This window comes from Rhinopithecus roxellana, chromosome 14 (assembly GCF_007565055.1).
Source record: "Rhinopithecus roxellana isolate Shanxi Qingling chromosome 14, ASM756505v1, whole genome shotgun sequence".
NCBI lineage: Eukaryota > Metazoa > Chordata > Mammalia > Primates > Cercopithecidae > Rhinopithecus > Rhinopithecus roxellana.
Genome location: NC_044562.1, coordinates 24,855,115 through 24,999,293, shown reverse-complemented (window position 1 = coordinate 24,999,293; position 144,179 = coordinate 24,855,115). Strand labels below are relative to the sequence as shown.

Below are 144,179 nucleotides of genomic sequence, written 5' to 3'. Positions count from 1 at the left end.
AGAGACGGGGTTTCACCATGTTAGCCAGGATGATCTCGATCTCCTGACCTTGTGATCAACCGCCTTGGCCTCCGAAGTGCTGGGATTACAGACATGAGCCACCGCACCCGGCCCCTCCAGCCTTCGTTTTTACATTTTTTCATTCTTCCCTTCCTCCTTGAGCATCAGGAAGTTGCAAGGGTTTTGCTGCTTGCACGCTTAAATAAATGCACACGGCTCACACTCAAGCAGCAAGGGAGGGATTCGCCTCGGCCACAGCTCTGCGGGCTCCATGAGCTGTCACATGTTCCTGACAAGAACACGTGTTCTTGTCAGGCCGGTCTCTTCTGTTTCCTACCCCCATCCTCCTCCCTCTGGGATCTGTTCAGCAGATACCACCATGCCAGACTCCTGCCACTTTTCCCACCCACCCAGGAGATGGGAGAACAGATGTCAGTTTTCCTTTAGCAGTTGAGGCCAGCCAGGGTTTTCCAAAAGGAACATTACTCCTGAAAAGCATTTAAGAAAAAGTAATAAAACTTGCTTCAAAAAGTCCATCTTGGAAGTTCCAGTTTTTAGCCCTTCCTTCCTTCCTTCCTTCCTTCCATTTGCTCTCCTGAAGGTTTGATCCAGAGATGCCAAAATCCTTGTGTGTTCTCCTCCTCCTCCCAAAAGTCTTTCCCCAGGAGGGGTGGGGTCTCAGCCAGAGCCTGGTAGCTGTCATGCCTATGAGATGATCTTAAGTTAAATGTGCACGGAATTGAAGACAGTTAACTTGATGAGTTGCTTGTTTTATAGGCCAAGTCTTAGATATCTTCAGCATATAAAAGCCACAGCCATGCTCAGTGGGAGTTACTAATTTTCTTAGAGTGACATCATGTGGTAAAGACAGGACCACCCAGCCTGGCTTTCAAAGTGCTGTGATATGTTGAAAGATGCAAGATGTGGGAAGTGAGAACCCAAAGGCACGAACCGAAGCCAGAATCATGGAATCTCAGGAGTAGAAAGGGACTAAGAATTTCTGACTCCCTCCCACCCAGTTCCAGAAGCCCCTAGTAAGTCTTCCCCCAGCACTCCCTTAAGACCTGTGCCTAGACCTGGGGGCTGGAGGGTATTGTCCAACCTTGCCTGCAAAAGAGATGAGCCACCCACACCTGAAGAGAGGGAAGCCAGACCAGCTGTGATTGGGCTTCCTCTGTTGCACCTCAAGAAACAAATCAGATGTTGCCTTACAGATGGAACACTCAAAAAGTTCAAAAGATGTTTTTACAAAGAGTTGCCTGATCCTAACGTGCCACGAACACCGGGTTCCTTAATAGTCTCACCAACTAAAGACTGAAAACAGCATTTTCCCAAGTGCGCTCTATAGGATTCAGTAGGTTTTGGGTGAATAAAAGGGTTCCATGGTCAAACACATGTGGCTTAAACAAATATGGGACTTACAAAAAAATTAAACAGGGAACACGAGGGTTGCTTGCAGTGTTAGAGCGGTTCTGTATCTTGGCTGTATCAAGGTTAATATCTGGTTGTGATAATCCACTGTTGTCTTGCATGATGTTACCATTGGAGGAACTGGATGAAGGGTAAACAGGATCTCTTATTTATTTATTTATTTATTTATTTATTTATTTATTTATTTATTTATTTTTGAGATAGGATCTCACTCTGTCGCCCAGGCTGGAGTGCAGAGGAGCGATCACATGTCAACGAAGCCTAAAACTCCTGGACTCAAGCAATCCTCCCATCTCAGCCTTCTGAGTAGCTAGAACTACAGGTGCGTGCCACCATGCCCAGCTAACTTTTTTTTTTTTGAGACGGAGTCTGGCTCTGTCGCCCAGGCTGGAGTGCAGTGGCCCGATCTCGGCTCACTGCAAGCTCTGCTTCCCAGGTTTACGCCATTCGCCCGCTTCAGCCTCCGGAGTAGTTGGGACTACAGGCGCCCACCGCCACACCTGGCTAATTTCTTTTTTTTTTTGTATTTTTAGTAGAGATGGGGTTTCACCGTGTTAGCCAGGATGGTCTCAATCTCCTGACTTTGTGATCTACCCGCCTCAGTCTCCCAAAGTGCTGGGATTACAGGCTTGACCCATCGTGCCCGGTCCCTGGCTAACATTTTATGTTTACTGTGTAGAGATGGGGATCTGGCTATGTTGTCCAGGCTGTTCTTGAACTCTTGTTCTTCGGTGATCCTCCTGCCTCAGCCTCTCAAATTATTTTGTTTACAAAATAAACAAAACAAAACAAAATACTTACAGCCTCTCAAATGTATTTTTATTTTATTTACAAAAAATAAGCCATGGCACCCAGCCCATGATTATATCTTATATTGTTTACCTTATTATACATATACGTTTATATACATACCATGTTTTTATATGAATCTATAATTATTACAAAATAAAAAGTTTAACTTAAAAAATAAAACAGTTTGCAGTAGCACTTCTTAGAAAAGTTAATAACCTATGTAGATTTTGGTGTTTTTTTTTTGAGATGGAGTCTCGCTCTGTCACCCAGGCTGGAGTGCAGTGGCATGATCTCGACTCACTGCAGCCTCCACCTCACTGGTGCAAGCAATTCTCGTGCCTCAGCCTCCCAAGAAGCTGGGATTACAGGTGCATACTACCATGCCCAGCTATTTTTTTGTATTTTTAGTCAAGACAGGGTTTCATCATGTTGGCCAGGCTGGTCTCGAATTCCTGAGCTCAAGTGATCCACCGCCTCAGCCTCCCAAAGTGCTAGGATTACAGGCATGAACCATCGCGCCCAGCCTGATTTTTAATTTGTAAAAGGGTGTCAGTCTCTATGTGCCCCACAGTTATGCTGGTGTGGGCAACTGCTGCACTGAGTCAGAGCTGGTGTGCAGGACCAAGAGAAGACATCAGGGTGTGACTTCTGAGGCCAGGTCAAAATATCCCTTAAAAGTTCCACTTTGGCCTCTTAGATATATGTAAAGCTGAATTCTATTTGCATTTGCCTATGACTTTCTGTTCTTCTACTGTCCTTGTGCTATCTGAGTATCAAGGTTATATAAGTTTCATAAAATTAGCTGGGTAACTTCCCCTATTTTTTTCTCTGAAATGGTTTAAGATAAGACAAACGGACCAGGCATGGGGGCTCACGTCTGTAATCCTAGCACTTTGGGATGCCAAGGCGGATGGATCACAAGGTCAAGAGATCAAGACCATCCTGGCTAACACAGTGAAACCCCGTCTCTATGAAGAATACAAAACATTAGCCAGGTGTGGTGGCACGCACCTGTAGTCCCAGCTACTCAGGAGGCTGAGGCAGGAGAATCACTTGAACCTGGGAGGGGGAGGTTGCAGTGAGCCGAGATCACGCCACTGCACTTCAGCCTGGGTGACAGAGCAAGACTCCATCTAAAAAAAAATTTAAAAAAAAAGTAAAAGATAAAACGATAGGACAATTGATCCTTGAAAGTTTGGTAAGACCTTCCCTGTAAAAAATCATTTGGCCTGGATTCTAGACATGTCTAGAAGACACCATCTGTTTTCATGGGCTAGAGAGAATGCTAGGAGAACCTTTTGAGGGCTACTTTAATTTCTGTCATGGCTATGGGTTTATTCAGAATTTCTTTGTCATTTTGGATTAGTTTCTGTAGTTCATATGTTTTTTTAAGAAAAGTAAATATTTTACGTAAGTTTTAAATGTTCATGTGCAGTTTTTAAAACGCTTACTAAATCAATAGATGTAACCTCTTCTTATTTCTTATTATAGACAAAAAACTGGCTTTTGATTTTGTTGATTCTCATTCCTTTTTTTTAATACTTTGTTACTTTCTGTTCCTGTTCCTGTTCCTTTTATTTATTTATTTATTTTTTTGAGATGGAATCTCTCTCTGTCACCCAGACTAGAGTGCAGTGAAAGCACCTCAGCTCACTCCAGCCTCCGCATCCTGGGTTCAAACAATTCTCCTGCCTCAGACTCCCGAATAACTGGGACTATAGGCACGTGCCACCACACCTGGCTAATTCTTGTATTTTTAGTAGAGACAGGGTTTCACCATGTTGGCCAGGCTGGTTTCAAACTCTTGACCTCAAGTGATCCTCCTGCCTCGGCCTCCAAAAGTACTGGGATTTAATCCCGCAAAATGAAATTCTAATAACTTTTTGCTGAATTCCACAAATGTTGGTATGTAACACATTTAATAGTATTCTCGTCTTACACATGCTGTCATTTCCACGGTGCTATCTTTTTAAAATTAATCCGTAAATTATTCAGGATTACATTTCAGAGTTTCCAAATGTGCGTGTATATTACTTATTTTATTAGTACTTTTATTTACTCATTTTGCTATTTTTTATTGTTAAATTCTTATTTAGTTTCTTTTTTTTTTCTTTCTTTCTTTTTTTTTGAGACAGAGTTTCACTCTTGTCGCCCAGGCTGGAGTGCAGTGGCTCAATCTTGGCTCACCGCAACATCCACCTCCCATGTTCAAGCAATTCTCCTGCCTCAGCCTCCCGAGTAGCTGGGATTACAGGCACCCACCACCACGCCTGGCTAATTTTTTTTTTATTTTTATTTTTTGTATTATTAATAGAGACAGGGTTTTGCCATGTTGGGCAGGCTGGTCTCGAACTCCTGACCTCAGGTGATCCGCCCTTCTCGGCCTCCCAAAGTGCTGGGATTAGAGGTGTGAGCCATTGCACCCAGCCTTCTTTTTTTATTATTTAATTTCAGTGTGACCAGAGAATGAGTATGGTCCAGCTTTCAGGTGCCTATAAGTTCATGAGTACTATATGTTTCTCTTACTTTTAAGTTATTTCCTTTTTTATTTATATAATATTTTATGTAAAATTTAATGTATTTATATATTATAATATAAATTATATTTTGTCTAAAAAAGATATCACTATTCCAGCTTTTTAGGTTTATTATCTTATTACTGTTTGCATGAGACAAGTTTCTCTATCCCTTTAGTTTCAATTTATCTCATTGATTTCATTTTGTGTGTATTTTCTACAAGAATACTATATGCTGGCCAGGTGCGGTGGCTCACGCCTGTAATCCCAGCACTTTGGGAGGCCGAGGTGAGCAGAAGGTCAGGAGTTCGAGATCAGCCTGGCCAACATGGCAAAACCCTGTCTCTACTAAAAATACAAAAATTAGCCGGTGGTGACGCACACCTGTAATCCCAGCTACTCGGGAGGCTGAGGCAGGAGAATTGCTTGAACCTGAGAGGCGGAAGTTGCAGTGAGCTGAGATCTTCCCACTGCACTCCAGCCTGAGTGACAGAGTGAGACTCTGTCTCAAAAAAAAAAAAAAGGATTCTCTATTTCTGTACGCTATGGTCTGAATGTTATACCCCCAAAATGTGTATATTGAAATTGAATTACCGATGTGATGGTGTTAGGAGGTGGGCTCTTTCGTCAGTGATTAGGTCATGAGAGTGAAATTAGTGTCTTTATAAAAGAGGCTCCAGGGAGCTGCCTTGTCCTACCATGTGAGAACATGTCTAGAAGGCTCCATCTATGCACCATAAAGTGAGCGTTCACTAGAAAACCTGTCTGCTGTTGTCTTGATATCAGACTTCCCAGCTTCCAGAACTATCAGAAATAAATTTCTGTTGTTTATACCGAGTACTTTGTTACAGCAGCTGGAACAGACCAAGATACTATGCCTAGAGTTTTTTAAAACTTAATCATACAGTCTCTTATTTTTTTATAGCAAGCTTACTCCATTTTCTAATTTTGCATTATCGATTGATGTAAAATGATTTCTACCCTCCTAGTTTTGATTTTCTGTTCACCTTCATTTGTCTTTCTTTTCTTTCACTTTTTAAATAGTTTATTGAATTAGTGAAGTTTGCTATATTACCCCTTTTTGTTTTGGAAGTTATTCGTAGTGTTTTCATTTTTTGCCTATTTACCTTTATTCACATACATATTCATCATATATTTTTCTAAATAATACAAAATGTTTAGTAATTTTATTTTCTTTGTCCTGAACAACAGCAAAAAGTCCTTAGCACATGTTAACTTTCCATTCACATTTCCTCTTCAATTTATTATTAACTAGAGAGTTTTAGTTTTGTACTTCTTAGAGCAAAACAAATAAAAATTGAGAATATTTTTATAGTCAATGGTTTATAAACATTCATTTACACTTTATCAATTTCTGTGCTTCCACGTTCCATACCTTTTACTCTAGGTTTTTTTTTTTTCTTCCTACTGAAGTATATTCTGCAATAATTATTTTGGTGAGGGTATTCATGTGTCTTTGGCTGTTGTATAGCATTGCATTTCTGATCAATTTCTGGTCCATGAAAAAATTTATTTTGTTCTTCATCCAGACCCTCTCATAACACTTTTCCTTTTTTATAGGCTATCTGTATTTGCCATGGGTTTTGTGCAAAGGAAATGAGTTGAAAGGTTAACCTGTGGAGTCATCTTCAGATGAAATCAGGGTTAATGACTGCTGAGTTCCTGGTCCTCAGAGGGAAGGACAGAAGCAACAGAAAGCAAACATAAATATGGCAACTTGCCTGACCTGAATGGAAAAAAAAAAATTACGGGCAAATGCACATTTCAAAGGGTATTTAGCTTTACTAAGCTTTCTACATTTTTTTTCCTTTGTTCAATTCCTGTCAATATTGGAGTGATAATACTTGGTGTGCTGACCCCTGGTGGATTCAGTGAGTGCCTGTTTATGACAATTTTTGAAGGTGCAGTAGGTCTTATTCCAGTAGCCTGATTCAAATGCTGTAAGAGGCTAGGCGGGTTATATAAATGTGTCAGGTGACCCCATATGGCCATAGATCATGGTGCCAGTGTAATGACAAATATGCCCTGTATATGACCATACACATGGTACCAAGTGTTTATGTGCCAAGTCACATAAAACCAATGGTGAAAAAAAAAAAATGTTGGCAAAACACATACACATAGTGAAAATTTGATTGGAGAGCTTGATTGGACCAATCAGTCTGGCCCTAACTACCTTGTTTAAGTTACACAGAGAAAGGCTGTGCCCCTGCCCTGAGGTCTCACCCCAAGCTCGGTTTGTAAATTAATAACTAATGTTCTTTCCATGATCCACTCTTAATCCTATAGCAAAAACTAATCAATGCTATAGTGGGCTCTTTTTTATAAACTACTATTAGACATTTGCTGACAAGACCCACTGAGTGAGAATATTATTCTTCAAGCGAATTCATGTATTATTTTCTGTTTTAAGTAAAAACTTTTGTGGTACATATTATTTGGGACCTTGTAGAGCAAAATTTTCTTTTATAAAACATTAAATGTTATACTAAATAAATATTTTTTCTCTAGCTTTTATACAGTTAACTTAAAGTTTAAGAACTTAAAATCAGATTCAAATCCTGATACGCTATATTTTTAACTGGGGAGCATGATTAGAATAAGAATGAATCATCTGAAAGTAGTAAGACCAGTGGTTTTCTAGAATCAAATATTTTATTTTGTTGAGGTTGGGAAAAATCCAAATTGTATTTCTACTTTGGATATTGTAGTTAATTTTAATTGTGATTGTTAAAAGGCATTTAATCTTTTCTTCCCCTGGTCGATTTAAACTTACTTTTCTAGTTGTTTTACAGGATCTGTCTGATAGATACCTCACTTGGAAGCTACAGTGGCTTCCTATTACTTATCATGTTAAGTCTGAAATTTTCCACCTGCCAGTCCCCATCCAACTTTCTTTCTTTCTCTTTCTTTTCTTTCTTTCTTTCTCTTTCTTTCTTTCCTTTTCTTTCTTTCTTTCTTTTCTTTCTTTCTCTCTTATCTTTCTTTCCTTCTTTCTTTTTCTTTTCTTTCTTTCTGTTTCTCTCTCTTCTTTCTTTCTTTTTCTTTCTTTCTTTCCTTCTTTCTTTCCTTCTTTCTTTCCCCTCCCTCCCTCCCTCCCTCTCTCCCTTCCTTCCTTCCTTCCTTCCTTCCTTCCTTCCTTCCTTCCTTCCTTCCTTCCTTCCTTCCTTCTTTTTTTTTCTTTTTGACAGAGTCTCGCTCTGTTGCCAGACTGGGGTGCAGTGGCGGGATCTCAGCTCACTGCAACCTCTGCTTCCGGGGTTCAAGCGATTCTCCTGCCTCAGCCTCACGAGTAGCTGGGACTACAGGCACACCACCACATCCAGCTAATTTTTGTATTTTTAGTAGAGACAGGGTTTTACCATGTTGGCCAGGATTGCCTCGATCTCTTGACCTCATGACCCGGCCACCTCGGGCTCCCAAAGTGCTGAGATTACAGATGTGAGCCACTGTGGCTGGCCCATTTCTTTTAACCACCGTAGTTTTGGGTCTTAACTGTGCCACTCAAGAAAATCAGACTGCTCTTCTCATGGGAAGGGCATCCTGTTCTCAACCCTTGGCCTTCCCCATGTCTCACATGAATGTGAAGAAGTGGAGTGTGGCATCCCCAGGCAGATCTCCAATTCCATTTTCAAAGTCATAGTAGATGGATTTCTTGGTTCTCATCTCTCCTTCACACTGTCTTCCCTTGATACACCATTGTTCTCTCTTATCTGGTTCCTCTCACAGACACTCAAGCTCCTGACAAAACTTTATGGTAGCAAAGAAACTTCAGGAGTATGTTTGTGTGTTTGTGTGTGTGTGTACATATATACACACATACATATACACACAAATACATATACATTATATATATACACATATTTGCATATGTTTAATGACTTGAAATAATTGTCTAAGAGCAATTATAAAATTTAAAATAAAATATTAATACATAAATTCTTGGCGGGGCACAGTGGGTCATGCCTGTAATCCCAGAAATTTAGGAGGCCAAGGCAGGCAGATCACTTGAGGTCAGGAGTTGGAGACAAGCCTGACCAACATGGTGAAACCTCCTCTCTACTAAAAATACAAAAATTAGCCAGGGGTGGTGGCACGCACCTGTAGTCCCAGCTACTCGGGAGGCTGAGGCAGGAGAATCACTTGAACCCGGAAGGTGGAAGTTGCAGTGAGCCAAGATTACACCACTGTACTCCAGCCTGGGAGACAGAGAGAGCCTCCATCTCAAAAAACATAAATAAATAAATAAATAAATAAATAAATAAATAAATAATTATATAGGACAATAACTCAAATACACCACCATTTAAAAAAATCACATATGCATACAAACTCTAACATGTACAAACGCTTTCCACACATGACATTCACATACAAATTTTAATAGCTGTCTAAGGCAGTGTTTTCAAGTTTTAGTGTGCAATAGAATACTTTGTGGATATTGTTAAATTTAAATATTCCCAGGCCCACCATTCAGAGATTCTGATTCAGTGGTATGGGAAGAAGTCCAGACATCAGGATGTTTTTAGCAAGCATCACAGAAAATTTTGAGAAAAGTAGCTCATGAATGACACTTTGAGAAACACTACCATGAGAAATATTTTTTCCCCAAATAAAGCAGCCCCTTTCCTGTTTCTATATTTATGAATGATGAGATTATTCTATAAGTAAAATTGTGAAATAGAACATGTTAATTTCAAAATCTTCAGTCTCAACCTTTTAAAAATTTTTTAACATAATGTTTGAAGTTTTGGTTTATTTTAAAAGTCAATTTTAATTCTCTTAAATTGGTTTTCATTTATGATACAGTTGTGTCATTTATGAGAATATCTCAGAGATTTTTCCCTTCATTTAACATGTTTACTTAATTCTCAGAAATATTTGAGGCTGCATGTTAGAATCCCTTTTTAAAATATGCCAATAAGGAACATGTCTGAACTTACTTTTTTTTTTTTTTTTGAGACAGAGTCTTGCTCAGTCGCCCAGTCTGGAGTGCAGTGGCGCAATCTCGGCTCACTGCAAGCTCTGCCTCCTGGGTTAAAGCCATTCTCCTGCCTCAGCCTCCCAAGTAGCTGGGACTACAGGCGCCCGCCACCACGCCTGGCTAATTTTTTGCATTTTTAGTAGAGACGGGGTTTCACTGTGTTAGCCAGGATGGTCTTGATCTCCTGACCACGTGATCTGCCCACCTCAGCCTCCCAAAGTGCTGGGATTACAGGCGTGAGCCACGGCGCCCGGCCCTGAACTTACTTTTTAAAGTTACTACATTATTCACTTTCCTTGGCATGTCTCCATTAGAGTTAGAATAGATAATCAAAAACAGTCATTGACCTGATTCTAGGATTTTAACTGGATATAACTTTTTTTTTTCTGAGACAGGTTCTCGCTCTGTTGCCTAGACTGGAGTGCAGTGGCACCATCTCAGCTCTCTGCAACCTCAGGCATGCACCACCACATCCAGCTAATTTTGTATTTTCAGTAGAGACAGGGTTTCACCATGCTGGCCAGGCTGGTCTCGAACTCCTGACCTCAAGTGATCTGCCCACCTTGGCCTTCCAAAGTGCCAGGATAACAGGTGTGAGGCACTGCGCCCAACTCACATCATTATTTTGAAGAGAACATATCATACAAAGAGGGGAATTTTTAGGAGAATTACCTCTTTTCCTCAATTAATGTCAGAACTTTGATGCAAATTCTCCTTTTCTTAAAACATCTCCTAATCCAGGAGGCTGAGCAAGGCTGATCTTCTACCTGAAAAAGTGGAAGAAGTGAGAGGTCACAAGTCACTTGGACATCACCATACCACCTAAGGCCCAATGGACAAAGAGTAAGGCTACTATAAATATGGTTTTTATTTATGCCGTAGGAATGCAAAACATAGTTTGGTGTCAGAGTTTGCAAAACATGCTTTAGCAATTGAAAAATATAACTTGTAAGGCTGTAAGACACTGGAGAAACCATCTAAGTCATCTAAGCCCAATGCCTTCATTTTACAGATTGCATAAGTGAAGCCCAAACTTGCAGGCATCCCAAGATCTCATTGAGGGTGAGATTGAATCTTAATTATCATTACAAACCTATGCGTAACTTCCAGAACATAATAAGCATTAAATTAATAAATCAGATTTGTTTGATTAATCGTGAATGAATTGAAATAGCTCCTGGATTTTCTAGCTCTCAACTCCAATATCGAACTCAGAACAAGACAATTTGACACCAGAATGACCTTTGGTACCTCCTGCAGGTAATGTGGACCCTGGTATATTTTAGTTGTTTCAAACAACTGAACACTGTGTCTGTTTTCCTGTGTCTTTGCCAACACTGAGCAGTATTAATATTTTTTATTTTTTCTATGTAGTTATTGTTGTTTTAATTATCCTCTTTTATTACTGATATCGAGCAGCTTCTTTCATGTTTGTTGAAAAACTGTCATTCTCCTGTAAATTTGAAATGCACTTCTTTATTTTCTTTATTGTGTTCTACCTTCCAATGTTACTGTCAAGAATATCATTCATTCTGACTTTTGATATTTGTATGAAACCTTTCCCTCTCTGTCGGAAAATTTGTAAACTCTTTTCTCTGTTTCTAGTGTTATGAAATTTTTTATCATAATGATAGACTTTGGATTGTGTCTACTTCGAGCACTTGGTAGGTCCATGTCATGTGAAAAACTCATTTAACCCTAAGACAAAACTGTTTCTTTGCCTTTCCTCTCTCTTTTTTTTTTTTTTTTTTTTTCCTATTCCCTCTTTCTGGAATTCCATTTAGATATCTAACATCCTGAGCCGGTTCTCAATCTTTTTTCTCGCATTTCCTCCCTGCTCTCCAGTAAATTTCCTTAACTTGATTTCCCAATTCTTCTATTGAGTCTTTCATTTCTATGATGATATTTTTAATTTCTAAGAGCTCTTAACTCTCTAAATATCTTTTATTTTTAGAGCATCCTTCATTGATGGTATCCTTCATTGATGGTATCCTTCACTGATACCATATCTTCTGTTAGCCCTCTGAAGGTAGTCCTTGCGCATTTTCCTTCTCCCTGAAGAGTCTTTCCGTGCTTCTAAGTAAGTTTCTCTGCTTGTCTTGGTCTCTCATATTTCATGCTTTGTCGTTAGCTGTTAGAATAGGCATCAAAAGGCAAATTGGAAGCTCTGAGTGTGAGGTTTGTTGACCATTGCCTTCACTTTGCAAAGCTCTGGCTGGGCCATTTCTTTAGGGCACCCCTGATGTAAACATCTCTGTTTCTCTTGTGTTGGGGGAAACCCAGTCCATCTGCCTAGAGGATTCATCTGCCTGGTGGCCAGCATTCTGAGAGCTCTGCTGGGGAAGTGGGCTTCAAGTCTCAGGTTTAATACATCAACTTTCATTTACCTCTCTGTTTTCAGAAAGACATCTTCACCCTCAACTTGTTCTGGTGCCTGCCGTTTTATTCTCTCCAGGAAAACCAACAACTTCAGTCCAAATTTGAAAGTGGAAAAGAGCCAGTTAAAGGCTCTGTGGAGAGCTAGAAAAGATACTGAAGGTCTAACTTCTTAAACAGACTAGCAAATAATCCTCTCTGGTCTTTTCATCCACTTTCATGGCTTCTTGATATGTCCAATCCTGAGAGTTTGGAAGGTTCTGTAAGAGTCAATCAATTGCTGCTTGATTTTCTCCACTGCCCATTGATGAGTCAGCTTTCTAGGAATTTCTCTGCAGATCCTAAGTTTCCTTACTGCTTTCTCTTGCCTTCTTTGTCCTTGAGGATTATGCAAAAAGCAAACAAACAAACAACTAAAAACTCCTTTACTCTCATTTTTGTAGAATGTCAATAGGGAGTAGAGATTAAATGCATGTGTCCAATCTGACCTCTTTAACCAACAGTCTCCATTTACTTTCAGATGAACTTGAGAAACAGTTTCTTTCTGTCACTGACTTACTCACTCCCACCCAAGGCAAAAGTTTTGGTTTTATCCATCACTTCTATTTTTGTTTGTTCACCCATTTGTTTCTAGTTTTAATTTTAGTGTATCATTTTCTTTTCTTCTGCCTTGTTTTGTGGTTGCTTTATTACATGCTTGAGTTGAATGCTTAGTCTCTTTCTTATTTAATAACAAAAGCATTGGCCGGGCACTGTGGCTCATGCCTGCAAACCCAGCACTTTGGGAGGCTGAGGCGGGCAGATCATCTGAGGTCAGGAGTTTGAGAGCAACCTGGCCAACATAGTGAACCCCCATCTCTACAAAAAATGCAAAAATGAGCTGGGCGTGGTGGCACACGCCTGTAGTCCCAGCTACCCAGGAGGCTGAGGCAGGAGAATCGCTTGAACTCGGGAGGTAGAGGTTGCAGTGACCTGAGATCTCACCATTGTACTCCACCCTGGGTGACAGGGTGAGACTCCATTTCAAAAATAATAATAATAATAAAAAAATAATAAAAACATTTTACCCTGAATTTTCTTCAGTATATGGCTGTGACCAAATTCTGTTGTTACTGACACCTAATATTCTCCTTGTCATTCAGTTGTAAAGAGATCATAATTTCAATGTTTATTTCCTTTCTGACAGGAGTGTTTTGATTTTAATTTAGTTTTATTATTTTATTTTATTTTTATTTTTATTTTTTAGAGATAGGCTCTCACTCTGTCACCTAGGCTGGAGTGGAGTAGTGCGATCATAGCTCACTGCAGCCTCAAGTTCCTGGGCTCAACTGACCCTCTTGCTTTGGCCTCCCAGCATGCTGGGATTACAGACATGAGCCACCACACTCAGCCTGATAGGAGTGTTTTAGAGGAGCAGTCTTAAGTTTCCAAATGGGATAATTTTGTCATCTTTTTATTTATTAGTGTCTAACCTTGCTTCACTGCCCATTGAGAGAAAGCAGGTCTGTAAGAATTTTACTGATTATTTTTTTACTTTTTTATATTATACCACTCTTATTTTTTAAATTCTTTTTTACAGCCTATAAAACTTCATAATCCCCCTATGAAAATAATTTAGACTTAATCATAGTTTAAGTAGCATAATGCAGACAATGTTTTTAAAACATTTATATGCTTTTCTATTTGTCACATATTTGAATCTAAGGTGTTCATTCACCATCAAGAGATGTTTTAAAATGAGAATTATTAAGATTCTTCCATAGAGAAGAAATGTAATGATGAACAAAGAGTGTTCAGTTTCTGACATTTAAATGGCATTTTGCAGTAAGACAATAGGCGAATAAGCTTGAAAGGCAGTAGAGAACAAAGAAATGCCTAAACTCCTTTGCTACCACTTAGTATATCAAACGCTAGGCGTAGATCAGAAAGATGTGGAATTTTTCCCAGAGTTCATAGAAAATCATCTTGTCTGCCATTGGGGTTTAACCAGGAGGCTACAATCAGACAGGTGGAGGATAATTAACAGAGGAAGTAAATGGGGGATTTGTCCCTTCTAGTCCTAAGAATGTAGTTGGAAGGGTAAGACAAAGATGCAAAAGGAGACTGAGGCACAGGGGGAGGAAGTCACACGGGTGTCTCAAAGTCCTCTTCTTGGAGCCTTGGCTTGGTGAGGAAAACCGTGTTAAAATGACTATGAGGCCTCTATTCCCAGCTGGGATGTGGAAGGAGCCTGAAGGCCAGGATGGCCCAGTTCAAACAAGGGAAGTCCTAGCAAACATAAGAAGATAGGCGGTGTAGTTATGCAGCCAGGAGTGGGGACCTAAGTGTGAGGCCCCCACCCTTGTTCACATCTTCAGAGACGGGAACACTGAATTAACAAGCAGCAGGTAGGGCAAAATCTGTGATGGGGGCACATGAGCTAAAGTGGGGATGGAGGATGTAGGTGAGGGACTGCAACTTCACTGAAAATTAAGAGCAGGCCTGTGAGGCAGTAGGGAGGGGCAAGTGAACCTCTTGGAGCCTAGAATGAATAAACCATGAGTTCACCCCTTCCAGAAGCCAGATGCAGTGGATACTGGGAGTTGGATGGGACCATCCACCTCTTGGCAGATTCCAGCCAGTGCAGACCTGTGTTAGTTCGTTTTCACGCTGCTGATAAAGACATACCCAAGACTGGGCAATTTACAAAAGGAAGAGGTTTAATGAACTCATGGTTCCACATGGCTGGGGAGGGGCCTCACAATCATGGCAGAAGGCAAGGAAGAGCAAGTCATGTCTTACATAGATGGCAGCAGTCAAAGAGAGAGAAGAAGCAGTGAAAGCCAAAATCCCTGATAAAACCATTGGATCTCGTGAGACTTATTCACTACTATGAGAGCAGTATGGGGGAACTGCCCCCCAATTCAATTATCTCCTACTGGGTCCCCATATGGGTGGGGACACAGCAAAACCATATCAACACCCAAGGACCAACTCAAGATCAGAAGGCTGTTTTCACCCAAAAACAACACAAGATTCTCTCAGCTCCACCCCATATTCCAGATATCAAGCTAGAAAAGATCAGGGGAGGTGCAACGAAACCAAGGTCTGCACAGTCATGCCCCCATAAACCAAGTTAAGCTTAGAGAGTGCATCAAATGTTGTTTTAAGCTAAATTGGCATAAAACTAAATTGGACTAAAATTTAAAATTTGTCCTACCATTCAGCAGATGGCTGTTGGAAGGGAATTCAGAATTGCTTTAAGCAGAGCTTCTCTCCTAGGAATCAGATTAAATGGAAGTTTCTGATACAGTAGGTCTAGGTCGGAGAGTGAGTCTTTTTGTTCATCATTGTTACATGTTCACTGGCTAACCGTTGTGCAAATTTGAATTTGGATACAAATTTACTTTTGGCTGGAGAATTCCAAAATAACTCTGTTTAGAAAGTTTTGTGGCTGATTCATAAGCAGCTTTCTTTTGCCCTCAGAGATGCCCCATTGTTTGTCTTGTATAGAACTCTCAGCAAATGTGTTTTCCTCAGAAATCGCCAACTTTGCTCCACACTGCATTTGGAATTTGGTATTGGAGACAAGAATTCTGATGTCAGTCAGCTTCTTTCTCCCTTGTAGGCAAACGGTTTATTGTGTGTGTTAGTTTGTTAAAATGTGTGAAAACACATTTTATTCTGAGAAATCAAATGTATGTTTTTCAACTTGTTTCAACTTTTTAAATATTCATGCTGAACATTTATGAGGCATTTTGAGTTGGAGTTCATGCCATTCTTAAACTTGGGGAGTTTTTTTTTTTTCTTTTTTTTTTTTTTTTAGACAGGGTCATGCTCTGTCACTCACATTGGAGTGCAGTGACATTGATCTTAGATCACTGCAGCCTTTAACTCCTGGACCCAAATGATCTTCCCACCTTAGACTCCCAGTACATAGCACTACAGGCGCACACCACTATGCCTGGTTAATGTTTTTATTTCATTGTTTTAGAGATGGGTTCTGGCTTTTCTGCTCAGGCTGGTCTTAAACTCCTGGACTCAAGCCATCCTCTCTCCTTGACCTTCCAAAGCACTGGGATTATGGACGTGGACCACTGTGCTCAGCCAGGAAATTTTCTTTTTGTTTGTTTTGGAGGGTTTGTTGTTGTTGTTTTTATTGTTTGGTTTGAGACAGGGTCTCACTTGGTCACCCAAGTGAGTGCAGTGGTGTGATCATGGCTCACTGCAGCTTCAAATTCCTGGCCTCAAGTAATCCTCCCATCTCAACCTCCCTAGCAGCTGGGACCACAGATGCATGCCACCATGACCAACTAATTTTAAATTTTTTAAAAAGAGACAAGGTCTCCCTATGTTGCTCAGGCTTGTCTTTGTGTTTATTTATGGCTTATCATCCCTTTGCTCGTTTCCTGACACTCCTATTTTATGAATATGGGGCCTCTTTAGTCTATTCTTTATGTCTCACCTTTTCTTTTATTTTCTAAATTCTCTTTCTTGGTTGTTTAGCTCTGCACTCTGAAAGAGTTCTTTACCCTTAAAAATATTTTCATTGTTGGGAATGTTCATCCTATTCAGCACTTCTAATGTGGTAAGGAATTTTTTGATAATTATGTGTATTTCTAAGAAGTCTTTCTTATTTTTTATATTTATTTTTTGGTTGGTGCTTTTTCCTGACCATAAAGATTCATTGTTGCAATGTCCTTGAAGACATACATTTAAATACTGTTAAATTATCTTTTGCTTTCTGCATTAATTCTGTCTTACTGGGGCCATTTATCAGCTCTTCAGTTTGGCATCCTGTCTTCCAGTGGCTGATGTTATTCAGGACCTGTGCGTGGTTGCTGCTGGCCCCACTGGACATCCACCTGCAATCATAGAGCCTAATTGTATTATATTGTTGGGGACATGGGCTGTCAGTTTCCATGGTGGTCTGACTGCAGGAGGCCCCAGCTTAGGTTTTACCTTAGGCCAGTGAGTATGTTGGGGCAATTTTATCTCCTATAATTTAGAGGTGATCTGCCCTGAGCTTTGGAAGCTCATGGGAATTATTATTTTCTTACATTGGCCTGAGGAAATTACTTGGTAAGTGAGTTTTCCCCTGCAAGATAACTGATGGCAAATATGTCAGTCTCATTTGTATCATCTCAGTTGACATTTGTGGCACCAGGGCTGGGGATGGTACCCATCTCTAGTTTTCAGTGGTGAGAGAGCATTTTCTTTCCACATCAGTGAGACACGTGGGTGAAGAACTTGGAGAAGGATAGAGATCAAGATGACATGTTCTTAGTCTGCATTATGCTCACATTTGCCTGATAATAAGAATTGTGGGGTGACAGCGGCTTAGGCATACTACATTCAAGGTTACAATCCATTTTATGAAACAATCAGAGTTCAGAAAGAGGACTACCTTTTTCCCTCACTAGGTAATAATCCTTTCCCATTCAGAAAGGATTGATACCAGTCAAATACTTCTGCAGGTAAATGAGGTCAGAAAGAAAATTTCCTAGAATTTGGAACTGTAATAAAATGTAACGTAACGGTGTTTACTATATAGAAAAAAATAAATTTTTCGGCCGGGCGCGGTGGCTCAAGCCTGTAATCCCAGCACTTTGGGAGGCCGAGACGGGCGGATCACGAGGTCAGGAGATCAAGACCATCCTGGCTAACATGGTGAAACCCCGTCTCTACTAAAAATACAAACAACTAGCCGGGCGACCTGGCGGGCGCCTGTAGTCCCAGCTACTCGGGAGGCTGAGGCAGGAGAATGGCGTGAACCCGGGAGGCGGAGCTTGCAGTGAGCTGAGGTCCGGCCACTGCACTCCAGCCTGGGCGACAGAGCGAGACTCCGTCTCAAAAAAAAAAAAAAAAAGAAAAAAATAAATTTTTCAAGAAAGAACTTCTAAACAGTCATATTTCATGGAAACATATAAGAGCCATATCAAAGACTAAACATTCTAGTTAGAGGCCTGACACTACCTGACTTCAATAATTATTATAGAGCTATAATAATTAAGACAGCAGGGTATGGGCCAATAAATTGACCAATAGATCAATGGAACAAAATAGAGAACACAGAAATACATACTCAACTGATTTTTGACAAAGGAACAAGAGTAATTCAATGGAAAAAGAGAATTCCTGCAATAAATGGTACTGGACATCCACATGCAAAAAAAAAAAAAAAAAAAAAGAACCTAGACACAGACCTTGCACCTTTTACAAAAATTAACTCAAATGGATTATAGAATTGTCCCTCAGTAAACACTGGAGTTTGGTTCCAGGATCTCCCCACCCCCACCCCATGTATACCCAAATCCATGCATGCTCATCTGCCTTTGGCCCTGTGGAACCTGTGTATACAAAAAGTCACCCCTCCATACACATGGGTTTCACATCTCACAAATATCGTATTTTAGATTTTCCATCCACATTTGGTTGAAAAAAAATCTACGTATAAGTGGAGCCTCAAAATTCAAACCCATGTTGTTCAAGGATCAACAGTATATTTAACATAAAATGCAAAACTCTTAAACTTTCAGAAAACTACTTAGAAGAAAATTTATGTGACCTTGGGTTTGACAATGAGTTTTTAGATTCAACATCAAAAGCGTGATCTATATGAGAAACAAATGAAAGCTGGACTTTACTAAAATGTCAGACTTCCCTGTAAAACACACTGTTAAAAGAATGAAAGACAAGCCACCAATTGGGAGGAAATATTTGCAAAACATGTATCTGATAAAGGACTTACATCCAAAATGTACAAAGAACTCTTAAAACTCAACAGCAAGAAAACAACCCAATTTTAAAGTGGGTAAAATATCTGAACAGATAACTCATCAAGAAGATCTACTGATGGCAAAAAAATATATATATATATGAAAAGATGCTCAACATCATATGTCATTAGGGAACTGAAAATTAAAAATAACAATGAGATACCATGACATACCTATTATAACAGATAAAATCCCAAAACTGATTATAACAAATGCCAGTAAGTACACGAAGCAACAAGAACTCTCATTCATTGCTGATGAGGAATGCAAAATTGTACAGCCAGTTTGGAAGACAGTTTGGCAGTTCCTTATAAAGCTAAAGATAGCTTATAAATGCTATCATCTAGGAATCCTGCTCCTTGGTATTTACCCAAGTGAGTTGAAAACTTACACCCACACAAAACCTGCACACTGACATTTATAGCAGATTTATCCATAATTACAAAGAATCTGGAAGCAACCAAGATGTCTTTTAATAAGTGAATGGGTAAAGAAACTATGGTACATCCATACAATGGAACACTATTCCATGATAAAAAAGAAATGTGCTATCAAGCCATAAAAAGACATGGAGGAACTTTAAATGTGTATTGCTAAGTGAACAAAGCCAGTCTGAAAGGCTACATGCTGTATGATTCCAACTATATGATGTCTTGAAAAAGGCAAAACTATAGAGACTAAAAAAAATTAGTAGATGTTTGAGAGGAGGAGAAAAGGAATGAAAAGATGAGCACGGGGCATTTTTAGTGCAGTAAAACTACTCTGTATGATACTGTAATGGTGGATACATGATGTTATGCACTAGTCAAAACCCATAGCAGGAGAGAGAAGGGGTATATGGGAACTTGGGAACTCTGTACTTTCTGCTAAATTTCCTTTAAATCTAAAATTGCTCTTAAAAACAAAGTATTTTTTTAAAAAAAAGTATCTTCCTATTCACTCCTTATTTTTTAATTTTCCCTAATTGTAGGTATGTGAAAATGAAATATTGAAGGAGCAAGGAACAATACAAAGTCTTTCTGGATTTATTGCCTCTTTCCTTAGTGCTTGAACTTGCCATATTGCTATAAATTCATGTTATTTGTCTTGCTTCTCCCATTCAATGGTACATTCTCTAAAGTGATTGGTTAATGCTATGGTTTGAATATGGTTTGTCCCCACCAAAACTCATGTTGAGGCTTCGTCCCTAATGTGGCAGTGTTGGGAAATGGTGCCTGTAAGTAGTCATTGCATGATTAAGATGAATTAATGCTTTTCTCTTGAGACTGAGTTAATTCTCATGGGATAGATTAGTTCTTGTGGGAAGAGATTACTTCCTGAGAAAGTCTTATTATAAAGCAAGGTTGCCCCTCATATTTTTCCTTTTTTGCACTTGCCTGGTTCTCCTTCCATTTCTCTGCCATGTTTTTACTCAGCATGAGGCCCTCACCAGAAGTCACTAGAGGCAGCTGCCCGATCTTGAACTTCCCAGCCAGCAGAACCATGAGCTAAATTAACCTATTTTCTTTATAAATTACCCAATGTCAGTATTATTTTATAGTAACACAAAACAGACTAAGATGGTTGGGTGCCTTGCATGTTGTGGATTATTGATAGCTACCACGCTTTTACACAACTAGATCTCATGAGAACTCACTCACTACCATGAGAACAGCAAGAGAGGAATCTGCCCCCATGATCCAATCACAATTTGCCAGTAGATTTGGGTGGGGACACAAATACAAACCATATCACTTGGGTTCTACATCAGGAAACAACTCATATCTAACCACAAGAAGTTGATTTATAATGGTTGGACTTCCATTAAATCAAGAAAAATACAAATGTTCATCACTATTTGTAGATCAGAATTTTCAAAAGAAAACGCTACATAGTGGATGAATTCAATGCAATTAAGGAGTCAAGTGTCCTGGACTGGCAACCAGAAGACTACATCTGGCAGTTGTACCAATTAGACTGTGGTCAAGTCCCAAGTTCTTTTCTCTATGGTGAGAATGTGTCTTAGTCTGTTCAGGCTGCTCTAACAAAAATACCACAAACTTGGAGTCTCACTTGGTCGCCCAGGCTGGAGTGCAGTGGCATGATCTTGGCTCACTGCAACCTCCACCTCCCAGATTTAAGCAATTCTTCTGCCTCAGCCTCCCAAGTAGCTGAGATTACAGGTGCGTACCACCACATCTGGCTACTTTTTGAATTTTTAATACAGACAGGGTTTTACCGTGTTGGCCAGGCTGGTCTCAAATTTCTGACCTCAAGTGATCCGCCCGCCTCGGCTTCCCAAAGTGCAGGGATTACAGTCGTGAGCCACCTCACCCGGCCAGTAATTTTAAATTATACAGTTACACATCATTAATCTGTAGGTTAGATTTTCTCTGCACTTCAGAATCTAAACCCAAATTGTCTTGCCACATCAAAATGAACTCTCACAACACCAAGTCCTTCCTTGCTCCCTTCTGTGTCATCCTCATTGACTCCTGCTTAGCCATTTTGCCATGTTAGTGATTTTGCTTCCCAGTCTCTAGCACGAGAGAAGCAAGGAGGCTTTGAGAGTCTAGCAGAGTGAAAAGGGGGGCAACTCACAGCCATTGCATAAATCATGTAAATCTTTGGCTGTGTTAGATAAACAACATTTTTGTATATATGTAGACTTCTTTCTATATTTTATATATTTCTAGTATTTTTTTTTAACCAAGGAAGGGAGGTATTCACAGCATGTCACCTGATAATGATGCACTTAGCAATGGGAAATTAACTTAAAAACATTTTATTTCTTAGTAAACACATTTCCTGAAAAGTTCCATCTATATGGCCTTGTTCGTGTATATATTTTTCTTGCCTAATATAGAATTTTACTTAATAATATGCTGTTTCTTAACAAAGGTAAAAGGTAGTGAAATAAAATCAGGGTTTAGACTCATTTTATTACTAATGTGTTTTGCCATTTGGTGAACTATATCTAGTCCTTTATAACAGAAATTATCAATCTAAAAAACAAGAAAAAATTACCAATCGCCCTTCAGCTGTCTAGTTTTAAGATGTAATATCATTCATCACGCATATACAAATGTGAACACTAATGTGCACACATATGCATACATGCATACAAGTGCAAAACACATTTACACAAAAATAGATTTCAGTAGTGACTTCACAGCTGTTTTAGTTCTTTTTAGGCCATATTGATTGCAAAAAATGAGGAAAATGGGATTTTTAAGGACTACAGGAAGTTTTTAGTAGATAATTTGTATATTTCAGGAAGTTACACTAGCAAAAGAGAGGGGAGAATACTATGATCTGGCTTCGTTTATAAATCAGTTTCTACACAATAAGCTCAGTTGATTGCAGCATGATGTAATCAAGCTAATGGAACAGCTCGGGTTCATATGCAAGACCATTAACTCTACAAAAGTAGGGGGACCCTCCCCATTGTCTCATAAATGAATGCTGTTGTCATTAATGGGTCAGAATGAAGTTACCATTTATTGAGAACTCACTAAGTGACAGATACCCTGCTAAGAGCTGTTACAGTGACAGCATGCCACCAGCTGCTCCTTTGGGAATTTAAGCGTCAATCTTCTAAGAGAGGTGGTAGAAGGGAAAGTCTCCCACAGCAGTGACAAAGCCATGCATCACTCAGTACTGCCACTGGATGTATTGTTAAGTCCCATGGAAAAGGAAATTTATGTGGAGAAGTTAACATTAATAGGCTGTGTATCCACATGCAGGCTGAAGTAGCAATTACTGTGGCCAGGGTCATGAGAACAGCAATAATTAGTGAGTCTCCAAAGGGAGGGTGCATCTTTCCTGCACCTTCCTGCTTAACCAACCTTGAGAATTGGAGTTTGATTTTGCTAAAGAGTTCATAGGTTTTCTTACATATTTAAGACCTTAATCTGTATACCAATTTGATGAAATTAGTTTTATGAGTCTCATTTTGGTTACAAGAAATAAAAGTTTTACAAATATATACTTTTCTTGATTTGTGGCTCAAGAGAATATGGATCATTCTATGAAAGCTCATTAGCAAGAAATGATCCAAAAGTTGTTTGGGGCTGAGCATGGTGGCCCACATCTGTAATCCCAGCACTCTGGGAAGCCGAGGTGGGTGGATCACCTGAGGTCAGGAGTTCCAGACCAGCCTGGCCAATATGGTGAAACCCGGTCTCTACTAAAAATACAAAAATTAGCTGGGTGTGGTGGCTGCAGCATGCCTGTAATCATAACTACTTGGGAGGAGAATTGCTTGAACCCGGGAGGCAGAGGTTACAGTGAGACAAGATCATGCCACTGCAGTCCAGCCTGGGCAACAGAGCAAGACTTTGTCTCAGGGAAAAAAAAAAAAAAAAAAAAAGCAAAAAACACCCCAAAAGTTACATTTGAGTATTAAGGAGTTGGAAGTACCATGGTTCTTAAGGGAGTCACCTCCTGTCAGATTACATTGACGATCATCAAAGACTAAATCTCAGTAGAAACACTTCACCATCTAGGTTGCAATAAAAATAGCCAAGGTTACGGTTTATACTTGTTTGTGATCTTACAAAGTTGGTGGCACAAACATCTCAATTTTTGTCACCCAGATCTCACTAAATTGCTTCACAACCAATGGTTGCTATGCGGAAAAAAAAGAATCCACATCTGTTCAGTAGGCATTTGCTTTTTTCTTAGACTTAGAATCCCTCTTTCAGTTTTGCTATCTAAATGGGATAGAGGTCACTGAGCTTTGAACACTTGGTTTCTAAATTCGACTTCTGCCAGTGGGAATACCTAATTAAAATTGTAAGATCACAGGTTGCCCTTTGCCTATGAAGACACTATTACCAGTTCTCCCTCTTCCTCCCCCTACCCATTAGGACCCACTGAGAGTTGGTTAGCTGTGATTAATACTATGATCTGTGACCGCGAGTAGCTAGAAATTAACTGGTCCATTTTGTAATCAGACCTCATTTGATCAACATGTTGCCTTAACCAGATGAGGCATTGTAAGTGCAGATAAATTATGTTAAAGAAAACCCCACAACTTGCAAATCACATCAACATTCTCATCTAACCAGTGAAATTGGAAGTTTATGTTTTATTGTAACATGTACAATCTAAAGCGATGGTTCTCAAAGTTAGCTGCCTGCAAGAATCACCTCAGGCTTATTAAATAATAATCTCCACAAGGGACATTATTTTTTTGTTTCTTTGTAAAGCTTCTCTAGGAAAATCTGGTGTGCAGCTACGTTGAAAAACACCAAAGCACTTGCCACACTTCTTTTGGAATTTTTAAAAAAAATCTACAGCACTCTTGTATAGCCTTAATGATTACAAACTTTCATTTCTTTGAAAATGGCTTAACGTTTTTTTTAGTTTCACTCTTGTTGCCCAGGCTGGAATGCAATGGTGCGATCTCGGTTCACCGCAACCTCTGCCTCCTGGGTTTGAGCAATTCTCCTGCCTCAGCCTCCCGAGTAGCTGGGATTATAGGCATGTGCCACTACGCCCGGCTAATTTTGTATTTTTAGAAGACACAGTTTCTCCATGTTGGTCAGGCTGGTCTCAAACTCCCGACCTCAAGTGATCTGCCCACCTCGGCCTCCCAAAGTGCTGGGATTATAGGCGTGAGCCACCACACCTGGTGGCTTGCACTTTTAATTAGCTCAAGGGAAGTCTGGAGAATATGGAGGCCTTATTACAAACTTGGATAATACTAATTTTGGTGAAAAAAAAAGTAAGGACTCTTAGGAGTATGCCTAAGAGTCTGTAGGCAAGCTTAAGAGGGGAATCTTTAAAATGCAATGAACACAGTATGTATACAGACTTTCTTGCTCTGAGGGGTACCCTCCTCAGCACCCTCTCCCCCATCAGATGTAGAAGTTGCAATAGATTTGTGACAGTCTATTCTATAGTTACATACACACATTGGTTGCCTATTGCTAGAGCTGCACTGGAACAAATGCAAATTCTGTCCTTTTCCTCACTTTAGGTAAGTTTCCTCAGTCTCTTTCAGTCTACAATTTCATTCCATTAGAAAAATCATTCTATTTTTTAAATACAGAAGATAGCATTATATAGAAAATAAAAACGTTAATTCTCTAGGTATTGATACCTGACATCAGTTGTATAAACTTATTAGAAATACTTCAACTATACCATATACCAATATGCATAGCTGGTATTACCAATTTTTTCTTGTGAAGGATGTATCAAGTTTTACAAGATCAAGTTCTCCAAAAACATTTTCTAATAAAACAATGCAAACTTTCACCAAAATACGTGCCAAGAAAATTTACCTTCAGATTCAAATTCAATTTACAAGGTTCTGTGCAGTCTGCCAAAACAGCCAGTAATTGCGGGCACACGATTTTAAAAGCACAGGTTTTGGAATTAAGAGAACTGGGTCTAAATTCCTGCACCTCATTAACTATCAGTGGGATTTCATAAGTTTTTATGTCACTAAGCCTGAGTTTTTTCGTAGGATCTCCATAGGACCAAAGGATATAATACTGGTAAAGTTCTTATCACAGTGATGCTATGCAAGAGGGCTTAGAAGTCAGCATTTAACACTATATGCCAGCTGGGCATGGTGGCTCATGCCTGTTATCCTAGCGCTTTGGCAGGCTGAGGCAGGAGGATTGCTTGAGCCTAGCGGTTTAATGGCAGCCTAGGCAACACAGCAAGACCTTGTCTCTACTTAAAAGACCAAAAAAAAAAAAAAAAAAAAAAAAAAAAAAGGCTTTCATGGTGGCATGCACCTGTGTTCCCGGCTACGTGAGAGGCTAGGGTGGGAGGGCGCTTGAGACCAGCAGGTTGAGGGTGCAGTGAGTCACGATCATGCCAGTGTACTCCAGGCTGGGCGACAGAGCAGGATGCTGTACACACACACACACACACACACAAATCTGCAACCACCCAAGAGCTGGTCTGTATTTTCCACGTTTTATCTCAAGTATCAAGTAACTTCTCTTTATAAAAATATCACACTATGTCATAGCCCCAATAGTGCAGTACAAATTTTAATTTGCGAAGTTCAATTATCTTAAGATTTTCTTTGAAGACACTTACTGATCATTTAGCATTCATCTGAGGTTTACTGAGTACCTACACCCACTACATACCAGACATCGTGCTGAGGCATTTATTCAAGAATCACAACTGCAGAAAGAATTCTGAGACTGAGAATTTTAATTTTCCCACATTGCAATAAATCTTGTACGCAATAAAGTTTATTAGTTGAACTGTCCTGTTATTAAAATCTCGAAATTTGACAATTTCATTGTTACTAAAAAATACACAAGTATACTTTGAGCTCCTCATGTATAATTTTAAAGCTATTTTTGCATGGCTCACTCGAGGTCAACTTAGACCCTAAAACTTAGGATCAACTTACTTACATGACACACTTACAAATTTGCCATTTCTAAAATTAAATGCACGGGTTTCAAGACACCCTAGTTGTTTTTCTCCTGAGCGTGTAATGGCCAATCTCTGTATCATTACCTGTTAAATTTATCTGCCATTCTTACATCTCCTCTTCCCTCTGGCTAATTTGACATAGGAAAGGCACACAAAGGAAAACATTTTGTAAATCTGTAGATTTGAATTTAAGGTACACACCTACCTGTGGTCCCCACTTAAGTATGTAACACTTTCTCTTAAGATTGCAGGAGATAAAGCGCCTATTTTCTTTTCAATGGACACATTCCAGAATGGCAGCCATCGCTTTCCCTGTTTTCCTTCCTACCAAAAGTTGGTATCAGCAAATAACATAAAGCTAACAAACAAAATTATGCAAAATTCCATATTGCAATGCTTCATGTATTAACTTTAGTTTGTCACATTACTATTCATGAGAATGAGGTACAAAATAAATGAAAAATTTTTAATATGGAAAATCATGTCAATTTGTAACATGGAATATGGATAGGATTAAACCTAGGTCCAACTCGTGGCTCTGCCATTTCCTACTAGCAATGCTGGACAACACTGGTATAATGACGGTTCTCTCACATAAAGCCAATATGACAACTAAATGAATATACATAAAATACTCAGAATAGTATCTGGCATATGATAAGCACTTAAATGTTATTAACATTTCTAATTATTTCTGCTTTGAGGACTAGAAATTACTTCTAATTTTGCTGACCTGCAATGTTTTAACATTTGTATTTATAGAATGCAAAATATGCAACATATAGTAAAATACATGACCTACAATTGATATGTAACAGCTTTCCTTCCGAGATTGACACAATATACCAAATACTTTATAAAAAATTATGCTATAAAAGTCACGTCTTGTTACAGTAGACAAAGATAAAAATCCTTTATTGAAAATGAGTATTTTAAACTGTAAACATTAATACTGCTTTCCAAACTGAGGAATTAAATAATTATTTAGAAGCCTAAGATGATGCCAGTGTACTAGTCTTCTAGAGACGTAGCCATCTTAAAATCAGTTCTAAACCTTTCCTGCTACCCAACATACCCAGTGAACAAACATCAACAGCGCTTCACTATGAGCAGGATTCTTACCGAGAAGGTATATCATCATCATCTGGGGGGTTTGATAGTACATAATTACAATGCTACACAGGTGACTTAACATAGCCTTTAGAAAGGCATGCATCCCTTCCACCATTCCCTTTTAAATCTTGCAATCACAACCACTTTTTTGTGAGGTTGTGTGCTCTCTAATTGCAATGAATTTTCAGTCTTTAAATAATGTAACGATTCAAAATAAACACTGTCCTGCACTTGATAATGAAGGCAGAGAATTACACTTTAACAATTACTGAAGAGATGACATCATTTTTGCAGTTGAAAAACTATGTATCCATCCTCCTCAAAACTCTTTTAATAAATCACCAAAATTTCTCCGTATCAACAGGACAGAATGGTTAGGATGCATTTTTCTTTCAAATTAAAGCATTAAAAACAGAAAAAAAATAGCATCTGGGACCTCTTGCTAAAAAGAAAGCAGTGTTAAAAGTGTATTTTGTTATAACCTTTATGACCTAAAATAATACTTATGAGGTCAAACATATAAACGTTTTGTGACCAATTTTTTCAGTGTAGCATCACATCGTCAGCATTCTCCAACCATTCAACTGCAATTCATAAATGTTTTAATATATTTAGAAGCATAAACATCAAACCTGTGCTCCGAAATGAACAAGTATGTCTCTCAACTCTAGATCTGATTTTTACAGCCACACTTGAGACAATGATGTAAACTTAACTTTTAATGGCTTAAACTAGCACTAAAATGTTTAATGTCTCACTTAGATTTCAAATGAAGTTTTTTCATCGTTCATGTTTACTAACTCGACAATCTGAGCTGTCCTGTTTTCCCAGGTGTTAAGTATCACTTAATTGGGAAATGAAAGCAGTAATAAAATTCTCAAACCTGAAATACCATTACTTTCCTATAAACACCTTATCATTATAGAATATTTTCAATTATGTCAAAATCAGAAGGTGAAACTCTTAGCTTTCCATGTTACACCTGACTTAGTACTGTTCAAGTATGGTAAAAGTGTCCCGAGAACAATGTTCATAATATTTTTCATTGGCATCTTAATTGCATCATGTAGAAGTGTAAAATGTAGAGATAAAGAGCACAAGGCTTATAATTCTACAGTACAGATGGAGACAAAACTGCAATAAAAACATATTTGCAAGTCTAAAAGGAAAATTATAACCCAAGACGCATGGGGAAAAATATTTATGTGGAGTTTTTAATCCGTATTAGAATTCAGTTGTTTTAACTTGACCATAAATTTAAACAGAAACCATCTTCTGAGACATACATTCTAATAAATGTATCAACAGTACTGATAGTCAATGAAGGGTCAATTTAAACTTATTAGTAACATTTCATTTTTCTATCCAACAAAAATCTATAGTGGTTTGCCCCATTACATATCTGAAACATTGTCTTATGAAAACAAAATGAAACAAAATTAAATAATATTGAAGATAAAAATACTCTGGAAGCACAGGATATCTGACAAGAATCTTCAGCACAAAGCACATCTTTGAAAACGTGAAACGATGACTCTTTGGAGGACAATAGTTAAATATCCAAGAATCATCAGGTTTGAGAAATATTGCTTAATCACTTTCCAAAACACAGTTAGCTGCAAGAATTGAAGATTTCATTAAAACTACCAAGGTCATCATATTTATTGCATCTTTAGATTGCATTTTGAAACAGAAAATTAATAGTGCACCACAGCTTCACCAAAATATATATTTAGGGGCAGGGAGGACCTAAGATATTTATAAACAAAGTATAGACTGTATGTGCTTTTCAGAGGGGCTGAATTAAATATAACCAGCTGCCAACTTTGTGCTCTGACATACTTGAATTAGTGGGTATGTGTATACTAAATTCATTTATTTTTGTCTACAATAAATGAAATAAAAACACCACCCTATACAATCCACTATTAGCAGTGAGTACAACAGCAAAAAAATTATTGTACAATTTATACATACTAAAATACTTTCTTTCTCTAGAAATAACTCAGAACAAAACCTAATCATCCTAAGACTTAATCTGGGAAATCTCAAATTACAATAGGGAAAACCCAAATCAGGATGTGTACTTGAGCCCAAAACAAAGGTTCCTGGTCATAAGGCTAGAAGATTAGTAAGTGCAAGTGGTAGAATACAGCATGCTCAAATTGTATGCTTGGGTCTTTGTATATTTATCAAACCTTCAAATTAAGTAAGACTAGCTAAAGAAATGTCTTCAGAGCAAGATAACTGGGAATTCTGCATTTCTTTTGCCATTTTTGTTACCCAACTTACACAATGCGCAAAGTGCTAAGCAACACTACAAAAACACATTTACATCAACACTGAAGACCTGGGGAAATGAAATCCAACAATTTTATTTTAATGAGCTGTATTTTCTAAATTTTTGTTTTATTTTCCTGTTTTCATACAGTAAAGAAAACAAAACGCAGCACATTCACATTTTCCCGAGGAACTGTAAAGATGATCTCTACAGGGATAAACGTTGTAAAGCCTGAAGCTCAATCAACTGATGTTGAAAACTCTCAAAGGGAGTAAAGGCTTGATCTCAATGGTCTAGAACATGTACTGTAATTTAATAGAAGAGATGGTCGTCTTAATATTTAATGATTTAAAAGAACTTCCCAGTCCATGCGAAGAGTACAGTCCAAGAATAAATCAAATTTCTGAACGCATTTTATGCTACATATGTGTATACTTTGCGATCCTCAGGTGTTCGTGCCAAATATTCTCTCTCAATAAGTCCTTCAATACGTTTCTTAATAACAACTGGACTTGGTAAGAATCGAGCCTTCAACTGCTGAGTTACCTAAAAAAGAAAGTAGATAGCATTTTCATATAAACACATACAAATTCCTATCTTTCAACAGAACTGATATGTCATTTTAACACTGAGAGATTGAACTTTACTAACTGGATTAACAAAGCTAAAAGCACAGAAACTTTAAAAAGATTCTGTCTGAAAATGTAATGTATGGTTACAACACACTTCCTCCAATCAGAATGTGAATGCTAAGGATAGCAGTTGAATAGATGAATTAGTTGGAATTATGTTAATGTAGTTTAACTGTTTTGATGCCGTTATCTACTGACTTCTGGGTTACACTCAAAACTTACAGAACTTGGGTAGCCTATGTATTTAAGAACACAAACTCTGGACTCACAGTACCTGGATAAACTCAGCTCTACCACTACTAGCTCTGGGACCTTGGCCCACTGGTGTGTACACTCAATGTGTTAACAGACATAATGCCTTAGAATAATAATGCCCAATCATAAGTGCTTCTGTTGTTCCAAGTACTATCAGGATTCTAAGTACTGTGCTACATATAATAATAAAACAGTAACTAAAGCAGCAGTCACAGTCTGTCTATGCACTATTCATCAGTCATTTTGCATGTATGAGTTTATGGTTTGTTTTTTTTTTTGAGACGGAGTCTTGCTCTGTCGCCCAGGCTGGTGCAGTGGCATGATCTCCGCTCAGTGCAAGCTCCGCCTCCTGGGTTCCCACCGTTCTCCTGCCTCAGCCTCCTGAGTAGCTGGGACTACAGGCGCCCACCATCATGCCCGGCTAATTTTTTGTATTTTTAGTAGAGACAGGGTTTCACCGTGTTAGCCAGGATGGTCTTGATCTCCTGACCTCGTGATCTGCCTGCCTCGGCCTCCCAAAGTGCTGGGATTACAGGCGTGAGCCACCGTGCCCGGCCTATTTAATGTTCTTAACTCTGCGAAGTTGTCTCATTTTACAAATGAGGAAAATATGCCAGAGAAGAAAACTGACATCAACAAGTAGTAAATAACAGAGCCAGCAGAGATGAATCTAAACCTTTCTGGCTTCAAAGTCCATGTTCTTTGCTCAAATCCATCCGTGAGCCAGCTTTGCTTCTACTCTTGTTGATCAGCTCATTTCCCAAAGCCATAATGGATTGATAATTCTTTGAAATCTGAAAATTCAGCACTTCACTCTGCAACTACAATTTATCACCCTTCCAGGATTACCACTCCAGTATCTACAAACTTGCTCTCAACCCACCACCTGAGACCTCCCACCCTTTGCCTTTCTTTTCTTCCAGCCTAGTAACAGCTCCTATAGACTTGCTCTCTCCCCTGTAACAGAGCCTAAACTGTATTCAAGATCACTTCAGCTGTACTCTCAACAGGACCTTCTACTTCTGATTCTTTTGGTCCTATCTCATAAACACTATTTGATTAAACCTATATTCTACATATACTGTATCATTATCAACCTACCACAGAGCTCTTTGCTGAGTAAAGATGTAGTTGTTACACCACTTGTGTACACCAGGAATCAGTAAACTGCAGTTACAGGCCAAATGCACCCCACTGTTTCTGTAAAATTTTACTGAAACACAGTCATATGTATTTATTTTTATTAATTTTTTTTGAGATGGAGTCTCACTCTGTCGCCCAGGCTGGAGTACAATGGCACGATCTCGGCTCACTGCAACCTCTGCCTCCCGGGTTCAAGCAATTCTCCTACCTCAGTCTCCCAAGTAGTTGCAATTACAGGCACCCACCACCATGCCCGGCTGATTTTTGTATTTTTAGTAGAGACGGGATTTCGCCATGTTGGTCAGGCTGGTCTTGAACTCCTGACCTCAGGTGATCCGCCTGCCTCGGCCTCCCAAAGTGCTGGGATTACAGGCATGAGCCACTGTGAGTCACATGCATTTATGTATTATCTATACCTGCTTTCATGCTACAATTGGCCATTTACAAAAACATCTGCCAATCTCTGGTGTAGACTGATAACACAAATTTACAGTATTCAAAAGTTCAGCAAGTTCCTGAGCACCATTCTTCGACAAGTATTATTTCAAATTTTTGACAATCCCCTTAAACTCCTCAAACCCAGTCCTACACCAAGCTGGTATCAGGATTTACAGAGAGAAAATAAGCCATTTCAATTTGAAGTTCTTCAAATTCCCACCCTACACAGGTACATTCATCCATACTTACAGCAAACCTTGCTTAGCACATACCCCTGCAGCCTGCCCTGGGTTCTCAGGAAGAGGTATGTTCAGTAACATCTGTGTCAGTACACTACCATCATCATACTCCCTATACAATCCTCACGTTTCCTTTTCTAGAATGTGGTATTGATCACTTCATCTCATTTCTTTCCATTTGTTTTTAAGGATCCCTTCCTTATTAGGATATAAACATGCTCAGTATCCTCCCATTGTGGGGGGAAAAAGCCCAAACCCTTCAACTCTACACTGAATCCTCTAATACTGCTCTCTCCGCCCTTTCCCTTGAGTCAATACTTGAAGGAATAAGCCACTCTTGGTGGTTTCCACCTCCATTTCCCTCTCAAGGCACTACCACTGGATATACACTTTCACGAGTCCAGTGAAAATGTCTGAGAAAGTTAACCTGTCACATAATTGCTAAAGTGTTGATTCAACTTGGTTTTTCCATGATTTTTGATATTACTGACCACTCACTCCTTGTAATTCTCTTCCCTTGTCATAGGGCACTGACATTTTGTTTGCTTTTCCTCCTAAAGCAGTGTTCTCAAATTTGAAAAAACATCAGAATCACCTACACTTCGTGTTAAAAAACCAGACTGTTGGGCCCTATCCCCAGAGTTTCTGATTCAATTCTCAGGCTCTGGTGGAATCTAAGAATCTGTGTTTCTCATGAGTTCCCAGGTGATGCAGAGGTAGCTACTCCAAGAACCACAGTGTGAAAACCAGTGCTCTAAAGAGTTTGTTAGTTGTTACACTCACCGTTCCTAAAATGATGAGGGAGGGGTCTATCCCATAGTTCTTTCTTGCTCTACATGCCAACACTGAGCAATTTAATCCACACCTGTGGTTTTAACTGCATTCTCATATAGCTAATTCCCAATGCAACTTCTAGCCCTCGTGTCTATTGTCTTCCACCTGCCCCTGGATGTGCCAATATACAATAAAGTCAACGTGTACAAAAGAATATTAAGTGACATCTGGACCACAGCGGCACATCACATTACCCTTGTCTTTTTGGTTAAAGAAACCAATCTCCATCTACTCATTCAAGCCAGAAACCTAAAAGGCGTCTTCAACTTCTCCCTCTCACTTCCCGTTATCAATCAGTAAAGCCTGTCAATTCTACTTCCCAATTATCTTGATTCAGCTTTCTACCCTCTACCAACACTTTACCCAGGTCCTAATCCTCTCCCACCTACCTTAATGGCCTCTTAAGGGGCCTTCCCCTCCTTAGTTCCCCAATTTGTAAAATGAAAGCATTTAATGAATGGTAACCATTATTAATTTTTAGAAATAAAGGGAATTTGTTTACACAAAGGTATTAAATAGCAGTGAAAATTTTTTCTTAATACTTCATGTGACAATATTCTACTATCATTTTTGTTATAAACACATTAGTTCTGGGAGTGTGCACATAGTTGGATGTATCATTATGTTTAATTACCAAGTGAGTACCATACATTTCAGAAGTGTTACATCACTAGAATTTCTTAATTGTAAAATTGTTTTAAAAATTAGTTGCATACAATAATTTTGTTAATAATGTTGCTTTTTTCTATATTAGCCCAGTTGTGAAGAGTCCTCACCTCTGCTACTAGAACATTGTGCTGCATCTTCTTTCTAGATTTCATTATCCGCACTATAGCAGCTTCTATCTCATGTTTTCTGTCGTCGTCTACTTTCTGCCTTGTTTCTTTCCTCTCTGGGTCTGATTCACCTTGTTTGGCAGCAACTAAAATAGAAATAAAGACATTGATCATAAATGTAATTTTAAAATTTAGTTTATAAGCAAGCTTAATATAAGTCAATGTAATCCACAGACAAAAACCAATTTCAGCCTCTGAACATAAGTATACATTCAAAAAGTGTCTCATTTAATGTTTACTTGAATACTAAATTATCCTTTTAAAAATGAGGAATTTAACTTTGAGATAATAAAGTCAATTTTGTTTTTATGCAGAATATAATTTCTTATCTGGAAGAAAAATAGTAGCTGAAAATATTCAGTAGTAAAATTACCAGTAAATAATTTCTTTTTTTTTTTTTTGAGGCGGAGTCTTGCTCTGTTGCCCAGGCTGGAGTGCAGTGGCCGGATCTCAGCTCACTGCAAGCTCCGCCTCCCAGATTTACGCCATTCTCCTGCCTCAGCCTCCCGAGTAGCTGGGACTACAGGCGCCTGCCACCTCGCCCGGCTAGTTTTTGTATTTTTAGTAGAGACAAGGTTTCGCCGTGTTAGCCAGGATGGTCTCGATCTCCTGACCTCGTGATCCGCCCTCTCCGCCTCCCAAAGTGCTGGGATTACAGGCTTGAGCCACCGCGCCCGGCACCAGTAAATAATTTTCATTACTTATGACTGTCAGAGGTCAACTATTTTATTACCATGGCTCCAAGTTAAAACTCACCAAAAGTATCTCAGATAGGTGAGTATCTGTTGTCTTACTAACTCAAAATGTAGCTGTAATCTCTAAGGTTTTATGCGGAGACGAGTATGTATTGCCAAGATTCAGTCAGTGAAATAAATAATTTAAAAGTACCACTAGGATGTCAGTTCCTAAAATCTCCTTGCCAAAAATCTCCCTAGAGTTCTGTTACCTAACCATTTCTTACCGTATATTTTATTATGCTTTTTTATGTCACAACCTCATCACAAATTCATACCAGATTCCAATCTTTAGAAGTCTTACTCTATTCTTCCCTACAGTCTTCAAAGAAACTGCTAAGGGATTAAACACAGAATTATTCTTCTCCTGCAACTCTGCTCCAAATGAAACAGCAGAAAAAGAAAACTGATGTTTTATTTGTTCATCAAAAGGAGATAGATGTGAAGTTTCTGGAAGTAGAAATTGTAAAACTGCAAAGCAGCACATGGGGCACTGCTGACGGAGGCATGGGCATAGATAGCCATGAGACAGCAGACTGTACAATTTAGAAGATCATTCTGGTGTGCATATCCATTCAGCTGTTTCTAATTGGAATCCTTGGATAAAAATACTGCTTTCAGTGTCATTTCCCCAGTGTAAGATTATCAATCTTTTAGTAAAAAAAAAAAAAAAAGAAAAAAGAAAAATTGATGAAAATAATCTACTAAGAATGATGCTTATGATGCTTCTCCTCAGAAGTTGATGTCATGAAAAAAAAAAAAGATAAGAGGTACTGGTTTAAATGGAACTAAAAAGACATAAAAATTAAATGTAATATGGAAATCTTGAGGGAATCATGGATTCAAAAAGTGAGATGCAAAAGAAATTTTTGAGACAACTGAGGCAATATGGGTGTAAATAGATGACATGAAACTAATTTTCTTGGATATGACATAGGAGATGTGTGCTAAAGTTTTTTAGGGGGAAACTTGAGATATTTGTAAATTAACTTCAAACGCTGTAGCAAACACACACGAGTTCGTATACACACAGAGGAAGGCATGGAGGAAGACAAAATTCTAATGACTGGTAAACGTAGGTCACAGCCATACTGATGTTCATTACGGTGCTTTTCACTTTGTGGATTTGAAAATAAAAAAATACAAAGCTGCAGGGAAAAAAGTAATCGTTTAAACAATCCCTTTGGCTCATCTGGATTTGGTCACCTAAATAAGCGTCTTCTTAAATACCTGCAGAAAAACATAGATGTCAGATTGTGCTGATGATTCAAAATGAGTATTTTTTTTTAAATGGGAGGGGAGGGACTCACTCTGGAGCCTAACACAATACTCCTCCCTTGAGTGCAGCAGAAGGGGTTGCTGTGCATGTGCCTATACATGACCTATATGCATGCTGGGGGATGGAATTTCAGAAAGGCAGGTGGTGAAGACTGTCAACTCTGGAAACCCCCCAGATTAAAATTAATCTAATTTTTTTCAAAGGCAGTGTTATTTTGGTAATTCCTTTAACTTCTTTGCATGAACTTTTATCATGGCTACAGTAAAAGCAGCATAAATAGGTAGGGTCTGAGTCTTTGAATATTTATGTTAGTGAGCCTTTGACAATAAAACCAATGTGGTCACAATGTTTACCACCAAAGAGAAAATTCTGACTTAAACTATGAGTAAGAGCCAAAATCATTTAAAAACCATTCCCAAGAAAAAAACACTGCTTCGTAGAATTTTATTGCTGAAAAGAACTTTTAAGCTCCTCTAGTGAAATTCTTCATCATATATGTTTTGAACATAGCTAAAACACTATATACATGTACTCCAGAAACACACGTAAGGGTTGCACACTTAACATGAAATTCTAAAAATCTATGAAGACTTTTTTAAACATAATACTAATATCTGATATTATTATTGCTGGACATGATAGAATGTGGGATAACAAAGACTGTTAACTTATTTAGGGTACAGTAGGGTGAGGGTAAGGTAATCCAGATAAATATTCCCACATATTTTCTTCTAATTCTAGGATGCAAATGAGCCCTAAAATCCAAAACTGGTATCTGCCCAAATGTATAGTTATGTCTTGCATTGGAAGAAAAATAAATTTTATTCCATGACACTCGCTAGTATAGTTTGCTTTATTCTTAATATGTATTTATGTCAAGACATGGGTCAATCTTGGCTCATGCAGATTACTATGATATAGTCTACAACTACAAGACAAAGGGGGCAAAACCCTGCCAGAGACACTACTCTGCTCTACAAAGTATACATACAAAACAAAAAGATCAAAATGAAAAAAAAAAAATTTAAGTGTGCATATAAAGCTCTAGAATCCATGTAATCTGATAATCAATTGTATATTTAACATTACTTTTAAAAAGACTATCATAATATACAATATAAATAACTTTAATATCAGCAAATCAGTCATTTAAAAGATCATCTTATTTATCTTAGGACACTGTTTTATTGCACACATATTTGGCTGTAATGAATATATTAGGACTAGGAAGCCTATCTAATACTAGTTTTTAAGCCAAGTAGCAATTAAACATCAATCAGCAAGGGTGGCGTGCCTTTTTTCCCCTTTAAATACACAGAAAACAAGCATTCTACATTATGTTAAATACTTAATGAATTGAATTTTCACTATCAACTTATATGGCTCTATTAAAAATCATTCACATGAGTATCATTTCTGTTTTTAAATTAAAGATGATATGAGTTTTAAGATTTTGAAACAAAAAATATTTATCAAAATATAAATAGCAACATCCAAACATCAAACTTTTACATAGGTCTCCCAATTATGAAAAACCTCTAAATCAGCTTTAAAAAGACTTCCACTGACTATTAGTTAACCAGTTAAAAACAATGTTAAGTACTAATAGGTTCATAAATTGTATTCTATTTGTTAAAAAACATGGAAAGAAGTGCTTTGTTCATACCATAAATTACTTTTTAAAATCCTTACTGTAGTTGGATTCAAATGCATTTTGATACAAATACTTATCAACAAAAGCTGCTTTTTTTCTTAAGCCTAAATACCATGTAGCACCAGAAAAGAAGTATTTTTTGAAGACAGAAATCCAACAGATGAGATTTTTTTTCTAAAGAGAAAAATACATAATTTTTTGAGAGGAAAAATGTAATTCCAGATACCTGTTTGAATCTTGACTCTGTGTAGTTTGGATGTGAATTGATCATTAACTGTAAATATATGACCATTTTCTATTTCCTTTGATTTGGGTTCTTTTGTTAGAACCCGCTGTGTTGGTTTACCACAGGCGAGGGACTGTAGGGCTCTAACAAGCTCTCTTTCAGGGATATCTGTCTCTTGCTGAATTTCCTGAAATTTCATCAGATTAACATAATTAGACTTTTTGAAAGATTAAAGTTAGTTAATTAGCAAGTAAACTGACCAAGCAGTAGATAAAAAGAGGTAATTCCATTAAATAAATAATGCATAAAAAAGAATTATCTTGAGTATTATGACACATCATTAAAATCTCCTTATCTGAACAAACTAGAGGAAAGGGTGATTCAAATTATAAAATATTAAAAAGACAAGTAACTTTTTTGTTTCAGGAGATACAATGGTTAATCTAAAAATATTATCCAGCAGACATTATCAGGAACCTGCTTTAACATTTAGTTTTGTAAAAATAAAGTGTTAACCAACATATAATTGCTAACTTTAGAAATATTTTATAGTCTCTCATCCAAGTTTATCCATACTCCTCTTTTGCTTAGTAATTTCTTTCATAGAACAAAGGAAGATAAGCCTGAGCTCAGGCCTTCTACCATACAACGAAAATTTACCATCCAAACTGACCATATGTATGCTTCAATGACCAAATGAAGAAAAAAAACCCTGGAAATTATGTTAAACATAAAAATCAACAAGCAATCTGTGTTGAAGTTCAGGTGATAATCTTTTCTGCATATTATGGTATGAATAAAATGTAATACTAGGGGAGAAAAAGCAGCTCGGTAAAGAATGCTGTGTAATTTTAAATTCACTATTCTGTTATGTCAGTGGGACAGCAAGAAAACTGTAGTTATATGATTTAGTCTCTACATGTCTATAGTGATACGTGATTTTGAGTTTTAAAAGTCTTGACACTAGGATTTATTGCTTTGATGAACTGTATACAGCTGTCTCTTTCTCAGAAGCAGCTTACAAAGAGTGGGCATGAAGATGGAGATATTCAGATTATATGGGTAACTGATCTGGAGAGTCATTCTCTCTAGAGAAGTCTTTGAGCAACAGTTCTGTTCTTCTAAAAAACTGTCAGGTAAGCAAGGATTCAGAGAAATGTGATTTTCAGTGATTCTGCATATTTATTTTCTTCAAACAATCTCTGGTTATATCTACCTACTTTAGGCATTTCAAATACTATAAATGTTAATCCCAGAAAACAGGTGCTATTATTAGAATGAAGATGTTTATTATTACATACACGCTAAAAGTGATTTATTTACATATTTTAGTTATTGCTTAATCATATTCAATGAACCAGAAATACCTTAGGTGATATTTTAAAATTACAGATCATTCCCAGAGGTAACTATCATCAAAAGTATTTTACAAAAGTCAGTCCTCAAACCTTATAGTGGGGAATTCTTAGCTGCCTTAGAATGAAATGCCCCTAAAGTCATAAGGTTGTACATATAATGAGAGAGTTAAGCGTAACAGTAGTATACTAGACATCTTTCTATTTAGAGTTAGGAACAAGATAAGGATGCCTATCTTTACTATTACTATTCTACCTGCACTCTGCCTTTTCCTATTCATTATATATACACATGAATACAAGTCTATGCATATACATGAATGTACGTGAACACATTCACCTATACAACAGTATTAGTGTTAAATGAGATCATAACATGAATTTTTGTATTAATTTCTTCAGATTTTTCCGCTTGTAAAAAGAGATTAAAGCTACAAGGAATTTCACAGTACTGTTCTATCATGACACAAGTGGAGATTGAGACTGGATCCCATGTTCTGTTGGTACATGCATTTCCGGCTTTGAGCACAAAAACCTGTTTTTCAGAAGCAAATTTCTAGAAATGTACTTGCTTCCTCAAAGTTATAAATATTTTATATTTGTGCCAGGCATGGTGGCTCATGCCTGTAATCGCAGCACTTTGGGAGGCCAAGGTGGGAAAATCACTTGAGCCCAAGAATTCAAAATCAGCCTGGTTAACACAGCAAGATCTGCTCTCTACCAAACATTTAAAAACTAGCCTGTAGTCTCAGCTACTCATGAGGCTAAGGTGGGAAGATGGCTTGAACCTGGGAGGTCGAGGTTGCAGTGAGACATGATAACACCACTACACTCCAGTATGGGCAAGAATGAGACCCTGTCTCAAAATTTTTTTTTTTTTTGGTATTTGATAAATACTAATGAACTGCTTTCAAGTTGCTTAACAATTTAACCCCCCACAACAGTAGTACATGAATATCCACTCCCTCACACCTTCTTCAATACCAGATTTTCTTTCGCTCATGTTTGGCTAAAAATGAAATCTCATTATTTTAATTTGTACTTCTCCATGACCACTATGGGAAAAAACATTTTTATATTTACAGGATATCTGTAATCTTCTATGCTTTCTCTATCTGTATTCCTTGCATGTTTTTATACTCAATTGTTTCTCTTCATACTGATTTAACTGATGCTTTTTATAGATTATGGTTTTCAATTTTTATACATTATAAATAATTTCTCCTAGTCTCTATTTTTAACTTAATATATCTCATCATATAGATGTTATCACTTATGTGGTTACATCTGTTAGTCTTTTACTTTGTTATTTTTGTAATAAATTTTTAAAAGACATTTCTCACATTAAGGTTACCAAAATACTCAAAATTTTCTTTTATTATTTATATAGATTTGCAATTATATTTAGATTTTCACACTTATCTGGAATTTTGTATTTGATGTGATCCATGGAATTGAGGTCTTAATACTACCATCTTCTCACTCCCACAAATAAAAAAAAATTAAATTCAGTTTTTAGAAATGACAAATTTGAGATCTGGCAAAATGGCCGAATAGTTAATAGCTCAGGTTTGCAGCTCTCAGTGAGACTAACGCAAAAGGCGGGTGATTTCTGCATTTCCAACTGAGGTACCTGGTTCATCTCAATGGGACTGGTTAGATAGTGGGTGCAGCCCACAGAGTGTGAGGAGAAGCAGGGCAGGGCATCACCTCACCTGGGAAGCACAAGGGGCCAGGGAATTCCCTCCCCCAGCCAAGGGAAGCCCTGAGGGACTGTGCTATCCAGCCCAGCTACTATGCTTTGCCCACAGTTTTTGCAACCTGCAGACCAGGAGATTCCCTTGTGTGCCTACACCACCAGGGTCCTGGGTTTCTAGCACAAAACTGGGTGGCTGTTTGGGCAGATACCAAGTTAGCTGTAGGAGTTTTTTTTTCATATCCCAGTGGCACCTGGAACCCCAGCGAGACAGAACCATTCACTCCCCTGGAAAGGGGGCTGAAGCCAGGGAGCCAAGTGGTCTTACTCAGAGGGTCCCACCTCGACAGAGTCCAGCAAGCAAGCTAAGACCCACTGGGTTGAAATTCTCGCTGCCAGCACAGCAGTCTGAAGTCGACCTGGGACACTCAAGCGTGGTGGGGGGAAGGGTGTCCACCATTACTGAGGCTTGAGTAAGCGGTTTTTCCCTCACAGTGTAAACAAAGTCTCCAGGAAGTTCAAACTGGGCAGGTGGCAAACCTGCTGTGGCCAAACTGCCTCTCTAGATTCCTCCTCACTGGGCAGGGCATCTCGGAAAGAAAGGCAGCAGCCCGAGTCATGGGTTTGTAAATAAAACTCCCATCTCCCCTGGGACAGAGCACCTGAGGGAAGGGGCAGCTATGGGCCCAGCTTCAGGAGAATTAAACATTCCTGCCTGCCGGCTCTGAAGAGAGCAGTGGACCTCACAGCACGGCACTCCACCTCTGCGAAGGGACAGACGGCCTCCTCAAGTGGGTCCCTGACCCCCATGCCTCCTGACAAGAGACACCTCCCAGCAGGGGTCAACAGACACCTCACACAGAAGACCTCTGACTGGCATCCGGCAGGTGCCCCTCTGGGACAAAGCTTCCAGAGGAAGGAGCAGGCAGCAATCTTTGCTGTTCTGCAGCCTCCACTGGTGATACCTAGGCAAACAGGGTCCAGAGTGGATCTCCAGCGAACTGCAGCAGACCTGCAGAAGAGAGGCCTGATTGTGAGAAGAAAAACTAACAAACAGAAAGCAGTAACATTCAACATCAACAAAAAGAATGTCTACGCAAAAACCCCATCCACAGGTCATCAGCATCAAAGATCAAAGGTAGATAAATCCACGAAGATGAGGAAAAACCAGGGCAAAAAAGATGAAAATTCCAAAAACCAGAATGCCTCTTCTCCTCCAAAGGCACAAAACTGGATGGAGAATGAGTTTGACAAATTGACAGAAATAGGTTTCAGAAGGTGGGTAACAATAAACTCCTCTCAACTAAAGGAGCATGTTCTAACCCAACACAAAGAAGCTAAGAACCTGAATAAAAGGTTACAGGAACTGCTAACTAGAATAACCAGTTTAGAGAAGACCATAAATGACCTGATGGAGCTGAAAAACATAGCACGAGAACTTCGTGAAGCATACACAAGTATCAATAGCTGAATCGATCAAGCAGAAGAAAGAAGAAAGGATATCAAAGACTGAAGATCAACTTAATGAAATAAAGCGTTAAGATTAGAGAAAAAACAATGAAAAGGAACAAAGTCTCCAAGAAATATGGGACTATGTGAAAAGACCAAGCCTACGTTTGATTGGTGTACCTGAAAGTGACGGGGAGAATGGAACCAAGTTGGAAAACACACTTCAGGATATTAACCACAACTTCCCCAACCTAGCAAGACAGGCCAACATTCAAATTCATGAAATACAGAGACCACCACAAAGATATTCCTCCAGAACAGCAACCCCAAGACACATAATCATCACATTCACCAAAGCTGAAATGAAGGAAAAAATGTTAAGGGCAGCCAGAAAGGTTGCGTTACCCACAAAGGGAAGCCCATCAGACTAACAGCAGATCTCTCTGCAGAAAACCTACAAACCAGAAGAGGGTGGGGGGCCAATATTCAACAATCTTAAAGACAAGAATGTTCAACCCAGAATATCACCTTCAGCCAAACTAAGCTTCATAAGCAAAGGAGAAATAAAATTCTTTACAGACAAACAAATGCTGAGGGATTCTGTCACCACCAGCCCTGCCTTACAAGGGCTCCTGAAGGAAGGACTAAATATGGAAAGGAAAAATTGGTACCAGCCACTGCAAAATCATACCAAAATGTAAAGACCATTGACACTATGAAGAAACTTCAACAACTAATGGGCAAAATAACCAGCTAGCATCATAATGACAGGATCAAATTCACACATAACAATGTTAACCTTAAATGTAAAGGGGCTAAATGCTCCAATTAAAAGACAGACTGGCAAACTGGATAGAGTCAAGGCCCATCAGTGTGCTGTATTCAGGAGACCCTTCTCATGTGCAAAGACACACACAGGCTCAAAATAAAGGAACGGAGGAATATTTACCAAGCAAATAGCAAAAAAAAAAAAAAAAAAAAAAAAAAAAAAAAAAAAAGCAGGGGTTGCAATCCTAGTCTCTGATAAAATAGACTTTAAACCAACAAAGATCAAAAAAGACAAAGAAGGGCATTACATAATGGTAAAGAGATCAATGCAACAAGAAGAGCTAACTACCCTAAATATATATGCACCCAATAAAGGAGCACCCACATTCATAAAGCAAGTTCTTAGAGACCTACAAAGAGAATCAGACTCCCACACAATAATAGGGAGAGACTTTAATACCTCACTGTCAATATTACACAGATCAATGAGACAGAAAACTAACAAGGACATTCAGGGACTTGAACTCAGTTCTGGACCAACAGACATCTATAGAACTCTCCACCCCAAGTCAACAGAATATATATTCTTCTGAGCACATCACACTTATTCTAATATTGACCACCTAATGGGAAATAAAACACTCCTCAGCAAATGCAAAAAAACGGAAATCATAACAGTCTTTCAGACCACAGTGGAATCAAATTAGAACTCAGGATTAAGAAACTCACTCAAAACCGCACAACTATATGGAAACTGAACAACCTGCTCCTGAATGACTACTGGGTAAATAACACAATGAAGGCAGAAATAAATACGTTAGGCCGGGCGCGGTGGCTCAAGCCTGTAATCCCAGCACTTTGGGAGGCCGAGACGGGTGGATCACGAGGTCAGGAGATCGAGACCATCCTGGCTAACATGGTGAAACCCCGTCTCTACTAAAACTACAAAAACTAGCCGGGCGAGGTGGCGGGCGCCTGTAGTCCCAGCTACTCGGGAGGCTGAGGTAGGAGAATGGCGTAAACCCGGGAGGCGGAGCTTGCAGTGAGCTGAGAACCGGCCACTGCACTCCAGTCCGGGCGACAGAGCGAGACTCCGCCTCAAAAAAAAAAAAATAAATAAATAAATAAATAAATAAATAAATAAATACGTTATTTGAAACCAATGAGAACAAAGACACAACGTTCCAGAATCTCTGGGACACGGCTAAAGCAGTGTGTGAGGGAAATTTATAGCACTAATTGCCCACAGGAGAAAGCAGGAAAGATCTAAAATCGATACCCTAACATCACAATTAAAAGAACTAGATAAGCAAGAGCAAATAAATTCAAAAGCTAGCAGCAGACAAGAAACAACATCAGAGCAGAACTGAAGGAGATAAGAGACACGGAAAAATCCTTCAAAAAAAAAAAAAAAAAAATCAATGAATCCAGGTGCTGGTTTTTTGCAAAGATTAACAAAATAGGTAAGACTCCTAGCCAGACTAATAAAAAAGACAGAAGAATCAAATAGACATAATAAAAAATGATAAAGGGGATATCACCACTGATCCTACAGAAAAACAAACTACCATCAGAGAATACTATAAACAATTTTATGCAAATAAACTAGACAATCTAGAAAAAATGAATAAATTAACGGACACATACATTCTCCCAAGACTAAGCCAGGAAGAAGTCGAATCCCTGAAGAGACCAGTAACAAGTTCTGAAACTGAGGCAGTAATAGCCTACCAACCCAAAAAAGCCCAGGATCAGAAGGATTCACAGCCGAATTCTACCAGAGGTACAAAGAGGAGCTGGTACCACTCCTTCGCAAACTATTCCAAACAATAGAAAAAGAGGGACTTCACCCTAACTCATTTTATGAGGCCAGCATCATCCTGATACCAAAACGTGGCAGAGACACAACAAAAAAAGAAAATTTCAGGCCAATATCCCTGATGAACATCAATGTGAAAATCCTCAATAAAATACTGGCAAACCAAACACAGTAGCACATCAAAAAGTTTATCCACCATAATCAAGTTGGCTTCATCCCTGGGATGCCATGCTGGTTCAACATATGCAAATCAATAAACGTAATCCATCACATAAACAGAACCAATGAGAAAAACCACGATTATCTCAAGAGATGCAGAAAAGGCCTTTGATAAAATTCAACATCCCTAGCTGCTAAAAACACTGAATAAACTAGGTACTGATGGAACATATCTCAAAATATAAGAGCTATCCATGACAAACCCATAGCCAATATCATACTGAATGAACAAAAGCTGGAAGCATTCCCTTTGAAAACTGGCACAAGACAAGGATGCCCTCTCTCACCACTGCTATTCAACATAGGATTGGAAGTTCTGGCCAGGGCAATCAGGCAACAGAAAGAAATAAAGGGTATTCAAACAGGAAGAGAGGAAGTCAAATTCTCTCTGTTTGCAGAAGATTTAATTGTGTATGTGGAAAACCCCACTGTCTCAGCCCAAAAACTCCTTAAGCTGATAAGCAACTTCAGCAAAGTCTCAGGATATAACATCAATGTGCAAAAGTCACAGGAATGCCTATACACCAATAACAGACAAACAGCTAAATCATGAGTGAACTCCCGTTCACAATTACTACAAAGAGAATAAAATACCTAAGAATACAACTTACAAGGGACGCAAAGGATCTCTTCAAGGAGAACTACAAACCACTGCTCAAGGAAATAAGAGAGGACACAAACAAATGGAAAAACATTCTATGCTCATGGATAGGAACAATCAATATTATGAAAATGGCCATAGTGTACAAAGCAATTTATGGATTCAATGCTATTCCCATCAAGCTACCATTGATTTTCTTCACATAGAAAAAACTACTCATAAGACCTAAAACCATAAAAATCCTAGAAGAAAACCTATGCAATACCATTCAGGACATAGGCAGGGGCAAAGACTTCATGACTAAAACACCAAAAGCAACTGCAACAAAAGCCAAAATTGACAAATACAATCTAATTAAACTAAAGAGCTTCTGCACAGCAAAGAAACTATCATCTGAGTGAACAAGCAACCTAAAGAATGGGAGAAAATTTCTGTAATCTATCCGTCTGACAAAGGTCTAATATCCAGAATCTACAAGGAACTTAAAACAAATTTACAATAAGAAAAAAAGAGCTCCATCAAAAAGTGAACAAAGGATATGAACAGACACTTCTCAAAAGAAGACACTTGTGTGGCTAACAAACATATGAAAAAAAGCTCATCATCACTGGTCATTAGAGAAATGTAAATCAAAACCACAATGAGATACCATCTCATGCCAGTTAGAATGGTGATCATTAAAAAGTCAGAAACAATAGATGCTGGAGAGGATGTGGAGAAATAGGAACGCTTTTACACTGTTGCGGGGAGTGTAAATTAGTTCAACCATCATGGAAGACAGTAAGGCGATTCCTGAAGGATCTAGAACCAGAAATACCATTTGACCCAGCAATCCCATTTCTGGGTATATACCCAAAGGATTATAAATCATTCTACAAGACACATGTACACGTATGTTTATTGTAGCACTATTTACAGTAGCAAAGACTTGTAACCAACCCATATGCCCATCAATGACAGACTGGATAAAGAAAATGTGGTACATAATACACCATGGAATACTATGCAGCCACAGAATGAGTTCCTGTCCTTTGCAGGGACATGGATGAAGCAGGAAACCATCATTCTCAGCAAACTATCACGAGAACAGAAAGCCAAACACCGCATGTTCCCGTTGACCAATGAGAACACATGGACACAGGGAGGGGAACATCACACACCAGGGCCTTTTGAGGGTAAGGGGTAAGGGGTAAGGGGAGGGATAGCATTAGGACAAATACCTAATGCATGCAGGGCTTAAAACCTAGATGATGGGTGATGGGTGCAGCAGAGCACCATGGCACATGTATACCTATGTAACAAACCTGCACGTTCTGCACATGCATCCCAGAACTTAAAGTACAATTAAAAAAAAAAAAAAAGATTTATCACATTTCAGACACCTACAAATATAACAGTTTGCTTCTGGACTCTCTTGTTCAAATGAGCTATCTGTCTATGATTTTAAAATAACGCTAACTTGTATGTTTTTGAATAACAGAGAATACAACTGGAATTTTCATAACACAAAGAAATAATTAATGCTAAGATGATGGATACCCCATTTACCCTGATGTGATTATTACACACTATATGCTTGTATCAAAATATCTCACGTATCCCTAAATATATACATGTACTATGTACCCATAAAAATTAAAAATTTTTAGAAATGTGATATGGTATGCTTTGTTATTAGGACAAATTCCTTCCCCTTTTACTGAGCTTTCCTACCCAAGACCCCATTCCTTTTCAAAAGTAGTTTTGCCTAACCTTGTGCATTTTCTTGTCCAGATGAATTATAGAATCAGCTTGTCGAGTTGTATTTAAAACAATATATATTTTGGAAATTTCAATTCAGATTTCCTTAATTTATAGGTGACTTTTAAAAACAGCACACTTATAACATGTAATTCTCCCATTTGGGTACATTTACCCTTTCATATTCTTTAGCTTTTACTGTCTTCTTGGTGTAAGTGGCCTGTCCACACATTTCTTGTTAAAATGATTCCTGGAAGGTTATGATTCTTAATAAAACATCCTTTTCTTCATGTCATTTACTGATTAACGCTGGTTTACAGAAAGGGTATTATTTTTTCCAACAAAATTCTTCTAAAGAAATGTTTTCTCACTGATTATCATGTATTGCCAAATTGATAATCATACTGTCTACAGATTTTGACAATTTTTTCAATGTCTTCCCGATACTTATACATTTCATTCCTTTTTTTTTTCTTAGTATATTAGGACCTGCAGAGCAAGGTATAACAGTAGTAGTCAAGATAGGCATCTTCATCTTGTTCCTAAGTCTAACTGAAAGGTGTCTAGTATTTTCCTACTATTATAATGCTTAAGTTTGTCATCAGATACAACCTTATGACATTAAGGGCATTCCATTTTAAGGTGGCAATGAGTCCCCCACTTTTATAAGGAATGAGGACTGACTTTTATCAAATACTTTTTGTTCATCTGTAGAGATCAAATGGTTTTCTCCTTAAAATGGTGACTGGCAATTAGGCAACTGCTTATTTTTACAATTATTACAGTATCTTAATAAAGATCTTTTCAAAAGTTTTCCTATGCTGACCCTTATTTGTATTCTAGGGATAAATCCTTTTGAACACAGTGTATTATTCTTTCAATACACTACTGAAAATGACTTGCTAATATTGAGATTTATACTTTCAGTATTTTAGGATCTAAGGAGCAAGGCAGAAGGATGAACAACCTTCAGCTTTCTCTTTTGTATTTTCCTTGCTCAGTTTTAGCAAAAAAGTTATGCTAGCCTCAGATATTTCCTGTGAGCAGTACGTCTATTTTGCTTTCTGAGTTCAAAGTTCGCTAAACAGCCTTCAATTTTAACTTGCTAACTGTGTTATTCAAATTTTCTATATCCCCCTTTTCAATTGTCTGGTTAGTCAATAAATTTGTAAGGGATTTCCATGATTCTAGAGTTGTCTACTTTCCCTTGTACTTTCATCTTCCTTTTCATATTGTGAAGTTGTATCACTAATGATTGCTATAAATTATTGATGAATATCAAATATTACTGTTAAGTTTTCTATTTAAATTCTGACATTAATAGTACTATTGTCCATAGTTTTTAAATTTCAGACTCATTCTCATAAAATAAAAAATAAAGAACATTAGGAAAAATATGTATTAATAGTTCTTATCCATACCTCTTTCAAAAACCCACTGCTAATTACTAAAGTCCAAGGTATAGACTACCACTGTATGTATTTCCTATTTTTAGCTGTTCTAAATCACAATAAACTTACCTTTATCCATTCAAAAAACATGAAAAGAAAAAACCTCAGCAGCAGCCTGACTACTACAGATTAAATATGACACTACAAATTAATGCCACCTGTTGTAGCCGGCTTCTATGACAGCACGTAATAATCCTGGTATATGTTAATCTTGTGTGGTCCTCTCACTCTATCAGGGCTGACTTGGGCAACCAAGAAAATGAGAAGTGACACTAGATGTCTTCCAGGGAAAGATAAAAAAAGGCACTGTAGGTTCTGCCTGGGTCTTCTGGATTGCTCGCTCTTGGGAAAACCAGCCACCAAGATTTGAGGACAAAGAGCTACATGAAAAGGCCCATGTGGAGAGAAACTAAGGCCGCTTAACAACATCCAGAACAAAGTTGCCAGCCATATGAACCACCTTGAAAGTGTATTCTCCAGCTCCAGTCAAACCGTTAGATGACCAAAACCCCCGACAACATCTAAATGCAACCTCATGAACCCCAAGCCAGAACTACCCAACTGAGTATCTTCTGAATCCCTAACCCACAGAAACCATGAGAGATAATACATTGTTAGTGGTTGTTTTAAATCACTAACTTTTGAGATTTGTCATGTGGCATTAAATAATACACCATCTTACTGAACTCATACAGCATATTCAAAAATAAAAGTTCACTTTCCTTTAAATTATTATAATTAAATACTTTTAACTATCTCCACTAATTTGTGGAGGTGATTTCTGTAAAAAAGTGGCTAATAAAACATAAGCAATGGACTGTAGAGAAACACATGATGTGAGCAAAGATGCATTTCTTGTGCCTTCTCACAATGCCCCAGATTTGAGGTGTCAGCAGCCAGAAGGCTTTGGAGCCATACGCATGGCATTCTATATACACGACAATCCGTTTCTGCTTTGTGACTTAGCTAAAGTTGGAAAACTTAGAGAGATTTTCTACTTAATTTTAACTTTCCATCTAATAACTGCTCATTAGCATCAATGATCCCAAGTCAGATGGGAAAGGGAAAAGCTTGAACCACTAAAATTTCCAACAATTCCGACAACAGCTTTAAAAAATGAATTTGTATTTTTGATGATCTCATTATTTTTACCAGTTCTTTATACGCCAGGACTCTGAAAACCAACTCTTGCATTTACCAAGTAGCTAATTTGGTTTAAAATATATTATCCATTAAGAGCTGCAGATTAAAAAATTACACAAAAACAGCTGTTAGAGATAATTTAATTCCACCTGTTTGAAAAGCCTAGGTTTGAATAAGGTACTCAATGCTTGCTTAATCAATATTCTTGGGACTCAATCAAATATAACTTGTGCTTGAAAATCAAGGTTATAATAAAATAAAAATAAAAGTTAAAAAAAAAATCAAAGTTATTCCCTAGGTAAGACTCACATGGAAATACATGAGAAAAACCTCTCAATTTAGCAATTGAGCTACTGAAATACCTATATTTCAAGCATTCCCTTTAAATATATCACATAAAAATGTTGCTCTGTTAATTACACTAATTTCCATACTCTCACATAAATGGGACACATAAATGGGAGTATGGACGTGAATATTAAATAGGCCTAGAACTTACTCTTGCTCTTAATTTCAAACATACTGTTTTTTTTCCTGTGTTCAACTGTATATGAAAATTTTCAAAAGTTTTCAATTAAGTACAAATATGGAATTAATTTTAAGAGTCTTTCAAAATGTTCATTCATTACCTTAAATTTAAACTTAGTATGAATCACATGATCTTCATTTTAACCCCAAAACACCCTTTAAATGTACAGGAAATGACTAATTGGATTTAATGTAATCAAATCATATTTTAATTGCGAGAAAAGGAAAAGAAAAAAACAAAAAGCATATTATAACGTTAGTTACTCTAATGAAACAATATGGGTGCGAAGAGAAAAATGACTGCACTATCAAGACAGCATAAAACTGGCATAAAGACAGACATAGAAATCAATGAAACAGATCAGATAGCATAAAAATAGACCCACCCATATATGATCAATTGATTGTTAAATAATGACGACAAGCTAATTCAGTGGGAGAAAATAGTGCCTTCAACAAATGATGCTGGAACCAACAACTGACCGCGTGAGGGTAAATGTATCTTAATCCTTACCTTATACTATATAAAAAAATTAACTTAAAATTCATTGTAGACATAAATGTAAAAGCTAAAATTATAAACTACTGAAAAAATAAAAGTAAATTGCTAAAATTTCAGGGTAGGTAGTAATTTCTTAGCACTTAAAGCACAAACTACAAAAAGTAAAGTGATGAACTGGACTTTTTCAGTATTTTAAAACTCTGCTCTTCAAAAGACACTATTAAGAAAATGAAAAGGCAAGCAACAGACTGAAAAAAATACTCACAGCACATATATCTGATGAAGGACTTGTATCCAGAATTTATAAAGGACTTTTACAATGTAGTAAGAAAACAACCCAAAAAAAGATAAACACTTAACCAAACAAGATATATCAGTGGCATATTAACACATAAAAGTTGCTCAACATCATAAAAAAAAAAAAAAAGAAACTTAAATCCAAAATGAGACACAATTACACACCAACTAAAGTGGCTCAAAATCTAAAGACTGTGGAGGATGTGGAGTGACTGGACCATCTTGCACTGCTGGCAAATATGAGAACTGGTATAGCTGCATTGGAATACAGTTTGGCAGTTTCTTAAAATGTTAAACACTTAGCTCTACTTGTAACAGCCTAAATCCAGTATCAACCCAAATGCCCATCAACAGGTGAACTCACAAAAGGATTAAAGCATACAGACAACATGTATGATTCCATTTACATCAAAGTCTTAAAAAACCAAAACTAATTTATAGTGATATAAAGCAGGTCACTGGCCGTCTGGGGCTCGAGGTGGTAGGAGGGAATGAACTGGTAAGGTGTACAAAGCAATTCTGGAGGTAATGCTCTATATTTTTGGGCAATAGTCTTGTGATGGTAGTTACACAGGTGCACTCATTTAAAACTCATCAAATTGTCTACTTATATAAGGTATGTTTTATATAAAAATACTTCTATAAATTTAAAAATAATAAAACACAACTCAATAAATGTATGATGTTCATATAGTTCCATGATCCATTTTACAGTTTTCTCTAAAGGTATCTAAAGATACTCTCTAAGGGTTACTCAAATAAGAAACAAGTAACAAGTGAGTTAGAAACAACACAGTTAAAATGTATATAACCACAATCCATACCTCAAATGTGTATTTTTCTCTATTATTAAAGAGCATTAATATGGTCATCTGGAAAGTGGAAACTTGCAATATGTGCTTCCGTGTATTAGAGCCAGTTACTTGTGCACCTCCAACACCAACTTCAGATCCATCTTCCTGTTTCATTTTTTAAAAAATATAAACAAAGATACAATCATTTCCTGGTAACATTTATGTACCTATGTGTGTACATATGTATGTACGTATGTTACAGGGTCTCACTTTGTCATCCAGGCTGCAGTTCAGTGGTGCAAACATGGTTCACTGCAGCTTCAACCTCCTGGGCTCAAGCAATCTTCCTGCCTCAGCCTCCAGAGTAACTAGGACCATGGGTGTGCAATACCATGCCCAGCTAATTTTTGTATTTGCTGTAGAGACCAGGTTTTGCCATGCTGCCCATGCTGGTCTCAAACTAATGGGCTCCAGTGATTTGCCCGCCTTGGACTCACGAAGTGCTGGGATTACAGGCATGAGCCACCACACCTGACCAATTTCCTGGTAACTTTAACAGCATGTTTCAGAAACAGGTCCCATAATCTCCATCCCCCCCCTCAACAAAAACTATGTAACTTATTTCTATAAAGGAAATCTTTTTTTTTTTTTTCAGACAGAGTCTTGCTCTATTGCCCAGGCTGGAGTGCAGTGGCGCGATCTTGGCTCACTGCAAGCTACGCCTCCTGGGTTCATGCCATTCTCCTGCCTCTCACGCCCGGCTAATTTTTTGTATTTTTAGTAGAGATGGGGTTTCACCATGTTAGTGTGTTAGCCAGGCGAGTCTCGATCTCCTGACCTCGTGATCCACCCGTCTCGGCCTCCCAAAGTGCTGGGATTACAGGCGTGAGCCATCGCGCCCGGCCCGGAAATCTACTTTTTAAAATGTGTGTGTGTACACACACACAGACACCATACCACACCACACAACACCACACCACACACACACACACACACAGTATTTAGGACTGTCTCCTGTCCCCCCACTGTGAATATTCTAATGTTATCTGAGCAAGTAACTAATCAATTCCCTATATTTAATGCTAAAATTATTTTAACAGTACACTATGGGATGATAATAATAATGGACTTACAAAACATCACTACTGTTACACTACCACCAAAAGTAACAGGATTAGGTTTCTTTCTGTGTGACCTGATCACAGTAAGAGATCAAAAAATAGCACAGCATAGCATGGGGGCCAGGGGAGCAAGGGGGAAGCGCCATTCTCAAAGCCTATTCCTGCTTTATGATTTAAGGGATACAAAGTGGAACTTTCTAATTCTTCAATAATTAACATATGCATATGTTTTAAAACTACTGATCTGCTTAATAAACTTTAAAAGAACATGATTATTTAGGGAAAAAAACCCCTCTCTTTTAAAACAAAAGCAGGCAGTAATTAAAAGCTAAGTTCTTTAGTTTCCTTGTCCTTCCCACTTACACTTAAATATATGTCGAATATTATTTAACTAAATGAACTATAAAGTACTACTTCCCATTTCAATTAAATATCAAAATTAGAATGTTTTTATAGGCATTTTCAGCAATACTTTAAAAACTGATGTTAACAGTGATTCATCATACCAAACTAGTAAAATTCTCATTAAAATCTAAAACTTACTTGTTGCCTAGATGACAATTTAGGTATATTTCTACAGTTTTTCTAGAAGACTTAATATTTTTTGAAGGCAAATAATCCTGATTCATATCAAGTAATGAAAATAAATTATTACTCTAAACCTCTCAATCTAGATATAAAAATGCGATTGCTTTTTAAAAGTGAAGGCAAATCACTGGTCCAATACTAATTTTTTAAATGACTTTAATAACATTTGTATATTTAACAAACCTCGAATGTTAATTTTCCCAATCTTGATTTATTAGAAATAAAGATTATAGGTAACAGAATTTTGAAAAGGGGCTCACAGCTTTGTATGTTCTGAAATCAACTTACATTTTACTATTTTATGCAATATTTTCTCAAACCTAATTTTATAAATAAAATATGTAATTTTCCTAATGTTTAGTCCTTAGGGAAGACTATACTGGTGTAGTCTTCATATTTTCAAAGTTGCAGTTAGCAACTGAGAGAACATAAATAATAAATCAAAGCTAGGATTTTTAACCTTTCTAACATGTGAGACAGGCAGAGAAACAGGAGAAATAATTTACCCAGGTCAACATAAATCACAAATCAGCTCTAACAGACTAACTTTAAGTTACATAATATGTTCAAAGTATCAATATTTACCTTTTTAACTGGTCCATAAAATGTGGCATTGAGATCTGCAGAACCCATATGATGCTGGAGTGTGAGCTGTCGACCACTGTGTTTGGCTAAGTAGAACCTTCAGCAAATCAAACCAGGTTTTAGCAAATCAAACAAACTTACACATTTGAAATTACAAACCACAGGATAACGTCCCTTAAGCATATGTGTGTGTGTGTGTGTGTGTGTGTGTGTATATATATGGACTTCAAAAGTTTAAGGAAACCTTAGGAATCAAGTTCAGGTACAACTTTCTACAGGAGAGACCTTGAGAGAGCCCTAAGTAACTCAGCTAGGTATTAAATGACGAAGGCAGCACACTAAATAATTTCTACGGTACACTCTGGCCCAACCTACTGCTGTTCAGCCCCTGCTATTCTTAAGACCACCTTTCTCCACAGTAACCCAATAATCAATTTGTCCTAAGCCAGTAGTAGACATCGACAGTACAAGATATACTCCTATACTACAGTACAAAAAATACTCAATGCACTAATGCTGAACAAAGGGCATTTATAAAATATTCCTCTGAGAAAAGTTTATGTAACTTTTTCTTACATATTAAAATTATAAAGGATAAACTCTCCCTTTGTTTTTGTTGTTCAAACTGGTACTTTTTCTTGAATTTTTATATTTATGTTTTTTTGTCACTATCCACACCATATTTTTTCAAAGTCTGAGCCACTGTGTGGTTCTTGCCCCAGTATAACAATCATCCCTTCACTCTTAGAATTCCGTTTCCCTTGTCGTTTTGCCCTTCTACAGTTGGTAAAAAATGAGGACTTTGGGGAGGGAAAAAACCCAACATTTCTGTGAACTCAAGAGACTATAAGCAGTGCCTAAACCAGTAGGATTAGGCAAGTAAAACTAGTTGGACAGCAGATATTTCATGAACTCTTGCAACAGGGTGTGTCTGTGTGCATGTCTAAAGGGTTATACTGATTCACTATTACAATAAGGATGATGCAGTTGACCAGGGTGAAGCAGGACTGTCCACAGGATTATGCGAATTGTGGTGGTGGAGACAGTATACAAGATTCATGGATTAAACACCTAGCTGCTTTCCTGGAAAATCGCCCATGTTCTAGAAGACAAATCTAGTTTTTATTTTTTTAATTTATGAAGCTACAAGTCAATAATATGCTAGTGCTTCTGGTTCAAAATGAAAGCAACTGGCTATGGTAATGTAGAGAAGACAGCTAGGATAGCACCAGAATGTTTGAGGCTTTTTAAGTTAAATTCTTAGCTACCTTGCCTTACAAAGATACATGTCAATATGCTGAATACTCAAAGATCCAGAATATGCGCTATTTAAAAATATATTATCTCCTGGATCACCACCAAAAATATCTTTAGTTTCTGTACAACCTACGTCAAGTTTTTAAGTATAGGCAAGTCGAAATTATTTCTGATGAAAGTCACAAACTCCACAGAAATCATTCACGAAGATATAGTCAAACAACTTTCAAATACATTTTGACATCAAGGTCAGGCAATTCACCTGGAAGAACATCTTAATGCGTACCAATGAATTTTTTGTAGTAAGATGTGTGATGTCAACCTTTTATTATGGGAATATTTTACATCCCACACAAAGAAGGCAGTGGTACTTGGAAACTTAAGACAATTGCTAGAATCATTAAGACTAAGGTGAAGAATTTGTACAGTGCCTTCCATGATTTCAAAGAGGTCGTGACAAGACACTTGTCCTCCTGACAATATCAAATGCAGTTTCTTCCCAGTTGTTTTTTCAGATCTGGTTCGAGGTTAATAGCTCACCAGCAGATGTTCTAGAGTATCTCTGTTGTCTCTGATCCCAGCAGCAAGATGCAAGGGGGTCAGGAGGCCTTTTGTTTGGTCACTGATAACTGATCTACACCATGCTGAAGAAATAAAGAAGCCACTCTGGTATTATTCCACTTATAAGCACCTTGCAGGAATATCTAGCTATCCACAGTCACTGCAAAAACATCTGCCCCTTGTGCAATCAGCTCACAATGTCTAAGTGTCCACCTTAGGCTGCTCGACGAAGGGGGTGATATACTCATCTTCATCCCTAGCGTTCACACGAGTGGTCTTTTCACAAAATAGTCTCCACACTGGGTAAATCATTTATTTTCAGCAGCCCAAAAAAGATACTTGCTTGGATCTTTTTGTTTTTTTCTTGCATATCACTCTTGTTTTTTTCATCTTGCTCCTCTTCCTCATCAAAACTGCTATCTCAGAGCCTCTGAGTACTAGTGGGAATAAGGTATCCACGTATTTCCAACAATGCGAGTTGGCTGAAGTGTTCAGAAAGTCCAAGGAATTCTCTGGGTCTGGTTTTCCATCATCATTTACTTTCTCTTTTTCCATTTTCACTACTGCTCTAAATAAAAGGCATTTCAAATGCCAGCATATAAACAATCTTTCTAGAGATAAATTATGCCTGCTTTACTTTATTCATCAAGATCCTACAGAGGGGGAAATTGCTGCATGCCAGGATAAATGCTCCTTTTGAACATGAGGTAATAAATGGAATACATTCATCCTCAATTACGGATATTAATGTTCAAATTCATTTTAATTTTGAACACTTATTTGTACATAGTAATACAAAGTCTGATTTTGATTTACCTTCTGAATATCTCAAAAGCATGTCTTGGTGCTGGTGGGATGTTGCACTTTGGTGTGGCTGACTGAGTGGGCCAATATCCTGTTGTGAGCACCCGGACTGTAAGATCAACACCACCTAAAGATACCTATGTAAAACAGAAAGAGATAATCCCCTCAAAATTAACTAGGATTTGCTTTCTGTTCTGTTTAGACATTGTGTTAGATTTACCAAAGCAGTTAGTTAGCTCCATGTCTAATATCTAACAAAAAACCATTTTCTTTTTTATTTTTTTTGAGACAGAGTCTCGCTCGTTGCCCAGGCTAGAGTGCAATGGCACGATCTCGGCTCACTACAACCTCCGCCTCCCAGGTTCAAGCGATTCTCCTGCCTCCTGAGTAGCTGGGATTACAGGCATGCCCACCACGCCTGGCTAATTTTGTATTTTTAGTAGAGACGGGGTTTCTCCATGTTGGTCAGGCTGGTCTCGAACTCCTGACCTCAGGTGATCTGCCCGCCTCGGCCTCCCAAAGTGCTGGGAGTACAGGCATGAGCCATCGCGCCCGGCAAAAAAACAGATTTTCTTAAATGTTAGACCCACCCAGTGTTTCCCGAATTTTAACTACTATGGCAAATAGTTATAATTATTGCTTATGATGTTAATTTAAAAACACTGACCAAAGAATAGTTTTTGGCACATGAATCAAGTCTTACTGTTATCACTGAGAACGGAAAAGTTTGGGCCTTTTCAAATAAAAGGTCAAGGGGGTCAATTATATCATTTTAGAGAAAATTCTAGCATAATATCCTTCATCTCAGTTTTAAAATATTTTTGCCATCTTAACACATATTTCTAATATTCCAGCACCTATTTCAACTAAAGTAACTAAAACTTTTGTGTTTTAACATGTAGCTCACATTCCAACAACCTCTGCATAGGACACTATAGATCCAGTGCTACAGAGCAGGTGCTCTATAAATATCTGTACAATGAATAACTACTTCTAAGCTAATATCACTGTCACAATTATTTTCTTCTTTTAAACAAATTAAATTTTTAAGTAAACAACAAAGCACAACAAAAACTCTTAAAGATTAAATATTATCTTTATTATTGATATTCAGAATGTGTTATAAATCATTATTTCGTTTTTATCTTGCCTCAATGATTTAGTAATATAAATTTTTAAGGGGAGGAATCAGAGTTTATGAATATCAAGAAGCATTCTACACTCATATTTCTTCACAAGTATCCACTAAATTATTATTTTAAGGAAACTGAAAATAAACTTAGATGATGCAGACAAGGCAGGATCACAGAAGAGACTCTTACATGGTGTACTGGCGGAAGTGGAAAACTGTTTATACATTTGCAAGTTGGTTAGGGGAAGGGAGGGTAACAAAGCGGTCAGTCCATTCATCCCATATCAATATGCATGGGATCTACCCCAATCATCCCTATAGTTTTCAATGTGTAAGATTAGTGGAAGAAAAAAATTTAAAAACTTACTATAGCAAACAAAAAATACAAGAAAATATATCAATATATTAGATTTAACTACACATTCCTAAACAATCTAAAAAAAAAATCCACGATAATTGCACTACTCATTTCCTGTCTACCTGAAATTTGTCACAGACTTGCATCTTTCCTCCTCTCAGCTCTTCTCAACTGTAAACACTGATATTTATAAAGCAAATCATACAACTATTTACATTAAAGTCAGAATGTTTTCACAGAAATAAATGGTTATTCTACAGAATGAGGTATTTTCACATATCTGGTTTGTGAGACTATGAAACCAGTAGAAGTGATGATCTCATATTCAGATATCAAAGGAAAGATCCACAAATCTGTTAAATGGTTGTGAAGCATTTTAACTATAGAGTGGTACGTGGTGATTTAGAAAATTTAAAAACTGTAATATTCCCTACCTTAAGATTAAGTTGAAAATCAGAGTAAAAAAATGAAACTAAATTCTGAATTTCATTAAATGCTCACAAAACGCCCATCAAACTCCTAAGCCACAGAAGTTCCAGCTCACCACCTTTGGGGAGTTATACCAAACACATTTATAATACATTAATTTCTTTGTTTTTATAGTCTCAGTTCACCTGCTACACACGCTTAGGAGATAAGGCCCATTTAAGCTAAACTGACAGAGGAGAATGACAGTAGTGAGGTATAGGAAGGTCAGGTGACTATCCCAAGATGACACAATCTTGGGGTAAAGTGAAAAGAAGAATACTGAAACTTAGTAAACTTGTGTAAGCCCAATACTCTTTCCACAATTTATAATAGATTTGTATTATCTTTATTAACAACAGAATAATTCTCTTTATTAAATTGTCAGTGTATTCCTTCAAGTGGGAAGAAGAAACTAAATTTTCAAAGAATAAAAAATTTTAACATGAACATGGAAAAAGAGGTAACGTGAAGGAAAATAATTTAAGTACAGACAAAACACATGTTGTCACTAATGACATTTAAAGAAACAACTGTCATCTGCTAAGTGGATGAAAATGCCCACTACAAAAGACTTTACATGAATATCTAAGTAGAAATTAATGCAGAATCTTACACCAGTTGCCTGTAGATGTTGCCTGAATTCATCCATCGTTGTGTTTGAGATGCTCATATCCCTAAACATTCCTTCCAGTTTTGACGTGAACTGACATCCACATTCAGTCTGTAGAGGAAAAACACAAATTTACACAAATAAATGGTAGATTTTTCTGTGAGGAAGTATTGAAAGAAATAAACTATTTCATGTTATTGCTATCCCTGATAATCTTCTTACAAATTTTTCCAGTAGTTGCTCTATGCCTGTGGTTAGCAAACTTCAGGTTTTTAAAACGCAAATTCTCAGATTCTTTCAGAGAGTCCAATTTACTCCCTGAAAGGTAGGGCCCAGAACTCTGTTTTTAACTAGCATCTCAGGTGATTCAGGTGCAAGTATTCTATGGACCACATTTTGCGAAGAAGAACTACATGGCAAAAGCCTCTTTGTTTCCCTTTTACTAATCTTCCCCTCCAGGACTCCATGAATGTATCCTGACACATCAACAGAAATTCTAGCAAACTATGAATGTCCCTGAACTTGAACAAATGTTAGTGTAGTCTGTGTTCTTCTCCAAAACAATCTACCTTTATTTCTAGAAATAAACACTTAATAATCAACCAAATAATTTCCAGTCACATGTTGTCAGTACACAACCATGAAAAACATCAGTTAGGTGCACTCTATTCCATCTAAAACATACCTTACCTTTAACTTAGATATCATGTTTTTTTCAGAGTCATCAGAAACACTTTTATTTGTGAGAAGTCTCCTTGCCAAGTGTTGTTTATAATAACGTTCAAATACATCTTTTTCTTGCATAAACCTAAAAAGGACCATTGCTTTATCCAATATTGTTTCTACTTCTTGCTCTGTTAGCTGCAAAATTAAGACGATTTAACAATTACACAATTTTAGTTCTACAAAAGTAGTACTACAGTTCATTTACAGCTTAAAAACACTATTGTTTGAAAACACAGGTATCTGATTGACATATATCAGAAAAAGGGACATGGTTTGACGAAGTGTCGCCTACTTCACATAGTAGCATCATTCTTACATTCTCATTTAGTGCATCATGAATGAGGGGTTGCAGTGAATTCTCTTCCATAGAGGGCTACCACTGAATTGGAGGCATAAGGTAATATAGCGCTGGGTTAAGGGATGACTGAGAACAGATGAAATGAAATTTTAGTCACAGAGATCATTTTATGAAGGCTTTGCATATGCAGGCAAAAACTTACACAGCCAAAAGATGGAATTTTTCATTTAAGCTCACAGCCTAAATTGTGCAAACACAAGGCAATAATTTGTTATAATCCAAACAGTAAAAAGGCCACTGCCCTTACTTTATTTTTTATTTCTATTTTGTTTTTTTTTTTTTTTGAGATGGGAGTTTCATGCCTGTTGCCCAGGCTGGAGTGCAATGGCACCATCTTGGCTCACTGCAAACTCTGCCTTCCGGGTTCAAGCTATTCTCCTGCCTCAGCCTCCCGAGTAGCTGGGATTACAGATAAGCACCACCACGCCCAGCTAATTTTGTATTTTTAGTAGAGACGGGGTTTCTCCATGTTGGTCAGGCTGGTCTCGAACTCCCAACCTCAGGTGATCTGCCTGCCTCAGCCTCCCAAAGTGCTGGGATTACAAGCGTGAGTCACTGCGCCCGGCCGCCCTTACTTTTAAATAAGGGTAAAAGGATTCTGTGGCAGGTTGTATTAATATATTTAGAAAAATGGAAGACTAAATGAATGAGTAAATTAATAGACTTTTCTATTCTGTGCATCCTTAGTGATTCTGTTTCCTTACTGCAGCTACTGCCTGTAAAACCTGTGACATGTTGCTTTTCCCTTTGGTGTCACAAATTCCAACATGAAGTCAAAAGAGACCAATTCAGATGTGAGCAAAACATGCTTCAGTTGATTTTCCACGCTGTCATGAGCTCCCCAGGTTCCAGAGATATCATATATCATAAAGTCTCGAAATTAAGCTACACTAACTATTTTCTGAGATCTACTTTATTTATGCCTTAACATTCTTGGCATCCAATTACTGTTTGACATACAACCTCCAGAACCAGATGCGAGCAAACAACACTCTGTACTACTAGAAAGTTTTCTAGTTCTTCATCTTCAGCATGACTAACTCTCAGTCACAAAAATGACTGTTTAAAACCAACTACAGCTGTGTAGTTGTTCAGGTTTTTTTTTTTGAGACGGAGTTTCACTATTATTGTCCAGGCTGGAGTGCAATGGCGCCATCTCGGCTCGCTGCAACCTCTGCCTCCTGGGTTCAAGTGATTCTCCTGCCTCAGCCTCCCGAGTGCCTGGGATTACAGGCATCCAACACCACGCCCAGCTAATTTTGTATTTTTAGTAGAGACGTTCACCAAGTTGGTCAGGCTGGTCTCGAACTCCCAAACTCAGGTGATCTGCTCACCTCGGCCTCACAAAGTGCTGGGATTACAGGCATGAGCCACCACACCTGGACAGCTGTTCAGTTTTTTTGAGACAAAGTCTTGCTCTGTCGCCCAGGGTGGAGTGCAGTAGTGCAATCATACCTCACTGCAGCCTTCAATTCCTGAGCTCAAGTGATCCTCTGCCTCAGCCTCTGAGACAACAGGTGTATACCACTATGTGCCACTAATTTTTTTCTTTTTTGTAGAGATGGAGTCTCACTATGTTAACAAGGCTAATTTCAAACTCCTGGCCTCAAGATATCCTCCTGTCTTGGCCTCCCCAAATGCTGGGATTACAGGCATGAGCCACCAAGCCCATCCAGTTGCTTGTTTTTGAAGCCAATTACACATTAAGTGAAATGTCTAACTACTTTTGAGCATGTCAAGTATTTCACACTATTTTTAATACACCATGGCACATATTTAAGCACAGCAATGGGTCATGCTTAATTTTTATCTGTGAAATGTCCTAATTTTACATGTAATTTTGTATCTTTAAATAAAACTAAATGTTATTTTCAAATGCATTACTACTTACCCCTTTGACTCCCTTTTTCAGCTTATCATCAATAAATAATGAGAGGTATTCAGGAGACCTGGAGTTGAGGTTGAGAAAATACTCAAAGTCACCCGCAATAGTTTGTTTAAAGAGCCGGTCATTGTTGAAAGATTCCAGAAGGAAGCGATCGAACCTACTCTTCAGATCCAATAAGCCCTTAGAAATAAAAACAAAATTTAGGACACATTATAATAATTTTTCCATAAATAATACACGTATGACCATGTATGTTTATCTTAACTTTGCTGGTAATAAACATGTATATTCATTTTTAAACTTACAGCTTTGATATTATTTAAGCCTATATCTAAGCCTCTATTAAAAATGTCAATGAGAGAAGTATTATAACTTCCATATATGTATTAACACAATGCAAACGAACCAAAGAACCTCCTCACTGCTTCTCATTCTCCTGTCTTCACGGAATGGATTAGTCAGGGAAAAAATTAGCTTAAAAAATGTACCAAAAAAGCTGATTATATTAAAACACAAAAACATGGCATATAATTTATTCATAGTACTACCTGAAAACAAAACATTTTCAAACAAAAAATAAACTGTTGTTTATTCCAATATACTACAGTATAGAAACACTAAGGCATACCAAAGAACCTCATATTCACTATTGAGACTATTTAAACAAGGTCTTCATCAGAGAAGTTAAATGAATAGTAGCAGTTGAATTTTAGCTCCCTGATATAAATATGCACACCCTGCAAAATCCTAAAATACTTAAGATAATTACAACTATTAATTTACTACTGGGACAATTAAGTTGAAAATACACAATACACAGCATGGTAAAAGTGGCCTTTTTAGCACTTGTCAAAATGCCTTTATCATAAACGTAGAGCATCTTCTGGGTTTACTTACCTGGATATAGTCAACGGGATTCTTTCCTTCTCCTTCTTCAGAAACAAGAGCTTTACCTTGCTCCCTCAAATAGGAACTCATACACTCACACATTGTTTTCAAACCATTTGGCACACGACTAAATAACTTGTACATGCAACCAAGATCTACAAATCAGAAAACACAAATTGGCTACATTAAAGAAAAAAACAAGAATCTGTGTTCACGCTATAATACATAGAGAAGCTTATTTCTCCATTACCCCCATTTGCTGACCACGACTATTAAAAATATACATGTATCAAAATGAAAACATGAAAAAGTAGGCTAGTTAATGGTTATTATTGTAATTTATAAAACACAACTTTTAGACAAGATGCTTTGAAAGTATCAATTAAATGTCGTAGCAAATTTAAATTTACATGGAAGAAGAGATGCCAAAAACCGTAACAATGTCACAAAAACATGGCAACTGCAGTTTTGAGTTCATAAATACTTTATCCTACATAACTCTAATGCAGACCTAATGACACTATAAAATGTCTACAAAAAGGGTCACTAATTAAGATATAATTGGTAGTCCCTGTAATCAGGAAGAAATTTTAAAACCAATTTAAGTCTTGTGGGTATTTCCAAAGGTTTAACTGATGATCATGAAAACAAATCAAATGAACTATACTACGATTTACTTCATTACACCTCAGGTAAAGTTTTTATGGCATGTATAATATAAACACCACTTCTTAAATATTTTCTTCAGAGCAATCGCTAATGTTTCCCAGGTGGCATCCTAAGCCAGTATCTGTACTTCAAAATTTGGTCTATCTCACTACACTTTTTAAATTTAGAATGAAAACTCTGGATCCTATCCATTTTTCAGTATCATTTTTCACAAGACTAAAATACAGATTTTAAAATACAGTTTTTCCATATGTCTAGTGTTTCTTTGCAATAACAACTTACTGGGAGAACACAGTGTCAGAACTTTACAATGATAATTTTAGAAGTTTTACAATCAATAACTTTTTTAAATGGAGTTAGAGTTTCTAGATCAGAGGCTGACCAATGTTTTTTCTGTAAAGCATCAGATAATAAACATTTCTAAATGTGAGCCATAGATCTCTAACTACTCTGACACTGTAGTAAGAAAGTAGCCACAGACAATACATATATTAATGTGTGACTATGTTTCAAATAAAATTTTATGGGTATTGAAAATTTATATAAATTTTCAAGCATAATTAAATACTCGATTTTTTTTTTTTTTTTTAAACCAAACTGGTAGTGCATCAGATTTGGTGGACAGGCCCTAATTTGCCTACCTTGGTCTACAGTTTTTAGAGCTTAAACTAAAGTTGTATGTATTTTTAAAATATTTCGAAGCAAGTTTGACAAAGTTTTACTAAAATTTATTTCAGTGACTTTCAGCAGCAAATTAGTTTCCATTAATAATATATGCCCATAGTAACCTACACATGGCAATTTTATAGCTTCTCACATGCTTAGCATAAATTACAACCAAGTTTCCCATGTTTAAAACAGGTATTACAAATGCAACAACAATGTACAGACACATACTACAGTAAACGTGGCACACCAAATACCTCTAACAAAATGGTTCGCAACTTGTCTATTTCATTTTTTTGTTGTAAGTTTTGATTAGATATTACATGTTGTGTATTTAGTTGTACATAAATTACTACAATTTCATTGTATTTAAATGTCAGGGTAAAGGGAATGTAAAAGAGTAAATGATAATCTGGCATTCAAAAATTAAATATCATTATTTCTATATACACTTAATAAAATAGTTAAGATACCAGCTGGGCGCAGTGGCTCACGCCTGTAATCCCAGTACTCTGGGAGGCCGAGATGGGTGGATCATGAAGTCAGGAGATCGAGAGCATCCTGGCTAACACGGTGAAACCCCATCTCTACCAAAAATACAAAAAATTAGCCGGGCATGGTGGCAGGCGCTTGCAGTACCAGCTACTCGGGAGGCTGAGGCAGGAAAATGGCATGAACCCGGGAGGCAGAGCTTACAATGAGCTGAGATCGCGCCACTGCACTCCAGCCTGGGTGACAGAGCAAGACTCCATCTCAAAAAAAAAAAAAAAAAAAAAAGATACCATTTGAACTTAATTTCATAGTGCCATCTGCATCTAATAACAATCCAATTTATATCCTCCATTCACAGTGAGAAAACTGTTTTTCGTTTTCTGATTTATGAGAATTTGGCTTCATAATGGTGAAGTTGCCTCTGATATATTCTCAACAAGAGCAACTTTTTTCCAAGAGCGGGGTCTACCGCAATTAAGACCTTTTGCCACACTAGGTTTCTAGTGGAAGCTCAGAAAAATTCAAGACAACATTTCCCCTTTTTTTTCTTAAGACAGCATCTCCCTCTGCAACCCAGGCTGGAGTGCAGTGGCATGATCTTGGCTCATTGCAGCCTTGACCTCCCTGGCCAGATTCAAATGATCCTCTCACCTCAACCTCCCAAGTGGCTGGAACTATAGGCATGTGCCATCATGCCCAGCTAATTTTTGTATTTTTCATAGAGACAGGGTTCCACCAATTTGAACTCCTGAGCTGAAGAAATCCACCCGCTTCAGCCTCCCAAAAGTACTGAGATTACAGGCGTTTGCCACACTGCCCAGACAAAAACAGGATTTTAAAATTTAATTTAGAATCACAGATAGCTACTGTGTTGTTGGAAACCTAAGGTACTAAATAAAGGAGAACCCTGGTGAGTACTATTATGATATTCCTTCATTCACGTTAACTGCCTGCCATGATAGGCACACCTGACACCTTTTACATGTATCTCCACACAAGTTACAGAGATGCTGTAATTCAGGTATGCCCAACAACCTCTCCATCAAACATTTCCTAGCCCCTCATCTCCAGCCCATTTAATCATCCCTCCCTACATGCCCCTAAGGTAGGTAAGAAAGCATTCATTCAATACCTAAACAGTACATTACATAATTTATCAATACTCATTTTGTTTAAGCAGGGCAAATGCTTTGCATGAAGTCCTAGTCTACCAGAGACCATTTAGAGAAGGGTCATCAAATTAGAACCCGTGGGGCAAATAAGCCTGCCACCTATTTATGTACATACAGCTCATGAACTAAGGATGGTTTTCACATTTTTAATCGCTGAGGAAAAACTGTAAAGGATATTATTTAGTGACACATAAAAATTATATGAAATTTAAGTTTCAGGGCCCATAAATAAAGTCTTATAGAAACACAGGCTTATTCATTTGTTATCGTCTATGACTATTTTCTCACTATGACTGCACGGCTCACAAGCCATTTTATTCAACAAGAACAAAAAAGGCTTGCCAACCCCTGATTTAGACCTTAATTTTAGAAAACACGGCAAACATACTAGATGACTTGTTTTTTTTTTTTTTTTTTTTTTTTTTGCTTTTACAAAAAAAGGTTTAACAGAATCGTTTTTTAAAAAGAAAGTCTCTCTAGTTTTTTTTTTTTAATTACATATAGCTTTTCAGGGATTTATCATATATACAAAAATTTAACAATTTTAAAACACAAGGTAAGGATTCCACTAGAGATAACGTGGCTCAACTTCCCACCAAGCTTTCTTTTTCCCTTCTCTTGTATCCTCCTCTTCATAATTCTCTGTTAAAAAAACTTTTTTTCATTCCCTACATAGCTCATGACCCCAAGAGGCAATACGTATTTCTTTTACTAAAAAGAAGTGGATAAAATATTGCTCAGATTTCATCTACGAAGCAGGAGAACAAGGGACCATTTTTTAAATTTTCTAATACCATATCAGTGATAAAGGCAAAGTTTTAAATCAAAGCCTCAGAAACTAAGAATAGAGGATATGGTTATTGTTCTTTTAACTTGTAATTTCTTCTAGGATACTTATCACAGTTTTTTTTTTTACCCCAGGGAAATAAAGATAAATAGCTACAAAAAATAAATGTTAGTTATCTCAATAATGTTTTTTACTTTTATGCACTCCTCCTTCCTCCTTTTCCATTCTGTAACTTCCGTGTTCCCCAAACCAATCTAATTTATCTAAGTGTATCAATATGGAAGACACAAATATTTTTGCATTTTCGGCACCCTATCACAACTAAATCCCAAAGGAAAGTCTACAAAAATCTAAGGTGGAAATTTAAGATTTTAAGAGAATCACAAAACCCCAAGAGTATGTAGGAATAAAGAGAGCCCACATCCTTTGGTATATGACAAGTACAGGAATGAACGAGGAGCTCATTGGGCTCACCAATACTGTTACACCTTTTATCTTCTGGATTAAGAAAAACATAAAATGAGACTTAAAGACAGGAAATGCTCAATTCATTAGAAATATCTAAAATCTTCATTGGTAAGACAGTATCAAGCTTGGAAATCCCACCCAGGTTAACAGCACACAACTTCTTGAAAAACACACAACTTCTTGAAAACTGAGGCCGGGCGCGGTGGCTCAAGCCTGTAATCCCAGCACTTTGGGAGGCCGAGACGGGCGGATCACGAGGTCAGGAGATCGAGACCATCCTGGCTAACATGGTGAAACCCCGTCTCTACTAAAAATACAAAAAACTAGCCGGGCGACCTGGCGGGCGCCTGTAGTCCCAGCTACTCGGGAGGCTGAGGCAGGAGAATGGCGTGAACCCGGGAGGCGGAGCTTGCAGTGAGCTGAGATCCGGCCACTGCACTCCAGCCTGGGCGACAGAGCGAGACTCCGTCTCAAAAAAAAAAAAAAAAAAAAAAGAAAACTGATACCTGCTTTAAATGTAGGAAAGTTTTAAAAATATTGATAAGGCAGAATAAGGATTTAATTATTTTTCAATCGGTAACACTTACCTTCTGTCTTTCCATTTTTCAACATATGTACTAGCCCAGAATTCTCCATTTCTACTATAGTCTTCATGTGCTTGGAAATGAGTTCCCTCTCAACCACCTTCACAATTGGTTCTTCCGTTGATTTGTCAAGGCAGTGCATCACTCGTTCTATCTCTTCATTAATTCTAGCTTCTACTTTCTTTATATATACTGAAGCACTATTTTCTGCTAAAAATTTCTGGCTTTCCATCTGCAATTTAAAAATGTAATTTTTTAATATAGAAGAAAAAGGTGTTTTTGCTTTTAGCTGGGTTTCTATAGTGTTTATAATAAATCAGCCTAAGTAAAATAAGTACTAACAGGATTTTGTGTAATTTCTCATTACAAAGATTGATATAGTCTGAATTATACCCTTTAAAGCCTTCGGTATTTACATAATACTAAATTAAAACATTACCTGTAAACAATGTTTTTCAAACTGTGCCAATGTACTCCAAAAAATAGCCGAAAAAGTAAATATATATGCCAGTGAGGGTCAAAAATATAGAAGCTTCTGACTCCAAGATAGAGTGGGATGTTCTTTTTTGATTTGTATGAATGCAAAATTATAACCAGAAAGATTCATCATGTTTATTATACGCTTTGCTGGTATACTGCTGGTTACTAAAGTCTTCCTGCCATCCCACTCCCAGTCTCAAAGGAGTAAACATATACACTAACGTTTGAGAATAAGAATTTTTAAATAACTAATAATCTTTTTATTTATTTATTTATTTATTTTGAGATGGAGGAGTCTTGCTCTGTCACCCAGGCTGGAGTGCAGTGGCGCAATCTCGGCTCACTGCAAGCTCCGCCTCGCCATTCTTCGGCCTCAGCCTCCCGAGTAGCTGGGACTACAGGTGCCCGCCACCACGCCCGGCTAACAGTTTTGTATTTTTAGTAGAGATGGGGTTTCACCGTGTTAGCCAGGATGGTCTTGATCTCCTGACATTGTGATCTGCCCGTCTCGGCCTCCCAAAGTGTTGGGATTACAGGCGTGAGCCACTGCGCCCAGCCAACACTTTAGCTTCTTACTAATACATCTGTTTTGGCAACACTACAAAATTCCTACTGTTATGGAATGTTATGTTATGCTATGTTATGTTATCCTCAGATAGTTATGGTTTTCAGGAAAAATGCCTGGTTACAGTTACCTTATAAATACTATCTTATGCTTACTGGTACTCAGTTATTATTGTTATCATCATTTCATTACAAATTAGTACCAGTTTAGCTTTACTTTTAGCAATTTAGTTGGTTTGGACCACTGTTGCAAATTTCTATCGATAGTACTCACTGGCCTGTAACCTTTTAATCAACAACCTTTAAGGCAAATACGCACTACAGAATCATTCATATCCTTATGTGTGTTTTACTAGTAATTTAAGTGACTAAAAGCCTGCAGATGAGACTTTGTTGGTGATGTACTGCTGTGAATTTATGGTACTTAAATAATTCATAATATTAGATATAGTAAAATGTTAAGGATATTTCTAAGTTTACAGTTTTATAACACACAGTTGACCCTTGAACAACACAAGTTTGAACTGCACAGGTCCATGAAGTGGATTTTCTTCCTCCCCTGCCACCTCTGAGACAGCAAGACCAAGCCCTCCTTCTTACTCTTCCTCAGCCTACTCAATGTGAAGACGAGGATGAAGACCTTGATGATCCACTTCCACTTAGTGAACAGTAAATTATAGTTTATCTTCTGTATAATGGTCTTAATAACACTTCCTTTTCTCTAGCTTTATAGTAAGAATCCAATATGCAATACATATATAAAATATATGCTAATCAACTGTTTATGTTATCTGTAAGGTTTTCACTCAACAGCACACTATTAGTTAAGTTTTTGGGGAGTCAAAAGTGTTATGTGGACTTTCGACCACACAGCGGGGTCAGCGTCTTTATGCCCCACACTGTTCAAGGATTATCTCTGTCATTTTAAAAACCATGTGTGTAAGTTCAAGCTCTCCAATTTGTTATCGATGAGCTGCTTAACTGGAATGGTCAGAATGTGAGATAGGTGTGCTGATGGGCATTTTTTGCATACTCCCCTCCCTCAATGGGCCTCAGTCAAAAAAGGTCAAAATAGTTAAATTGGTAACTAAATAACATTAAGAACATCTTAAAAGATTATTAACATTTTCACAGATTACCTGAAAAAATTCTGCAGACATTTCCAAAAAAGGAGCCTCAAAATCTTCTTCATAGACTGATCTTCCTTCGAGACCTAAAATCATTAACATCTGGCAAGCATTTCTTATTGCGCCTCTGTTGAAAAAAGTTGTATCACTTGATAATTAAATTACATTAAAAATTCACATTAAATTACAAAAGTAGTAGGTAAAAGTATCTTCAGGACATTTAACTTTTATTGAAGTGACCAATCTCCCACAGGCCACTCATGTAAAACAAAAGGATTTAGCCTAATTTTAAGTTGGAAAGCATATCTTGACTGCACGGCTATTTATCTCAAGGTGTTCTTACTCTGTTACAACAAAATTTTTAAAGAAAATTAAAATGTCTAAATATTTCTATGTATTTGAAAACATAGAGAGGTTGTTTATCCAGAAGGAAGGAGGGAGACAGGCATATTAAGCTGTACTGCCAGACATGGGTCCAATATATAGCTACTCCTGGGCAATATAACTTTTTGCACTAAATGGATTTTGGACAATCCTGATCAAGCACCAAAGCTGAAATAAAAAGAACTTTACACATTTTCATCTAACAGCTCTTCTGAAAACAGATAAAGAGAGAAAAAAATCTTGTATTTCAAGCCACTCTAGCTGCAGCATCACCAAAATGACACTGCAATCATTGTTATGAAGGGGGATGAACTCTGATTTAAAAGGGGCACAGCAGTAGTTAGTCATTTTAGACTATGTTCGACAGTTTTCTTCAAAAATGTTAGGAATGATGGACAGACAAAAGCCCTTAAAGAAAAAGATCAAGAAAAAAAAATAAAAATTATTATACAGAAAAAAAGAAACAAAATGCTGGCATGAAAAATAAATGAAAAGCCAAAAGTGATGACTAGCTGAAAAGCATATTAAATAAAAGTTTAGGATAGTCTCTTCTAAAAATATAAAAGATGTGTGCTTTCAAATTAAATTCTAGGTAACTGTTAACTCTGATACAAAGTTTCTGAGGATTTTCCCAATGTGCTGAACATTCAAACTTTTATTTATTTTAATAAAACTAAGAGAATCTTTCTCAAAATATAATCACTAAAACCAAAACCACCAGAGTAAAGAGAAATTTTACCTGTCTACAACTTCTCCTTTCCGCTCTCTTGCAATCATATCCAACAGAGTTTGCCGTAGATGATCCCTAATACACCCATAACGTACAACTTGATCTCGAAAAATAATTAATCCCAAATTGTAGACATTCTCCACATTATTTTGTTGTACATATACACGGTCCTACAGTTAAAGTCAAATAAATATGAGTACAATTCTTGTGAACATAACAATTATTGTGTGCTACAATACAAATAAAGGAAATAAAACTCCAAAAGCAATCATTTTTCAGGTGAGAAACATTTCAAACGATCTTAAGTAATGTGGAACTTTCTAGCACCTCTCAAGTTACATAAAGTTAAGTTTTTACAACTGACAATGTATAAATGGTGGCCCATTTACCTTAAGAAAAAGGGGAAAAAGCAAGCATCACAGTCAGGAACAAAAAAGCGAGTAAAAAAAGTAAACAGGCAGCACACCTTCTCCCCAAAGCCACAGCATACTCAAACATGGTTCACTCTTAAATACTGTACTTGAAGATCATACTCTTGGAAGTAAAATTGAGAGCTGAATAAAGTACGGATTTATACAACTTAGACTGTTACTGATAAATATTAAAAGGCTCGAATGCATATAATAGAGCAGCATTAAGTATTACATAATTAAAACACCTCTACTTACTGTCACTTCCAACAGATTATACTTTCAAGTTCTTACCAACATGATTGTAGATATCTCAGTTTATAGAGCACAGATAATCCAGAAGTGTTGGTTATAAAAGTTCGGTCTTGTGCATTCCCTGAAAATCCATATTGATAGCAAAACACACTGAAATAAAACTACTGTTTAATTCCCTTCTCATCTCAATAAGGCTATCTCTGAGCTTTGGTGGGTCTGTAAGCCTTCTAAAATTATTAAGTTATTATGTTTGTTCACGCTTAAGTACTTTGGAAAGAAAGCCCATAACCTTCACCAGATTCTTGAACATGCATCTATAGGTTATGGCTAACGATAAGGTGAACATGAAGAGAGCTATACCATATTAACAATGTAACCAGAATATTATTAATCAACTTTCTAAACTTTTTTTTCTTTGAGATGGAGTCTCATTCACTCTGCTGTCTGGGCTGGAGTGCAATGGTGCCATCTTGGCTCACTGCAACCTCTTCCTCCCGAGTTCAAGCAATTCTCCTGCCTCAGCCTTCTGAGTAGTTGACATTACAGGCATACCATGCCTGGCTAATTTATTTTTTTGTGGAGATGGCGTTTCCCCAGTTGGCCAGGCAGGTCTTGAAAGTCCTGACCTCAAGCGATCTGCCCACCTTGGCCTCCCAAAGTGCTGGGATTACAGGCATGAGCCACCATGCCCGGCCCCAATTTTAATTAAATTCTCTACATGCAGTCCTTGCTTCCTATGACATCATTCCTCCAACCTTCTCCTTTCATTCATCTTGTATGATGGTATACACCTAACAACAAGGAAAGCTATTTTTTATATTATCTTCTTTAGTGCTCACATTTCTACATTCTATATAATCTCAGCATGAGCTCACAGTTTTCAAATCTTACCATCAATTTTCATGAGTTCAAAATTTTCATTGATGACTTCGAAGTTTTTGGACTTCACACTTCCATCCTCAAGATCTTAAATTCAAAGTTTCCCTCTGACCACATCCCTCTTTTTTTTTTTTCCGGATACGGGGTCTCGCTCTGCCACCAGGTTGGGGTGCAGTGGTGCGACCTTGGCTCACTGCGACCTCCACCTCCTGTTTTAAGCGATCCTCCTGCCTGAGCCTCCTGAGTACGTAGGACTACAGGTGCCTGCCACCACGCCCAGCTAATTTTCGTATGTTTAATAGAGACAGGGTTTCACCAGGTTGGCCAGGATGGTTTTGATCTCTTGACCTTGTAATCCACCCACCTTGGCCTCCCAAACTGCTGGGATTACAGGCATGAGTCAGCGAGCCCAGCCTCTTTCCTTTCTTTTGATGGCTACCACTCTATTTTTTTTTTTATGCGACAGAGTCTCACTCTGTTGCCAGGCTGGAGTGCAGTGGTGTGTTCTCAGCTCACTGCAATCTCTGCCTCCCAGGTTCAAGCGATTCTCCTGCCTCAGTCTCCCAAGTAGCTGGGATTACAGGCACCCGCCACCATGCCCTGCTAATTTTTGTATTTTTAGTAAAGACGGGGTTTCACCATGTTGGCCAGGATGGTCTCGATCTCCTGACCTCGTGATCCATCCGTCTCGGCCTCCCACAGTGCTGGGATTACAGGTGTGAGCCACCACCTGTAAATCTCCTCTTTCATCTCATATGACCTCCAGGCCCAACCTTTCCCTACTATCATAGTAATTGTGTTTTACTTCTCAGCACAGAATATGTACATAATAAAAACTAGCATAAATAACTCAAAAAGCAACAAGAATCCCTTTTATTATAAAAATAATCACTATTATTGCTTAAATTATTTTACAAATTTGATTTTTCTAAGTTCTACATATAAGTATATATTGTACAGAAAAGCACCAGAGACAGGAGAATACCTTTTAACCAATGTGATCAAAACCACTATCTGAATGGTTAAAGACAGGCAGTAAAAACAGTGAAACTATTATAACATATACAAACACTTGCATCTTAAACATTTTAATTTAAAAATGTAGATGTTCATTCAGACATCAGGACTTTCTCTGAAAATAAGTCCTGTAACTGCAGTTCAAGATTGTATACGTACAGGCCAGGTGGGGTGGCTAACACCTGTAATCCCAGCACTTTGGGAGGCTGAAGCAGTTGGATTACTTGAAGTTAGGAGTTTGAGACTAGCCTGGCCAATACGGTAAAACTATGTCTCTACTAAAAATACCAAAAGCTGGACGTGGTGGTGCGCACCTGTAGTCCCAGCTACTCGGGAGGCTGAGGCAGGAGAATCAGTTCAACACAGGAGGAGGAGGCTGCAGTAAGCCGAGACTGTGCCACTGTACTCCAGCCTGGGTGACAGAGCAAGACCCCATTTTGAAAATAAAATTAAATAAATGAATAAATAAATAAATAGTGTACTTATAAACACTCATACATAATAAATTGTATAGCATTCCTAGTTGTTTCATTAAGGTGAAGCATGAACTAGAGGCATTTATGAAGTAATCTCAATGTAAAATCCTTCTGGATTTTTTACTGTTTTCACTCCAATGTCTTAAATTACCTACACTTAATTCAAACCAGTATGTAGCCATTTGCTTTTATGAAGTCTTTACAAAGCATTCAATCTAGCTTGCCAAACAAAAAGTTTTATTTTTTTCACAAGATTTTATCAATTTACACAATATTAAATTATATATTAATAATAAGAAGTACAATTCAAATACACAGGTTTGAAAAATACCAACTTCAATAAGCACAAAGTTAAACTGGTAAGTGAAAAATATGGAAGATTATTGATATAATCTTAAGTCTAACAGTATATAATCAAAAGCCTAACAGTAGTAAGAGAACCTTTCATCAGTATTTGCAGCTACAATAGAAAGTACTGCAATTCTGACAAGTCCTTTGTTCACTCCTGCTTTCAGTCTCTATAAATTTCCTTTTCTGGTCATTTCATAGAATTATCCTGTAATATATAATCTTTCGTGTCTGATTTCCTTCACTAAGCATAAAGTTTGTAAGGTTTATTAATGTTGTAACGTATAACAGTATTTCCTTCTTTTTAGGGCTAAACAGCACTCCACTGCATGGATACACCACATTTTGCTTATCTATCAGCTGACGGATATTTTGGGTTATTTCCATTTTTTGTCTATTATGAATAATGTGGCTATAAACATTTGGATACAATATTTTTGTGGACATAAGCTTTCATTTTTCTAGGGTGGATTCTAAGAGAGGAATTACTGGACTGTATGGAAATTATCAAACTTTTCTAAGGGTGATCTAACAGTTACGGTAAATTTTTTAATACAAAACCTCTAATAATAATAATAACATTTGATGTGAAGTTAGGAATTCTTTATATGATCCTGGCTCTATTGTTAACTGGCTATGTGACCTTAAGTAAGTCACTTATTCATTGTGGCCCTCAGTAAAACAAAGTGCTGGTAAAGATACTCTCTAAAACATTAATATATCCTATGAAGCTTAATCCTCTCACCAAAAAATAACATACATGCAGGATCAAATACAAATACACTTCACTACTTCTTCCCTTTCTATGTGTTATCGGTCTCCCATGGCTTGGATTTCCCCCGTCCCAACTTTAAGCACAGTGATGGTATCACTACTAAAGGAGGTAAATCTATTACCTTATGGCCTATTATGTCTGCTATCTTAAGCCCTCTGGCAAAAAGGCAGAAAGACACCAGTCACAACTGATGAATTCTTCAGGTATGCTGTGTATAGAGGAAAATGATGCTTCAGTAAAGGAAGCCAAGGCATGAGATGAGAACACATACAGTTTTGTGCACCCCAATCCAAAAATCTGAAATCTAAAATTCTCCAAACTCTGAAACTCTGGGCATCAACATGATGCCACAAGTAAATTCCACAACTGACCTCATGCATCAGGTTGCGGCCAAAACTTTATTTCATGTACAAATTACTTAAAATATTGTATAAAATTACCTTTGGGCTATGTACATAAGGTGTATATAAAACAGAAATGATTTTTATGTTTAGCACATGGGTTCCATCCCTACAATCTCTCATTATGTATATGCAAATATTCCAAAATCCCCCCAAAATGAGAAATCTGAAAACACTTATGGTCACAAGTATTTTGGATATGAGATAAAATCAACCTGAAGCTGGAAGGTGCAGGCAGAACATACAATATTTAAAGCCACAGGATACTGTGTTATAAGAGCTAAGCCTTTGTCTTTCAACTTGAGACAGTCAAGATGTGTGTGATTATAATTAAATGACACATAATATTAAGAAAGACTTGATAACCCTAAAATTTCATTATAGATAACAAAGAGCTAATAAATGGAGAAGAAACACAGAAACTTAAGTGTGGCTCTATAAAACTATTAATAGTAATACTAAATAACCATTTATATTAAATGTCTAACACATATGATTAATTACCATCGAGTACAATTAAGGGTACAGATGCGTAACCCTTGAGTATTTATGTGTGCATATGTTAAACAGAAATGTAAACATATATTCACAGTAAACTTGTGATACGTACATGATATGATTCTAGTATCATTTAAATTCTTGTGAGGTTTTAATTTTTATGTGTCTATTTTTTAAGATTTTTTAAAAAGCCCCAGCTCCGGTTAACCTCTAGCTAGTAATCTCAAAGTATGAAAAAGATTTTAGAATCATTCCAAAAGAGAAAAAAAAAATTAAAGACTGACTTTAAAGTGTCTTAACCCCAGGCTCTGACCAAAATGTAGTATGAGTTTGACATTAGTCCTTATCTACTAAAGAGAGCTTAGCAGAGATAGAAAGTTGGTGGCTGCTTCTATCTGCCTTTTTAAAGCCAAAACAGGCATTTTAAATATAAAATGTTCTGAAAAACATGTCTGAAAGCCTAATGTGAGTCAAGCATTATATTTATATAAAGAGATGTGAGTTTCATCACCACAGAGATAAATCACATTTTAAACCTCTATTTACAGTTCTCTCTCAAGGGCTGCTATTCCTTGCCCAAGCAGGCCTGCAATGAGCAAAAACTTTCACAAGCTAGACAAGAGCCAATGGTGGGGACACATCTCATGACCCCTTTTCCACAGCTGGTTCTGCATCGGACTTCATCCATACAGTAAGCTTGATAAACCAACTTCATTTGTAACATAAGCACTTCATTTGTAACATCTATCTCACAATGCTATTCCACTCATTTCCACTTCTAGTTCTGAAAATAAATAGCTTTTAAGACCAACTTCCCTGCCAAGAACTATAAAGGCTGGATAAAAAATACAAAAGCACTACCTGTTTTAAAACATCAACTAGGACAGGCAGGTCTCTAGGAGCTGGAGTGGAGAGAAATGGAGTCTTTCTAAGCCACAAGAGAAGGAAAGCTCAACCAGGTGACCTCCACGGAAAACTCCTGCAAATGCTTACTCAAGACCTAGGACTCTTTGCATGCCCAGAAGACACGAGGACACCAACAAACAAAATACTTGGCCCTACAAGACCACAGATATTACTACTTCCACCATCTTGGCAAAGATGTGCCTTTTCCTCTTCACCTTACCAACATACCTAAATAGTTAAATGATGTATAAGAAATCAAATTCAACACATAAAAGTATGCTCAAAGGTGTCAAGACACAAGATGTAAAAATACAGTTCCTTTTGAAGCTAAACCTACACAAAGTCAATGGGTGTCTCTTCAAGTGCACTAAATAGCTTCATTACTCAGGGAATGGCATTACCAACAAATCAAAATAAAAGTTAAAATAAAAACAAATTTGAAAATGAAGTCCAAAAAACAATTTAACTCTTATTACTCTTAATTTACCCGCAAAAAAAGTTTAGTAAATATTTTTCATAGTCATTATGTTACAGAAAAGCAAGCTAGGATAAATGGGTTCTGGGCAAAATCAATGGTACACCCAAGGAAAGAAACAACTTAAGAATTGTTATTTTATCATTCCTATCTTAATGCTTCATTTGTAACTATGAGTAAACAGGTGTTTGAGAAGCAAATTCTAAAACTAACCTTTAGTCACATTCAACTCTGAAAGTTTAGTATAAATACAAGAGTCCTCTGGTTCTATTACAAAGTTTAAGGGAGCTTTTAATAACATGTTTGCTTAAAGTCCAGTAGTTTAGTACTCTTTTTTTCTTTTTTTTTTTTTGAGACAGAGTCTCGCTCTGTTGCCCAGGCTGGAGTGCAGTAGCACGATCTTGGCTCACTGCAACTCCGCCTCCCGGGTTCAAGTGATCCTCCCACCTCAGACCCGCTAGGAGCTGGGATTACAGGCACGTGCCACCATGCCCAGCTAATTTTTGTATTTTCAGTAGAGACGGGGTTTCACCATGTTGGCCAGGCTGGTCTCGAACTCCTGACCTCAGGTGATCCACCCGCCTCAGCCTCTCAAAGTAGTTCAGTACTTTTAAAACTACTACTAATAGACCAAGGATGGTTATTTGTTAGTACTCATTCACCTATACTCTGCCTGGTCTCACATATGGCCAGTAGTAGCTATTTATTTAGGGGGAAAAAAAGAGTTAAACATGTGTGAATTGCTGTGAAAGTTGTTTTTTTAAGTTAACTGTCAAGCTGCTTAATCAAACTCTTAAACAAGTCTTCTTTCAGTTTCTTATTCTCATACTAAGAACATCTGTAACTGTTTTTGTCTACTACTGTGAAAGAGGACAGGAAAAGACAAATGTAAACAGGGTTAAAAAATCTTTATAAATATTAAATACTTATTCTGCTAGTAAGCTAGAAATAAACCCTGAAAAGTTAAACTCATATTTAAAATTAAAAAAAAAAAAAGAGGCAAATAACTATAGCAAGTCTATCAGAACATGTTAGAACCTGCCTTACCAAATGCAATCACTAGGGTAATCCTCTATTAACAAGTAATAAAACATTTTCAAACAGAGTTCACTTTCAAATAATGAAAAAAATACAGATTTAAAAAGGTTTAATACAATGAAGACAGAAATAGAAAAATTTTAAATGAGCAGAAAAGTAGCAAAACGTTTCTACTGCAGAGTCATAGTAAGGGAAAAAAAGTCTAACTATAATTAGATCCAAGTTTAAAGAACTGTGTCAACACTTTCTGCGATGCCAGTAACTGACTACATTTCTAAAACAGCACCAGTAACTTATGAATTAGTAAACTGTACAGATTAATATTTCTAGATATAAAAATATTACTAATAAATCTGGTAGAGAAGCATATGATACGGTGTCAAAAAACCTGGTGAAGACTTAGCCACTACTGAAAAGCTCAGAGTTTCCATGACAGTAAAATTTTCTTAAAATCTTTCTTGGGAGGCTGAGGCGGGTGGATGATGAGGTCAGGATAGAGACTATCCTGGCTAACACAGTGAAACCCTGTCTCTACTGAAAAACACAAAAAAAATTAGCTGCGTGTGGTGGTGGGAGCCTGTAGTCCCAGCTACTTGGGAGGCTGAGGCAGGAGAATGATGTGAACCCAGGAGGCGGAACTTGCAGTGAGTCAAGATCATGCCACTGCACTTCAGCCTGGGTGACAGCGCGAGATTCCGTCTCAAAAAGAAAAAAGAAAAAGAAAGAAAGAAAGAAAAAAATCCTTCTCCGGGGTCTGAAAATTTTTAACAAGAAAAACATAGTTGTGAAAAAATTCTATTTAAAAATACTTTCCATTTAAGAATTGTCTACCAAGGTATTAGACAAATCAAACCCATGTTTCTCTAAAGTTGTGTAAACTGCAATAAATCATAAAATAAAAACACTGTTCTCTACTTCAAATTTAATAATCTAGAGGTCAGAGGAAAAAAAAAAGTTAATCACACTTTGAGGTCTTACAGCAATGAATTTATAAGACTATCTTTTAGGAAAGAAGACCTGTATTAGAGAAGCAATACAATTCAGCGGTTCAGAGCACTGATTCAAGAATCAGACAGCCTCTGTTTCAGTCTTGTCTCTGCTATTTACTAGATGTGACCTTAGCATCTGTCTCAGTTGCCTCCTCTGTAAAATAACATCTACCTCAAAATGTTGTTCCACCTTTAGCACTGAAAGAAAAGCTTTTGTAAGACCAACTCCCCTGGAAGGAAGAACTGCAAAAGTTGGATGAAAATAAAAAGCTACTACCTCATACCCATTAGAAGAGTTAATATCAAAAAAAAAAAAAAAAAAAAACCACACACACACACACACAAAATAACAAGTTTTGACAAGGATGTGGAGAAATTAGAGCTCTCGTGCACTGTTGGTGGGAACCTAAGATGCTATGGAAAGCAACATACTAGTTCCTCAAAAATTAAAAAAACAATTAACATAGGATCCACTAATTCCACTTCTGGGTATACACCCAAATGAAATGAAAGCACAGTCTTGAAGAGGTATTTGTACATCCGTGTTCATAGCAATATTATTCACAGTAGCCAAAAGGTGAAAACAACTCAAGTGTCCATCAACAGATGAACAGATAAACAAAATGTGGTCTACACATGCAATGCTGTATTATGTAGCCTTAGAAAGAAAGTCAACTCTCACATAAGCCGTAATGCAGATGAACCTTAAGGACATGCTAAGAGAAACACGCCAGTCACAAAGGGACAAACACCTTATGATTCCACGTACATGAGGTAATGAGTGATCAAATCATAAACAGAAAAGGTAGAATGGTAGCTGGCAGAGGCTTGGGAGGGGGAATGTAAAGTTACTGTTTAGTGGGTACAGAATTTCAGTTTTTGCAAGATGAAAAGAATTCTGGAGAGGATGGTGGTGATAGCTGTACAACAATGTGAACATACACTTAACAGCTCTGAACTGCACACTTAAGGGTAAGATGGTAAATTTTATATGTATTTGACCACAATTAAAAAAACAAACCAAAAATCCCCAGTGTTTAAAAGCATCAAGAGTAACAACCTAGACTTACAAGGCCAAGATTCCGGAGAAAAGGCAAACATACTGAGAGGAGCCCCATACCAGCCATCACTGGTTCCTTTCCATCATCTGCTGCATTTGGAGGACTGGAAATAAGAGCCCAACCGGAAAGACAAAAGTGGGGTTGGTTACCAAGCAGCTAGGACTTAAGAGAGTCAAGGTTCTGAAGAGGAGAGAAATACAAAGAGACACCAATTCTGCAAGAAATTTTTCACTGAGATGTTTACTGATACAGCATCCCAAGCAAGAGTGATGACACCAAGAATCCAAACAGAAAGTATCAAAGGGAGGCTGAAGATCTGTGCTGAAGAGACAACTGTTAGAATTCTAGGAACATTAATTCCAAAGGCAACCTGGCAAACACTTCAGGCTTTCTTTCAGTTCAGACCCCAGAGGAACTATGCTCTGTGAATAGGTATGTCCTGGAAATAAAGGCAAACTGTTAACAGACCAACACTAACAAAGCCTAAAAGCTAGCCTCAACTAGATCATGGTGATCTGACTGTGCTTTACCTGACTGCCAGAACAAAATTAAATTTACTTTGGAGGATGATATCACCCAGTGCCTCCACAATTTTTCATACACAATACTGGAATTCAAATTTTAAAATACCATGCTTGCCCCTTTCTCCCACAAAACAAAACAAAAACAACCCAGGATCAAAAGTATAAAAACCAAAGGGGAAAAAACCCCAAGATGTCAAAATGTTCTAAGACCTAAGACCTTTACCCTACCAGAAAGTGGTAAGAAACAAAACAAAAAACTAATATAATGCATATAATCTCTAAGGAAACTACTAAAATAACAACAACATGTAAATAATAAGCTAATGGGGGTGGGGGTAATAAAATACACTTATTAATCTAAAGAAAGCAAAAAAAAAAAAAAGCTGAGAAAAGGAAGAACAGATGAGACAGAAAAACATAGGACAGTAAATTTAAACCCAAAAGTATCAATAATTATTTTAAATGTAAACAAACTAAATGCTTCAATATATGGAACAAGTGATATACCTTAAAACTCTGGGTTTATCATAAACTCTATTAAACAGAGTCAATTAATGTAATTATTTTGCACTGAGGCAACTGATACAGCACAGTAGTGAAGACGATGAGCTTTAGAATCAAATTCTAAATTCACATTTCAATCACAATCAAACACCGCAAATTCAAAGGCTTAAACCCAATGTTCTACTCCAGTTATTTAGTAAATGTATGATTCTGACAGGTTAGTGTCTCTAACCTCGGTTCTTAATCTTTCTAACCTCAGTTTTTCATTCACAAAAATAGAGAAAACATTCAACTTTAAGGTCAAGTATTTAAAACGTGGCACAGTGATAGCGGTATGTAATAAATGATATTTGTTATGTATTCGGAATAACATTTACTTTCAAAGAAACACAGTATTTTTTTTTTTTTGTTTTATTGATCTCCCAAAGTACTGCTTAAAAATAACAACAATAATGATAAAATAATATTGTTAGGATTAAATAAATCAACCTACATAAATTGCTTAAACAGTGCCTGGCACACACCAAAGGTGAAAGTATTATTTGCTCTTTTGTGTAGCAGTACTGGGGAGACTATAGCCAAGGAAGGCTTACATTAACCCACTTGAAGAGTTCCTAAAGAAACTGTGATCAACTTAATCTACCCACATCTCCTGTTTTCTTCCTTCATTATTGTAATTTCTCAGGCACCACATCTAGCTGTTCACTTTCCGTTTTAAGATGGTATAAAACTTTAGAGCTAAAAGGGCTCTAACATTTAAAATAATCTAATCAACATATCCTTACAGATTCCTTAGACAGGCTTTCAGGCACCCAAAAACCCCTTGAAATTGCACAAGTACGTGTTCTGTGGTATATGAATACACATATGCCTGCCTCTTCCAGAAGACAGTTTATGAAATATGACCATTCTCCCAAAAGATAAGAATCAGAGCTCTTGTCCAATAATTTTACAGATAAGGAAACAAGACTCTTGAGAGGGTAAATAACTTCAGCAAATTAATGACAAAGCAGGAACTAGTTTCTTAATTCACATTAAACATTTTTCTCACTACTCCAAACTTCCTATGCACATTGTCAGAGTCCACTTTACGCACAAAAGTTCATTCCCTTTACTCTATCAAGATGTGACGTATTTCTGGGCTGGGTGCTGGGGCTCACACCTGTAATTCCAGCACTTTGGAAGGCTGAGGCGAGTGGATCACCTGAGGTTGAGAGTTCGAGACCAGTATGGCCAACATGGTGAAACCCCGTCTCTACTAAAAATACAAAAAATTAGCTGGATGTGGTGGTGGGTACCTGTAATCCCAGCTATTTGGAAGGCTGAGGCAGGAGAATCGCTTGAACTAGGGAGGCAGAGGCTGCAGTGAGCTGAGATTGCGCCACTGCACTCCAGCCTGGGCGACAGAAGGAGACTCCATCTTAAAAAAAAGAAAAGAAATAATGTGCTCTATTACTTACCACAGGGTCTACACTTCATGTTAGGCAGTAATAAACACCAAATACTTGCCTTCCTAAACTTAATGGCATGGACTGCTAAAATCATCACTGCATACACTCAGAAAAACAGTTCGCAAGGCACAGCCTGGGCAACAGAGCAAGACTCAGTCTCAAAAAAAAAAAAAAAAAAAAAAGTTTACTGTTCTATTTTTCTATTAAGCTGTTTCAGATAGGAGCTGAAAAATATTAAATAACATTTTTAAGTAGCAAGAAAAATTACATAAAAGAAAAAAGAAGCAGGAATTTAAGAAAGGAAGAAACCCTTATTATCAGGCACACTATTAACCTTTACAGTATTTCATGATGCCCTGGTTTCCCGGACATAAGGCCTAGTACTGGGCTTCTGACATAACTATAAAAAGATGCCGGGATACTGGACACTGGTCAGTCATAGCTATAAAAATTAGAGCACAAATGGGGAAAGCCTGTCTTAAAAAGACCTTTCTTAAAAAAGCAAAGTCAAGTCAGACAAAATGTTGAAAAGGTGTAGCCCAAAAGTCACTGTATCCTGTTTTCTTCTAGTACATCATTCTGAAAGCAGAGAAGGTGCCAGGAAAATTCTTAATCAATCTATCTGTGCTTTTCCAGAATACAGTTATTTTCAAAATTCTCTAAATGTGCAACCTAGAATACTGTGAACAAACTTTTTAAAGAGCCAAAATCATCAAAATCTAAGGAGAAAACACAGACCCACAGACTCCATCATCTCTATGTTCTCATCCTATCTTCTGGCCTCCAAAAAGGCACACAAATTCTCCATGGTAGCTTTAGCAAATAGCTTATAGTATTCATCTAAACTCTGCTCCTTGCCACCTATGACCTTTGGTAACTATAACATTTGCACTAATGAGCAATCTGACACACTCCTTACAGATGCCTAAATTTTAATCTTCCATTTTATCAAGATTCCCTTCAGCCACACGTTGACATAAGCAAACCTTGAACCTCATCATTAGAAGACATCAAATAACTCTGGCATTGAAGATCATCTTTTTCTTCCCACCTCTCCTACTGTTACACTTGAATGATCCTGCCTCTCATTCTCACTAGATCTCCAGGTCTACCGATCCCAAATATGTAATACTTCTATTTCCTGGACCATACGAGATTCACGTCCTTCCTTTAACAGCAAGGACCCACAGCAACCATTTCAAAAACGCTATCTCAGAATTCTCCCCGACACCCAAGAGGGAAAATTCTATCAGTGAGTTTTCCTTATTTGAACACTCTTCTCTGAGACTGCGAAGTACCCTGGAAAAAGTACAAACTCTAACTGGCTCCACTATACAAAATTTGTGCCAACTCACCTATATCAGCCCCTCACAACTATAGATAATCCATTTATTTACACTTAGTTGATGACAGCACAGTGAGCATTCCATTTTTCCCCTTGTATTAGTTTTTTATTGTTGCTGTAAAAATTACCACGAATTTGTGGTTTATCTATTCTCTTATATTCTAGAATTTAGAAAACTGAAATCAGTTTCAGTGGGCTAAAGCAAAGATGTTGGCAGCGCTGGCTCCTTCTGGAGGCTCTCAGGGAGCATCCATTTCCTTGCTTTTCTAGTGGTCATCTGTCTTCTTTGGCTGGTGCCCCCTCCTCCGGCTTCAAAGTGCATCACTCCAGTCTCTGTTTCCACAATCATATCACCCTTTTTCTCTGACTGACTCTTTCATCTCTCTGGTAAGAACCAGTATGATTACATCAGGCCCAGGGGAACAGCCTGGGATAATCTCATGTAAAAATCCGTAACATAATCACATGTGCAAAGTTCCTTTTGGCATATAAAGCTAACATGCCCAGGTTTCAAAGATTAGTCATGGACATATTTTGGGATTAGGGGGCTGGGGGCAGCCTACCACACTCCTTAAGGGCTCAACAACTCACATGCTTCTGTCACCCTAAACTGATGGTCCTACCTTCTACCTTACCAAGGAGACCAGAATACCAAAAGAGAGTTCCTCAGCTTCTCTCTTTTTCATAAAGTTACTGTTACACTCCACTTCATCTCTTTACCCATCCTTGAAGACTTTCCAAATAGCTCAAAGAAGCAGTGACCCTCCTTTCTTGGGTTACTCTCTCCCCATTCCTTTGAATTTATTCCCTCTAATCTCCATTCAGAATAATTCGCAATACTACTCTACCTTTGCTGTTTGTGAAAATGATTGGAAATATAGACAAATTCAAGAAGAAACACAAAAATACCTTTGAAATTCTCCATAAAGTTTTGTGCAGCAATTCTTCTATTAGCCTTCTTAACAGAAGATCAAGAGAGAAAATGATTTTGTTCCCTTTGACATTAATTGTAATTGCGTGAGTAGCCTATGGGATACTATCTATAATTTTCCCTTAATATTATATTCATTTTCATAGCTTGAAAGAGAAAAATGAACCAAATATTAATAAATACTTATGGATTATATCAATAATTCAGGCTGTAACATAATGTATATAACAAACTTTCTGTAACATCAAATCTTTTCCCAATCATTAATCATTTGAATAATTAAAATGAAAGTGAAACATATTAACCAGTCCCAAACTATCTTATAAGCTAAACACGGAGTTACTTCTTTAATATTATAAGCTAAACACGGAGTTACTTCTTTAATAAAAGAATGAATTGGCCGGGCGCGGTGGCTCACGCCTGTAATCCCAGCACTTTGGGAGGCTGAGGCAGGCAGATCACGAGGTGAGGAGATTGAGACCATCCTGGCTAACACGGTGAAACCCCGTCTCTACTAAAAATAAAAACAAAAAAAATTAGCTGGGCGTGGTGGCGGGCACGTGTAGTCCCAGCTACTTGGGAGGCTGAGGCAGGAGAATGGCATGAATCTGGGAGGCAGAGCTTGCAGTGAGCCGAGATCCAGTCACTGCTCTCCGAGACTTCGTCTCAAAAATAAAAGGAAAAAAAAAAAAAAAAAGAATGAATCAAATTAACAAATATAAGTAAAGCAGGGATTACAACTCAGGAGCCAAACAGGTAATGCAAGTCTCAAACATTAGGAAGGGGTGGAGTGGCAGAAACTAGAGGCCACATGTTCCATCCAGAGACATGTAGACCTGACTTTTTGCAACACCAAACCTGCCAAACAACAAAGTTATGTGGGGCAAATTTTGAACAATGCATATCTCCACCATGTAACCTGTGACTTTATTTACCTTCTCAAGAGGGAGTGTGTCCCACAGTATCATGCATAACATTTTAGACACAGACACCTCCTTGTTAGAGTAAAAGTCAGCTAAGCCGGGTGCGGTGGCTCACACCTGTAATCCCGGCACTTTGGAAGGCTGAGGCAGACGGATCACAAGGTCATAAGATGCAGATCATCCTAGCTAACACGGTAAACCCCATCTCTACTAAAAATACAAAAAATTAGCCAGGTGTGGTGGCGGGTGCCTGTAGTCCCAGCTATTTGGGAGGCTGAGGCAGGAGAATGGCGTGAACCTGGAAGGCGGAGCTTGTGAGCCGAGATCATCGTGCCACTGCACTGCAGCCTGGGTGACAGAGTGAGACTCCATCTCAAAAAAAAAAAAAAAAAATAGCTAGCTGAGTAGGTAGTGGGTGGGCAGACAACAGAGTTTCTTCTCTCTTTCTGCTCTGGGCCTAAGATCTAAAATCCCAATAGTTAGAGCCAGTAACCACAAGAAACCTGCATACTTGGTAATACGACCTAAGAGCCTAGGTTGAGGGTAAAGTCTTATGGAAAAAAAAAGAAAAAAAAAGTGGAGATGTTCACAGAAAACTTTGATTTTTGAAAAATTAAAAACATATTTTATCTTAAATGAGGTACTGGTTAGGTGCATATGTTTGTCAAAAATCATTCTGTACAGTTTAATTCATTTCAACATATATCAGTTTAATTCATTTCAACATATATTAAATTTTACCTTAATTTTAAAATGTACTTTTGGTTGGGCACAGTGGCTCATGCCTGTAATCCTAACACTTTGGGAGGCCAAGGCAAGTGGATCACTTGAGCCCAGGAGTTTGAGACCAGCCTGGCCAATATGGCGAAACCCCATCTCTACCAAAAATACAAAAATTGGCCAGATGTGCTGGTGCACACCTGTAGTCCCAATTACTCAGGAGGCTGAGGCAGGAGGATCGCTTCAACCCAGGAGGTGGAGGTTGCAGTGAGCTGAGATTGTGCCACTGGACTCCAGCCTGGGTGACACAGCAAGACCCTGTCTCAAAAAAAATAAAAACATAAAAATGTACTTTTAAGTACATTTTAATTAACCCTAGAACACTACACATAAAAAGGCAATATAAGTAAATGAAGGATATGAAAAATGTTAATAATTTATCTCGTAGAACATGAAGGTATCAATACTTTCTTTTTGAATCTAAAATAGCCTTTTTTTGCAGCAGCAGCAGCAGCAGCAGAGTCTTACTCTGTCACCCAGGCTGGAGTGCAGTGGCATGATCTTGGCTTCCTGCAACCTCTGCCTCCCAGGTTCAAGCGATTCTCCTGCCTCAGCCTCCGAGTAGCTGGGATCATAGGCATGCACCACCATACCTGGCAAATTTTTTGTGTTTTTAGTAGAGACGAGGTTTCACCACATTGGACAGGCTGGTCTCAAACTCCTGGCCTCAAGTAATCCACCCACCTAGGCCTCCCCAAGTGCTGGGATTACAGGTGTGAGCCACTGTGCCTGGCCTAAAATAGCTATTTTTAATAAGCATTTTTTAAAAGTGTAGTTTATTAAAAAAACAACATACTATATAACATCTGCACCAATTCATTAAACACATATGTAAGTGCCTAGTTTGTACAAGGAGCTGTGGTAGGTATTAAAGACTTAATAGTGACACAAACACTGTTTCCATCCTCATACAGTCTAGTGGGCAAACTACACACTGAACAGTTGGGTCGTTAATGACTGTGATAAATGTTGCAAAGGAATAGTACTAGGTAGAATGAGAGCAACTGCAGCCAGCGGGGAGTACGTGGGTCAGGGAAAGCTTACCAGAAATATAAGGTAAGACATAAAGAGTAAGTAGAGCAAGTGACATTAAGGAAAGAAAAAAAAATTCTAGAAACATTTCCAGACAGAAAACATGTAAAAGAATTCCACGATGAGAGGTAAGGATTTCAACAGGGCAGTAACATGATCTGATTAGGCTTTAAAATAGTAATCCTGGGAGCAATATGGAAAACAGAGAAGAGCCCAGTGAACACTGTAAGACTAGCAACACTGAATATTTCAAGAAAGAAATGAAGGTGGTTTGATGTTGAATAATAGACAATAAAGAGAAAACTGCAGAGTCTAGCAACAGATAATGTAGGGAGAAAGGCGGAACTTACAAGAATATGGCCAGGCGCAGTGGCTCACGCCTGTAATCCCAGCACTTTGGGAGGCTGAGGCAGGAGAATGGCGTGAACCCGGGAGGCAAAGCTTGCAGTGAGCCGAGACAGCGGCACTGCACTCCAACCTGGGCGAAAGAGCAAGACTCTGTCTCAAAAAATAATAACAAAAAAAAGAATAATTCTCAGGTTTCAGTATGAACAACTGAATGATAGTGATTATGAGCTCATTTGGACGTGCCAAGTTTGAAGTACTTCAGAGAATGAAGGCTCCATTAACCAGACAAATGAATATATGAATCTGAATCTCAGAAAATGAAGCTAGAAACATAATTTGGGAATCATCCGCACAGAAGCACATGAAGCTCCCGAAGGTAAAGAGCGCGCGTACCATGAGAAGAACATCTAGGACTAAATCCCAAGAATGCCTCTATTTAAGGGGGATGGTGGGGGCAGTTAGTAGTAGTTGGAGGAGGAGAGGCTAAGAAACAGTAAAAAGGCAGGTAAGAGGCATACAAAGAGAGTTCTTTGTTACAGAAATCAAGGAAACATGTTAGAAGAAGGAAGGAATGACCAACTATGGCAAATGCTGCTTTAAAAAAAAAATCAAGGAGAATGGGGATTAGCAGTCTCTTTGTATTCTGAGATGCACAGATACCACGGTGATACTAGTAAGGGCAAAACCAAACATGATAGTTGAGGTAGAAGCTTAACTATAATGTATTCAAAGTGTATGAAAGATGAGAAAAGGAAGATGGCAAATGTCAACATTTCTTATGACACATTTAGCTATGAATGACAGATGAGAGAGACAGCAAAGGGGTTCACCAGAGAATTTAATGGAATTATATTCTGAGGATTGAGTGAGTGGCTTGAACATGTTTAATGTTGGTTAAGATCCAATATGAAAGGCAGAACCCTAAAATACTTAAGGTTCATGACAAGATAGAAGGGGACTGACCCATAGCACAGGTTGAGACATGGCCTCTGACAGAAGAGGACACCACCCTCTACTAAAAGAGGGAAAAAGAAAAACATAAAAGGGGAGAAAATACAAGTAAAGTTCTAGATTTAGTGGCAAAAAATAAGCATAGTTCCGACCTGATGCTTTTTCTCTTTTCTCTGAGAAGTTGAAGGCAGTATCATTTACTACAAGGGAGAGAACCCAAGGCAGAGCTGGAGGTCTGAAGAGAAATAACTGCTGGAGCAAGCTGACTAACGAAAAAGAGTGAAACTGGTGGGCAGTGTGAAGGATTGACCACAGGTCTTTGATGCGACAAACAGTGGCATCAATCTACCCTGTATGAATTTTCAGTTCATGCAGCACTGTGGTACAACCAAATGGGTTTGATGAAAAGATGAAGGGAGAAGGAATAATACCAGATAATCTCTAATGAGCATGTTACTATGGGCCAAGCCCTACAGGTGCTTTATATGAATAGTTCCGCTTAATCCTCATGGCTACTCTATCCCATATTATTTTCATTTTATAGACAAGGAACCTGAGGCATGAAATAATTAACTTCTTGACCATGTGTAGACCCAGAATTCAAGATTTGAGATTTCACTGCAAAAAAAAGAAAAAAAAAAGAGGAAGAAGAAAAAAGAAAAAAAGGGAGGCAGAGGACTAAAACAAAACAGACTTCTTTAAAAATAACATCAGAGTATGCATGTGTATAAAATTTTAAAATACTTCTTTTGTCAACAGAATAAACCGTAAGATTACAAGTGGTTTTTTATCTTAATGTTAGATAGTTAGGATGCAATTTAAAGACTCACCATATCTAGAACTTCGAAAACAGCAACAAGTTAACTTATTTCAAATTTATATGCCAGATATTATGATACATGTTGTCTCATACCATCTCATTTAACTTCAAAATGATAACACAAGGTTAATTTATAACTGGATGAGAAAAATGATGCTCAGAAAAGCTAAATAATTTGTTATACCTTTTATCAAATCCCTTAAGAGTGAAGTGACCTCTCCCTGACCCCCTTTGCCACTAAGCCCTTACAAAACCAGGGGTAAAAGGCCTGACTGAAATCACAGGGCAGAACAAAAAACTTTACAGTTGTTTGTTCTCATTGGAAATTCTTTCCAAACATTGCTTTATACTACCAAGTAAAAGAAACTAGGACAAGCTCTCATCACTATATTAAAACTAAAAAAAACTAGAAATAAAAATATAAAAAGGCAAAACCTTGGGAAAAAATAATTATATCCAATACACAACATAAACCCTGAAGTAAAACAAGTCATTAACTTGCTAATTTTGGAGTGACACAATAATTAAACTTAATGAATCTAGAGTCATTCTATAATACCAAATTTTTTTTAACTGATAATTTAATCTCTCTGAAAGTTATTAAACAGCTTAGATCAAAGTCAGTGTTTTCCAAGTGGTCTTGCTGAACAGGATTTTTTTTCTTGACTGATAAAAATAAAATACAGCAACAGCCGGTGAAAAATGGAATATACATGTGGAGAAGCTAATATCCTTAAACAAGACTAGCTGCAATAGCGCACTGCAATAATTTACTATTAAGAGAAATAGATGGCAGCTATGAGAGTATGATTATCAGGAAAAATACTTGTATTATTATGATATCCTCTCTCACTGAAGATGTAAGAATTTAGGATTTGGGCTGGGTGCGATGGCTCACACCTGAATCCCAGCACTTTGGGAGGCTGAAGTGGGCAGATCACGAGATCAGGAGATCAAGACCATCCTGGCTAACACGGTGAAACCCTGTCTCTACTAAAAAATACAAAAAAAATTAGCTGGGCATGGTGGTGGGTGCCTGTAGTCCCAGCTACTCGGGAGGCGGAGGCAGGAGAATGGTGTGAACCCGGCAGGCAGAGCTTGCAGTGAGCAGAGATAGCGCCACTGCACCTCCGGCCTGGGTAACAGAGTGAGCTCTATCTCAAAAAAAAAAAAAAAAAGAATTTAGGATGTAAAAACTTGTAAGAGAATATTCAGCTTTTGTTTCTCGTACTGTCATTTAACAACTCTTAAGAAGAGATGTTAATACGGTTTTTTCCATATTTTTCATTGACAAGTGCTAAATACTAAGAAAAAAATTAAATCATTCCCTTTCAGTTTCACATTCTAAGCATTCACTAACTATATGAACAATTAAGATTTTTATTCACATGGACTTAGGCTGGCCCTTACAAAGAAAGTACTGTCTATTTAAAAAACAAAAACCACCTTCCACACTGAGACGTACTATAGGTTAGGCAGAAAGTCATTGTGTTTTGAAATGTTTAACTTCCTTTTTTTCCTCTGTTGCCCAGGTGGGAGTGCAGTGGCACGATCTCACCTCACTGCAACCTCCACCTCCCCGGTTCAAGTGACTCTCCTGCCTCAGCCTCCCAAGTAGCTGGGATTACAAGTGCCCACCACCGCACCTAATTTTTGTATTTTTAGTAGAGACACGGTTTTGCCAGGCTGGCCGGGCTGGTCTCAATCTCCTGACCTTAAATGATCTGCCTACCTTGGCCTCCCAAAGTGCTGGGATTACAGGCCCAGCCTTCAAATGCTTAACTGCTTAAAGGAAGAAAACATTAAAAAAGCTCTACTTACCATGTACATTAGTATGTCTCTAATCATCACCATAGCTGTTTGATGATCATTCCAAGCTTGATTTAGCGTTTGAAGAAAGTTGTTATTCAATGAATTTAGTACATCTTCTCGCACCTAGTAACAGAAGAGTTCATTAGTTTGCACACACACATCCACACACTCATATATATAGGCATGCACATATCTGTTTAATAAAATAATGAAGTGGAATCCTTAATTTTAAATCAAAGAAATGTTATAGGCTAGTAGAAATATTTTAAGCTATAACTTATATACACAGATGAATATCAAATGTGTATGTATAGTACAGACTTCTCTTCTGATCTCCAGAACATAAATCAACTTCCTAGGTATTTCTCAACCCTCCAATGACTTAACATCATTGTCAGAGTAAAATCCTATATTTTTATAGTAAGTTATAAGGGCCTGTAAGACTGGCTCCATGCTACTGCTAAATTTCCTGCTACACCTTCCCTTCCCCAACTTTGAATAATGGTTAAGAACACTGATTTTGGAGTCAATTACCTGGGCTCCAATCCCAGCTCCCTAACAAACTGGGTGACCTGGGATGAATTAATCTCTGTGCCTGTTTCCTTATATGTGAAATAGCATTCTTCTTGTAGGATTGTTGTAAGAATTGAATTAACACTAGTAATACACTTAAAACAGTGCTTAGTACTCAGTAAACACTCTATAATAAACTACTTAGCACACTTCAGCTACAATGGCCTCTTTACTAAATACAGCAACTGTGCTCTGCCATTCCTTCTGCCTCAATTCACATGGCTCGTCCCACTCACTTTATTTTGCTCAAATTTCATCTCTGGAAAGGTCTTTCCCAACCAATTACTTCAAAGAACCCCTAGCTCTACTTCTTCACTATACAATTTGTTTCCTGTCATAGTATTCATCATTACCTACAATATTACAATTTGTTTATTGTTTCTTCCACTAAAATGTAAATGTCTCCATGGTGGCAGGATTTCTGTCTTTTCCATGTGTATATCCCACACCTAGAATAGTGCTTGGTATATGTAATACCATTTATTTCATATCCCTGCCCTCCAATGCCATGATTCACCTCCAACGTAAGCACTTTCAGGATATCTGCTTTTGCACATAAAGTTCCCTTGAGTCTGAAATGTCTTTCTAATCCAACCCTGATAAAGACTACTCAAGACTTCAAGAATTCCTTTCCACAGTCCACAAGCTTAGTACCATCCTGATAAAATGTTATTGACCACTACTCCTTCCTGTTATGCTAGCTGCCCAGGAGAAAGACCATTTCACTCAGAAACAGAATCCAGACTCTGGTTCTCGTTTTATCACAAAGTCGTCGTGTGTTTGTCTCTAAGTTCCTGTAACACTTTGGGACTATACTGCCAACTTCTACAGTTATTCAAATCCAACCAACCTTCCATAATCCAGCTCAAAAAACTCTCAATAACTCTAGCCTAAACAAAACTATTTTATCTCCAAATATCCTTTACCATAGAGAATTTCTAATAGTGGTTACACTTTTTCAGATTAGGAAAAAGCTGAAGTTATGGTGCTTTCCGAGAAACATCAACTACTTAATGTATGTTGAGATACAAAGACACCTCTGAAACAATTATAAATACACAAAAATAAAACACCATTCTGTTATCAGATCTAATATGAACAAGTGGCTAAAAGTGCCAAAGAAAATACACACAACACACTATGGAAGAATAAGTTCAAACTAAGAAAACAGAATCTTTTCCTACATATTGAGGAAAATGAGGTTATTAGATTTAATGATGAGACAATACATCCAGTCTACTAAATGTACAGTATAAAAATCACTAGGCCTATACCACATAATTTAGAATTGTATCATATATTTAATCTTTTGTTCACAAGACTAAGCTCCATGACTTCAAGTTACATCATCCAGAAATTATTCTGAAAATTTTAACTATATCGTTAGTTAATAGAAATACTTATACAAAATGAATAATGTATCACTTGTTTCAACTCATTAAATCTAGCACTTGTCAGATGCAAATCTCCCCCACAAAAACCCAGCAAGTTGAAAACGTGCTTATTTTCAAAATTTTACACCAAGCTTTGTATTCCTTTACTGAAGAGTAGCAATTAAATTAAAATCATGACAATGCAAGAGCAATCTATACTACATACAAAAAAAAACATATTTGAAACATCAGATTATCAAGTCCATTAATTATTCTTAAAGGACTTACATGAACTTCTACATACTGCTACATTATAAAATTAAGTTAAATGTTAACTACATTAAAATCACCCTGAATTTGGAACACATAAATGTGCCTGCATATTTGTTGAATGAATGAAAAACTGACCAAATAAAAAGTTAACGTTATAAAATAAGGCATGTTCTTTAAAATCACTGATTCGTACATTTTATGATAAAATATATCAAGTATTTACGTATTTGTCATTTATATTTATACCTGCCTTTCAGCAAAATAAAATGTGATCTAGTAGTACACTGTGTCATAAATAACTGCCTTATTTGCATCATACCTCAAAAAATTATCCTGACCAACCAATAACAGTGAATTTTACTAGCAGAAAATAGCTGCAATTAAGAGCTAATTTTATGTTTATTTTTCAATTATACACACACACACACAAACTCATGACTAAAAGAAATAAAATGAATGCCTTAGATATACTACTACAAGGTCTTCTTATTCAGATTACACTATGAACAAAAAATTTTTCCTCTAACATTTCTGTAGAAAATTAGTTGAAAGTGAACAGATATTTATTCAAACATACACAATAAAATGGTAGGAATGAGACAAAGATTATGAAGATTAAAATAAGCTTTTAAAAAGATGGTTAAGTTGGCACATAAACTACACATTAAGTGAAAAAAAGATCTTTATTTCACAAATTATTAACATCTTATAAAAAATTGAAAAAGCAAGCAAGCATGGGAAATATGGTGGAAATACCCCTCCCAGAGTAACACTGTTAATCTCATGGCCTAACACAATTACCTACTTTCTGCACCAGCAAGGCAAATGGGAGGGAACCCTGCTATACAGGTGGTACCAGAACCAAAAGGGCCTATGGATTAAGTATGAACAGATAATTAAAGAAAACCTATAATGAAATCACACAGATAGAGTTGAAATTTGAAGGGAGAGACATGGAAGAACAAGTAGCAACACTAGAGAAATTGAGAGCAGGATGGGACCAGCTGTGACAAAAAAGATGAAACGAAGTATGAGTGATGGAGAACTGATGGCTGTGCCTGGCACTAGCTTTGCAAAGGAAGAAAGAGAAAGCTCAAAACAGCGGATCACAAATCAGGCAGAAAATTAGAGTCACCCAAGAGCTTTTACAAACAGATTTAAGTATGATGCAGTAGTGCATCTGTGGTCTCAGTTACTCACGAGGCTGAGGGGGTAGGATTGTTTGATCCCAGGAGTTTGAGGCAAGCCTGGGCAACACAGCAAGACCCTATCTCTAAAAATAAGTAAGACTTCAGAGAAGAGAATGAGAAAACAAGCCACAGACTGGGAGAAAGTATTTGCAAAAGACAAATCTAATAAAGAACTATTATCCAAAATATATAAAGAATTCTTAAAACTTAGAAAGTAACTCAATTTTTAAAACCAAAGAAGATATACAGATGGCAAGTAAGCATTTGAGAAGATCGTATGTCACTAGGATACTGCAAATTAAAACATCAATCTGATACCATTACATACCTTTGAGAATGGCCAAAACACTGACAACACCAAATGCTAGCAAGGACGTACAGCAGCAGAATATCTCATGCACTGCCAGTGGGAATGCAAAATGGTACAGTCACTGTGGAAGGCAGTTTGGCAGTTTCTAACAAAACTAGACATACTCTTACCATATAATCTGGCAATCACACTCCTGAGTATTTGCTTAAATGAGGTGAAAACTTATGTCCACACAAAAACCCGCACACAAGTGTTTAAAGCAACTTTATTCATAATTGCCAAAACTTGGAAGAAACCAAGATGTTCCTCTGCAGATGAATGGATTAATAAATTTTACTGTATTTAGAAAATGGAATATTACTCAGCACTAAAAAGAAATGAGCTATTAAGCCATGAAGAGACATGGAGGTAACTTAAATGCTATTACAAAGTTAAAGAAGCTAACCTGAAAAGGGTGTATACTGTATGATCCAACTATATGACATTCTGGAAAAGGCAAAACTAAGGAGACAGCAAAAAAAAATAGGTATATAAGTAGGCAGAGCACAGGATTCGCAGGGCAGTGAAACTATTCTGTATAATACTATACTAGTGAATGTATGTCCAATCGCATAGACTGAGTTCATTACAAAAGTGAGCCCTCATCTAAACTATGGACTTTATGGAGTGATGATGACCTGTCAACGTAGGTTCATCAACTGTAATAAATGTGGGATGTGCACAATGGGGGGAGGCTGTGCATATGTTGGGGTAGGGGTGTATATGGGAAATCTTAGTATCTTCCGTCCATCACCTTTTTTTTTTTTTTTTTTTTCAGGCGGAGTCTCGCTCTGTTGCCCAGGCTGGAGTCCAGTGGCGCAATCTCGGCTCACTGCACCCTCTGCTTCCCAGGTTCAAGCCATTCTCCTGGCTCAGCCTCACTAGTAGATGGGATTACAGATATGCGCCACCACACCTGGTTAATTTTTGTATTTTTAGCAGAGACACAGTTTCACCTTGTTAGCCAGGCTGGTCCTGAACTCCTGACCTCAAGTGATCCACCCGCCTTGGTCTCCCAGGGGGCTGGGATTACACTGTGTCCAGTTTCTCCACTCAATTTTGGTGTCAATCTAAAATTGCTCTAAAAACCAAAGTTTATATTTTTTATAAATATAAACTTTATATTTTTATATATACTTATATATATTATAAAGTTTATATTTAAAAAAAAGGGAGAGGAAGGAGGAGGAAGAAAGAAAAAAGAAAGAAAAAGAAACACTTGGGGGGCCACCCAAGATCAAAAGACAACCCTAATTTTAAAGTATCTACCCAGGTGATTCTGATACACCATCCAGGACTAGGAAACCACTGGCTCCCACGCTAGCCATTTCTGTTTCTTCCCTTTGCAGAACTTCTTCAACATGAACATGTTTTTATATTGTTGTAATAATAGCACGCAATTCTGAGTCCTGCTTTTTTCTTCTAAAAAACAAACAAAAAAACACACACAGGATCCATGTGCAGAATGTGCAGGTTTGTTACACAGGTTTATGTGTGCCATAGTGGTTTGCTGCACCTATTGACTCATCCTCTAAGTTCCCTCCCCTCACCTCCCAGCCCCCAACAGGCCCTGGTGTGTGTTGTTTTCCTCTCTGTGTCCACGTGTTCTCAATGTTCAACTCCTACTTGTGAGTGAGAAGAGTCCTGAGTTTTTAATGCCACTGATTAACATTTAATATTAACTTTTGGCTTAGGAGAAAATACCTAGCTGTATCATATCATTTCCAATGCACCATAGTAGTCCAAAGAAAAAGGCTGTATTACAATAAAATGTAAGAAGATGATGTCATCTGATAATTTTAAGCAAATGATACCAAAAGCATAATTTATAAAAGAAAAAATGCTAAACTGGACTCTACCGAAACTAAAAACTTTTGTTCTGCAGACACAGTAACAAAGAGAAGCTAAACACTAGGAGAAAAACCAAATGACTTGTATCCAGAACATATTAAAAAAAAAAAAAAAAAACTCTTACAACTTAGCAATGACAGCAAATAAATTAAAAAAGGGCAAAAGACTTGAACAGACACTTCACAAAAGAGGATATACAGATGGCAATTTTGTTCATGAATAGATGTTCAACCACATTAAGTCATTAGGGAAAAGCTAATTAAAACCATGAGATACCACTACACACCCATCAGAATGGCTAAAATAAAATATGCTGACAGTATCGACTGCCGACGAAGATTTGCAACAACTAGAACTACCATACACAAAATGGTACAGCCTTACCGGAAAACAGTTGGCAGGTCTTAGGAAGTTAAATAACATCACATGACCCAGCAACCCTACTTCTATATATTTACTAGAGAAATGAAAACTTACATTCACACAAAAATCACACACAAATGTTCATACGAGCTCTACTTGCAATCACAAAACGTCTTTCAACAAGTTTATAGGTAAAGGAATAAGCAAACTGTGGTACATTCATACAACAGAATATCAGCCATAAAAGGGAACAAATTATTGATACAATAGTTTGGATCAATCTCAAAATAATTATGCTGAATGAAAGAAACCAGTCTCAAAAGATTTCAAACTATAATTCCAATTATATGACACTCTTGAAAAAAAAAAATCAAAAACTATAGTGTTAGACAGCAAATCAGTGGTTGTCAGGAACTAGGGATTAAGAGAACTATAAAGGGTAACAGGGAGTTTACTGGGGTCAATCGACTGTTCTATATCAACTGTGACAGTGGATACATGAATCTATATGTGTGCTGAAATTCACAGAGATATATGAAAATAAAGGCCAATTTTATTATATACTAATTTTTAAAAATTTGAAGTAATTATTATTTGAAAATTGGGTCCTGTTTTATGATCTTATCATAAACATAAGCTATGATGCCACAAGCTTTATTCATAAAAGCAATTTAAATTCCAAACAATGAAAGAATTGTTAAACAATTTGAGTGTATCAACCTTATGAACCACTCTGCAACAATTCAAATTTGCCTATTCTTTGTTTCTGTGGATATAGCTTTTCTTGCATTTTTAAAAATTAAATCCTTAGCAAAGATTAAAGTGGAATTACTGTCAAAAGGAAACTTTTTCTTTTTTTAAGAAACAGGGTGTCACTCTTTCACCCAGACTGGAGTACAGTGACACAATTATAGCTCACTGCAGCCTCAAGCTCCTGAGCACAAGTTATGCTCCCACCTCAGCCTCCCAAGTAGCTAGGACTTCAGCAGCACACACCAGCACTTCTGGGGCTCGCGCGCGCGCGTGCATGTGTGCGTGCTTGCATGCGTGTATGTAGGTAAGGGGTCTGTTTTGCTCAAGCTGGTCTCAAAGTCCCGGCCTCAAAATGATCCTTCCACGTTGGCCTCCCAAAGTGTTGGAATTATACGCATGAGTCACCGTGTCCGGCCTATTTTCAACTGTATAATAAAACCTGCTTAATGATAAATTAATGTCCAAGCTGCAATATATGGTGCGTGCCTGTAGTCCCAGCTACTCAGCAGGCTGAGGTGGGAGGATCACTTGCATCCTCAAGTCAGTCAAATTACTGGTAAAGAGAAACAAAAGGAGTTGGAAAGGAAGACGACAGGAGAGAACAGCAGGCATTGGCATGACCAGGAGCTACAGGCTCCCAAACTTTGCCCTTGAGTTTTCATTCTCAAGGATCTCCGTGGACTGGCGAGGAAGCTGATACTGGGCAAAGATACAGCAGCTCTTGGGCTAGCTGAAGAGCTAAAGGACATAATGTGCACAGTACTCCCATACCCCACAACGCGCATAATTGTTTTTAATCATTAATTAAAATTTTTCACACTCTAAATTTCAATGCCTGGGGCAAAATCCAGCCAGCCAATCCTATTTAAACATCTAGGTAAAACAAAGAAATCATCAGCTAAAACAAATTAAGAACTTTAATTCTAAAGTTCACTGAAACTAAAACAGAGTCACATAATCAATGATGATATGGAATATTGAAAATTGAGGACTTACTTGGTAAACAAGTCTCCAAATTCAGGACAACATTAGGTCCAAATATAGACAAATTCCCAAAGTACAGAAATTTGTACTTGGCATTACTGTCCATCGAAAAAATACTTACCATGTTATAAAAACATAAAATGAGACATAATAACGTGGAGCACATCCTAATTATACCAGGACATTAAAAAGCATCACAGAAGTACAATAACTCAAAGGTATGTCGTTCTATAAATCTATAGTATTTTAACATTCACCCAGAAGCTAAGATAATCAAAATCATCTAAGGTTGAGTATCACTTATCCAAAATGCTTGGAGGCCACTCGTGTTTCAGATTTTTGACTTTTTCAGATTTTTGTTTTTTTTTTTCAGATTTTTGAATATAATACTTACCAGGTGAGCATCCTTAATCGGAAAATCCAAAATCTGAGATGCTCCAATGAGCATTTCCTTAAAGCATCATCTCAGCACTCAAAAAGTTTCGGATTTTGGCCAGGTGTGGTGGCTCAAAGCCTGTAATCCCAGCACTCTGGGAGGCTGAGGTGGACAGATGACTTGAGCTCAGGAATTTGAGACCAGCCTGGACAACATGGCGAAACCTTGCCTCCACCAAAAATACAAACAATTAGCTGGGCGTGATGGTGCGTGCCTGTAGTCCCAGCTACTCAGCAGGCTGAGGTGGGAGGATCACTTAAGCCCAGGAGGTGGAAGCTGCAGTGAGCCAAGATCATGCCACTACACTCCAGCTATGGTGACAGAGTGAGACCCTCCCATCTCAAAAACAAAACAAAACAAAAAAAAGTTTCAGATTTTGGATTTTTGGATTAGGGATACTCAACCTCTCTGCAGACAACTGCCCAGGAAGTCACTAACTAAGGACTTTGACCAAGTCACCTAACCTATCTAGTCTGTAGCACCTCTTTACCTGTGATGTGACTATGGTTGATTAGATCAATGACATCATGTTCCACTGAAATGCCTTACTTGGTACCAGTGCCGAAAAGACTTCATTTCCCCTGATTAAATATGATTTATAATAGTTTTGTATGATTTTTAAAATTAGGGCTTCTATTTTAAAATGACTGACAGCCACTGGATGCCTGCTATCTTTCTGGCTCTAAATTCCAAAACATGTTGCCTGTTTTATCTGTTAAAGACAGCGCAATATAAAAACATGCAACATTTACTATGACCTACAAAAACAGCACTTAATGCCATAATTTCTTCAATCACTTTATTAACGATGGATAAGTTGCTTTTAGTTTACCATTATAAATAATGTTACAAAAACATTCTTACACATATAAAAAAAGTTAAAAAAAAATAAAAATAGCATTTAAATTTCCACCTAAAACATACTTTTTTCAGTCCTGCATTAATCACATGTGGTCTGGGGGTTTGTCACTTTATAAATTTTGCCAGTTATATAAATTTTATTCTCCCAAGGAATGCCATTAAATAATGCTTGAAGATTTCAAAATTCTTCCACTTTATCACACCACAGCGATATGACACAAACCTATCAATGAAAGTGGCTTACTACAGAAAGTGAATCACAATGGGAGTCAAGTCATAAGGTATAGAGGACAGCTGACACAACTGTTTGGAAAAAAAGCTTCATGGCTCTTTCCCTCACCCTGAGAATTCCTGATCTAAAAGGTTAAAAAGAAACATTGCAATGTTTTGCTATTTTTACAGAAGTCATACATAATAAATAGGGGCAGGTCAGGAACAGGGACGCTTGCTTTCTTTTCCTGTAAAGGACAGAAATTTCTGAATAACTGGAAGGAACTCTTTTATCTCATACTTTGAGGAATTCTTAATGCAGCCAAACTCCAATTATTTGTACAATTAATATAAATTTGGTTAACAGATGTTACTCTCAGAATACATAAGCAATCTTAAGGTTTCTGTATCTCAAACAAGCTTCTACTAAGGCCAAGATAATTAATTTAAAGTTTTGTAGATATTTTAAACTTTCCAAGAATTAACTAATGATGAGATTCCTGAATGACATAAAATTCACTGTCCTTTTCATACAGTAGACTGTGTTATTCTCATTATTTCTAATTAACTTTAAGAATTAAGATGGCAATAGTGATCAGAAAAATCATACCAGTATCCTTAAAAAAAACAGTAAGATAGCCACTGTAGGGAAAACATTTTCTCCACTGCTGCCAGAAGATTCTTCATTAAGTAACTTTCTAATATACACAGTAATGTAACTTACAGCATTTCACAAAAAACACACTATTCTCAATTTCAAAATCAAATTCATTCTTAGTGGAAATACTCCCCATTCTTACTCTTTGCTTCAAGTGTCCAAAATGAAGCTCTTAAAGAAATGAGGTCCTATTATCAGACATCAACCACCCATTCAAAAGTATACAAAATATTTCCCCAGACTGACAATTCATGTATTTATGTTTGCTTCCAGCAGGCAAAGCAGGGTGCTAGGCACTATGAGGAATACAAGACACTTTCAGCCACTTTACAATCTCTGAGGGAGAGGGGAGAAGGGGGAGCCTAATATTAGCATTCAAATGACCTCAATACAAAGTAGAATACAATAAATAGCACTACAAAAAAGTTACAAAGTTTAAAGAAGGAACACAGAACAGGTGTTAGGACAATAAACTTTCACAATTTCATACATAAAGATAATTTGCTACATGTTGAAGCAAATACTATTTTTAAAATCACATGAAATTTGACATTTTTTTAAAGGCATTCTTAGTTCAAATATGCTTTTAAAGTGCTCTTAAAATAGTATGACTTAGAAAAATCATGATTTCTCAATCAGTACAAAATACTACCATGAAAAATGATAGCTTTTTACTTCCTGGTTGGAAAGGAATGCAGATAGAAAAATGACAGTACACCACAGAAAAACACCACTATGACTTACTATTTGTGAAGTATCCTATTCCCAATGGTTAAGATATACATTAAAAGCAATTATTATAGCATTAGTATCATGGTTAAACTTAGTAACAGGCACACTGACAGAATTAATCAGGAAAACATACACAAAGCATGACAACACAGCAACTAGTCTTTTGTTCTCTTGAGTATGATAGAAAAAAGAACCACGGTTTCTCAAGATTACATCATCTGGTTCTAAGCCGACTGACAGACTTCAATCTCAAAAAAACCGAAGCATATAGCCTGATAATCACCTGTGCTTCTAAATGGTGGTTAGATTTAGTAATTAACTTGAGTAGGGAGAGGTATTACCCAACAGAGAGAGAGAGAAAAAAAAATAGATCTCAGCTATTTTTGGCTACGAACCATGGTGGTTTCCATTTTGACTGCTGGTAGTATTCTCAAAGATTCATTTCAACAGACAACTGAGTGCCAACCACATGCAAAGAGCAGGAGACACAAAGATAAATGAACAGGTCCTAGTTCATCTATTCACTTACTCAGTAACAGTAGAAGAATATCACTAAAAAATACAACAGAAACAGGATGGGGGCGGGGTACTTGCCCTCAAAGTACTTACAGTCTACCTAACAACTTAAGCAGAATAGCTGATACTTAACATGGGCAAACTTGTCAAAACAACACTTTTAAGCCTTACTCTCCCCCAACATCATTTCTCTTCCATCCCTTTCAAAGTAGAAGCCATTCAATTTCCAGAGTCCTTCATATCCCACGGTTGCTGTTTTTCTGACTCTCTAATAATCCCTTTTCCATATGCTATCCCCAACAGTCTCTGTCTCTTCTGGGATTACACTATTTATATTTAGGTCACTATCTCCGTATCATACCCATTAACAGTTTTTATACCTGGCTCACAGTCTCTTCTCACTCCTGTCACCACCATCCCAAAAGAACATAATGGGTTGAGTACCTTCCAACAACTTTTAAGTTAAACATCAAGACAAGACAGCATGAGAACTAAAGATGAGCAAGCAGCAACAAGGCACTGAAAATGGCACTCATCCTAAATACCTGACTACATCTTCTCCACTGCAGTCAGCCTTTCTAAGGATTATAAAGCAATGGCTCCCAGCACCAACAGAATAAAACTCAAATCCCCTACAATGGTTTTCCAAATCTAGACCAACCCACTTTACTATCCTCATTTCCTACAAAAACATTCAAAGATGCTTTTGTTCATCTTTACTAAGAACAGCATGTTCACCTTCCATCTACACCGATCTATCTCACTATGCTCATACCTACCTGCCATTTTTCTCATTCAACTTTCTCTCCTTGTTATCGACTGGGATAATATTTTGGCCTTGTTCACATGATGAATCTTGAGTAATGCTTTAAGTATAATCGAAAGTGACAGCCTCTTTCTACCTTGCCCTGAATTCCTCAGGCAAAATAATACCCCCCCCCAATCTGATTACCTCACTAAAATTATGGGATTCTTGCTGGCAAGAATCATGTCTTATTTATTTTTGGGTGGCTGAAACATAGGAGAAACTCAATCTCTGTGGGTCTCTGAAATCAATCTCTCTTTGCTAAGGAAAATTTTATTCCCAAGTGTTTCTATCAATATCCTTAACTCACTGCAGTCATTACATATTGTATGTAAATGCCATTAAAAACATTAATTTTATGTAATCCCAGCACTTTGGGAGGCCGAGGCGGGCGGATCACGAGGTCAGGAGATCGAGACCCTCCTGGCTAACACAGTGAAACCCCGTCTCTACTAAAAATACAAAAAAAACTAGCCGGGCACGGTGGCGGGCGCCTGTAGTCCCAGCTACTCAGAGGCTGAGGCGGGAGAATGGCGGGAACCCGGGAGGCGGAGCTTGCAGTGAGCCGAGATCGTGCCACTGCACTCCAGCCTGGGCGACACAGCGAGACTCCGTCTCAAAAAAAAAAAAAACAAAACAACAACAAAAAAAAACATTAATTTTAATGTTTTCCATTAAATTAATATTTGCCTAGAAAGGGAAAAGCACTCCAAAAGCTTTATTATAAAAGTAAGTCTGTTTAAGAAACTGACATACAGAAAAGTTCACAGTTTACCTTAAAGTTACCAACTTCATTTCCACATAAATAACTTACTTACAAATATAAAACTTAACACTGGTTCTTCTTCCCCCTCTAGAAATAGGGAGAAAAATATACTGAAAAAGTAGTTTACACAGAGACAGCATTTTCAGCAAATAAAACCCTCGGTACAGAAGATAAATGGTGAGGTATTATTTATTCTATGAAAAGACATTGCACTTTACAAAGGAATTCAAAAAAGAAAGTCACTTAAAACTTGAAACTATGTCCCCTTTAAGGTTGCAATTTCCCTACCGGTAAAACAGAAGTGCTTAGAACAGATTAAGACTACAAGGCACAGATCCAAGTATGTAAGTCTAAAACATAACTTCCACAAAGGCAGGAATCTTTGCTTGATATAGTACAAATGCTTACACCAGTGCCTTGCTCAACAGGCAGTTTTCTGAATAAATGAGAAGTGAGCAGGATGAAGCTCCTCTTATTCTGGCTTCCTCCCATTCGATGGAAGTAAGACACTATTTGAAGAATAGGATATACAGATAGAAAAACTTTGAAAACCACTAGAATAAATGTTCTTTCCAATAATAACTAAAAAGACAAGTTAATTTTAAATGTTAACTTTTTTTTGTTCAGCTATTTTTCTAAGAAACCAACTTTCAAAGTTCAATAATTTTTATAGGTTCATTTATGAGGTAACCATGTTATCTGATTATTACTATGGAGTATTAAAAATGAAGAAATTAAGCATAAGGTAAATCTAAGAAAACTGTTAAGCATTACAAAATTGAGATAATAAAGCTCTTCCCACATTAAAACTAAAGTTTCTCCCCTGACTTCAAGAAAATTAAAAATTGAGGCCAGGCACAATGGCTCATGCCTGTAGTCCCAACACTTTGGGAGGCAGATGGATCACTTGAGCCCAGGAGTTCGAGACCAGCCTGGGTAATATGGTGGAAACCCTGTTTCTACAAAAAAAAAACACAAAAAAATTTAGCCAGACATGGTGTCACGTGCCGATAGTCCAGCTATGTAGGAGGCTGAGGTGAGAGAATCACTACAGCCTGGGAGGCAGAGAGTGTAGTGAACCGAGATTGCGCCAATGTACTCCAGCCTGGGAAACACAAAGGCCTTGTCTCCAAAAAACAAAAACAACAACAAAAAAGCTGGACACTGTGGCTCACACCTGTAATCCCAACACATTGTGAGGCCAAGGCAGGTTGATCACTGATGCTAGGAGTTCAAAACCAGCATGGACAACTTGGCAAAACACTGTATTTACTAAAAATACAAAAATTAGCCAAGCATGGTGGCACACGCCTGTAATCCCAGTTACTTGGAAGGCTGAGGCAGGTGATTTGTTTGAACCTACGTGGTTGATTGCAGTGAGACAAGATGGCGCCGCTGCACTCCAGCCTGGGCGACAGTAAGACCTTGTCTCAGGGGAAAAAAAAGAAAAGAAAAAAAATTGAGTATGTTTTTATTTCAAACACATGGCACAGGAATAAACAGCCTTAGAGACTATTATCTTCCTAAGTCTTAATAACCTAAGCTTATCAAGACACAAATCATAATTTTTAAAGTTCTTTGGGCTAAAAAAACCAACCCCAAACTCATTTTATAGATTAATACTTTAAATTCCAGAAAGGTTTAGTAATTTGTTCAAGATTATTAGTGAGAGAATTAGTCCCAATGCTCAGTTCTATTTTCTACCTAGTACTTTTCCCACTGCAGCTGCATTTAGGTTACTTCTTACTATTAAAGTGCTCAACAGGAGTTAGAAGAAAAGGCAAGTCCTTTGCTACTCTACAACAAGCTTAAAGACTGTCAAGTTTGAATCCCAAACAGGAACCTTATGAAAGGAGAATGAAAGAAGATGGCTCCACCCTTAACGTGCCCACAAGTAGCAAAACTAATTATTACTATTCCTAAATTTAAAAACGTGCTTTAGTATCTGAAATACATACATATACACATATAAGTGCGCGCACGCACACACGCACACACACACACACACACACACAAAGGCTGTGAAAAACTGTAACTCTGCTAAATACCTGTCAAATATTATCATCTTATAACGTAAGGTTAGAGCTAAGTCTTAAGTACCACTAACTGGCAACTTTTCAGTCTCCACTGCAATCCTCAATGTATCTGAACACTAAGTGTTTAAATTAATCAGGGTGCAATCCTGGGCCCTCTTTTCTCTTGTCTCTGTGACTTCATTTACTTCCAGGGCTTTAAATACAGGTTGGTTACCCCTCACCCTAAATGTATGGGGACCCGAAGGGTTTCAGTTTTCAGATTTGAGTGTCTGCACATACATAATGAGAGATCTTGGGGATGGAATCCAAGTGTAAACATGAAATTTATTTGTTTCATATACACCTTACACACATAGCCTGAGGGTAATGTTGTGATATTTTAGTAATTTTGTCTGTGAAATAAAGTTTTGGCTATGCTTTGACTGTGACTCTGTCACATGAGATAAGCTGTGGAATTTTCCACTGTGGCATCACGTTGGCGCTCCAAAGGTTGTGGATTTTGGGGCATTCTGAGTTTCTGGATTAGGGATGTTTAACCTGTACCATTTATATGTTCACAATTACCAAATACACATTTTCAGTTCAAACTTCTCAGATAATTTGATTTGCATATCAAATTTTATAGGTATCTTAAAACTAACCTTTTCAAAATAGAGCTCCTTTGTCTGCCCCAAATCTGTATCAGAAAATTAAATCACCTAGCCAGTTAGCCAAGAGCCAAAAACCTAAAACTGATCTTAGATTTGTCACTGATTCTTATTCCCTACAATCAATCTGCTAGCAGGTAACTTTCATTCTATATCCAAAATATATTTTAAAATTTTCTCAATCATAACTGTCACTACACTAGTGTAAATCATCGCTGTTATTCACCTGAATTACTGGATTACTCCCCTTATTTCAACTCTTAAGCCCTTTAACTTATTGATCTTGCTTAAAATCCTTAAATGGCTTCCTAATGTACATATAATTAATTGCAAAGCCTTCCGCCATGGCTTCAAGGCCTGGCATGATCTGGCTTCTGCTTCTCTCTGCAATCCCACCTTGTCCCATTCCTATCCATTACCAACTCTTCGCTCCCCACTTATGACAGGATTTTATTCAATAACTTTAGGAAGTGGCAAAGAATAGCCTCCCGTTTTCTTTTCTTTTCTTTTTTTTTTTAACTCACTCTGTTGCCCAGGCTGCAGTGCAGTAGTTCAGTAACAGCTCACTGCAGCCTCAAACTCCCGAGCAACTGTGACTAAAGGTGTGTGCCACCAAGGCCAGCTAATTTTATTTTTTTGAGACAGTATCTTGCTCTGTCGCCCAGGCTGCAGTGCAGTTGTGCGATCACGGCTCACTGCAAGCTCTGCCTCCTGGGTTGACACCATTCTCCTGCCTCAGCCTCCTGAGTAGCTGGGACTACAGGTGTCCGGCTAATTTTTTGTATTTTTAGGAGAGATGGGGTTTCACCGTGTCAGCCAGGATGGTCTCCATCTCCTGACCTCGTGATCTGCCCACTTCAGCCTCCCAAAGTGCCGGGATTACAAGCGTGAGCCACGACGCCCAGCCATTTTTTTTTTTTTTTTTGTAAAGACAAGGTCTCACTATGTTGCTTGAGCTGGTCTCAAAACTGCTGGCCTCAGGTGCTCCTCCCACCTCAGCCTCCAAAGTGCTAGGATTATAGGTGTTAGCCATTGCACTCAGCCTGCTGCCTTTTTAAAGTTTTATTGGAATACTGCCATGCTCATTCATTTACATTTGGTCTGTTGCTGCTTTTGTGCTACAAAAACAGACTCTGAGGAGCTGTGCCTGAGAATGTATGGCTCAGAAAAACAAAAATACTATCTGGTCCTTTACAGAAAAAAGTATTGTATAGCCATTTACTTTGCCTAGAATACTCTTCAACACACTGTTCTTGTGAGCGCTCTCTCATTCTTGCAATCCCAGCTTAAACACTACCACTTCCTCAAACAGCCCTTTCTTAACCTATGTAGTTGTCTATCATTTTTTCCTCTATCACTGTATCCCGTTTTCTTGATTATATAACTAAGTACTTGTTTACCTGTTTACTATCTGTTTCATAAATGCAGGAACCAGATGTGTTCTATTTACCAATATATTCCTCACATCTAGCACAGAGCCTGGCAAACAGTTTTGAATGCTGAATTCTGGGATAGGAAAAGTCTTACAGGATACCTTTGACACTTTGACAAAATGATATATATTCTAAACGTCTTTAAATCTGAAAAGCAGAACTTTTTTCCTCCATTACTATGCTTTTTTACTTTAGAAAAAAAGTTAAAAAACAAATTCCTGGGTAAGTTGAAATGTTTTCATTTTCTAAATCAAGATTTTTTTTTATGGTGAGGTATAAAGGCCACATTACACCCTAAAGCTAGCCTTGTGGTCTTGAGAAATGAACTAAATTCCTTTGGATGTCAGTTTCCTCAAAGGAAACATTCTTTCAGAGACAAGAAAAATAATATCCTACCAGAAGTGCTTTCATTAGAGAAACAATATTTATATTTTCTATGCCTCCTTCAATTTTGTGAACTTATTTTGAAAGCCAACAATCAGCTACTTTCATCCCAAAGAGATGTACTCTCTGAAGCCTCCCGTTATCTGCTGTCTGGGAGTTTGTGTTGTGCTACTTTACCAAAATGTTTGACTATGTTCACTATCTTCACCTTGAAATCAAAGTACCAACAAATTATATAACAAACCAGCCCTCAGTTCACGTAAAAATTGTATTTCCTTGGAATTCTTCAACGTGAAAAGATGGGTCTTGGCTATGTACACCATAGCACTAAAAGCACTCTGCTTTAAAATAAATAAATATATGGTTTGTCAGGCAGTTCAGCTAACTGCCAAAAGCACTGTGAATTAAAAACTGATGAGCAGACCAAACAGTAATGCTTTCAGAGCAACAAAAAAAGATATATTCTGTGAGATTAAAGATAGGTATTAACACAGAACCCTGAAACAATATCTCACCTTCTAGTCAAAACATGCAATGCACAGATAGGCAATACTGATTTTCATGCAAACTACGCTTTTGCATACTGTACCAGTAACATCCCTAAGTCCCATTTAGTAGAACAAACTGAGACTTACTACCTTAGGAGACAAACATGTCAGATGGTCCTACCTATCAGTTAATAGTTCTCTTTTGGTAGTGTCCCATTCAATACAGTAGTACTGCGTTTATATGATTATTAAAACTGTCTCATAAAATAGGAGTAAACATGAAAACAAAAGCACAGAAACTAGCAGAGGCTTCAAAACCTAATTCACTTTAAATAATCAATGAACAAACATGCTGAAACTGGTACATTTCCTAGTCAAAAACTGACTAGTCAAATGAGTGTAAAAGAAAAGAAAAAATAAAAGAACATTTTCAGATGCTGGCAATGATCATTAATGACTATGTATAAGGAAAGTAAATTTAAGAATTTAGCATATACTGTATATTTTAAAATGTATTTAGTACAATCAACTTGAATGTACATTTTGGGTAATACATTATAAAAATTGCCTCTATTCTGAAATGATAATTGTTATGGACTGAATATTTGTGTTCTCCAAATTCATATTAAGAAGCCCTAATCCCAAATGTGATAGTATTTAGTGGTGGGGCCTTTTGGAGGCAATTAAATCTTGAGAATGGTACCCTCATTAAGAGGATGGTACCATTATGAGATACATGAGAGACATGACCTCTCCTCCTCCCTGCCCTGTGAAGACACAGCAAGGAGGTGGTTGTCTACAGACCAGGAAGGGGATTCTCACCAGAAAAATGAACCTGCAAGCACCTTAATCTCTGCCAGAATGGTGAGAAATATTGGTTTAAGGCACCCAGTTTATAGTATTTGTTATAGTAGCTTAAGATGATGAAGACAACAGTTAACCTTAAATATGGGACCACTTTAAGCAACTTATAAATACACTAAAACTCAGAGTTCTCATGGAGTGACTGCTAACATAACTTCAATATCTACTGGACTGTATCTTCAACATCCAACTGACCATATTTGAGCCCAAAACTAGGTCACCTTAACACTGATCTCACCCTCTGGCCTTCTCTCTTCTCCTCACTTTCTGGATGAGCCAATTCTCAACCCTAACACACAACTACTGATGTTTTCGTCTGCATCTATGCCCAAGCTTTAAAAAAACTAACAGTGCACACAGGCCAACTCCTACTAAGCTATCTTTTTCTTCACTTGTCAATTCCTTAGTATATCCCTTACAAAGGCTACTCCAAGTTTCTTCGTCTCATTTTCAGAAAATGGATGGTTTACTAGATTCAAAGTAATTTTAGAAATAAAGAATCTCAGGGATATTATTTCCAACTCCATTATTGTACATTTAAGTAAATTTAAAGGATTCCTAGAATTTAAAGACTAGAGCTTTACAGACAGTAAGTCAGTTAACTTGAAGCCCCTTTCACTGAATTTCAGCATACTCCAACTTGATCATTCTACCTTAGGAGCAGATCTACAGAGAATTCAAGGGCTCAGACTAAAGCCACATTGCCTGAATTTAGTTCCACTAGGTCGCTTAATAGTTACATGGATCTGGACAAATGACCAATTATCTATGCCTCAGTTTCTTCATTTGTTTTCAGACATAATAGTAGTATCTGCAACACTGGGCTGTGACTGTTAGCTAAAACATGTAGAAGCACTAGAACTGGGCCTAGCACACAGTAAATGCTAAATAAAAGTTAATTGTGTTCATTGTCATTCCCTATAGAACCTCCGGCAAATGAGAACATGCCCCTCTTCTAAGTTTACTTCTTTTCCATTGTTCTTAATCCCATACTCTCTATATCCAATAACTGGGCTGTTCCAATCTTCTCTCCTTCAGCAGCTTTAAACAGAACTCTTCCACTTGTCCTTCTTTGGATGCCAAATTTCTTAAATTTTTTTTTTCCATTTCCCACACCTACTTACTATAGTTTGCTCCTAAGATTCATCCTTTGGCTCTGGGCTCTTTGTTTTCTGAACTCCAACACTTGTTCCTCAGTATATGTTACCAAATGCCAAATCTCCACATCTAATTTTGAGTTCCTGCCCAAGCTCTAAATCTATGTGTCTCCAAACATATGATATCTCTACTTGGGCATCTTACTATGATCTCACACTCAATTTTCCTCACATGCAAAATGATTTATAAGGTATCTTCCAAGTGAGAATATATTTTCAATGTAATCTAAACAAAACTTATCATATTCTCTATCCATTTCAAGTCAGTTTCCCACTATTGCTTCATAGTATTTGCTACCGGTGGCATTATAATTCTCTTGGTGGCACTGTAATTCTCCGACTAAGCAAGCTTCGTCTAGACTTAGTTTAGAATTTCTGACATCATCCATTCATTTCTAGCCTATCACTTTACCCAGATCTTTCCAGGTCTTCTCCTGATTTTATAAACCTCCTCTCAATTTTACATTTAAAGCATCCTCATAATATTCTGCCACATAATCACCTACTTAAAATCACATCTTCAAATATTCTGTCACATTATCACCCACTTAAAAACCTCCAATAACTGTCTACAGTTTAGTCCACATTCTTTAGCCTGGCACCCAAATTTTTCTACAATCTGTTCCCAAACCATCTTTGTAACACTACAATCTACTAATCCCCATAATTATTATATGCCTCAGTCAAACTCTACTTAACACCTAAGTTTAACCAACCAGTTCATCTCTATATAATTTCACAACATCTGCCATCCTGGAATGCCTTCCACCACACTGTTCATGTATATCCCAAATATTTTTCAAGGCTCAACTCAATTTCATCCTTCCCCATAAAATCTTACAGCCCAGGGCAACCTCTCCTTTGAATTCTTAAGCCATTTATTGCCTATGCAACTCACGTGCCACTTAATTATATAATGCCTCACACGGTTATCTAAATGTGTGTATCATCCATCTCTCACATCACAATAAAAACCCCAGGAAAGGACAGTATCGTATCTCTTTGCATCCACTATATTATCACTGAAAGCTGTGCTTATTAACAGGCACTTAATAAAAAACTGCTGATTGTGTGAAGAGCAATCACCTTGCTTCATAAGATACTAACTGCATGGCTCATGTAATTCCCTTTAAGAGAAAGAAATTACAGAAGAAAGAGTAGAAATAGAAAATTACTGTTTTGGAACCACCATAGTAATAATGATTCATGCAAGAATCATCAATGGACGCCAAAACCATCACATGAAAGTTTCTAGGGAACAGGATATTCATACAGTGTCAAAATATATCTGAACAGATTACTTATGAATTACAAAGGGAAAAAAGGTACCTTCACAGTGGAGAAATCTGGCGGACACCAATGATCAAAGTTAACATCACCAATAATGGGATAAACTGACATCAAGTGCCTCCTGATGTGATGCACTGAGGACACAACATCACTTACGTATTATTCCTGCCAAAAATGCATAACCTGAAACTAGTCATGAGGAAACAATCAGACACACCAAAAACTGAGGGATAATCTACAAAACAACTGACCTATACTCTTCAAATATGTCAATGTGCTGAAAGACAAAGAAAGGCTGAGGAATTGAACATGAGATCCTGGACTGGATCCTGGATCAGAAAACAAATTGCTATAAAGGAAATCACTGCTATACAGGACAATTGGTGAAATCTGAATAAGGAATGTATTAGGCAACAGTATTATATTGTTAAACTGCCTGATTTTGATCATTGTTCTTTGGTTAAGTAAGATAATTTCCTTATTCTTAAATGTTGCAAAGTCTTTTAGGGTAGATGAAATCTAAAACTTATTCTCTAATGGTTCAGCAATAATAATAATGATAACAGTAATCATAACACATATCAATAGAAAAACTGGCAAAAAAAACTGTAGCAAAATGTAAACAACTGGTGAATCTAGGTGAAGGGTACACAAGAGTTCACATTGTGCTATTCATAATACTTTTTTTCAAAATAAAATTAAAAAAATAAATACCCCAATACCACATAAAGACTATGAGAAGTTTTTATCAGTCTGTGTGGTAATTTTACATTTTATTTGACAATCTTAAAGCAAGGCATTGTAACAGAAGTTATTTTCTAAATGAAAACATTTTACATGCAATGGAAGAGTTCGCTCTATAAAAACATTTGTTCTAAAAAAAAATACATCATTCTGAAATCAGAGAACCATTTGTAATAATGTGAACAGCCCACCAATAATTTATCTTTAAAAAAAAATTCACATGTACCACAGAACTCAGTTAAAATAAAGTCAATTTTAGTTAGTGAACTGTCTTAGAAATGCTTTTAAACAACGTAGTTTTATTGTGTTCAAATATACAGAAAAACGAGAAAGTAAAAATGGGCTGATTAAATCATTTTAAGGAAAAAAATTCCTTGTAATTAACATATTAATAAACATTTGTGAATTACTGAGTTTGCTTCATTATGATTTATAGAACGCATTTATTATAGCTCACAAACTTCATTTCTCAATTATCAAAATTTTCGATTTAGCTGATTTATAAATTTTTCATGAGTGCTTATAATAGTCACGAATTAGTAATTTCTATAGGCTTCTGGTGCCTTTAAAAAGAATACTTCCAGTCAAAGTGCAATATGGTATAAAGGATTTTCTACATTCAATATAGTATTAGCAATAATCCTTTAAAGTTTGATACCTTATTTATGAGATGTTCGGTAACAACTTCTCTTAGTCCAGTGTAGAGCTTTTCTCCATGTTTATGCAAAACCATTGTATATGCATTTCTATAGAGCTCCTCAAAACTAAGACCACTGTTATTCTTACGCTGGATTTCTTGAATTGCATTTTTCAGAAGGTCCCAAATGCTGTTTACATATTTTTCATCCATGGTCATCTGTAATATCCAAGAGAGAGAAGAGACAAAAAAAAAAAAAAAAAAAAAAAAAAAAACCAATGGTTGAAAGTCTTTCTATATTTGTCCATATATAGTAAATATTTTATTATACAGATATGATTATAAATGTATGACACATAAGAACATTAACAACCTGTTTTAACAGGGGGGAAAAAGGGGGTACATTTAAAAATAGTTTCTAGATCTGTCAGAAGCAATTTCAAATCTTTTAAGACCTCCCTCCAATCTTACCTGGAGCAGAACTCTTCACTTTAAATAAAATCATAATGATTTATATACCTGTAAGTCACTTATCCCTTCTCTCTCTCCCACCAAAATACTTGCCAAGTTAAATCCCAACAGCCCACATACTACTGACATATATCCGTATAGCTGAAAGAAAATGAAGAATAACATATGCCCATATTTTTGGTCCATGTGAGTTTAAATTCATAACCACTAACATTATAAGTGCAGCCTTCATGCAACCTCACAATTCCACTAGTCAGTCTACTGACTCTACTCTTCTAGATGATTTTATACCACATCCTCCATCCTCACTCTATGATTATGACTGCTTTCTATTCCACTGAGAAAGTAAAAACCTGATAAGACACTATACAAATTCCAATCATATTCACACACCAACCAATCTGATTTTATGCCAATAAAACCTGCTAGGTTCTTGAGCTCAAAGTGCCAAGTTATTGTACTCGAAATATAGCGTAAGGACCAGACACATAAGCAACACGTAGGAACTTGTAAGAATTGCAGAATTTCAGGCCTTACTCCAGACCTACAGAAATAGACTCTACATTTTAACAAGAACCCAAGGCAATATTACACAGAATGAAATTTGACAAGTAAATCTCTAGTTCTATGCCAAACCACCTATTAAAAAGGTCTCCCTTTAGTAATCACTCATCTCAGCACCATCAAAATTTTTCCTCTGGTAGACAATTTCCATTCATACTGAAAACTGTCAGTTTTACCACGTGGACTGGCTCATGCCTGTAATTCTAGTATTCTGGGAGACTGAGGTGGAAGGATCACTTGAGCTTAGGAGTTTGAGACCAGCCTGGGCAATATAGTGAGACCCTGTCTCTACAAAAAAAAATTTTAAGTATTAGCTGAGTGTGGTGGCACATGCCTATAGTCCTAGCTACCTAGAAAGCTGAGGTAGGAGAATCACTTGAGCCTGGAGGCAGAGGTTGCAGGGATCCAAGATCACACCACTGCACTCCAGCCTGGGTGACAGAGCAAGATCGCGTCTCAAAAAAAAAAAAAGATAAAAAAAATGGTCAGTTTCCTATGTCAAAAACAAATCCGCACAAACCCAAATATTCCTTCAGCACCATCTAATCTCTCTTTCCATTTATGGCAAAACCACAGGCAAGGAGCAGGGGAGATTCTACATACACTGTCTTCAAGTTCCATCTTTCCATTTTATCTTGAATCTACTCCAATAGGGCTTTCATCCCTACCATTTCACTGAAACTACTCTTGAGAAGGCCACCAGTGACTTCTATATTGCTAAAATCTAATGGTCAAAGTCTCAGTTCTCCTCTTACTTGACCTACCCAGCAGCATTTGAAAGAGCTGATCACTTCTAATACTTGAAACAAATTTGGCAAGGCAAGGTGCCTCACACCTGTAACCTCAGCACTTTGGGAAGTCGAAGCGGGAGAACTTGAAACCAGGGGTTCAAGATCAGGTTGGGCAATATGGCAAAACCCCGTCTCTACTAAAAGTACAAAAATTAGTCGGGCATGGTGGCGTGCACCTGTAGTGCCAGCTCCTTAGTGGGGCTGAGGCAGGAGGATTGCTTGAGCCCGGGAGGTTGAGGCTGCAGTGAGTGGAGATTGCGCCACTACACACCAGCCTGGATGACCTGGATGACAGAGCAAGACCCTGTATCAAAAAAGAAAAAGGAAAAAAGGAAACAAATTCCTCACTTCCTTCCAAGCACTACAATCTCTTGTGTTTCTTCTATTTCTGCCTCCTATTTGTTTGTCTGTTTTACTGGCTCTTAATTATCACCTAAATCTCCAATCCTAAAGCTCAAGTTCTCGATTCCTTATCTAGCCACACTCAGTTTCTTTTTTTTTTTTTCCTTTTTAGCCACACTCAGTTTCTAGGTGGAGTTCATGTCATCTATTCTCATGGTTTTAAATCAATCTCAAAATTGATACATTCTGTTTAGCCCCTTCTGTCACATGCCAGAGTCATATATCCAGCTACCTACTCAACGTTTCCATCTGAATGCCTAGTAGGCATCTCAAACTTACCAAGTCTGAAACAGAACTCCTAATCTTTTCCTTCAGTTGGTTTCCCCTGAAGTGTTTTCCAACTGAACAAACGTCTACTCCATCCTTGCAGCTGCTCCAGCCAAAAAGCTTGTGATCATCATCAACTACTCTCTGATCCCACTACTAACCCAACAGAAAATTCTGTTGTCTCTAACTTCAAAATGTATCCCCAGAATTCAACTCTTTCTCACCACTTCCACTGCTACTATCCTGGTCAAACCACCATCACTTCCAATTGGTCTCCATCTCCACTCTTGGCCTGCTATCATCAGGCAAACCAGGGTGACCTTCTATAAGCATAAATCAAATTATGTCATTCATTTGCTCAAAATATCCTCAAATGATTTCTCATTTCCCTTGGAGTTAAAGTCAAAGTCCTTACAATGTTCTATAAGCTTTATTCGATCTGATAATCTCTCAACTTCATCCATTTTTCCCCTTTGCTCGCTCTGCTCCATGCACTCCCTGGCACACATCAAACAAGCTCATTTCAGTGTCTTTGTATTTGCTATTCTTTCTGTCTGAAATGTTCTTCCCTCAGATTCCTGCATGACTCAAACCTCTACTCAACTGTCATCTTACAGTGAAGTTTTAAATGCCCACCTTCTTTACAGTAACAGCCTCATCTCACTACTGATCCCCAACTCCAACCCATATTCTTCATTATTTTCCTAGTCTCCCTCTCTACAACCAAATGTCAGCTTCACGAAGGCAGGGATCTTTTTTTCACTGCCAAATTCCTCAGCCTCTGAAACAGTATCTGGCACATAACAAGTGTTCATACTTGGTGACTGATTTTCTGCTAATATCTGACTAACGACCCCTCTGTAAATGCCACATAAAATCTCCAAGTTCTCCATTTACAACCTAAGCAACATTGATCAGCTTCACACATACTTCTGATCTGAACTGGATAAAAATTACTGAGTTAGTGGAATACTCTCCAAGTCATGTCTGATGTGTATGAATGTGAAAAGAGGAAGGAGTAGGCAAATAGTTATTTTAGTCACCCTGGCAGTAAAATACCAGCTCAACTCTCAATCCAGAGGATCCTTAAGCAAATGACTCAAACTGAGTCGTTATTCTAATCTTTTCTGGAGAGCTTAAGAAGGAAATTTAACAGAACAATTTCTTTTCTTTTACCAAAATCCTATGCAAGACCTAAGTCTGTCACAGACTTATGTCACATGACTGTAAAAGAATTTACCCCTACACCTATACTGCTACCTATTTTTAATCAGATATCCTGACAGACAGGATGTCATCCATATTAACATGCACAGATGTGGCTATTCACAAACAGAAGATTCAAAGCCATGTAGTAATGATGGCCTCAAATACCATAGCTACATATGTGCAATGTGGTTTTAGTTTGTTGACTGCATATGCTGAGGTTCTAATAAAGCAAACTAAGACACTACCCCTTGACATTGAGTAACAAATAGATAAAACAAAATACTCAGAACAATTTCAAAAAAGAGCAAAGTTAATGTCAACTATAAGCCTCAAAGATACCTACACTGCTAATAGCTGAGCAAAACATCAAATGATCTTTTCAGGCTCTATAACCTAAAATCCCCTGAAAGCCAGAAAAAGTATGAAAAGGTCTCTACCCAGAGTAAATTACTCAATTTTTCCACTAGAAGCTGAAGAATTGTAAAACTATAAGCCAAGAGGCCTCAAACATTGTACAAGTACTCTCACATTATTATAACTATTTTCACATATATACATCAAGAGTTGTTTTACTACACAAGGTTGTATGAAGTTTTTTTTTTTTTTTAATTTATGCCTTATTGATAGATGAGATGGGGCTACAGGAAAAAATGTTCTTCTGGTGATAGCTAAGGTTAAAAATTTTTCTAACAAATGAGAAGAAGAGCCAGGCACAGTGGCTCCCGCCTGTAATCCCAGCACTTTGGGAGGCCAAGGTGGACAGATTACTTGAGGTTGAGAGCTCGATACCAGCATAGCCAACATGGTGAAACTCTATCCCTACTAAAAATACAAACAGCCGGATGTGGTGGTGCGTGCCTGTAATCCCAGCTACAGAGGAAGCTAAGGCAGGAAAATTGGTTGAACCCGGGAGGTGGAGGCTGAAGTAAGCCGAGATCGTGCCAGGCCACTCTAGCCTGGGCAACAGAGCAAGGCTTTGTCTCAAAAACAGGAAAAAAAAAAAAAAAAAAAGACAACGAAAATAGACCCAGAGAGATTAAATGACTTACCTAAAATCACAGAGCTGGGATTAGAGCTTATATATCCCCAAACCTAGTCCGTATCAGTGGACTAACGTCACATTCCATTGTGCTAATATGGTAAAGTAACATCACAGTATGAGTCACTGATTGTCTTGGTAAACATAGTATATTGGTAGAGAACATAGGTTTTGCTGTCAGGCTTAGGTTTGTGCCACAGCTTTGTTACTCACAAGCCATGTGACCTTGAGAAAATTAAGTCCTGGGTTCAATAACAGTATGTATCTCAAAGGGCTGTCATGAAGATTAAATGAGAATGTCAGTAGATTTAATGCAGCCAGGGCACAGTATAATCCCTCATACATCAATTAAGGAAAGTGCCCAATGACAGAATCTCTTGAACTCTCATCAACAGTCATCAAATAAATGTCAGAAAGAAATACAGCTTTTTCAAGCTTAGCAAATATACAGATATGCACTAAAACAAAGGCACTTTAAAAGTACCACTATGATAAATGCACTTCAGTATAATGTAGCTTTCTTTTAGAAAACATTATTCCCCTACATCTCTTATATACTACTTTTCCAGAGCCATTTAAATCACTTTCATCCTCAGAACTCTGTCCTTGGCTCTTTTCACTCTCTACTGGGTCCCTATGTATTTTCATTCGTTGTCATGGTTACATCTATTAGCCGTACATGAAGGGTTCTAAAACTTAAGAGACTCCAGATTGACTGCAAGGGATTCCAGAGGTTCCTAAAACAACAAACAAAACTTTCCAAGTATACTGTGAGTTCACTTTTCTAGAGAGTAGGTCCCTAATTTTTATCAGATTTCCCAAGTTTGTCCGTATCTTAAAGAAGATAAACTACAATAGTCCTCTTATCTACAGTTTCACCTTCCTTGGTTTAAGTTACTTGCAATCAACCACTGCCTGAAAATATTAAATGAAAAATTCCAGAAATATCAATTCATAAACTTTAAATTGCATGCCGTTTTATGTAGGATCATGAAATCTCGTGCCATCTCACTCAGGATGTGAATCCTGAATTATATCTTTGTCCAGCATTTCTACACTATGTTACACACCCGTTAAAAACTTGTAACTTAACAGCCATCTGGTTTATCAGATCAAAATCACAATGCTTATGTATAGGCAATGTTTATCTTACTTAGTACTGTCCCCAAACCACAAGAGTAGGGATGCTGACAATTCAGAAATGCCAAAGAGAAGCAATAAAGTGCTTCCTCTAAATGAAAAGGTAGAAGTTCTCTACTTAATAAGGGGAAAAAAAAGGTAAGCTGAGATTGCTAAGATCTATGTTAAGAACAAATCTTCTGGCCAGGATGGTGGCTCACGCCTGTAATCCCAGCACTATGGGAGGCCCAGGCGGACAGTTCACTTGAGGCCACAAGTTTAAGACCAGCCTGGCCAACACGATGAAACTCCATCTATACTAAAAATGCAAAAATCAGATGGGTTCGGTGGCACACACCTGTAATCCCAGCTACCTGGGAGGCTAGGGCACAAGAATCACTTGAACACAGGAGGTGGAGGTTGAACTGAGCTGACATTGTGGCGCTGTACTCCAGCCTGGGCAACAGAGCAAGACTCTGTCTCAGGGAGAAAAAAAAAGAACACATCTTCTATCCATGAAACTGTGGAGAAGCAAAATTAATTTGCACTAGTTTTGCTGTCGCAACTCAAAACTACAAAAGTATGGCCACAATCATTCACCTTACTTCATCTCATCACACAGACAGTGTATCATCTCATACCATCACAAGGGTTAAGTACAGTACAAGATATTTTGAGAGACGGCATTCATGTTGTTTTTTACAATATAGTTATAATTGTTCTACTTTATTGTTGTTGCTAATCTCTTATTATTTCTAAATTGTAAATTAAAATGTCATAGGGAAAAACAGTACATACAGGGCTCAGGGCTATATGGTTTCAGGTATCCACTGGGGATCTTGCAATAAACAGATTCCCTGTGGATGGGGGGGACTTCTGTACTGGCATTTACATTAATGACTCCCAAATCTATACTGCCTGCCCAGATCTTCCCTCCAACGTCTAACACTCTTGTTTCAACCACCTGCTACACATCTCCAACCAAATGCTCCAGACACAGATCAAACTCAACACATCAAAAATCCCTGGTGAACTCATCATTCAAACCTGCCCAAACCTTTTTCCTGTAATCTGTAATTCAGTTGTGGCAATACAAACTATCTAATTATACAAGCTAGAAGCAGAAGTCTTATATTTTTTCTTATCTCTCATCTCCTTCTTATTCAATCATCAAGTACTACTGACATTAAGCCCAAGATATTTCTCAAATATGTTCCCATTTTTTCATCCCGAATACAGCTGACCACTGAACCATGTGGGGGTTAGGAAAAACTGAACTCCTGTGCAGTCAAAATACTGTGTGTAACTTTTAAGTCCCCCAATTACTAATAGCCTACTGTCGACCCAAAGCTTTACCAATAATATAAACAGTCTATTAACACCTGTTTTGTATGTTATATATATTACACACTGTATTCTAAGAATAAAGAAAAAGAAAAAATATTAATAACATTGTAACAGAGAGAAAATTAAGAACATTTTAAGAAAAAGAAAATGTACTTGGTATTCAATAAGCGGAAATGGATTGCCATAAAGGTCCCCATCCTTCAGGTCTTCACATTCAGTAAGCTGAGGTGTAGGAGGAAGAGAAGTAGTTGGTCTTGCTGTCTTAAGAGTGGCAGAGGCACAAGAGATAGAGGAGTAGAGGTAGAAGGGGAGGCAGGAGAGGCAGCCATGCTCTGTAACTTTACAAAAACGCATTGTAATTTGTCTAACTTTTCTGCTTTTTCATTCCTCTAAAAATGTTTCTATCTGGTCCCAATCCTTGTGCCACTTTTTAAATTTCAGTGCCCACCATCACAGAAGGGTTCATGTCATAAAAGTCAAAGCATTCTTGAGTATCAGAAACCTCCTGCCAGATTCTCTAATGTCAATTTGGTTTTTGGCACTGTTTCTTCTACATTTTCCTCATCATCTGTCACTGTTTCAGAAGCACTCATCTCCATCAAGACATCTTCTGTTGATTCTCCTGGTGTGATGTCCATTAGCTCTTGAATTTTTTCAAGATCCATATCCTGAAACCCTCCACTCCCCACTTTACCACAGCCACACTGTCTTTCAGGATTCTGACTGGCTCTGTCATAAATCTTGCGAAGTCATGTACAACATCTGGACACATTTTTCTCTAGCAAGAATGTATCATTTCGGGCTAGATGGCTTTCATGGCTTTTTAACAATGATGGCATCTTCAATGGTGTAACCCTTCCAGACTTTCATCATGTTCCCTCTATTGAGGTTCTCTTCCATAGCAATGACAATCTTTTCCATAGATTACTACTACTGTGTTTAATGAGCCTTAAAGGTACGTATTAACCCCCCACCTTCCCCATCTACAGGCTGAATTTAAAACACTTTATTTAAGGTCAAGGATACAATACCTTCAGTGATGTAGAACTCATGAGGTTCTGCGTGGCTAGGTGCATTGTCCAATAGAAAAAATACTTAAAAGGCAGTCCCTTACTGACAAGGTACTTACTGACGTCAGGGACAAAGCACTGATGGAACCAATCCAGAAAAAGAAGTCCAGGCCTTCTTGTACAACCAAAAGACTGGCAGCTAGTATTTATCTTTTCTCTTCACAGCTCAGAGGTTAGCAGATTTATAGATAAAGTCAGCCCTGATCATAAACCCGACTGCACTTGCACAAAACAGCAGAGTTAGCTTATCCCTTCCTGCCTTGTACACCCTAGTATGTGCTTCTCTTCCTTACTAGTCAATGTCCTTTGTGGCACTTTTTTCCAGAATAGGGCCCTTTTGTCTACACCAAAAACCTGTTAAGGCAGGTAACTTTTCAATGATTTTCTTGATGGTGTCTGGGAACTTGTCTGCTGCCGCTTCATCGGCAGAAGCTGCTTCTCCTGTTACCTTGATATTTTTTAAGCCAAACTTTTCTAAAATTATCAAACCATCCTTTGCTGGCATTACATTCTCCAGGTTTAGATCCTTCACCTTCCTTTGACTTTGTCATGTAATGACTTCATTTTCCTCAATTCATATTAGAATCACTAGGTATACTTTCCTTACAGCAATCCTGCACCCACATACAAACTGCATATTCAATATGAGATAAAAAAGTATTTTGCAGGCCAGGCGCGGTGGTTCACGCCTGTAATCCCAGCACTTTGGGAGGCCGAGGCGGGCAGATCACGAAGTCAGGAGCTCGAGACCATCCTGGCTAACACAGTGAAACCCCGTCTCTACTAGAAATACAAAAACATTAGCTGGGCATGGTGGCGGACACCTGTAGTCCCAGCTACTCCAGAGACTGAGGCGAGAGAATGGAGTGAATCCAGAAGGCGGAGCTTGCAGTGAGCTGAGATCACGCCACTGCACTCCAGCCCGGGCAACAGAGCGAGACTCTGTCTCAAAAAAAAAAAACGAAAGTATTTTGCAAAAAGCACAAGGTTTTTGCAACGGCTGGCATAGGTGTAGTGATGGCTTCACAAACTTCCTTTTAACAATGGTCCTGGCTTCATTTACCTAGAAATGGCAGGTAACCACAGCTGCAGAACTTAATCTAGTGCACATCAAGCAATCCAACAATTTCTTGTAATGTCATGACTTTTCTCTGCTTTGTAGGAGCACTTCCAAGTTCATAGGGGCACGTCGAATGGGTTCCATCGGGTTACTCCAGGTTTACAGTATTCCACTAAACATAATGAAAAATATGTGAAAACCGCAAAAGAAAACTTTTTACTGCACTACAAAGAGAAACTGCTCAACGAAGATGATTAGTCACAAGATGTTTTTCTGTTTTAGACAGGGTCTTCCTCTTATCACCAAGGCTGGAGTGCAGTAGTGCAATCATAGCTCACTGCAGCCTCAAACTCCCAGGTTCAAGGGATCATTCCGCCTCAGCCTCCTGAGCAGCTGGGACTACCAGTGTGTGCCACCATGCGTGGCTAATTTTTTAAATTTTTTTGGTGGAGCTGGGGGTCTTGCTTTGTTGCCCAGGGTGGTCTTAAAACTCCTAGGCTTGGGCTGGGCATGGTGACTCACGCCTGTAATCCCAGCACTTTGGGAGGACGAGGTGGGCGGATCACGAGGTCAGGAGATCGAGACCATCCTGGCCAACACAGTGAAACCCTGTCTCTACTAAAAATACAAAAAAATTAGCCGGGTGTGGGGATGGGCGCCTGCAGTCCCAGCTACTCGGGAGGCGGAGGCAGAAGAATGGCGTGAACACAGGAGGTGGAGGTTGCAGTGAGCCGAGATCGCACCACTGCCCTCCAGCCTGGGCGACAGAGCAAGACTCTGTCTCAAAAATAAATAAATAAATAAATAAATAAATAAATAAATAAATCTCCTAGGCTCAAGCAATCCTTCTGCCTCGGCCCCCCAGCTGCTCCAATTACAGGTGTGAGCCACTGCACCTAGCCACAAGGCATTTTAAGTGCATACTTGCAACATTTGAGCTTACCCTGTTAGCAGTAAGAGGTGGCTATAAAATGTATTACAACAGTACAATATTTACTACAGTTAATTTTATGCAGTTACAGTTTAATACTGCATCTTTACACTTGTTTACATTTCTCTTGACTGCAAATGGCACCACATACAATCTGTAAGTGTGTGCCTAAGTTTTAATAAATTTTAGCTTTTTGTAATAGATTTGTGTATATTTTACGGTCGTAAATGATACACAGACTAGCATCTACATACATTGTATGCGTTCGTAACAGTTTTTTGTTGTTATTTTGAGGCTACACATTTCATCTGTATTTTCAAATCTCCATAAAGTTTTCCAATATATTCATTGGAAAAAACCCATGCAGTAGTAAGTGAATCCATGAGGTTCAAACTTTACTACTGTCTTAAAACTTTTACCTGGGCCGGGCGCGGTTCAAACCCATGTTTTTCAAGGGTCAACTTTACTACTGTCTTAAAACTTTCACCTGGGCCGGGCGCAGTAGCTTACACCTGTAATCCCAGCACCTTGGGAGGCAGAGGTGGGCGGATCATGAGGTCAGGAGTTCAAGATCATCCTGGCAAAGACGGTGAAATCCCATCTCCATTAAAAAATACAAAAAAAAATTAGCTGGGTGTGGTGATGGGGGCCTTGTAGTCCTCGCTACTTGGGAGGCTGAGGTAGGACAATGGTGTGAACCGGAGAGGTGGAGCTTGCAGTGAGCAGAGATCGCACCACCGCACTCCAGCCTGGGCAACAGAGTGAGACTCCGTCTCAAAAAAAAAAAAAAAAAACCAGAAACTTTCACACTTCATTGCAAAAGCCTTCCAAACACTATGAACTCCAACATCATGGAATCTACCTCCTTCAAAATCACAATCAAAATAAACAGAGGCATACCATGACCCTATTCAAAACCCTTCTATTGTAGCATAGTAGGCATAGATCTAGTTTAGGCTCACTTCTCCACACCTGTCTGACATGTATTTCCTAACAACACTACACCAATGGGAATTCTTATACAACTTGCTGTTTCTCACTATATTTCCATCACTGTCACAGCCCCTCCCCACTTATTTCAGTTCCCGTATCTTTTTTTTCCCCCTGCTTTTGGTCCTCCTTTGCTTTGCCTTTTCTTTATCTGATTCTTTACATATCTTCTGAACACAGCTCAGGTGTCATAACCGCCAGGAATCCTTCGCTGAACTCCTCAAGCAAAGTTAACAACTCTTCTCAGTATCTTCCATGATATTTTATAGTGTAAACTACACTTACCTAACTATACACTAAATAAACTGTAGTGTATTTTTGTTTATATGGGAATGTGGTGATAGTCTGTAACTACTAGTAACAGTTTGTAACCACCACTACACTCCCATATAGCTTAATTATCTGTTTATGCATCTTCTTCCAGTGGACTATGAGCTTCTTAAGTGATTATGCATTTTTCTTCAATGCCACATTGAAGGTTGTAAACAAATGTCTGTTGAATAAATACACTTTACTCATGTTATACCAATGTAATTTTGACAACACAAACATTTTACTTATAAGTCACAATGATACGGGAAAATGGTTGAATGTGTTTACCCTCAGCAATTAATCTAATTTTTAAATAATCAAGTATTTTTCTAACAGAAGTAGTGCACAAGTAACATACTTTTAAATTTTACATCAAGCAATATTTTCAGATTTTTCCCATTCACCTAACTAAAGGCCTTACTCAGAAGGCTGCTTAATTTTTAACTGGGAAAAAAATGGCAGACGAAATAGGCCCTTCAGAAGCGGATCAATAAGCTACATAATCTTTCCCTAAAACAAACAAGTCCAAAAACTACATATCAAATGAAATGGACTTCAAGTGCAGATTAATACATACACATGATGGGGTCTTGGCATCAAATACACGTCAACAGCCTTGGCAAAATAATGATGTTACTAATGAACTTTAATCTTTCCACTTGCCCATCCCTGACACAGAAGCAACACTAACTGCTACTGAAAAGTTTTTTAAATGACTAAATGTTCAACTCTCAACTCTCACCTCATCAGTATGTTAATAAAAACTTTAGGCTATACTTCATTCCAGGAACAACAAAATTTAAAGGCTCTAACTTTATGTATTAATGTGTTTTTTTAAAGAGTAGTAACATTCTTTCAAAGTAACATTCTAAATTATTTTAGCAGGGCTTTAATACCATTGATAAAACTGATCAAGTTGCAATAACTGCAAATACACTAAGGGATCTAGCAACCTATGCTTCAGCAAAACAATAAACTGCACACACATTTATCATCTATATATACAAACATATAATATTTGCTATCTAATTATTAGATGTATACAGGACCCTTCCCCAAGAAGGCCAAGTTACAAAATGATCAGCAAGCAAAGTAAATTCATTCAGCAGAAAAAGAAACAAAAACTTTTTTAAAGGAAAGATATAATTAAGGATTATTAAATGCATATAGTTTAGTGAGACTTCTAAAAACCAAGTCAATAATTTAATTTTTAAAAGTGATCTTTGCCTCCTTACCTCCCTCCAATCCAGGATTACAATTTCCTCATCAGTAAAGTATCAGTAACAAAAATAAGTCTGTAACGGTCTTTGTTTTCTTTAAAGCAAAATCTGTTCATTTACCTTACTTCTGATTTGTAACCTTCGAAATGCCTGAATTTGAAAGCATGTCAGTCTATTATATACTTACACATCTTGAAGGTTCTGTGATTACTGAGAGAAAACTACATCATGAGACAAATTAAAACTAAAATGAAAAGAAGTGAATTCTTAACATCTACTACATACAAAGGACAAGAAGTCTTTAGTCCTCTGTGAATAATTTTCTACAAGAAAAAATTTAGAACAGGGTGGGTGGGGGAAAGGGTGAGAATTTGAAATTCCAGGCAATTCAGAATGACACAGCTAGAAAAAAAAAATAAACAAGGGAAAATACTTGATCTTAATTTCAAGCTCCAGCCTCAAAAAAAAAAAAAAAAAAAAAAAGCTTTGGTACAAGTATCTGAGGAATGGGAATGGCAGTATTTTTTAAATCAGATAAGGAAGCTCCCTCCCAAACTATAAGCACCTCAGAGTAGATAAGGTCTCTCTTCCTTTATGTTAGTGTATCCCTTACAATGCACAGCACAATGTATAGATAATATTCAAAAAATATGATCTGAATACAGTCCATTTGCAGTTAACGATAAGGAGTCTTATCTGATGACCAACCAGTATACAATTACTTATGACATCTGCAATAATACCATTTATCCATCAGTTATTCCTTAAGCAACATCAACCATCAAAAACACAGCCAAAGATCCAAGCTTTGAGAAAAACAGACCAGTGGGACACATTCAAACAGACTTTGAACAAATTAACCTTTCAAAGCTCACTTTCCTCATTTGCTCCTGGCCAGAGAAATGTGAGACGGTGAGCTGTGGGGTAATTAAGAAAGTCTGCGAAAGCATCTGGCACACAGCACTTGCTCAATAAATATGTTGGTTTGTTTCTTCCCTGCCCATGCAGAAGAGACATATAGCCTTGATTAGTGACTTAAAACTGAATGTAAAAACTACTGATGTTTGGTTAACTGGTTTCTCTGGTTACAGTGGAGAACAGATGGGAGTGGAGGAGTGCTGCCAAAAAAAGAGCTGATGTCAAGGAAAAAGAAAAAAAAAAGATTATCAATTAGAAAAGCACAGCAGCATGGGACAATTCCATGAAATCACAACCTGATCAAAATTCAATTGGGCTCTAATATCATTAAATTACAGAACAGTAACATTCATAATGAGAAAGTTAAATCCTCAATAGAAGGTTCAATTATGATTTGCATTTCAGTCCTCAACATGAGTAGGCTATCCAAAACTCAATTTGAGAATCTGGGAAATTTGAAACAATTTTTTCAAAGACACAAGGTCAAGCTTCCAGATTAGCCTGTTTAAGTGCATTTAAGTCACAGAGCAATTGAGCTAAAAGTACTAACAACTCTTTCAACTATATCTGTGAATGACTTTCGCATATATGGAAAAAAAAAAGTATGTATAACATTTCAAAATGTGATGATGATCACAACAAGTAAGATACAATAATGTAAGCACTCTCATTGAGGTAAAAAGCTTGTCACTGTTCTATGATTGGTGCTATTTTTACCCATAAAAAAAGAGATGTTACAGGACTCCGTTAAACACATTTTATCCAAAAAACACAGCAGTCATCATAACTAGAATTCAGACATCATACTTACAGACCCTCTGTATTAAGAAAATGCGTGATTATATCTAAAATCAACACTATAAAATTTGTTGTATTTCCCAATATACTATGAAATCCAAAACACTACTATTTATACTATTTAACACTACTATTTATACATGGGTCACATGTATATAAAATTACTCTTTACACATTCTTCTATGACAATGTATAAAAACTCTATAAACTGTAAGACAATGACAAATTGACTGTACCTAAATCAATTACACATAACCCAAAGGGAAAGGAAAAAAACATACAAAATACTGAACTGCCATAGTTTGCCGTCTTTGAATGATTCTAACTGTAATCAAATAAGATATAACAGCAAAAGATCTATGACATAAAATTGTTACAAAAATCTGCTATAAGTCTGTTTAAAACTTTCCTGCAACTGTCAACTCACCAAAAAAATGCACACAAGAACACAGCTAACTTTCCCACTGCTTCACATTGGAACTTAACCATCATCACTGAAATATACCATTCGTAGTTTAAAGAAAAATATAAGACTAAAAAAGTAGCTAATTCTTGCAACATCACACAAAATATTTCAAAGGCCACAGGAAAACACTAGTAGTTGGTGCCTAGATTTATGTATAAACACAACTGTCTTTTACTGAAATTTCTGGAGCTAGAATGAGCCTAAGGTAATCCCAAGGTAAAACCTCCTCATTTTACAATGAAGAAACTGAGGCTACGGAGCTTATCCAAGATCACATGGCGCAACGAAGGAGTCCAAGGGTCCTAAGCTGAGTGTTCCTCCAGAGTACCATGTCAACTCAAATCATCAGAGTGCTCAATACTGAGAAACCGTTTTGTAATTAAATAGGCCAGTGTTAACACTGAGTTACTATGGCTACATGTTTGTTTCAGTCTGCTGAAGAGAAAGAGCTTTTAACCAGAAATCAAGCTTCTGGTCATGGTTCTTCCATAAATTCAAGTCAGGAGTGTATCCCTTGGTAAACCACTTTCTCTAGACCTCTGTTCCTCATCTGTGCAAGAAAGAACAGATTCTCTCAAAAGTCTCTGCCATGTTTTGAATGTCTGTGTCTCCTCCAAAATTCATGTTGAAATTTAATCGTCAATTTAGCAGTATTAAAAGGTACGGTAATTCAGGTGCAATAGCTCACGCCTGTAATCCTAGCACTTTTGGAAGCCAAAGTGCGTGGAATCGTTTGAGCCCAGTAGTTCCAGACTAGCCTGGGCAACATAGTGAAACCCTGTCTCTACAAAAAGAAAAAGAAAAAAATAGCTGCTGACCTGCACCTGTTGTCCCAGCTACCCAGAAGGCTGAGGTGAAAGAATCCATTAAGCCCTGGAGGGTGTGGCTACAGTGAGCCAAGATCAAGCCACTGCAATTCAGCCTGGGTGAGAGTCAGAAAAAAAAAAAAGGTAGGGTCTTCAGGAGGTGATTAACTCATAACGGTAGAACCCTTGTGAATGGGATTAGGTGGCCTTATAAAAGAGGCTGACAGAGCTTACTTTTTTGCCTTTCTACCTCTGCCATGTGCAGATACAGGATTCCTCCCCACCAAAGGATTCGGAGAGGAAACTGCATCAAGACGTTGGAAGCAGACAGCAGCCCTCATGAGACAGCAGAACCTGCAGCACCTTGACCTTGAACTTCCCAGCCTCCACAAGTGTGAGAAAATACATTTCTGTTCTTTATAAATTACTCAGTCTGCAGGATTTTGTTATAGCACCACAAAAAGATTACAGGAGTCACTTTCAGTGCTTAAAAATTAAAATACTAACGTAAATAAGAGCACACAAATTATTATTTGGCTAGTGAGAGCATTCATCAAAAAAGCATATTGCTTTCATGTCTCATTTGCATACACCAAAAGTAGCAAATTATTACTAGGGAATTTAATCCTTATATTTCCAATACATTTTACTGTTTAATCTATCACTTTAGTATACTCTTAGAGACAAAAAATTAAAAATCGAAGTATTTTAAACATTATTAACTTCAAGGAATCACTTTTTGCTAAGTATACACTTAGATTTCTATTAACCAATTTTTTTTTTTTTTGAGACAACCAATTTTTTTTAATGTGTGTAGTCAGCCTTACAATTTAGAGTAGCAAAGTGTTAACTCATAAATAGGTCAACTAGTAATAAGAAGCCTTTCTTACAGGTTATGCTTTTGACTGCTTTATTCAAGTCAATACACACTACGGTCCCCTTAAACAAGTTATATATTCAAATGTTACTGAACAATGCACATTTCCAAGGTTTTTCCTTTTATAAATGGTCCATTTACTTAAAGCCATTACTTAAGCTTACAAAGGAAGCTTACGAAGTCTCCTTCCAACACCTGGAACCTAAAGTTAGATTCTTTTTGTAGAGTAGTGCACTGTATAAGCTTCAGGGTCCCCAGATCTGCCCCTAGCTAATAATTAAAAAGGTAACCTCAGAATTAATTTTCTGTATAATGAAAACAACATGAACTTTTCAGTCAGACATACCTGGAATTTGAATCCCAACTCTGCCCTTCTCTAGCTGTACATGTAATATCATAAATATTTTACTAGTCCTCCCTGAGACCCAAATAGATTTAAAAACAAGAGTAACAACATCATACTTAAAATTGTTTTGGGGATTTCAGATAATTAGTTCAAAGTATCTAAAACAGCCTTCCACAAGTCAGACATCCAACAAGTTGTTACTAATCTTATAAGGCAACCTCTAGTGGAAATGGAAAGGAATTGGAGATGAAAAAGAAAAAGGAATTTTTCACCATTACTTTGGAGAGGACAGGGCAAACAGAAGAGGCTAAGAGTTTCTCAGTTAAGAGCTGTTCTAGGTAAGAATGACTTAAAAACACATATGTCAAAGAATTCCTCTTAGCGGTGATGGCTTGCTTTTATAAAAAAAAGTATTGCTAAGAAATCTTGTATTTTCTTAAAGTAGGTAAAAATTCCCCTTTGAAGTCGTTTTATTCATCTGCTCAGCAGTAACATTTCTCATTTAAAGAGTAAATCTGGGTCCATTCCTTTCTCAATGATTACAAGTACTAAATGGAGGTCAAATTAGGAAGTTTTGCTTAGTTACACTTCCAACTTTAAAACCGAATTTTAAAAAAACACAATACTGTCTAGTAGCAACAGACCTGGATTAGGAGTTAAGGCAACTACAGGATCAGTTCTCAATTTCCTATTAACCGTAATCAAATTGAGCAAATAGTATTCTCCTCATCTTTAAAAAAGATTCATTAATAACTAGTGATTTTAAAGCAATGGTTAACAGAATTTCTTAAAATGAAATCTTTTACAGAACCCCACATACAAATGGTAACACAGGAGCTGCTCTTAAGGACCACAGAGGGAGATTTGGAAGATTTCTTTACCACTTCCTAGGCCTCCTGGGTCCTAGACACCCTCCAGGCTCCCTGTAAACGTTTGAAAATAACTGCCCTACACGAAACAGAATTATAGTTGAAAATTTTGATTTTATCATTGGGAAATTCTTTTATATGTCTTAGTGATATCACTATTAGAAAGCATTTTCTGATATGATTTCATTTAATCCTCACAATTTGTGAAAGACCACTGTAAGTTCTCATCTTAACGAGGAGGAAACAAACTTAAAGAGTCTGTTAGTTCCTTTATTCAACATTGTGTACTATATGCTGGGTGCATACTGCCGTACTGATCAAAGTCATAAAAAAGACTGAGGCCTCAAGAAAATTATGCTCTAAAAAAGGAAACACAGACTCCTCTCTCAAGAATCTTGGCTGTGAAAGGAGGTAGTTACTACAATGCAGAAGACAGGGAAAAGACATCTTCCTTCACTGAGACCAGAGGGAAGGAGTTGAGAATGAATAAAGATGCAGATTAAATAACATAATTGAAAGGGAAGAATGCTGAAAGAACTTTGAACTTTCACCTAATTACATTCCTTTTCACAGTGATGTAGTAGTTAGGTTTCTTGAGCAGTAAGAGAATTCTCAATAGAGAGCTTAAGGACAACGATTAAAGTTTGGAATAGCTCAGGCAAGAAAGGGGAGAGGAAGTTGACCGGGGACACAGAAGAAACTGCTCAGAGGCAATGAGAGTCCAGCTAAATTAGAGACCACTATCTTGCAATTTTTCCAGGAGCAGCTAGAAAATAAGTTCAGTGGGGACAAACAGGTGGAAAGATCCAAGATACTTTCTGCTGCTATTTCTGGCCTTGTTTTGGGGAGGTAGTAAGAAAGGGGCAACTGGTAACATAGGTGGAAGTGAAAGCACCATGGCTTGGGAGAATGAAAGGGTCTTCCTGAGATCAAAGGGCACATTAATGCGAGAAGGAACCAAGCAACAAGATAGAATAATTAAATAATAATAGCTTGAATTTATTTATAATGCTCAGTATGTGCCAAGCACTATTCTAAAGAGCTTTTTATGTATTAACTCTATCTTTAAAACAATTTTATGAGGTAGGTATCATTTTTTCCTTTTTACAAAAAAGAGAAACAGACACTAAGTGATTTGCTCAAAGTCCTACATCTAACAAACAGAAGAGCTAGGATAGAATGCAATACTGGAGTTGGAAGATTTTTAAAGCAGTAGGATGACAAGCTCTAAGACAGCGTGAAGATCCCTGCAATACAAGCCTGTCTGATTGCCACTGTAGATCCAGTACCTGACCCACAGCAGCAACACACAATAAATGTATTTTAAATTGAATAAATAAATGACTTCCACAGGCAATGAACAAAATTAAGATAGAGGCCAGACATATCTGTGAGGAATATATTAACATAGTATCCGTGAGGAAGGTATTAAACTCCTCAATGACTGAGGAAGCATGAGTTCAGGAAGTCAGATGGTCACAGGGAGAGAGCAGCAGAGTAATTCTCAAGCCAAAAAAGATGATTCAAGGACTATAAGAAAAATAAAAGCCTCAATTCAAAAAGATAAACCTGCATCCTCAGGGCAAAGCCATGTTTCAGGTGGAAATAAATCAAGAGAATTTTAGGAATAGGCTGAAGATACAGGGAAATTAATCTGCAAGAGAAATAGGGGACCAGAGTGTACAATTTAACAGTGTGACAGAAAGGGATGAGATGTGAAGGGATGGAGTCATGGTGGAGGAAGTGAAATGTAGAGCACAGCTAGTAAACAGAAAGACTGGACCACAGACCAAGCCTTCAGACTCCCAATTCAGGGTCACTGACAATTGCAACTCATTTTTCCAGGAGACTAGGCTGACTACCCTGCTACATACAGAAAGTGCCACAAGATCTTTAATGACACACTACTACACCTTAAGACTTCACTTAGAGCTAAAAAATTTCAAACATTTCAGAGCACCATTTGCACTGACTTACTGAATTTATCAATTACTATGGTTTGGCTTAGAGGACTAGTTTCTCATTTAATCAATCATTCACTAACCACCCATACTATGCTAAATGCTGTGTGGGTACAAAAGGGTGTCTAGTATAAGATTTGGACAGGGACCACAACCTAGTTCAGGGGTGGGGGAAAAAAAGGGGGGGAGGGGGAGGAGAAGGAGGAGAAAGGGAGGAAAGGAAGGAAAAAAGAAAAACTAGATGTGTTTTTAGATGAACATTTAACGTACATATTATAGAACATGCAAACCAAATGAGTGTTTACTCCTTCAATAAAGTTACGAGAGGTTACACACTTATTCCAAGGATTATGTGTGAATCATATAGGAACTTCTGTTTTTGAAGCCACCCCTCAAGAGCCAACAGGATTCTTTAAGTGTCCCAGTGGTACTAAACCCATATCCTTTGAGAATGCTTTCTTAGCACGATTCACAAACTGACTCTGCAGGCTTTTCAAAACTTAAGTTCTAGAAGTTGTACAATAATATGCCAGGACTGCTCAAATAAGTGTATGGCATTCAATGTAACTGCTTGCAAAAATAACATCCAATTTTTAATACTGGCCTAATCACAACTAAATATTGGTATAACAATAGTTAACTATGTGCTAAGTTCTATTTTAAAGCTTTATTTACCACACAACAAACCTGTAAGGTGGGTCTTATTAGCAGTCTCATTTTACACAGGGGAAAACTGACACTACAAGAAGTTAAGTAACTTGTTAAAGGTTATGCAGCTAGAGGCTGGCGCGGTGGCTCACGCCTGTAATCCCAGCACTGTGGGAGGCAGAGGCAGACAGATCACGAGGTCAGGAGATCAAGACCATCCTGGCTAACACGGTGAAACCCTGTCTCTACTAAAAATACAAAAAATTAGCCGGGCGTGGTGGCAGATACCTGTAGTCCCAGTTACTCAAGAGGTTGAGGCAGGAGAATGGCGTGAACCTGGGAGGCGGAGGTTGCAGTGAGCCGAGATTGCGCCACTGTGCTCCAGCCTGGGTGACAGGGCAAGACTGTCTCCAAAAAAAAAAAAGGTGATGCAGCTAGAAAGACATGGAGCTGGTATTCAAGTCCACACTCTTAACTACTATGCTTTCAGTCTCTTTACTTTTTAGTCACAACCCTGTATTCATATGTTGAATACTCCAGTGCAAAAGTACATGAAAATTCTCTAGACTATTCACAGTTTTGTTCTCCTAAGTAGTCAAAGAAATGCAAATTAAAGCATTAAAGTACTATTTTTTCACCTATAAAATTAAACATACATTATGTTGGGTAAGACACTGCTACACAGAAGTTAAACTGATACAACCTTGGGAAATACAATTAATTCTTAAGAGTGCTCACTTCAGAGTCAGATTGCTTGGGTCAGAATCCTAGTTCTGCCACTTGGAAGAATATCTTAAGCAAATTAGTTAGCCTTGCAAAGCCTCATCTGTAGAACACATAATAGTAGTATTCTATAGAGTTGCTCAAATGAGTAAGTTTAGACATGCAGAGTACATGATAAGCATTTAGAAAGTGTTAGCTATTATTATTACCTTTATGGAGGTCAATTAGGTAATGTATTTCAGTTATGTTCAGCTCACTAATTCCATAATCAGAGATGGGCTCAAATATTTATGTGTCTAAATAGTCACAGTTGCAATCTTCTTTAATAGAAAAAATATGGACTCCCTGGAATCAACCAAAATATTTGGCAATAGGGAAACAGCTAAGCAAACTGAAGTAAAGTATGACAGTCATGAAAAACTATGTTTTCAAAAATTACAGTAAGAAATTTTTTAACAGCAGCATATACAATGATTATCTTAATTTTACTGTGTGTTCAGCCAAGAGTATGAAATCAAAATTCCAAAAACACATGAAAATGTTAATGTTGTTTCCAAGGGCTAGGATTACAGGTGATTTTTTTTATTTCCCTATTTATATATTTAGGTAATTATCAATTTTTCTACCAGGAATATACATCATTGTTATAAATAGAAAGGTTGCTAAAATAAATTTATTGCTTTAACAGACTATGGTTGAATAGTTTTCACAAAACAGTGATAGACTAATAACTAATTGTAATTCATGTGTTAACTCAGTGATTTGTTCTTACTAGTAATACCTTCACATTTTGTTGACCTTACAATGGGCTAACAAGAAGTACTTTTTTAAAAAGTTGCATTATTTAAAACTACAAATTGTCTAGTAACTTTTATATAAACCTAACAAAACTACTTAAGAGCATCCATGTACTCTGGAATGAAAATAACAAAAAATTACCTCTGAAGTCTCCCAATGTATAACAACGAAAAGGCATACCACTTTTTCTAGCCTTAATCATGTAATCTTCCTGAACTGGACAAATGCTTCATTCCTTAACTTCAACGAATGAATGATGTACAAACAAACGAAGCATTCTCTAATTTGTCTGAATCAAGTTTGTGATTTATGTATTACTTAAAAAGCCAAATTTTTACATTATATTTCATATTAGTGTCTTATTCAATATTGGAACTAATAATTTTCCAGGTTCCTCTGAATTGCTATCTAGAAAGACAAGGCAAAATAAATACTTTGTTAGTAACAACTGTATGTTTTTATTTTTCTAACTTCTAAAGTCAGAGGGGTACTAACAGTTATGACAATACTGGCTGTCCCAAAACTATAAACAGTATCAGTTTAAGTGTAACACTTTAATGAATCTGTTTTACCTTGTTTCATAACATGAAAAATGAAAAACGAATTTATAATGAATTCTCTACTCTGTGTGATCTGCAAGACTACCATCCAGCCTTCCTCTATGTACCAGTCCAGGTAGTACTACGCAACAACTACCTTCCCTAAGAAAGAGAAATCTACTATGAAGATAGAAGCTGTTCCCTCAAATCTAGCAAACATTTCTGTAGCTCGAAGAAAAAAAAAAAAAAGATTAACTGTACCCATCTGTCCTTAGACTCTTTCCTGTTAAGTATACTACAAATGAACATAAAACTCTTTCCCTAATGTGAGTCTCTCTGTATGTTCCAGCCAATAATCACTTCCAAACAGCTGCTGTCCATGCTACACAGGTGGAGTTCATCTAGCATTAGGGAGTGGGCATTTCATCATAACACTCTTTCTCATGGTGAGTTAGCAAGCTTTTTATAAACTAACTGAAGCTACTTCCACGACCCCAAGGTAGAGATCTTAAGAGCCTGATTACATTCTGGAGACACTCATCTTCATAACAGTTTCCCAAACTCTGAAGGCTAGGCCAAGAAAGGCTTCATTACTGTTTGACAAGAGGAGAGGGCAGCATTTTCATTCAAATGTAACCCCTCCAATTCTAATCAAGCTCATCAAACCCATGTGGACAAAACCCCATACAGTAAAAATGGTAAGAAATCACTTTTCAAAGATAAAGATAATAAAAGATTTACCTGACAGCAACTAATCCTACATGGTGGAACAAAGCCCAGGAGTAAAAAGAGACTCCCTAGGGCAGAATTATTTGATCCAGACCCACATTATTTCCAGGAGTTTCACAATTACGGCCTCCTTTCTTTAAAAAGTTTTGTGGTCCTTGTTGTTCCTTTGCATACAAATAAAAGTTTAAACATTATGAAAAAGATGTGAAATGATACACTTTGTGCAAGAAAGCTCATAAACTGGAATAAACTTTTCCTTTGTCAACAGCTTACAAAAACAGAAACTTCCTTTATTGTCTTCCATCTTAAAAAGAATTTCTAGGAAAAGGTCTACTTAAAAATGCAAATTGTGCATTAAACTGTGTATTATAACTTATACAGACAATGATGAAGGTATACTTAAAATATGCACTAAGGCTGCGTGCGGTGGCCCACACCTATAATCCCAGCACTTTGGGAAACAGAGGTGGGCGGATCACCTGAGATCAGGAGTTCAAGACCAGCCTGGCCAACATGGCGAAACCTCATCACTACTTAAAATACAAAAATTAGCCAGATGTGGTGGCGCAAACCTGTAGTCCCAGCTACTCGGGAGGCTGAGACGCAAGAATCGGTTGAACCCAGGAGGTGGAGGCTGCAGTGAGCCGAGATCATGCCACTGCACTCTAGCCTGAAAAAAAAAAATGCACTCGAAACACTAAAAAGAATCTGATATTATTGATGGAAATTTATCTGGAGTAGTATCTATAAAATATCCAGTAAGTTCAATTACCACTCTATTGGGAATGAAAACAAAACAATCTCAAAACATAATTCTATACTTTTCCACGAGTTAATTTCGTAAAACAATCTGAGAAGAGTGCTTGAGACTTTTTATTTTTATTTTTTTTAAAACAGAGTCTTGCTCTGTGGCCCAGGCTGGGGAATGAAAGAAATGGGGGGGTAGATTTTGATCAAAGGGTACATGTTGTAAGATGAATAAATCGTGGAGATTAAATGTGCAGCACAGTAAGAATAGTTAATACTACTATATTATATACTTTAAATTTGCTAAGGAAGTAGATCTTAATTGTTCTCATCACACAGACAAAAAAAAACCAGAACTATTGGCCAGGCGCGGTAGCTCACACCTGTAATCCCAGTACTTTGAGAAGCCAAGGCGGGCGGATCAGGAGGTCAGGAGTTAAGACCAGCCTGACCAAAATGGTGAAACTCTGTCTCTACTAAAAATACAAAAACTAGCCAGGTGTGGTGGCGCATGCTTGTAATCCCAGCTACTCGGGAGGCTGAGGCAGAAGAATCGCTCGAACCCAGGAGGCAGAGGTTGCAGTGAGCTGAAATCGTGCCGCTGCACCTCAGCCTGACCTACAGAGCGAGTCTCCACCTCAAAAAAAAAAAAAAAAAAAAAGGTGATTTTGCGTTAGCTTGATGGTAGTAATCATGTCAGAATGTATACATATATCAACACATCATGTTGTCTACCTTAAACACAATTTTTCTTTTTTTTTTATGAGACAGAGTCTCACTCTGTTGTCCAGGCTGGAGTACAACGGCATGATCTCGGCTCACTGCAACCTCTGCCTCCCAGGTTCAAATGATTCTTATGCCTTTGCCTCCCGAGTAGCTGGAATTATAGGTGTGTTATCACCACACCTGGCAAATTTTTTTATTTTTAGTAGAGACAGGGGTTTGCATGTTGGCAAGGCTGGTCTCCACCTCTTAACCTCAGGTGATCCGCCCGGCTTGCCTCTCCCAAAATGCTAGGATTACAGGTGTGAAGGTGTGAACCACCTTCTCCAGCCGAGTGCTTGAGACTTTTGGTGAAACTATGGTTTCCCTTAAATTATAGTAACTATATATCCAAACAACAGATGTAAAATACAGTAATTTTAAAATATGTACATATGTGGATCCATAAACAATTAAGGATGTACATATGTATAACCATAAACAATTTTTTTTTTGAGACAGTTTCGCTTTTGTTGCCTAGGCTGGAGTGCAATGGCGCGATCTCAGCTCACTGCAACCTTGGCCTCACAGGTTTAAGCGATTTTCCAGCCTCAGCCTCCCAAGTAGCTGGGATTACTAGGCATCCACCACCACGCCCCACTAATTTTTTTGTATTTTAAGTCGAGATGGGATTTCATCATGTCAGCCAGGCTGGTCTCAAGCTCCTGACCTCAGGTGATCCACCTGCCTCCGCCTCCCAAAGTGCTGGGATCACAGGCGTGAGCCACTGCACCCAGCCATATCTTTTCCTTATGGCATACTATGCATTAACTACTTTTGACTAGCAACTCATGCAATCTGTAGTTATGTACAAGACTGCTAATCTGGAAGACAGGAATTCTGAAGGTCCATAAGCACACGGTTAACAAGATAAAACTATGAAATACCCTACCACTAAGATACATATATATTTGTAACAAAGGGTCATAAACTATAATAGTTCTTTTCAATGGGAACTACTTATGAATGTTATTAATATTTATTAAACAGTAATGAAAAATTCTTTCAGAAATCAGCAGTTATTTACTACTAAATATCAAAACTAGTCACTTCATGTAAGGTTTTCAGAAAAACCTGAAAAAGTCATAGACAGAATGGGTCCAAATTAGCTCATAATCATAACGAAGCTTAAAAAAAAAAAATTAAGTTCCAGTATTATGTGGTAACGCATCACACAACGTTATTATACTGGTCAGCTAAAGGAACAATGAAATTCTCTCCCACCTCTTCTCCCCAACAATATTAGCTCCAGAAGGCAGGGATCTCGGTCTTTCTAGTTATCCTGACAGACCCCCAGAACAGTGCCTGGCACATAATATTCAATATTTACCGAACAAATTAAATGATGGCAAAACAGGCAAGAGCAAGGAAACCTGAAGTGGTCAAAGACTTTGATTACACATAGATGAACGTACAAATGGTCAATCAGAATGCCACTAACTTGAGTGAGTTGATGTCAAATTTGAGTTCCTCCACATTTTAGCAAAAAATCTTACTCAGAACGTTTGAGACTTCAAGAATTGAGTAGTGTAAGGCCGCAAACACTCCCAGAAAATCTGTCGTGTAGGCCGGGCGCGGTGGCTCACGCCTGTAATCCCAGCACTTTGGGAGGCCGAAGTGGGTGGATCACCTGAGGTCGGGAGTTCGAGACCAGCCTGACCAACAGGGAGAAACCTCGTCTCTACTAAAAATACGAAATTAGCCGGGTGTGGTGGCGCATGCCTGTAATCCCAGCTACTCAGGAGGCTGAGGCAGGAGAACCGCTTTAATCCACGAGGCGGAGGTTGCCGGGAGCTGAGATCGCGCCATTGCACTCCAGCCTGGGCAACAAGAGCGAAACTGTCTCAAAAAAAAAAAAGGAAAAAGAAGAAGAAAAAGAAAAAGAAAATCTGTTGTATAAAACTATTAACTTCATAAAATTCTAAGTAATTCTAAACTCTAAAGTGGTCAGAATTTAGTAGGAAAATTAATATTAATCACAAATTCATAACCCAGCTCTGTGCCCAATTATAAGGGAAAACATACTACTAAGCTTCATTAGTACTCGCTTGTCAACATTTCTCACGTTTACTTAGAAAAAAGTTTGAAACATTTCAAAAATCTTTAATTATCAAAACAATTCTCCTAAATACATCGTACCCATTTACACAAAGCAGAGGGTTCCGCACACTGATTTTAGTATTCATGTTCTTGCAATTTCAGAATTCTGCATGAGCTGTATCCCTCTAAATTTGAGGAATTCAGAGAGGTCCTCATGTTCTCTGAGACTAAATAAATTACTTGACTCAACTGGGGCAATCATATTAATATGTCTTTTCTCACGCAACTGCACTCCAGGAAAAGCACTCTTTAAAAAGTGACAACAAACCTCCCTCTTTCGCCTGCACATCATACGAAGTATTTATGAATCTAAGAAGGGAAGACCAAGATCTTTCTCTAATTTTGCTTTTTAAAATCTTCTGTCCGATTGCTAGTTCGTCTGTCTTGACGTACGCCTTTTATTGTAGCGACACAGGCAAGTATGTCCAGTTTGTTAACAACAATACATTTTAATTGCTTGCCATAGAGTGGACGAACCAGATATGACACTCAAAGTTATACCCTGTATACTAACCACCACAAGGGTACGACTCAACGTAATGCCAAAAAAGAAAAGGTTTCTGAGCAGAACACGTTTGCTGTCACTGAAAGTGACGAAAGAAAGCAACTCTGCACGGCGACTACACTCATTCTTTGGGCTCCCAAGGCTGAGAAACGGAGAACCAATTGTCCGGTTTGCTCTCTGTTGCTTCCTCCCACCCGGCCTTCCTCCGAGCGGCGAGGCGATCCTGCACAACAGTTTGTAAAGTGCTTAGGAGGCTTGTAGGATGAAAGACGCTATAAATACGCCCAATGTTACTAGTTTATGACCACTGAGCATTCCGTGGAACCACTGTCACTGCTTTGGGGGCAGGCTGGTGGCACAGCCCTGCCTGGGGAGGGGGGCAGAGTGAGAGGGCAGCCCCTTCATCACCCTACAAGCCAGACTGGGTGATTTTTGGAAGTGTAACGAAACCCCACGTGAAAAGTTCCACACACGCCCCACACAGGGAGGACTTCGCCGCTGCTAACAGCTCCGGAGCCTGGGCCTAAAACCCCGGCAACGTGGGGAGGCGTGGGGCGGCCGAGGGGCCCCGGCCGCAGCCGATGCCCGTCGAGCGGCTGAAGGAGCAACTCTCGGACGGGGGCGCGGGGCCAGGCCCGGACTCCCGGCGCGGGGAACGGCCCGGGAGGGCGGCCGCGCCGGGGCCCCGCGCCGCCCGGTTGCCGGGAAGGCTCGCGCCCCGCGGCCGGCGAGCGTGGGGGAGGGGAGGCCGGGCCTGCGGCCTGTTGGGGGACTTCAGCCCGGGCCTCGCGTGCGGCTCTCGGCCCGGCCCCCGGCCCCGGGGTCCCGGACGCCGAGGAGAGACTCACCGGAAAGGCCCGGATCCGCATCTTGGTGTCCTTCCGGCTGCCCGTGCCTTTGCTCAGATTCGACATGGTGCTCGTCCCCTCCCCGGCGGCGGCTTCAGGTCGCGCTCCGCGACGCCGGTGTCACATTTAAGGCGGGCAGGCAGGCGAGGGGCGACGCTGGGGGCGGCGCGGCCCCCGGGCAGGGCTGGGGGAGCTGGCCGGCCCCTGGGCAGCCGCGGCGGGGGCGGCGGCGGCGGCTCGGGCTCCGGCTGCTCCGACGCGGCTAGGGGGCTGCGCTGGCGCGGTGGCTCCGCAGGGTCCCCCTCACGCCCGGCTCTGCTCCCTTTATCGCGCTCCTCCGCGATGGCGGCGGCGGCGGCGACGGACAAACATCTCACTGCGCAGGCCGAACGTCGTCCTCCTCCTCCTCCTTCTCCTCCTCCGCCTGAGCGAGACGAGATCCGGCCCAGAGGGTGGAGGGGGGAGGAGGGAGGGAGGAGAGCCGGAGAGTGAGAGATGCCGGGGGAGGGAGGTGGGAGGACGGGAGGGGGAGCCCGGCGGCCGCGGCGGGGACGCTCAGATCTCGCGAGAAGAGAGCGAGCGCGCTGCCCCTGGTGGGGCGGGGCGAAGCCCGGGAGCGGGAGGGCGCCACCGGAGGGGAGGAGGGGAACAGGGAATTGAGGGAAGTGGGAGGGACCGGCGGGGCGGGGAGCGGAAAGGGGGCGCGGCTGAGGGCGGGAGGATTAAGCTGCCTTTTTGAAAGAGGAGCGCCAGGTCCCGGATTCTGGGCGGCGGTGGTTGCTGATTGGTGGAACTCGAAGCGGCGGTTGGGCGGGTCCTGGTCACGTGGAGGGGGGAGTGGGCGGGGGAAGTTCGGAGA

The 144,179-nt window shown here is 37.9% G+C and overlaps 1 protein-coding gene across 3 annotated transcripts; it reads right to left on the bottom strand.

The window, feature by feature from the left end:
* Positions 1-28,581: 28,581 nt before the first annotated feature.
* Positions 28,582-143,905, bottom strand: CUL3 (cullin 3). 3 transcript variants are annotated; one of them, XM_030916200.1, is made up of 16 exons: positions 143,321-143,905; positions 115,110-115,307; positions 92,725-92,838; positions 71,776-71,936; positions 70,665-70,779; positions 68,485-68,713; positions 63,653-63,798; positions 62,759-62,935; positions 60,474-60,644; positions 59,787-59,894; positions 57,228-57,352; positions 54,594-54,690; positions 52,330-52,464; positions 37,938-38,124; positions 33,985-34,130; positions 28,585-30,213 (listed from the first exon to the last, which is right to left on the bottom strand). In XM_030916200.1, exons 1-16 carry the CDS (start codon positions 143,384-143,386, stop codon positions 30,082-30,084), a joined length of 2,307 nt encoding a protein of 768 aa, XP_030772060.1. In that variant the 5' UTR covers positions 143,387-143,905; the 3' UTR covers positions 28,585-30,081. The 3 variants fall into 3 exon arrangements, with proteins under 3 accessions (XP_030772061.1, XP_030772062.1, XP_030772060.1); XM_030916201.1 differs by lacking the exon at positions 52,330-52,464 and having other exon boundaries at positions 28,582-30,213; XM_030916202.1 differs by lacking the exon at positions 115,110-115,307 and having other exon boundaries at positions 28,582-30,213; positions 143,321-143,754.
* Positions 143,906-144,179: the final 274 nt, after the last annotated feature.

Excerpts from the sequence above, each read along its gene's own strand:
- CUL3 (XM_030916200.1), bottom strand. The coding sequence starts at position 143,386 with ATGTCGAATCTGAGCAAAGGCACGGGCAGCCGGAAGGACACCAAGATG. Across the intron at positions 92,839-115,109 it reads CCGAACATCTCATAAATAAG|GTGCGAGAAGATGTACTAAA; the intron begins GTATCAAACTTT and ends TTCTGTTACTAG. Across the intron at positions 38,125-52,329 it reads GAGAAAAATACACATTTGAG|GAAATTCAGCAAGAGACAGA; the intron begins GTATGGATTGTG and ends ATGAAATTTCAG.